Source organism: Mesoplodon bidens (assembly GCF_964165515.1).
Source record: "Mesoplodon bidens genome assembly, chromosome: 8".
Classification (NCBI taxonomy): Eukaryota; Metazoa; Chordata; class Mammalia; order Artiodactyla; family Ziphiidae; genus Mesoplodon; species Mesoplodon bidens.
In genome coordinates this window covers 16,909,176-17,053,354 of record NC_138165.1, presented here as the reverse complement: position 1 = coordinate 17,053,354, position 144,179 = coordinate 16,909,176, and the positions used below count along the sequence as shown (strand labels likewise).

Here is a 144,179-nt window from a genome sequence, read left to right as displayed (position 1 = left end):
CTTCTCTTGTGTTTCTTGCCTAGAGAAGTTCCTTTAGCATTTGTTGTAAAGCTGGTTTGGTGGTGCTGAACTCTCAGCTTTTGCTTGTCTGTAAAGGTTTTAATTTCTCCATCAAATCTGAATGAGATCCTTGCTGGGTAGAGTAATCTTGGTTGCAGGTTTCTCTCCTTCATCACTTTAATTATGTCCTGCCACTCCCTTCTGGCTTGTAGAGTTTCTGCTGAGAGATCAGCTGTTAACCTGATGGGGATTCCCTTGTGTGTTATTTGTTGTTTTTCCCTTGCTGCTTTTAATATGATTTCTTTGTGTTTAATTTTTGACAGTTTGATTAATACGTATCTTGGTGTATTTCTCCTTGGATTTATTCTGTATGGGACTCTCTGTGCCTCCTGGACTTGATTAACTATTTCCTTTCTCATATTAGGGAAGTTTTCAACTATAATCTCTTCAAATATTTTCTCAGTCCCTTTCTTTTTCTCTTCTTCTTCTGGAACCCCTATAATTCGAATGTTGGTGCATTTAATGTTGTCCCAGAGGTCTCTGAGACTGTCCTCTGTTCTTTTCATTCTTTTTTCTTTATTTTGCTCTGCATCAGTTATTTCCACTATTTTATCTTCCACCTCACTTATCCGTTCTTCTGCCTCAGTTATTCTGCTATTGATCCCATCTAGAGTATTTTTCATTTCATTTATTGTGTTTTTAATCGATGCTTGATTCATCTTTAGTTCTTCTAGGTCCTTGTTAACTGTTTCTTGCATTTTGTCTATTCTATTTCCAAGATTACGGATCTTGGAAATAGAATCTTGGATCAACTTTACTATCATTATTCTGAATTCTTTTTCAGGTAGACTGCCTATTACCTCTTCATTTGTTAGGTCTGGTAGGTTTTTATCTTGTTCCTTCACCTGCTGTGTGTTTTTTTGTCTTCTCATTTTGCTTATGTTACTGTGTTTGGGGTCTCCTTTTTGTAGGCTGCAGATTCGTAGTTCCCGTTGTTTTTGGTGTCTGTCCCCAGTGGCTAAGGTTGTTTCAGTAGGTTGTGTAGCCTTCCTGGTGGGGGGGACTAATGCCTGTGTTCTGGTGGTTGAGGCTCGATCTTGTCTTTCTGGTGGACAGGTCCACGTCTGGTGGTGTGTTTTGGGGTGCCTGTGGCCTTATTATGTTTTTAGGTAGCCTCTCTGCTAATGGGTGGGGTTGTGTTCCTGCCTTGCTAGTTGCTTGGCATAGGGTGACCAGCACTGTAGCTTGCTGGTCGTTGACTGAAGCTGGGTGCTGGTGTTGAGGTGGAGATCTCTGGGAGATTTTCGCTGCTTGATATTATATGGAGCTGGGAGGTCTCTTGTGGACCCGTGTCCTGAAGTTGGCTCTCCCACTTCAGAGGCACAGCACTGACTCCAGGCTGCAGCACCAAGAGCCTTTCATCCACCCGGCTCAGAATAACAGGGAGAAAAAGTAGAAAGAAAGAATTAGTAGAAGAAAGAAAGAGAGAGGGAAAGAAAGGAAGAAGGGAAGAAAGGAAGGAAGGAAGGAAGAAAGAAAGAAAGGAGGGAGGGAGGGAGGAAGGATGGAAAGAAAGGAAAGAAAGGAGGGAGGGAGGGAGGAATGAAAGCAAAAGGAAGAGTGAATGGAAGAAGGGAGGGAGGGAGGAAGGAAAGAAAGAAAGAAAGACAGGAGGGAGGGAGGGAGGAAGGAAAGAAAAAGAAAGTGGAAAGAAGAAGGGTGGGAGGGAGGGAGGGAGGAAAGAAAAAGAAAGAAGGAAAGGAGGAGCGGAGGGAGGGAGGGAGGAAGGGAAGGTAGGAAAAAAAGAAAGAGCAGGTAAAGTAAAATAGAATAAAGTGTGAAATATAGTAGCGTTATTCAAATTAAAAAGTAATTATTGGGCTTCCCTGGTGGCGCAGTGGTTGAGAGTCCGCCTGCCGATGCAGGGGACACGGGTTCGTGCCCCTATCCCGGAAGATCCCACATGCCGCGCAGCGGCTGGGCCCGCGAGCCATGGCCGCGGAGCCTGTGTGTCCGGAGCCTGTGCTCCGCAACGGGAGAGGCCACAGCAGTGAGAGGCCCGCGTACAGCAAAAAAAAAAAAAAAAAAGTAATTATTGAAAAAAAAACGGACCGATAGAACCCTGGGACATATGGTGGAAGCAAAGCTATACAGAGAGAATCTTACACAGAAGATTACACATACACATTCACAAAAAGAGAGCAGGGGGAAAAATCAAAAATCTTGCTCTCCAAGTCCACCTCCTCAATTTGGGATAATTCGTTGTAAAAAGAGGAAAAGGGGGGAAAGTCTTAAATCTTGTCCTCAAAGTCCACTTCCTCAATTTGGGATGATTCGCTGTGCATTCATGCACTCCACAGACACAGGGCACATCAAATGGACCGTGGAGCTTTAATCCGCTGCCTCCGAGGCTGCACAGAGAGATTTCCCTGTCTCTGCTCTCACAGCTCCCGGGTCTCAGCCTTGGACCTGGCCCCGCCTCTGCGCGTAGGTCGCCGGAGGGCGTCCGTTCTTCGCTCAGACAGGACGGGTTTAAAGGAGCCGCTGATTCGGGGGCTCTGGCTCACTCAGGCAGAGGGGAGGGAGGGGCGCGCAGTGTGGGGCGGGCCTGCGGGGGCAGAGGCCGGCGTGACGTTGCAGCAGCCCGTGGCGCTCCGTGCGCTTTCCCGGGAAAGCCGTCCCCGGGTCCCGGGACCCCGGCAATGGCGGGGTGCACAGGCCCCCCGGAAGGCGGGGCGGACAGTGACCCGCGCTCGCACACAGGCCCCGCGGCGGCGGCAGCAGCAGCCCCAGCGTCCCACGCCCGTCTCCGAGGTCCGCGCCTTACCCGCGGCTCGCGCCTGTCTCCGGCGCTTCCCCAAGCAGCCCTCTTAATGCCCTCTCCTCGCGCACCAGGAAACAAAAGGGAAAAAAGTCTCTTGCCTCTTAGGCAGCTCCAGACCCTTTCTCTGGACTCCCTCCGGGCTAGCCGTGGTGCACTAACCCCTTCAGGCTCTCTTCCTGCCGCCAGCCCCAGTCCTCTCCCTGCGCTCCGACTGAAAGCCTATACCCGAGCCTCAGCTCCCAGCCCCGCCCGCCCCGGCGGCCGAGCAGGCAAGCCTCTCGGGCTGGTGTGTGCCTGAGGGCACCGGTCCTCTGTGCCAGAATCTCTCCGCTTTGCCCTCCGCACCTCTGTTGCTGTGCTCTCCTCCGCTACTCCGAAGCTTTCCCCCTCCGCCACCTGCAGTCTCCGCCCGCGAAGGGGCTTGTAGTGTGTAGAAACCTTCCCTCCTTCACGGCTCCCTCCCACTGGTGCAGGTCCCGTCCCTATCCTATTGTCTCTGTTTATTCTTTTTTTCTTTTGCCCTACCCAGGTATGTGGGGAGTTTCTTGCCTTTTGGGGGGTCTGAGGTCTTCTGTCAGCGTTCAGTAGGTGTTCTGTAGGATTTGTTCCACGTGTAGATGAATTTCTGATGTATCTGTGGGGAGGAAGGTGATCTCCGCGTCTTACTCTTCCGCCATCTTCCTCCGGGCCCCAATACTATTTCTTGTAGATCATTGTTATAAAGTCATGATTTAAGTTTAAATCATAGAACTCAACAATATTTATGTATAGTTTCTTAAATACTTCTAAATGTAGTTTTAAAGTGTTTCTCATTACAAAATCTTGTCTTAGAGCTTAGGCATTGACTTTTCGCTCTCATTTTTTTCTGTCTTGAGCTTAGTTAGGCTGATTGCTATAGCTGTTCCAAGATTTGTAGATGGATTCATCATTTGAGAAATGTCAAAAGTCCAAACTCTCCCAAATCTCAATCCTCCTGGTCTACTAAGATGCCTGAAATTCCCACCATTAGAGTCAGTCCTATCCCTTAAGATATTATGTCCCCAGGAAGCCTCTATTAAAATAAGAATGTGCTGGGGGGAAATGAGGCTCATGAAGGCAGTAGTGCTCATTGGCACGATGAAAAAAACATGGGCCTTGGGGTCTAGGTTTGAATTTTGGCTCAGCCACTTGCCACTTAGCTATGTGACCTCAGAATGTTGCTTAACATATCTGAACCTCAGGTTTCTTACCTATTACAGAGAAGCAGTTCTCCATTGGTCTATGTTGACCAGAAGGCAAGACATTACACTGCCAAGTGGACAGGAAACTGCCTTTTGTCCTCTGGGGCCTGCTTGCTCTCTTACACAGTGAGCACCTGTGTTTGTAATCTTTATGTGCGAAGCAGACCAAGAGGGCCTGCTTTCCCAACTCCAACTTTTCACCTGTAAGCAGATAGATAACAGACAGATGGATTCCAAAATCTAGGCTTGGAAGGAATTAGGAGGCATTTCACATCCTTCAATCCAACTTTACCAGTAATATGTCTGAAATCTTGAGCCCAGTTTGAATTAGGTCTCTGATGCTATATTCTATTGACCAGAACCCTGGAGGGGAAAAGAGGTGAGTGGTATAATTGAGAAAACAACCCCTACTGTGTAACTTAAACAATAATAAATGTAAAATAACAATCACTGTGCCTGGAGCCAAGCAGGCACTCACCAAATGCTAGCTCCCCTCTCCCTTCTTGAGGAATTTACCAAGTTGAAAATATGCTCAATTTTCTATTAAACTCCTTTCGTGCATCAGAAGAGCAGCAAAGACAGTCAGCATTTTCCTCTGGTAGCAGTGCTGCTAAATGGTTGTTATCAGTGACAGAATGCAACTTCCATATACAGGTCTCATACACCTTGTTGCTATTCCTAATAGCTCCTCAGGACAACTTTCAGGTGCCATATTTTAGAAAGCTGATTAGGTTTTTATTAGGAAAAAATGGTTTCTTGCCTCCTATCCTAATGTCTTGTGGGAATATACATTAGACCTTAAATATACCTTTGAATCCTAAAGTTCAACTCTTGAGATTCTAAAGGTAAGAAATCTAAAACAGCAAAGGTTTTATGCAGAATGATACTTACATCAGCATTGTTTATATTAGCAAAAGGAAATCTAGAAACAACTTTAAAAACTGGAAATAAATGCAGGGTGACTGTTCAAATAAATTATGCTAAATCCATTCGGTGAAATATTATACACTACACTATCATTAAACATGTTTATAAAGATTATGTTGTAACACTGAAAATGTTTATGTTAGGAATTTAACTAGAAAGAACAGAATAAATATTTTTATAGATCTGTACAAACAGAATGAGACACAGAAAAGTGCTAATAGTAATTATATTAGGGTGGTGGAGGATGAGCATCATCTTTTTCTACTCCTTTTTGTGCCTATCCTTATTATGAAAAATATATATTTCTTTTTAAAGCCCAGAGACATTTGCATATAGGGAGCACATCACATACCACATCACCAAGGCAGAGGGATAAAACTGCCTGGCTATGACTTCATTTCCCCTTTAAGGTTGTTCTTAATATTCATTTCAAGCTGATTTCATCTCTAAATATATTCATGTGGGAGAACATGTGAACACAGTGGCCCTGAGACCTCTAGTTTCCAAGAAATGTTTACAGACACTTGGCAGCACTTGTCAACTAACAGGAAGATCAGGCAATAATGTATTTCAGTTATTCTTGAGTATTAAAGACTGTCCCTGACATAGCCCTTATCAGTAATAATATTGATGTTTTGATTCCTGTTTGACTGAAATCTCCATGATTATTCTCTTTTAATCATAACTCAAGGAGAAGGGATAAGTGGTAATACTAAGGCCTCAGGCCTTACCCTGAATCTTCACAAAGGAAACCAGGCTAGAATTTATACTCATAAAGATAACTCATGCTTCTAGACAAAGCTCTGTATGAAATAGCTGACTATCCACTCTCAGGAGGTAATTTTTTTTCCCAGTAAAGAAATGGGTATGACCTGCTGATTGTTTCAGGTTCACAGGTGTTGCATTTTGGTTAATATACCAAATTTTAGGACCAAATTTTTCTTACTTTTTAGTTTCTAAAAACTGATTTTATCACTTCCCTAAGGAGATAATGAAGCACTATGATTTTGATACACTAATATATTTTATTAGAAACATTTAAAGTCAAGAATGCAGATGTATGATTTTACACTGTAAGACAATTGTTATCTCACTTGAGTTAATGCCTCTTCAAAAAAATAATAGAATATAGAAGGTTACTTAGAGTATGTAGAATTTTAGATGACAGTTATAGGTGCTTAAGAAATATTTCCACTAAGCTTAAACAGCATGATGAAATACCTTTCTCTGCTGTAAGAATATTTCTGTAGAAAGAAAAAGGTTGTTTGCTTTTTCCTTTTATGTTACCATTTGTGAATGCTTATCATATACCAGGCTTTTTAAAGACATGCTCTTTTATAATTCTCAAAACAATTTTGTGAGATAATCATTATGACTATTTTACAGATAAGGATAAAAGAGGTTAACTGATTTGTCCAGGGCTAAAATGGCATAGCCGGGGGTTCAAACCCAGGTCTTTCTCATCATCCTGTGATCTCTGCTCTTGATCATGGTACTGAGGCTGCTGCCAGCACTGCTGGTTATTAAGCTCTGTTTCTTTCCTGAAGAAAATGGACAAGACCTTATTTTCCAGATAAATGTACACATAGGTTGTACGAGATGCACATCATAAAATATGTGCAATGAATTATCAGATGGGGTCAGAGAAAATGGAGACTCGTCTTATTTTTTATAATTATAAAAGTTATAGAAAAGACATTCCTGATTAAGGATATGTATTTCATTAATATTAAATGAGAACAATACTTTTAAAAACTATTTCTTAATTATTTAGGTTACTTTTAATGTATCATAGGCTATATTCATAATTTTTGCTTTCACTAAATCTAAATTTTTTAGCAAAGTGACGGGTGTTGCTCCTTCACCACACCACTGATGTGACTAGTATAAATTCATGTCTTTTCCTATTAGAAATAAAATTAGTAAATAGGTGGCAGTCAAAATATATCAGTTTGGATTTTTGTGGATTATTTATTCTCTTCCTTGTGATCTTTCAGATAGGTAAATCACACAAAGTACTTTCTAAAAAGATAACCATTACTTTTTAAGATTTCAAGTTATAATAAGTAGAGATGAAAGTTAATGATATGAAACTGTTCATGTATTTTAAGTTGATTGTTAAAGTAGAACAGAACCAACCAATTTGTTCTAGATAGACTAATAAAAGCAGAATAGAATTTCTTTTCAGGAGGGGGTGTGGGGAAGTATTTCAAGATATATATTTCATGTTATGTAAAATATCCTTCTTGGAATTTGATCTTATTTCTAATAACTCTTCAGTCCCCAGCGGCAATTTATTTTTAATTTTCTCTTAGACTAATTCTAATTTACATTCTGGAAGAAACTGACCTATCTTCCATTCATTAATTTTGACAGCCCTTGAAAGGTCAGTGACTCCCCATGCTAAAGGATCTCTGATTAAAATGCTTTTATGAGCAGAGGGAACAGTTGGAAATTCTGATTCTGATCAGGGGGCTGGAATGATCTGAGAGAAAATAGAAATAATTTTAACACAGCTAAGCAGGACTCGCCTCTTTAGTTGGGTCTAATTTATGTCCCCATTCTACAGAAATTATTTACTAAATATCTATTATGGTGCAGACTTTCCCCAATGTGAAACCTAAAGAAGAAGAAACAACACACCTCTTGCTCACATGGCCTGGGGGCTAATCAGACCAAGCTGGGAATTCCAACTCTGCCAAGTAGCTGTGTTGCCTTGAATAAATCATTTCACTTCTCCAAACTAGGTTTCCTCATCCATGAAATGAGTCAAATATGCATACCTCCCAAGAAACTGAGGACTAAAAATAATAAAAGACAAAAAGCAGCTAATAGAAGAATGTCTGACATACTACAAACCATCTATAAATGATAAGTCTCTAGCTCTAGTCCGGTCTCATTGCCTTGGTTACATGAATGTAGGGGTTATAGGAGAAATATTACCAGTTATAAAACTTTAGTTCTTTGAAGCTCACCATTCCTACTCTTATTTCTTCATATCTCTCCAATCAATTCTGCTTTTCAATCAAGTTGCTGCAAGCGTTCAGAACTCTGTAAAATTTAAGATCCAAGGTAATTGATCTGACAGTGAATCTAGAACTGGAGGGGGAGGTGAGGTAACACAGGATACATAAACTAAAAACAGAGTTGAAGTCATTGAAATGAGTAAGGATATTAGATAAATATTCAGGTACACAGTTCTCAGGATAGAATGGGAAAAGTAGCAAGTCTTCTTGGCACTTGGATTGATCAGTGATTCACAAACTCTTGCCTCAGAGTCCTTTTACACTCTTAAAAACTAGTAACTTCAAAGAGCCTTTGTTTATATCTGTTGTGTCTATTGATATTTACCATATTAGAAATAAACTGAGAAATTTAAAATATTTTATTAATTTTCATTTTAAAAATAAATCATTACATACTAAAATAAATGTTTATGAAAAATTTCTCCCCCAAATTAATGAAGATGACAGTATTTTACAATTCTATAAATCTCTCTAATGTCTGGCTTTATAAAAGACAGCTAGATTTTCATATCTGTTTCTACAGTCAGTGTACTGTGATATGACACATCATGTAGCCTCTAGAAAATTTCACTGTATATTTGTTATGAAAGTTGAGAATGAAAGAATGAAAGTTAACAAAACACAATTAACATCTCATTATTATTATGAAAATGGTTTTGACCTCATGGATACCTGGAAAGATACCGGGATCCCCAAGAGTCCCTAGATCATACTTCATGTCCTAATGACTGAAGTATTTAAAGATTATTTTTTCCTCAGTTATGTCCTGGAGAATGTGGCAAACTGCAGCCTATGGTTTTCTTGTTTTTGCAACTGACAAATTGATCAAGTAGAAACAAAATCAAATAAAACTTTTAGTGTTTACCTTTAAGAGTAGAGAAAACCTCCAAGTATCCTGAAGGACCAAAGATCGTGTACAATAATTTTTCAAACAAAAATTCTATATGAAGTGAAGGCTTGCTCAATGGAAAGACACTTTGCTTTCCCAGCATACTCTGGCAAGTCATCTTACCTAATTAATAGTGGGTGACACTCTTTGCTGGCTCAGTGGCATTTTTATTAATTGAACGAAAACAATAATAATACAGATAGGAGGAGACAGACATAGTGACAGTATATTTGCTACCATCAACTTGGTGGCAATCTACCCCTTAGCTTTGTAAATTAAAAAGTTATTCAACTAATTAACATTGCTAATTAATAAAGGAACAGGCATTGAAGAGAAAAATTTTTACAAGAAGTAGATTAGGTCTTTGAGATATAAATTGATCTTCATAAGGACTAACTCTTCAAATGCAAAATTTATGACCACAGAATTAAACAATTATATTTAACTGCAGAATATTGCTGATATCATTATGATGCTATAAAACTTTCTTATAGGGCTTCCCTGGTGGCACAGTGGTTGAGAGTCTGCCTGCCGACGCAGGGGACATGGGTTCGTGCCCCAGTCCGGGAAGATCCCACATGCCACGGGGCGGCAGGGCCCGTGAGCCATGACCGCTGAGCCTGTGCGTCCGGAGCCTGTGCTCCGCAACCGGAGAGGCCACAACAGTGAGAGGCCCGCGTACCGCAAAAAAAAAAAAAAAAAACCACTTTCTTATAAGTGTAATAACTGCATTAAAGTATCCACTGCTATAAAGAGGGAATATATCTGATTTTTGTAGTCAGTTATGCCAAAAGAATCGTTCAATATAATACTAAGCTTTTGTTGAAAAGTCTGACTATTGTAGAAATTAAAACCTTTCAGGGGCCTCCCTGGTGGCGCAGTGGTTGAGAGTCCGCCTGCCGATGCAGGGGATACGGGTTCGTGCCCCGGTCTGGGAGGATCCCATATGCCGCGGAGCGGCTGGGCCCGTGGGCCATGGCCGCTGGGCCTGCGCATCCGGAGCCTGTGCTCCGCAACGGGAGAGGCCACAACAGTGAGAGGCCCGCATACCGCAAAAAGAAAAAAAAAAAAAAAAAAAAAAAAAAAAAAAAAAAAAACCTTTCAGTGGAGAACAGGATAGAAGCCTATATCAATATGTGAGAGGCTGTTGTTAGGTATGACAAGTCCCAAAGTTACCATCACCAGGTCAGGCACTTGCATCTAGACGGATAGGAACAGTGGTTCAGTGTTTAAAAATCTCAGAGAGCCTTTCATTGTCTTTCATAATCTACTCCCTTCCCTGAAACCCTATTCCCTCATTTAGAGATAGAGAATGCTTGTCCTTTTTCTTTAGCATCTCCATTCAACATTGAGGAACGTTCTCTGCATATTAGCATGCAACTGAAATTTTAATACTTTTATTTAATCTTGGTTTTGAGTATATTAATTTGGGCAAAAGGCACATTTGGTTCTGTTTGATGTTTTAAAATGTTGGGAGGGAAAAATGAATAACCCTAGAAACAGCATTTAGTAAAGCAATTCTTAGGTATAAAATAAGTTCACCAAGAAACAAGGAGTCATATAACTTGAAACTGGTTACAATGAGTAATATATTCCAAGATGGCCAAAGTAAACTTTTCTGATTGAAAAAGACAATCAAAGAAGTAACAAGATTCTTTTTTTAAACATCACACCCATATTCTTTTTTTTTTACATCTTTATTGGAGTATAATTGCTTTACAATGGTGTGTTAGTTTCTGCTTTATAACAAACTGAATCAGTTATACATATACATATGTTCCCATATCTCTTCCCTCTTGCATCTCCCTCCCTCCCACCCTCCCTATCCCACCCCTCTAGGTGGTCACAAACCACCTAGCTGATCTCCCTGTGTTATGCGGCTACTTCCCACTAGCTGTCTATTTTACGTTCGGTAGTGTATACATGTCCATGCCACTCTCTCGCTTTGTCACACCTTACCCTTCCCCCTCCCCATATCCTCAAGTCCATTCTCTTGTAGGTCTGTGTCTTTATTCTTTTGTTTGTTTTCTTGTCCCCACCACAGAATTTTAAAGGACACGTGGCTGCTAAAGCAAGCAGAAGTTGCACAAAACAAATAATGGTTCTCTCTTATCCACAGAAAAGTCTGGTTAATTAGAGACTAATTATATGTTAGCCATATAAGGAAGACTGGGCCCTCAAAGCATTCTGATTTTATACTGGAAGTAGCAAAGGAGTATGAAACGGTAAGCAGTGGTTTAAATGAGCCCCAGGGTTTACAGTACCAGAGGTAAGAGAAAATTCAGGTTTCTCCTTAAAACAGAATGAGGAGACTCAAACATAAATTTGGCAGTGAAAATGATAGCTTATGCACAGCAATCATTATGTGCGGGGAACTGTTTCTAAGTGCATCACTTCTACGCTTGTTCACTTACTTCTTCACAACAATTATTCGAGGTAAGCACTAGTTTATGCCCCTTGTTACATCCAAATAACCCATGGGCCAAAGAAGAATTATAAGGGAAACAAAATATTTTTAACTGAATAAGAATGAAAACACAAGTGAGATATCACTAAAATGATAGCGGAAGAGGGACCAAGATGTGGACATAGGAGTCTCCTGAACTTCCCTCCTTCCACTAATGCACCAAGTGTACAGCTACACATAGAGCAATTCCCTCTGAAAGAAATCCAGGAACTAGCTGAGTGACTCTGGCACATTAGTCAAATGAGAATGCACTCACAGTGAGATGGGTGAGAAAAGCTGAGACACATTCTTGCCACGAAACCCCTCAGCATAGCACCCCACAGTTAGGAGGGAACCCCCAGCTTCCAGCTTCTCCCTGAGAAGTGAGAGGCTTGGACCACACATCTAGCACCCCAACTTTTAAGATTCCCACCCAAGGGATGGGCCCCCAAGACACCTGGCTCTTGAGGGCCTAAGGGGCCTGCATCCATGAGATTCTTGGAACTGAGGCAAACAAAGAAACAGTTCTTAAAGGGTGCATGAATGTTTGACACAGCTATCCCCCTGGGGCTGAGTGCAAAGGGAGTGGGCAGGGATGCCCACCTCTCCTGACTAACTCCAACAATAAAACCAGGTCACCAGAATCTCTCTGGAAAAAGCTTCTGGAGCTTCACCTTTTCCACCTGCTGCCTGAGAGATGGGGCCCTGAATTGCCTGGCTCTGACAGCCAACATGATTTGTAATCACAAGTCCTACAGGATTATAAGCAAAGAAACAATTTTTAACAGGTGTGGGCATGAGCACTGACCAGAGCTATCCCTCTCGGGCTCAATACAGAGGGAGCAGGTAAAAATTCCCATTTCCCATTCTCTCCCTGAAAGGGGTCTTGACTGCATACTTCACAAGCTGCTGCCTGAACGTCCAGCTTCCAATTTAACATGTGTCTAGGGTCTGGCTATGCTCTTCCACAGAGACTGGAGAGCTGGTGGGCATACCTTTCACCTTCTCACAGAGCTTGCATGCATGGGTCCCACAGGACAATAACAAAAAATGAAGCAGTTTTTAAATTTATTTATTTATTTTATTTTTGGCTGTGTTGGGTCTTCGTTGGTGCATGCGGGCTTCTCATTACAGTGGCTTCTCTGTTGCTGAGCATGGGCTCTTGGCACACTAGCTGTAGAGCGCAGGCTCGGTAGTTGTGGCCCACGGGCTTAGCTGCTCCGCAGCATGTGGGATCCTCCCGGACCAGGGCTCAAACCTGTGTCCCCCGCATTGGCAGGCAGATTCCCAACCACTGCACCACCAGGGAAGCCCAAAAGAAGCAGTTTTTAAATGATACAGAAGCAAACCCACAGCCATACACCTGGGACCTGACAGACATAGATAGAAAATTTCAGCCAACAGGAGCAGAGAGCACATTCTCCTTATACACAGATCATGCTCCAGGATAGATCATATGTTCGTCCAAAAAAAAGTCTTAATAAATTTAAGAAGATTGAAGTCATATCAAGCATCTTTTCCAACCACAGTGGTATAAAACCAGAAAACACTTACAAGAATAAAACTGGAAAATTCACAAATATATGGAGATTAAACAACACACTCCTAAACAGCCAATGGGTCAAAAAAGAATTCAAAAGAGAAATCAAGAAAGACCTTGAGACAAATGAAAATGGTAATACAACATACCAAAACTTATGGGATGCCACAAAAGCAGTTCTAAGAGGGAAGTTTATACTAATAAATGCTTACTGTATGAGAAAAGAAAGATTTCAACTAAATAACCTAACTTGACACCTCAAAGAACTAGAAAAAGAAGAACAAACTAAGCCCAAAGTTCATAGAAGGAAAGAAATAACAAATATCAGAGTGGAAATAAATGAAACGGAACCTGAAAAGAACAATAAAACTGAGATCTGGTTTTTCAAAAAGATAAACAAAATACCCAAGCCTTCGGCTAGACTTGCCAAGAAAAAAAGAAATAGGATTCAAATAAAATTATAAATGAAAGAGATGTTACAACTGATAACACAGAAATACAAAGAATTCTAAGAGCCTACTGTGAATAATCATGTGCCAAAAAATTAGATAACCTAGAAGAAATAAATTCCTAGAAACATACAACCTACCAAGACAAATCATGAAGAAATAGAAAATCTGAACAAACCCATTACTAGTAAGGAGGTTGAATCAGTAATCAAAACCCTCCCAAAGGAGAAAAGCCCAGGACCAGATAGCTTCACAGGTGAATTCTACCAAGTGTTCTAAGAAGAATTAACACCAATCCTTCTCAGATTCTTCCAAAAAGTTAAAGAGAAAGGAACATTTCCAAAATCATTTTACAAGACATTTTAACCTCATACAAAGCCAGATATGGACACTACCAGAAAAGAAAATTACAGGCCAATATCAATATCACTGATGAATATAGATGCAAGGATTTCAGCAAAATATTACCGCATCAAATTCAGCAATACATTAAAAGGATCATACAGCATGATTAAGTGAGATTTTTTTCCCTTGGGTGCATGGATGGTTCAACATATGAAAATCAATAAATTTGATATACCACATTAACAAAATACAAGATAAAAATCATATCATCACCCCAATAGATTTGACAAAATTCCACATTCTATCTTGATAAAAACTCACAACAAATTAGATGTAGAAGGAACATACCTCAAAATAATAAAGGTTGTATTTGACAGGCACACAGCTAATATTATACTCAGTGGTGAAAAGCTAAAAGCTTTTTCTCTCAAATCAGGAAGAAGACACTCTCACCACTTTTATTCAACACACTAGAAATCCTAGTCAGAGCAAATAGGCAAGAAAAAGAAATAAAAGCATCCAAATTCAAAAAGAACAAGTAAAATTGTCTCTATTTGCAGATGACATGATAGCTTCTATAGAGAATCCTAAAGACTCTGCCCAAAAGCTATTAGAACTAATAAATTCAGTAAGTTTGCAGAATACAAAATCAAGCATCAAAAATCACTTGTTTTATACTCTAACAACATATAACAACGTGTATCAGAAAGAAAAATTAAGAAAACAATCTCATTTACAAATGCATTAATAGGAATAAAATACCTAGGAATAAATTTAACCAATGAGGTGAAAGATCTGTACCCTGTACCTTTCACCATACACAAAAATCAACTCAAAATGGATTAAAAGTTGAACATGAGACCTGAAGCCATAAGACTCCTAGAAGAAAACATAGGCAGTAAGCTCCCTGACATAGGTCTTGGTGATAATTTTTTAGATTTGACACCAGAAACAAAGACAACAAATGCAAGAACAAACAAGTGAGACTATATCAAATTAAAAAGTTCTGCACAGCAAAGGAAACCATCAACAAAATGAAAAGGCAGCCTACTGAATGTGAGAAAATATTTGCAAACCACAGCTCTGATAAAGAGTTAATATCTAAAATATACAAAGAACTCATACAGTTCATTATCGAAATCAATAATAATAACACAATTATAAAATGGGCAAAGACCTAAATAGACATTTTTCCAAAGAAGACATACAGATGGCCAACAGGTACATGAAAAGGTGCTCAACATCACTAATGATCAGGGAAATGCAAATCAAAACCAATGAGGTACCATCTCATTTTTGTTAGTATGTCTATTATCAAAAAAATGAGAAATAAATTTTGGCAAGGATATGGAAAAAAGGGAATCATTGTATACTGCTGGTGAGAATGTAAATTGATACAACCACTATGGAAAACAGTACAGAGGTTACTCAAAAAGTCAAAAATAGAATTACCATATGATCCAGCAATCCCACTTCTGAATATATGTCCAAAGGAAATGAAATCATTACTCAAAAAGATATTTGTACTCTTGTGCTGCACCCCGCAGTCCTACAAGTCCTGTGTTTGCACAGCTTCAAGACTGAAGAAAGAGCCCAGAGTCAGCAACAGAGACATCAACAGTTCAATGGATGGAGTAGCTTACACGTCTGAAGCAAGGTCCTGGAGCGACACCCCACTGTGCGTGGCAGGACATGGTGGTAGTCTTCGCTCCTGGGGGGAAGAGGAGATTACCAGTATAGAGGAATTGGCATTAGGTGCGCTCATTAGTTAGCAAGGAAACCAGCAGAGGGGCACACCCCTTATCCCCCCTTTAATAAGAACAATCACTAGCTGGGGCCTGGGGCAAGTACTAGGAAGGTCAGTCTGTGGGCAAGATGTAGGTAAAGCAGGCACTCATCAGGCAGGGGAATGTACAAAGAGCAAGAGAACAGCCATCTTGAGTGGCCTGACCATCCAACTCTCCTGTTCATTTCATTATTTTTCTGGAAACAACCTAAGTGTCAACAGATGAATGGATAACGAAAACATGATAGAAGATAGGTAGATGATAGCTAGCTAGCTAGCTAGCTAAATAGATAGATAATAGATAGATGTATACACACACACACACACACACACACACACTATAGAATATTATTCAGCTTTATAAAAGAAGAAAATCCTGCCATTTGAAGCAACATGGATAAATCTGGAGAGCACTAAGCTAGGTGAAATAAGCCAGACATAAAAAGACAAATACTGTATTGTATCACTTCTATGTAGAATCTAAAAAAAAAAAAAAGTCAGACTCATAGAAACAGAGAGTAGAATGGTGGTTGCCAGGGCTGGGGGGTCGGGAGACTAGAGAGAGACTGGTAAAAGGGTACAAAATTTAGTGATAATTCTGTATTGTGTCACTGAAATTTGCTAAGAACATAAAATTTACATGTTCTCAACAACAATAAAAAAGGTTACTAGGTAACAGATGTGTTAATTCAATGATGGGAATCATTTCACCATATATACCTATACCAATAAACAGCTTACAATTTTGTCAATTATACTTCAATAAGGCTGAAAAAAGGACATTTATAACTTTAAATATTTATTCTAGAAAAAGAAGAAATGTCTCAAATCAATAACCTAAACTTCCATCTCAAGAAGTAAAAATTTTAAAGATCAGTTAAACCCAACATAAGCAAAAAAAAGACAATAAAGATAAGAGAAAAATCAATAAACCATAAAACAGAAAAATGAAAATTAATTAAACCAAAACCTGATTCTTCAAAAAGATCCAAAAAATTCATCAGTCAGCAGTTTGATTAAGAAAAATGACAAAAGAAGATACAAGTAACCAATGTCAGGGATGAAACATGAATATCACTACATATTATCCAGACACGTAGGAATAAGGGAATAGTATGAATAATTTTATACCAATAAATTTTACAACTTAGATAAAATGGACAAATTACTTGACAGACAAAAATTACCAACATTGACTCAAGAAGAAATAGAAAATCTGAATATCCTAGTAAAGAAATACATACAAGTTTAAAATTATATAAAAACTTTCTCACAAAGAAAACTCCAGGTCCAGGCAAATGCACTGACTGCTATCAAATATTTAAGGAGAAAATAAAAATCAATCTCTCTCTAAAAACAGAGGAAAAGAATATACTTCCCAACTCATTTTGTGAGGCCAGCATTACGCCCATCTCAAAAATGCAGTCTCTAGAACCAGGCTGCCCAGATTCAGATTCCAGTTCTGACTTCACTACCTGTACAACCTTTGTCAAGGTATTGAATTCTTTGTGCCTCACTTCCCACCTCTGTAAAATTGGCACAATCATATCTACCTCAGAGGATTCTGTAAGAATTAAATGAAATATTATGTGAAAAATACTTAGAACAGTGCCCAGCTTATAGCTCATACCTCATACATGTTAGCTATTTCGTGGTTTTCGATTTCTTTCTTTCTTTCTTTCTTTATCCTTAATAAGTTTATTCTTTTCACTTTTCTTTTGAAGTGGACCCTCAGATGTGGCTGTAGAGGATAACAGGACAGGAGAATTTTCTCAGAAAGTAGAAAGAGAAACCATGGAGAAAAAGGAAAAAAGGACATCACCTCAGAGAACTGTCATATTGGTTAACCGTAGAACTTATTTTTCCTGCTTTGCGTTTCCCATCCAGCAAGCTATGATATGTGCTCAGGATTTTGATATATGTGTTTGTGCTTACGTGTTTCCCTTCATACATTTTTTTTTTTTTTGCGGTACGCGGGCCTCTCACTGTTGCGGCCTCTCCCGTTGCGGAGCACAGGCTCCGGACGCGCAGGCTCAGCGGCCATGGCTCACGGGCCCAGCTGCTCCGCGACATGTGGGATCTTCCCGGACCGGGGCACGAACCCACGTCCCCTACATAGGCAGGCGGACTCTCAACCACTGCGCCACCAGGGAAGCCCCATGCATTTTTTAAATATGAATTTTTATTGGAGCTATCGTGTTCTTTCTCCAACTTGGTATACTGGATGTTTTGGGTTCCTAATAATGATGTTCCTGGGACTCACCCCTACCACTTCTTATTCATTCTAAGCCCATAACAAAAGTTGGATCCCAGCATAGTCCAGATGGAGCAGAAGACCTGCTGCAGCAAGTAATAGCACACACACACAAAGAGTTAAAAGAACTGCCGATTATTAGTGAAAAAACTGGTGAAATCCAAAGGAAGTAGTAGAGCTAATGGTATTGTACAAATGTTGAAACCTCAGTTTCACAAATGTCCCATGACTGTAAGATGTTAACACCTGGGAAAGCTAGGTGAAGGAACTCTCTACTACCTTTGTACCTTTTCCATAAATCTAAGATCAATCCATTTTTTTTAATTTCAAGAAAAAATTTAAAAATAGAAAAACTTCCAAAAAAAAAAAAAAGGAACTTCCAATTTATACTGACAGGAGCCTGGGGAGCAAGTGGAAAATGAATTCTAAGGATGTTTAAACCAAGAAGTCCAGAATATATGACTCAGTAGGGCCAAATTCATTAACATAAGTGCACTCACTTAGAATTTCACATTTAGTATTTTGCCTTTAACACCTGAACTTGTCTTAGTAATCTGTTAGGTGAATGAAATAAAGCCTAGATTAAATGATGGCTTCCAGTTGATGAGGTCAAAATGTCAGGACTTTCTTGGCATACTGCAGAGGAAGAAGTCTAAAGGCTCAGGAAAAAGGGTAAGTTGGAATGGATCTATTATTCTCTGCCACTCCCAAACCATCCCTTCAGGAGGACCAAAAGAACATTACCTTCACCAAAGTATTAATAAATGCACTGGGAAGAGGCAGCAGCATCCTCAAAGAGCTCTGTGGTGGCTACATTCTATAGGTCAGAAATGGTTGTGGGGAATGTTGCAGTAGAAATGGGTTGCTTGATCTCATTGAGAATAAGATCCCAGAATTGTAGAAGCCAGGTGGTACGGTTCAACTGGCGGCAATCGAAGGGTGCAATTATTAAAGAGATGGAATGAAAATCAAAGTATTTTGACCGCATTGATCTGTAGCAATGGCTAACTGACTATAGGGTCCCAATTAATAAAAAAGATAGGCACCTACTAAGGTGCTGTTTGCCATTTATAGAAGGAAGACTTCTGGGTCTACAGGGCAGAAAAGCAACTCAAGTCACCATAGCTGGAATTCACAGACTGTTACCTGGATCCCAGACCTAACCAGTTCCCAAATGTAGAGTCCCTGAATTGAGAGAGATGCCGGGCAACATGACAACAGGAACATACTGTGATTTTTCCCCTTGGGCCTTCCCCAGGGGAGCCAGTGCCCTTTTGCTAGACTGACACTGGCCTTGCAAAAGGGAAATAGCCAGATCTTCTGGGAATTTTTCAGATACTAGTTCTGAGTTTTTGCTGATCCCTGGAAACTCAACATGTCACCATGATCCACTAAGCAAGGTAGGACTCAATGCAGTTTTGGCCTGAGTCTAATAGTAGGCCCAAGAGGATGCGAACCCATCCTGTGGTTATTTCCCCAGTCCTAGATTGTATAGTATAAATAGATATGCTTAGTAACTGGCAGAATCCCAAGAATTGGGTCCTTGAGGGGAGGTAGGGCTTTTATGGTAGAAAGGGCCAAATGGAAGCATCTGAAACTGTTGCACACAGACACAAAGAAAGCAAGCCAAAAGCAAGATCACATCTCTGGGTGAATTTCAAACATTAATACAACCGTTAAAGGCCTGAGATATGCAGGGTTAGTGATTCCTAATATATCCTCATTTAACTTGCCTTTTTGGCTGGGTCAAAAGTCACTCTTGGAGAATAAAATGGTGATGCCAAAGGCAGTTACATTTTCAGCTAAGTTTTCTTAGCTGAAAAAATCTAGCAAAGTTTGGCACATGGTGTGCAGCTGTTAACCTGTTAAATGTTATTTTTTTTCAGTTGGATAAGAGAAAAGAGAAGCAATTTGCATGTACCTGACACCAACAACAATATATTTTTATTACCTTATTCCAAGACTATGTCAAACCTCTTATTGTCATAATATGCTTTAGAGGGTCCTTGATCATCCTGATATCCTAAAGACTATCATACTGATCCACTATATTAATGTGGAACAGATAAGTTGGATGTACCAAGCCTTACTAAGGCATACATATGCCAGAGAATAGGAGATAAATTTCAGGATCTGCCACTCTGGTAAAATTACTAGTGGCCCAGTGGTCTAGGACAGGTTGAAATATTTCTTTTAAAGTACTATAATAGTATGAGTTAATATAGGTTATAATGGTATAAGTGGTATAAATAGTAAAATTATATGAGTTGCTGCACCTATCATGAAGGAAGAAGTTAAACATTTCGTGGCTCCTTGAATTTTGGAGGAAATATTTATAATATTTGGGTGTGTTACTCCAACTCATTTACCAATTAATTCATGAAACTGGGCATTTTTAGATGGACCTGACTTAAGAAAGGGTCTGAAATAAGTAGATCTACACTGTGATGCAAATGGTCCTGTTACTTGGAACTTATGACTAGCAGACCCAATGATATTGAAAGTGCCTTTGGCAGACAGAGATACTATAAGGTGCTTCTGATATGCCCCAATAGAAGATGCACAGCCTAGGCTCTTAGAGTTTTGTTATATGGCAATGATGTCCTCTTGTAACAAATATTATCAACGTGAAATTAGTTCTCAGTTTTCTCCTAGACCCTGGTAAATACTGAATGCCTGACCCTGGGCTACCAAGTAAACTGAATCACAAACTGAGTGTTATCTGATCCACCAAACATAAATTTCTCTGGGATGTAGGACTTCCCCTGTTGCCACCACAATCTCCCACCTTTTATAGAGCTAAGAATGAATGCATGTGTAATAAGAATGATAAGTGTAGTGTCCACACAACAGAGTGTTTGTGTCCAGAAGTGCAATATTACAAGGGACAAGGTAGAGGATGGGCATGACCCTGGTTGTGTGGCCACAACAGTGGATCAGGATATAGCAGTGCCTCCAGGTTGGTGTCCATCCACCCACTGGCACAGGATGCAATCTAGGCTTCCTAACTGATTGATCAAGTCAGGATAGAAGCAAAAGGAGTGATTGTGGGAAGTCATATCTAGGCTTGGGTCTTGCACTGTATTTGCTCCACTCCAGATGATTCCATGCCCCCTTCTGGATTGCTAGAAGATAGCTAAGAACAGATAGACCCCTGAGGAGATGTACCTAAAACAGATATAGCATTAGGCATGTGGCCCAGTCTACCAATGGGATGATGAACAGCAGACTGATGAAATTTGTCCTTTTCAGAGACCTATCCCAGCATTTTACTGCCACACACTCTGCAGGTGATATGTGAATGGAGTAGCCTATGCTAAGGGGCCCAGCTTAATATTTTCTGGGCCATGAAGTATAATCCAGTGTCTGATTGGAGGGTCTCTGGACAGCCCAAGAGTCAACAGCATCATACCTCCAATGTTGCAACCATGTGTATGAGCATCTGCAACTGGACAGCCAATGCCTCTGCTTTAATATATGAATCATCAGATGACTCTGGGGTCATGATGGGCTGGGACTGGTTAGCAACTACCTAGAGGACACATACCTTACCAGACAAACCATTTTATTATTTAAATGTCATAGGAGGGGATATAATTTTTGGTTCCTCCTTGTTCTCATCTTCCAGATGGTCTGGACCCTCCCCTAATATTCCCTTTATCTCACACACTAAGCACTCAGTCTGGTTTTTACAGGAAGGGCCCCCTACACCCTAATTATTTTCATAGAACATAGTTGGGGACACCTTCAAAGTTATTCTGTTTGGCCCCTTTATTTAGATGCCATAACTTCATAGTCTTCCAAGAGGCAGCCTTGTGGTGGAGGTCCACCCAGCAGTTCTGTCAGTTCACTTGGTCTGATTTAAGATTATCACTGTCATGGGATCGGGGTGGAGGTGTGTGTGTGGATGATCATAAGGGTCACATACTTTATACTTCCCCCACTTTTCTTGCTCTACATAGTGCCCTAACAACATTCTGTTTCATACTACCTAATCTTGACAGAACACGTGACACCTAATCTTGACATGGTTACATGACAACCTACATTGCTCTGATTATAGGAAGTGGATTAGGGAAATGGTTCATTTATTAGGTCTTACTTTATCTAAAATTCTTTGCCCATTCCACACATCAGAATATTCAACTAGTAGTTTCACCTTCAGTTCCAGTTCACACTTCCTCTTCTGCTTCACCTCCGTGTAACTCCCTCTCAGGCCTTAATAACAACTATGGAATATTGACAATCTGTGTCTCACCAGGGCTTAACATTCTTAGCAAATTTATTGCTTAAGAAACATGGGACTTCAAAGGACTAGCTCCTGCAACCAGTTGGTAATTATCCATCCCAGTCCTTGAAGCTAGTCATGATGCCCTGTTTGAGCTTTTCCTACTTCCACAGTAGGTCTTTGATCTGTGATGCCTTGGTACACTGGGACAGATGCCCTACTTCTGGGGCCAATTGTTAAGCAAACAACATCAAACACTCCAGGCCTGTATACAATTCCTAAGAAAGAAGTAGTAGGTGTACAGGTCCTCCATTGCCTATCACAACCTGGCTAGGACCCCCAGGCATCTGGAAGGCCAGACATTAGACTCAGAAGGAGCATCCGGGCCCTAGTGCTGTGGGGATTTTGACTAGGAAAACACTAGCCCCTCTCTGTCATGATCAGCATTCTGGACCTAAACCTTGTGGTTGCTATTGTTGGATCAGTGGCTTGTTCTATCACCTGAGAATTCTACCAGCATTGAGGTCCTTAAACACTCAGCTATGACTTATTTCCATGGGAAATCATGGAAAAGCGAAAGGTCAAATCCCCTTCTGAGAAGAGAGCCTGCAAGGAATAAGTCTCAGACAAGTTTATTCTAAACTTTCACTCTGCTTTATTCCTTTGTGTATTTTCAACATACACATTTAAAGTCCTTTTTGTATGTATGACTGATTCACTTTGTTATAAAGCAGAAACTAATAAAAATAAAATAAAAATAAAATAAAATAAAATAAAATAAAGTCCTTTTTGTAATGCTTAGACTTCCCATTTCCTCTAGTGTAAAATCTTCCCCTTTTTTTGATCTAATTGGCTCTTTCATAGGAAAAAAAAGTTTCTGACTGCAGCAAATTGTATAAGGTTATCTCTCTTACAACAGAATAGATATATTATATCATGATGTAGAATACTGTTGTTTCCTTTCATTTACTCCTTCTCCACCTCTTATTTTAAATTAGGTTTTTTAGAAGAAGAAATAAACCCATTTCTCATATATGTCTTATAGCTGATGTCTTAACTATACAAGCACCAGACTTAAAATTCTTGATGAGAGCTCATCTTTCTTGGACGTTTTCTTTCACTTTTGCCCCTTCCTCTAGTACTATTTTGTATTTGTATGTGCTCCAGAACCTGCTCTATATTGGTAAGTTAGCACCTCCCAGGGCTCCTGTCCTATATGGATGGTACAATCCTGAGCCCTACTCCAGAAATGTGGCATATTCCCCTTCTCAATCCTATGCAGTTAGCTCTGCTGACATTGCCATCAGAAATTAGGAAGTTCATTTATCACAGTAAATCCCAGGAAGGAATGCAAATCCATTTGTTCCTGAGCAGGCAATGCAGTCCCATCTTTTTGTTTTGTAATGAGAGAAGTTTTACCAACAGAAACCCTCAGTAATTGCTAGTAGAAATGCATAATGGTACAGACACTTTGAAAAACTGTTTGCCAGTTTCTTTAAAAAATAAGTATCAATATATACTTACCACACAACCCAGCAATCACACTTCTGGGAATTTATTCCAGAGAAATTAAAATTTACGTTTACACACACAAAAAAAAACTACACACAAATATTCATGGCACCTCATTTGCAAAGGTCCAAAACTGGAAACAACCAAAACGTTCTACAATAGATGAATGGTTAAATGTACCATGGAATACTGTTCAGAAATAAAACCAATAGAACAAACTATTAACACCTGCAACAACTTGAATGAATCTCAAGTGATTTAGGCTGAGTGAAAGTCAAATCTCAAAATAGCAAAATTATAAAGATGGAAATATGGTTGTCAGGGGTTAGAGGTGATAGGACGTTGTGGGGGGGGGTAATCTCGTGACTAAATGGGTAGCATAAAGGAGACCTCTGTGTGGTGATGGAATAGTTCTATATCTTGAGTGACACCAGTGGCACCAAACTATGCAAACATTGTATCAATGTCAATTTACTTGTCTTGATATTGTACTATAATTACATAAAATATAACCATTGGGGAAAATTGAATGAAGGCTTCACAGGGCATCTAAGTATTTTCTTTTTTAACTTCCTCTGAATGTACCACGATTTTAAAATAAAATCTAAACAAAAATAAATAAATAAACTTAATAGCTCTGTATCTTTTTTTAAATTGAATTCAAAGCTAAAAACCGTCCCGCAAATAAAATCCTAGACTCAGATAGCTTCTTTGGTGAATTGTACCAAATACTCAAGGAAGAAGTAATACCAATTCTACACAGACTCTTCCAGAAAATTGAAAAAGAGTGAATACATCCCAGCTCATTCTATGAGCCCAACATTACACTGATGCCAAAACCAAGCTAAGACATTATAAGAACAGAAAACTGCAAACCAATATCCCTCATGGACAGAGAAGCGAAAATCCTAAACAAATTTCAGAAAATCAAATCCAACAATATATTAAGAGGAACTGTATTATGACCAAGTGAATTTATCCAAGGAATGCAAGGACAGTTTAGCATTCAAAAATCAATCAACTTAATTCACTATATTAACAAACTGGGGAGAAGAAACCCCAAATGTGATCATCTCAATAAATATAAACAATTCGCTTGAGAAAATTCAACATCCATTCCTATTAAAGCCTCTCAGCAAGCTAAGAAGAGAACAGAATTTTCTTAACTTGGTAAAAGTCGTCTACCAAAAAAACTATAGCTAACATCTTACCTAATGGTGAAACACTGAATGCTTTTCCCCTAAGATTAAAAACAATCTGTTCAACACTTCTACTCAGCATTGTACTGAGGTTCTAGTCACTACAATAAAGCAAGAAAAAGGCATAAAAAGCATTGGTTGGAAAGAAGAAATAAAATTGTCTTAATTCATAGACAACATATTTTGCAAAGAAAATCCAGTGTAACCTACAAAAAAACCTACCATAGTTAGTCAATTAAATGATGTTGCAGGATATAAGTAAAAATAATTGTGCTACTGTATACTCACAATGAAGAAAAATACTGAAAAATATAAATTATAAAATTTATAATAGCATCATAAATTAAAGTTCAGAATAATTTCTCTCAGGACTTTGAGGAAAAATGCCTTCTTGTATTTAGTTTGCCTTTAATCTGAATATCATATATGCTTTTTTTCTTTGGAAGCATTTATCATTTTGTTCCTTCCTTTGAGGTTCTGGTTTTATCACAAAATATGTTTTTCATTCATCCTGTTCAGCACAGTGTGTCCTATTAATCTGAAAAGTTGAGTCTCCCACTGTAGGAAATATGTCTGAAATTTCTTACATTGCATTTGCTCTCTCAACTCTTCTTGGAATCTCTATTAGAGTTCCCAACTTCTCAAATCAATGGATCCATCTTTGTGTCCTACATTCCTAGAGAATTCCTCATTTGATCTTCTAGCTTGCTGGCTTTCTGTGAACATCCCTCTACTCGGTCCGTCTTTGAGATTTTTATTTTAATGATTATACTTTTCATTTTCATTTGCATTGAATTTGCTTCTTTGTTATAACAACCTGTCCTGGTCTCCAATTTTTTTTTTTTTTGAGGGGCACAGGGCAGACAAGAGGATGAGGGTTGTACTTTTATCTGTATATTTCTTTATAAATTCTATAACATTGCTGTTCTTTTTTTTTAAATTTATTTATGGCTGCGTTGGGTCTTTGTTGCTGTGCGCGGGCTTTCTCCAGTTGCGGCGAGTGGGGGTTACTCTTGGTTGTGGTGCGTGGGCTTCTCACTGTGGTGGCTTCTCTTGTTGTGGACCATGGGCCCTAGGTGCAAGGTCTTCAGTAGTTGTGGCACGCGGGCTCAGTTGTTGTGGCTTGCAGGCTCTAGAGCTCAGGCTCAGTAGTTGTAGTGCACGGGCTTAGTTGCTCCGCAGCATGTGGGATATTCCTGGACCAGGGCTTGAACCTGTGTTCCCTGCATTGGCAGGTGGATTCTTAACCATTGTGCCACCAGGGAAGTCCCCCCTCTTTTCTTAGTTGTATTTTTATTTGTTTTGGGTTTTTTTCTTAGTTTTGTGCCTTCTTTGTTGAGTTGATCTTGAAATTTTGGTGATTCTTAGTTATGCTATCTTTGTTTTTACAACTCTTCTTGATAGCCTATATGTATGCTATTCCCATGTATGATAGGATCTCCTTTGTGTTCATGAAGGAAGGGAAAATGTGCTGCTGAGAGGAATGTGACGTTCATTACTTTTCTGAGTATGTCTTCTTCTCCTCGCTCCTAGCAAACCAGGACCTTTCCTTGACACCTTGAAAAATCTCATGCCTTCACTGTACCTGTCTGGCAGCAGATGCCTCCACAGTGTACTGCTTGATTGATTGGAAGAGAGTGATTAGAGGAGGCTGTGCAAAAAAGAGTTAACATAGCAAACCTGAGACTGCTCTCCTTGGAAAGTCTTGCTGAGAAGCTGGTCTTTGTCTGGGGTCTGGGAACTTGGCTGGTAAACAGTTTCCTGGTACAAAGCTTTCCTTAAATGATAAAAATGACTCACTGTACCTAAACTCTAAAACAATGTGGTTTGTGCTGAACATTTACTTTCCTTCTGATGGTCGGTCTACAATTTTGGTGCCTACTGAGCAGAGGATGCCTACCTGCCCAGTTGCCAATGAAAACCTTAGCCACTTAGTCTCTAATGAGCTTCCCTTGTACACAACCCTTTGCATGTGTTGTCACAACTTGTTGCTGGAGGTGTGCATCCTGTGAACCCTACTGGGAGAGGACTCTTGGAAGTTATCTGGTTTCCTCCAGACTCTGCTCATGCATTTTTCCCCTTTACTGTTTCTGCATTGTATTCTTTCCCTATAGTAAATCTTAGCCATGAGTGCAATTACATTCTTAGTCAGATGGGTCATTCTAGTGAATCATAAAACTTGGGGATGGCCTTGAGTATGCCCAATACAGGAGCTCACCTGCATAGCTACCCTAAATTCAGTGCTTCCACGAACCAACATCTCCATGTTCTTTCATTCCCATGTCATTCTCTTCTTAATAACATCCAGAGCCATTCTCACATTTTGCAGCATTCTTCTCCTTTGGGCTTTGCTCGGTGATTTCTTCTGTTAACTCAACACCTCCTGTCTTCCACATTTCAGGGATCCCTCAAAATTTCTGGTCCATCGAGGGCACTTGTTGTTCTGCAACAATGATTTGGATGTTTTTTAAATAAACATCTCTATCATCTCTAAAGATTTGGGATGTGGTAGACTGTCAAGCACATTTTATCAGTTTATATTCCAATCTCCTGGTCCCCCCTTTTCTTTCCTTTTTTTTTTTTTTTTTTTTTTGGCCATGCCACATGGCTTGCAGGATCTTAGTTCCTTGACCAAGGATTGAAAACCCCAGCCACTCCAGTGAAAGTGCTGAGTCCTAACCACTGGACTGCCAGGGAATTCTACACCCATTTTTTAATCGAGTAAAATAGAAAAAACATTTCATTAGGACTGTCAACCTATATTTGCTTTTTGTTTGTTTTCAATTCAACTTAGCAATTATTTATTTAGGAATTAGTGCCAAGAAAAGCCAATGTATGCAAAATATATATATAGATATGTGTATATATACATATGTATATTTATATGTGTTATACATTTTATGTATGCTTTATTGTGACTTTTTGTTTAAGTATTTAATTACTACATAACTTTTTTAACACTAAAAACTGTAGTGTCAAAAATTGGGATATAGGGAAATAAGCATAAAATAAAATAAGCATAAAAGAAAGGTCAGTTGTAGGTAAAAGGGGACCTGTTTATTGGAGATTAAAATGTGAAATTATAATTATCATAGTAATATAAGCAACTGAAAATTCAACTGAATTTAACACACATAATGAATGTCAATTCTATCAGCAGGTGCTGTAGGTGATTTTAAGACATCAACCAATTTGTCTTTATAAATAAGGCCTGATCTAATAGAGTATTACAATTTACCCCCAAAGTCAAGCACTTGTGATAGGTTATTATGAAAAAAAAACTATGAAAATAACACCTTATTAAATAAAAGCTATCAAAAATACTTCAGTTAATTTACTGATTATGGACTCCAGATCAAGACTGCCCAGGTTGGAATCCAGCTTCTACCACTTACCAACTGTGCAACAGTGGGCAAGTAGCTTAACCTCTCTTAGCCTCAGTTTCCTCATCTGTAAAACTGACATAATGATTGCACTTACCTCATAGAGTTGTTATGACAATTGAATGTGTTAATATAAGTAAAGTGCTTGATATAGTGCCTGGGACATATAATGTATATTAAGTTTCAGTTATTATGATTATCATTTCATACTGGCTAAGAAATCAAAAAACACAGGTAGTAGTCCCATTTCATTCATTTACATTTGAGTAATGAGTATTTTGACTCATCTGAGTCTTTTAGGCAAGTCACTCATCAACATTCCTGGGCCTCTATTTCCTCCCCTATGAATTTAAGAAGTAAACTTTACAACCTCAAAGATTCTACCTGGTTCTAAAATTCCAAATTTATTAAAGAATTTTTTAAAATTTAGGAACAGCTATATTGTCCTCTCATTCTACTCTGTACGCTTGAGCCTAAAACTGAGTCCCTCTGGAATACATTGTTTAGATCACTCATTCAACATTTGCTATTTTTCTACATGTGAATGTGTGTTCTTCATGCCTCTCCTGCCAGGACAGACATTAATGACTTTAGAGACAAAGGACTATTCTTTCCTCTTTGCACATAATAAATATTGATTCTTCATTCCATTGTAATGCATGTATTGAATAAGTGCCAAGAACTGTTCTAGCTAGGCAGTGAGAAAAAAAGTAAATAATATCTGATTCCTGATCTCAAAGAATTCATTAGACCAACTAATGAAATGTAATTACAATATGGTGTGATAAATGGAATAATAAAGGGTGGAGTGATTAAACATGCTTGAATGGCTCACAGAAAAATAATTTTTAGAAGAAACGTGAACTGGATCTTAAAAGATAAATAGCAATTCCCTAGATGGAACTAAAAATGAAACAAAACAGTCCCCTCGTTATAACATATCTCATGCATATATGATGGAGCTATTTTATCAAGTTTTGATTTATTGTACTGAAGCTGGCAAGGCTTCGGTTTCTCTGAAGCAAGTGGACATTAATTATCTGAAGTAGAGATCTGTCTTCAGATATCTTTCTCTTCCCCACCATGACCAATTCATCACCAAATCCTATGTATATTACCTCCCACTTTTTTCTTGGATCTGTTCATTTTTCTACATCTGAACTAACTCCACCCTAGTTCAAGACATTATCCCCTAACACCTAGGCCATTGCAATAGTCTCCTAGCCAGTTTTCCTATATTTACTATTGCCCTCTTACTATAAATTCTTCAAACTATAGCTAAAATGATTATTAAAAAATAATCCTGGCCCTTCCCCATCCTGAATAATTCAGACCAAAAGCCATTAGGTGGGTTTGGCACGAGTTAGAGCCCAACCAAGGTGAGGAGAGTGTCCATACTGGGTGAAGGAAAAGAGATGAGGGAGCAAGTGAGTGCATATTGGAACCATGTCTGGGTGTCCCTGTGGGAGTGCAGCCTGGCATAGGTTGGAACCTGCATGAAGTGAGTGGAGCATCTGCTCAGGAGAGTGACCCAGTATAAAATGTGAGAAACCAAGTGGGATGAAGAGGGCAACTGCACAGGAGAGGGGCTAGCATCAGCAATGGGAGATTGGTTACATAGGGGGAGTTGAACATTAAGTACATATGTATCAAGGATAATGGGAATCAGGTTTCTCATTTTCAGGGAAAGGAGGAAAATAGAATGAACGAAATGAAATGGCATCATATTGGAATTGGAGGTACTGGTGGGACCTCATAGTTTTATATATATGTAAATGTGAACATGTGTATGTGTGTAAGTGTGTGTGTGTGTGTGTGTGTGTGTATCTATATATATATGTATTCTCAACCTCTGTCCACTGGTAAGAACAGCATCCCAAAAGCATGAAGCATGGTTAGCACCAAGATCTTGCTATCTAAATACCATTCTTTGAAAGAATCAGGACTTCTTATAGAAATGGCTGGTATCAGGGCTGAGGCAGGAAAAGTGCTGGATGAGTGTAGAATGTCTTACTGGGCTCTAAAAGAAACATATTCAAAAAATGATGGGGATTGTCAAAGAAACATGAAAGTCAGCTTGAAAGAATTCCAAATAGTCAAATCTAGAACAACTTGGGCATCTAAATAAATGATAATAATGGATTTTAACCCTTTAAACAAAATAGGAATCCATGAATCCATAATAACATAAATTAATGAATAAATTAAAAGTTTGAGGAGCAACAGGATATTCATAGGGTTTTGAAGTATCTCCCCACAAAGCATTTCTTAATTACAAAGAGAAAAAATGTAACTTTACAGTGGAAAGGCCTCACAGACACCTCTTTAATCAAAAGATCCAATTTAACACTACCAATAATGGGACAAATCAAGATTTGGGACCACATCATAACATGCAATGAAAACAACATAATGTCACTTCTATTAGATTCCCGACAAAGATGCATAACCTAAATCTGATCATGAGGAAACATCAGACAAACCAAAAAAGGGAGACATCTATAAAATAACTAGCCTGTACTCTTTACAAGTATCAGGATATTGAAAGTCAACGAAAAACTGAAGAACTGTTTCTAAGTGAAGGAGCTAAGGAGTTATGACAACTAAATGAAACACGTCGTTCTGCACTGGATCCTACAAGGACATATTTGGGACAAATTGCAAAGCCTACAAGGGATATGAGGATTAGATAGTAGATTAGATGGTAATAATGTATCAGTGTTAATTCTCTGATGATTGTGTTGTGGGTATATAGGAGAATGTCTTTGTTTGTAAAAAATACACACCACAGTTTTGGGAAATAATGGGAAAACATGTCAGCAACTTACTCAAATGGTTGAGGAAAACAAAGAAACTTTGAAATTTTTTGTAACATTGAGATTGTTCCCAAATTTTTAAAAGTAACATCATAACAATAACAATGATGATGATGATGATATTCCACTGTCTAAAACTGGCTGTGACTTTTTATTGCTCTTAGGAAAAAAGACAAGGATCCCTAAAATGAACTATAAGACTTTGCATGATCTTGTCCCTGTGTACTTTACCAGGGTCATCCTGCTGACTTTCTCCTTTAGGCTCACTGCATTCTGTTCTTTTTGATCCTCAATCAACCCATGGACTTTTGCAGTACAAAGACCATGCACTTGTTCTTCCCTCTGCCTAAAACATTCTCTAATTCCTTGCCCATATACATTAAATTTCTTTTTTATTTCATTTAGTTTGGTAATACCTTTTCAAACACTTTGCTCCCCAAAGGTGAGTTCTCCGTTATTTACTCTCACAGCACTATATATTTTCCCTTCATAATTATAGATTTGCTTGAATAAAAGATTAATGTGTCCTCCATTATCCTACTTCTTTGGGGCAGAGTTATAACTTTGCTCACCACTTTACCCCAAGGACCTAGCCCAGAGGACAATAAACAATGTTAATGAATAAGGGAACTGTTTATGATCAATCCATTCACTTGGGCCCTTGACTCTCTCCTATATCTGCAGCCTCCCTCTCTTTTTTTGGCTCCTAACCAGCTTTTAAACTTGTTCAAGGCTTTTCAAGCCTAAAGCATTTCCTCTCTTGAATCCACATCCTCCTTGAATTGCAATAAGTTTACCTGCCTCTCTCTTCGTCCAAACTTTCAGTAGATTCCTGTTGCCTTACAATTTCCATTTCCTCAGCTCCCATCCAATCTCCAGTCCACTGCAATCTGGCTTCCACCCTTACCACCCACTAAAATTGTGCTTTCTGTGATGGTTATAACCTAACTGCCAGACCCAATTAACAAGTTTTAGTCAGTATCTTACCTGAATCATTCTCATTAACTTCCTTCGTGTTCAGTTGTTTTTGAATATATCTAATCATCTCATTTTTGACTCCTTGATGAGCTCTTCTTTTTCAGATCACTTCTCAAATTAATTTGTTTTATTCAAAAAAAATGTATTTAGTACCTACCATATGCCAGGAAGAACTGGCATAACTGACAGTAACTAAAACAAACAAAAATTCCTGTCTTCGTGAAGCTTACATTCTTTTTTTTTAAAATTAAGGTAGAATTCACTGGCAGCATTATATTAGTTTCATGTGTACAACATAATGATTTGATATTTCTATATATTGTGAAATGATTGCCACAATAAGAATTTTACAGAATTTTATTCTTGTGATAAGAACTTTTAAGATCTACTCTTCTAGCAATCAAATACCCAATACAGTATTATTCACTATAGTCACCCTGCTGTACATTACATCTTCAGGACTTATTTATTTTATAACTGGAGGTTTGCACCTTTTGACTCCTTCCTGCATTTCACCAACCCTCCTACCCCCAGCCTCAGGCAACCACCAATCTGTTCTCTGTATCTATGCAGAGCTTGGTTTTTTGTTTTGAGGGTTTTTTTTAGAATGCACATATAAGTGAGATCATACAGTATTTGTCTTTCTCTGCCAACTTATTACTCTTAGCATAATGCCCTCAAAGACCATTCATGTCATCTCAAATGGCAGTATTTCATTCTTTTTTATGGCTGAATAATATTCCACTATATATACATATTTTTCTTATCTATTCATCCTTCAATGGACATTTAGGCTCTTTCCATATCTTAGCTATTGTAAATAATGTTGCAGTGAACATATTGATGCATATGTCATTTCTAATTAGTGTTTTCATCTTCTTCTGATAAATACCCAGAAGCAGAATTGCTGGATCGCATGGTAATTCTATTTTTAGCTTTTTGAGGAACCTTCGTGCTGGTTTCCATAGTGGCTATACCAATCTAGATTCCCACGAACAGTGCACAAGGGTTCCTTTTTCTCCATGTCCACTCCAGCATTTGTTATCTCTTATCTTTATAACAAGTCATTCTAACAGGTGTGAGGTGTTATCTCATTGTGGTTTTGATTTGCATTTCCCTGATGGTTATGTAATAGGGAAGAACCGCTGTATTCTATTACAAGTTAATCACTAAAGGGATGTTGCCTATAAGCTTAAATTACACATAATGCCCATCTCTGGGAACCCTGCCTCCCAGGTAACCAGCATTAAGGTAAAATACCTTTGTAGAGCTCACAGGAAACATCCTGACCAGGCCCACCTGTGAATGACTGCAAGGAAGAAATTAACACATCCCCTCTGGAGGCTGACCAGAATCAGGAAATGTTTGACTTTACTCCCTCCCCTTTTAGTATAAAAGAAGGCTGAATTCTAACTCAGGCAAGATGGTTTTTTGGGACACAAGTCTGCCATGTTCTTGGTCTGCTGGCTTTCTGAATAAAGTTGCTCTTCCTTGCCCACAAAACTGGTCTCTTGATTTATTGGCCTGTCATGCAGCGAGCAGTATGACCCTGCTGTGTATCTTTTATTTGGACATAATCTAGGGAACTTGAAATAGATATATCCAAATCAGAATCCTTTATCTTCTCCCTACACAGATCTTCATTCCGTGAGTGGTACTCAGCCACCTAAACCAGAAGTTAATCCTAGGTCCTTTCTCTCTTTTATCTCGTACAACCAACTAATCACCATTTCTTGCCAAATTTACTCTTTCTGTAACATTCTCCTAACTGCTCTCCCTTTCTCCAGTCATGGTCCCTTTGTATTCACTCTCCAATAGCTACCAGAATGATCTAAAATACAATCTCAGTCCCTTACTTAAAAGCTTTAAGTAGCTTCCTGATTACCTAAAAAGTAGTCTATGTCTTCATCATGGCATAAAACCCACTGTAATCTTGGCCCCTGCTTGATTCTCCAGTTTTCTTTTTTGCTCTTCAATTTACTCTAAAGATTTTCGTGGTTCACAGGGTGACATAATGATTAACATTACAGTCTCTGGAGCCAGGCTGCTCAGGTGTGAATCTCAGCTATATCATATATTTACCTTGGTTTCCTCAACTGTGAAATGGATATATTAATAGTCCCTGTCATATAAGATTACTTGGAGGACTGAATTACATGTGTGCTTAGACCAGTTCCTGGCACTTATTAGCTACTATTACATTAGGCTGCTTCTAATATTTCTGCCTTTGCTCTGACTACTTTCTCTTCTTTCGGGCAATATATTAGTTTAGCTATGGATCCTACATGGTCATCATTTTTTAACAAGCTGACATTTGATTTACTACACATGAATTTGTTACCAATTACAACTTATATTAGGGTTGATGTCATAAGCCGGCATCCTCTTCATCAGGATGTTTTCTCTTTTGATGGTTGCAAATGCAGCTACTTCCATTGTTCTAGTTACATTTCTGCAGATCAAAAATGCAGTTTCTATACCACATCATTTAGATGTAAATGTGGGAGAGAGGAGTATGGATAACTCCCCAGTTTCCAGCTTGGATGACTAGGAAGTCAGGCAATACTGTAGAATGCTCAAAGGTTTGTCACCCACACACTCATAAATATTTTTATTTCTTCCAAATTTCCTACTGCCTCTTCAGCCTCTAGACCGACACTGCTACCAATGTCACTTAAGTTCCCCTTTCTGCCCCACCAACCCAACGACCAGAAAAATCCTCTATAGCTGTGCCTTTCCCTTTAAGAAGAACAGGGTCACAGGGAAATTGCAAGCCTAAACCCGCCCCCCGGGGGAGGGGGGGGGGAATTGGTCCCGTCACCACAGCAACGGAAGCAGAAAGGGGCGGACTTTGTCGTCCAGCTTCCGGCCCGCGGCGTGCGCCATCCGCGATGGTGCGGCGGCGCGGGCTTTGTGGGAACTGCGTGTTCTTCAGCTCCGGGTTGGAGCCGGAGCCGGAGCCGGAGCCGGAGCCGGATTCCGCGCAAACGGCCACGTCAACCTAAACCTACACCGCCCTCCCCACCCCGCTGCGCCCACAGATCCTGAGGCGAGTCCTCCCAAGCAGCGTCCTCCACGCCTTTCCCACGATGCCCCGCGCCAGGCCCCGCCCCGCCTCGCTTAGGAGACCGCCGCGCGAGGAGCCAAGCCGAGCCGGCCGCGCTCGTCGCTGCCGGTGCGGCTGGCTGCTCCTACTACATCTCGGGCGCTGCGGGCCAGCGGTCAGAGAGTGCGTGCTTCCCTACCGCACGCACAGCTTGTGTTTGGCCGAGTGGGGTCCGCCGCCGGGGATTGAGGATGGGGAAGTAGCTGCAGGAGACGACCTCGCAGCACCGAGGTGGGCATGGGCGGGGGAACGGGGCTCTGCTGGAGCTGGCGGCGGCCTGGGCCCTCCGGGAAGGGAGGGGCTAAATGCCTGTGCACCGGAATCTCCCCTCCTCTTCGCTCTTGAGCCTGGTTTATTGTGTTCTCGCTTCCAGCCGTCTTCCTCCCTTCCACCTACACCGCCATTCCTCCGCCCAGCAATTCCCCGCTTTTTGCTCCAATTTCTCACTTTACCCTCAGTTATCCAGGTTCCTTTCTCCCTAATCCGACCTGAGATTTCGCACACCAGCAACACTTGACAGTCTCTTTCACCCAGTGTCTCCATCTTTCCCCTCTCCCCGCAACCCATCCTGGAGTGGTGACAGCGAGGAATTAGTGTTCCATTTACCTGCAGCTTCCACCTGTCCCCGCAGCTCGGCACACAGCCTCAGGCACGCCCACGCTGTCTGAGAACCACCGCTAGGCAGGGAACAAACATCGCTTGTCTAAAAGTGGTGTTTGAGAATATATTCTCTACTTTATTCTAAACGTTGTTTTTTAGTCTGGATATTTATTAATCTCCATTACTCTGTTTTACAAAGGGTTTTCTGGTGGCGTGAAAAGGATTAGAAATGAACCAAAACCATTCACAGGTAAGGAAAAAATTTTTTAAATAGGCATTTAGGGTTAAATGAAGAAAGGAGGAACTGAGGATGCTAGGAAGTTTAGATTTTTCGAAGCATTATGACATGTTTGGAACTATTGATGAAGTATACAAGTTTACATGTGATCTGATTTTATTTTTACCCTACACAGGTGAGCATGTCTAAATAACTGATTCCTTTTCTCCTTTTGTTTCTTTTTCTATTTTTATTAATGCCAGATGTAAACTTTGCAATAAAATTACTGTTAACTTGCAGTTATTAGTCTTCTAGTTTATAAAATAGTAACTACTTAGGTATAACGTAAGCACCTTCTGAGAAAATTCAGGGGAAAAAACGTCCGACTATGTAAGTTGTTACAGCGATATAAATTCACTGCTATTCTTGGACGGTTTATATGAAAAATACAGACCCTTTGGAAGGATCTGTTGCTTCTTTCTAGTACCCCCAAAGGATATTTCCTACAACTGAGATTTGATTGAAATGAAAATAGCCTTAAAGGGGTGAAGAAATAACCAAAAAGGAAGCAGATCAAAAGAGGCAAGCTTAAGCTGGGTAGAAGATGGAAGGAAATAGCTCTCCCCCCACTCTCCCCCCTTGTGTTCTGGTGCTGATAGAGCAAGTTGCTGCACTTGTTTGTTTGTAAAGAGTTCTAGGAAGCTGCAACCTCACTAGCTACCTTTTACCCTTATCTGCTACCTTGAGTGATCTCACGAATCTGGCTACCTAGATAACAGAAGCAGTGAAGGGGGCCCCCAAAGAACAGAGCCTGAGGCGCTCACCATGATTTGTCATTTACTGGAGATTGTACTGCTGGCCAGTTATTTACTAAATAGCGTTATTGATGTGTTTGGTTTTTTATTAATGTATTTCAACTACCTGATTTTCTCTCTTTAGATTAACATTTTGGGAAAAAATTCATGATACCTGTTTCACCTTTGGAGTAATGTGGACAGAAGTTCTCAGATTTGCATATTACATCAACCGGAACCAGTGGCATTATCTTAATGTTCACTTGAGTCAGAACTTGTACAAGAAAAACAATGGGAGTCTGGTTAAATAAAGATGACTATCTCAGAGACTTGAAAAGGGTCATGCTCTGTTTTCTAATAGTGTATATGGCCATTTTAGTGGGTACAGATCAGGATTTTTACAGTTTACTTGGTGTATCCAAAACTGCAAGCAGTAGAGAAATAAGACAGGCTTTCAAGAAATTGGCATTGAAGCTACATCCTGATAAAAACCCGGTAGGTAAAAATTTCTTTTTAAACATATCTAATTAATGTGTTTTAGTAAGTTTGGGTATGTATTTAAATTATTTTAAAAATTATTTTAAATAAGTGCTCAAAATGCTTAAGAACAATCACATGTCAAAAATCATAATTCAACTTCTTTACTAAAAACAGAAGAAGCAAAATGTTCTAAGTTTAGAATAGTGTAAAGGAATGTCAGTACCAAAAATACAGTTCTCTCTTAATTTGAAAACTAATTTCCAACAGTTATATTACAGATGTTAATCACAAAGCAGTAGATTTCCTAGTAAAGTAGTTTAAAATCAAGTATTTTAGAACAGTAACAGAAAAATTATTTCCTTAGAACTTAGAGGGTATGTCTTGCTAAAAATGACAGTAATAGCTAATAATAGTATGCTTCAACTTTAACTGTTTTCTCCCATGTGCGAGTCTAAGAACAGAGTCAGAAAGTATTATAAATTAAAACTTGGGAGCAGCCAAATCCAGTTAATTCCAATCATAAATATTTGATTATGTATCCTATGATGTAATCCTTCAAAACTATTAGTTTTAATTCTTAAGGTATTTTTATAATTTATCTCATTCATTTTTTTCTTAGTGAGATTTGATACTCATCAAGGAGAAAGATTTAATTATATCTAGATAGAATTTTTTTTTACTGTTAATTTCAGTAACTGCAGGTGGGGTTTTTTGTGTGTTTTTTTTACTATTTTTATTTATTTTTTGTTTTTTATGTTTTATTTTTGACCTCACCACAGATTCAATCCCTGACCAGGGATTGAACCCTGGCCACTGCAGTGAAAGCCTAGAAGCCTAACCATTAGGCCACCAGGGAAGTCCCTAGATAGAATTTTAAATAGGATTATTTTATTTTGATTACATAAAGCTGAGCAATAGAATCAGTATTTCTCTAAAACTCTTGTTAATTGGTAATCTTTTCTTGAGATCCACATTGTATTGTGTTTAGGGTTTTCATTTTTTCAGATTTTTCTTTAAAATTTCAGAATGTTATTTCTTTTAAGTTTCTACATGAAAGATGGTAGACCACTTACAACGAAGTATTATTTAGATGAAAACATTCTTCAAAAAACAATTCTATGAAACAGTAACAAATGAAACGTATTAATCCAGTTTTGAGTTGTTACTCTGATATTAGTCCTTATGTCATTATCTGATAGATTGGAGTACATAACTTTTTTTTACTTAAAGTACTGGGTTTTGCCTCAAATAGAAAAATAACCTACAAATTTCTTTGTGGTTGTTTTGAGGGTAACACATAATATTTACAATATCAAGTGTTTCCAAGGGTTCATTAGTCAGTTTTTTCTGTTGCATCTCTTAGAAGTAGTGACTTATATTTGATGACCACCTCTATCAACCTTTTGAAGCGTCAATTCTCATTTCTATTACTTTCGTATTTTTTAAGATTGTAGTTCTTTAGAAATACTTTTTGACTTTTTTATTTCAATGCATGAGCACCCATTTCATATTGTACTACTCCTCCTTATCTTGGTATCTGTTCACACAGAAATCTCAGGATTAAGTTAAATCAATTGATTGTGTATCTGAAACAAATATTATATCTAATATATTTTAATAGAATAACCCAGATGCACATAGTGATTTTTTGAAAATAAACAGAGCATATGAAGTACTCAAAGATGAAGATCTGCGGAAAAAGTATGACAAATATGGAGAAAAGGGACTTGCAGATAATCAAGGAGGCCAGTATGAAAGCTGGAATTATTATCGTTATGATTTTGGTAAGATGATATGATATTCCTTATGAAATTATTGTTTATTCGAGTAAATTTAGAAAATTTTGTTTCACCACTTAGCTAATGTATAAACTATTACATAGTTAACATGTGTCCCCTTGACCTTTTTTTTTTAATTTAATTTAATTTTATTTATTTTATTTTTGGCTGCATTGGGTCTTTGTTGCTGCACGCGGGCTTTTCTCTGGTTGCAGTGAGCGGGGGCTACTCTTCATTGTGGTGTGCAGGCTTCTCATTGTGGTGGCTTTTCTTGTTGGGAGCACGGGCTCTAGGCGTGCGGGCTTCAGTAGTTGTGGCACATGGGCTCAGTAGTTGTGGCTCGCGGGCTCTAGAGCGCAGGCTCAGTAGTTGTGGCGCACGGGCTTAGTAGTTCCGTGGCATGTAGGATCTTCCCGGACCAGGGCTCAAACCCGTGTCTCCTGCATGGGCAGGCAGATTTTTAACCACTGAGGCACCAGGGAAGCCCCCCATTGACCTTCTTTTTAATATAACAGAGTGGAATTCAAAAGGAAAGTCAAGTAGTACGTAGATATCTGTAAATATGAAGGTGTTTTAGTCATAATCTTGTTAAATACTTTTAAAATAAGGATTGCTATTTAATTTTTTAAAATATTTGTATTAGAAGTTAAATATTGAAGCCTTTCAGTATTTTTAGAGCATCATATTTTCCAAGGAAGACTAAAGTTTCCTTTAATAGTGGTCACTTCAGTAGAAATGCCATTCTTCTTAATTAGTAATGATTAATAATGGTTGAAGGTATTGACAGGAATGAGAAATGAGACAAGAGCAAAGAGAGTAAATAAGTTAAAGAAATTGAGGGAGGGGGAAAGTAAATACAGGTGTCAAGTAAAGAGGGAGCATTCCAGATACCCAGTAGTTCTCTTGTGATTGTTTTAAGGGTAACACATAATATTTACAATCTCTCTTAATTAGCCTCAAATGCAGGCAGAGAACTGAAATATGCTTTTATCTTAGACTAAATAAAATATTTTCAGTTTGTATCTGGAGTATTTGTTTCTCAAGACTGACTTTTCAAAATAGTATTTTCAGGTATAATCACTATAGCTTAATAGTCTATAACAGGTGTCAGCAATCTATATTTCACAGACTAAGTCCAGCCTGCCACCTGCTTTTGTAAATAAAGTTTTATTTATACAGTTTTGTTCATTTATCTACATATTATTTTTCACACTTCAGGGGCAGAGTTGAATAGCTGTGACAGAAACCATATGTCCCACAAAATCTAAAATATTTACTAACCTCTGGTATATATCCATCACTAATATTTAGATAATTTATGTAGTAATGAGAAACTTTCTCACATTGGTGTTAATTATTATTATAAATAAAATTTATATTAAGTTTGCTTCTACCTCTGCAAGTATTCTAATTATATGAGACTTTTAGCAATACAAAATATTTTTAAACGATAACACATTTAAAAAAAAACATGCAGTCTGAAAGTGAATGAGGCCTGTAATCTAGTTAACAGTAATGTACTAGTGCCAATTTCCTGGTTTGGATATTGTACTAAAATTACATAGTATGTCACCATTAGGGGAAGCTGGATGAAAGATAAGTAGGACTCTGAACTGTTTTTACAATTTCCTTCAAGTCTATAATTATTTCAAAATAAAAACTTCTTTTAAAAAACGTATAACAGAAATTTTCTGTGGAGATGACATTGTGTGGATATTGGGAATCCCTGCCCCCTGCCACACACAGACACACACCCCCCATGACAGTCCATATCAGGAAACTGAATGTCTTTTGATACTCTTTAAATGTATCACCAATGGTATTATTACTCTTTGCTTTTCTCTTAGTGTGTTGCATATTCTTCCACTTGGAGATTTAGTATAGCAATCTGATTTTTGATGATTGAAACAAAAATAAGTAACATCCTTTATGTGGTGATTTATTTTTATGATGAAGTTTTAACTATAATTTTATGTACTTTTCAAAATAGGTATTTATGACGATGATCCTGAAATCATAACATTGGATAGAAGAGAATTCGGTAAGTTTGTGGGTATATGATTTTCTAAAGCTAGTTCAATACCAATCTCCTAACTAAAACGCTCAAGGACAAATGTATTTAGAATTTAGAAATTTTAAAAATTTTAGCAAGGTAATATGGTATATACTGTATTTTAAATAATGTTCTATAACCATAGTTGAGGTTTTCACATAGTTTCTTTTATTGTCATCATCAACTTTTCTTTCCATTATGTCAATGAACTTTTATGACATTCTGTGTATTAGCAACAATAATTATTCCTCTCGTTTGGCAGTTGAGGAAATGAAACCTTAGAAGTGCTAGCAACATCCTCAACATTCTGTACATGTGTGTTTGTGTATAATTGACACATTTGAAATAATGAACCATTATTCTTTTTTCTATATTTTTTCACATTATTAAAAAGTGTTTATATTTAAGAGTAGTTATGTAAAAAAAAAGCCTAATACAAAATTGTATATGCAGTATAATACAAATCATATAGAAGGTATGCACATATATGCATAGAGGATGAAAGCTGGATGAGAACAAAATAAAAATATTAGCACTGATAAAAAAGTTCTTAGCAGAATGTGGGGCAGTATACTATTTTTTAAAAAATAATATTTATGCAGTGAAATGCATGTGTGTACTAAATAAAAGAAGTAAAAATAACACATAGCCCCCATATCAGTTCAGGATAGGTTTGTATGCCAGGTGAGCTTCCTGCAAACTTGCAGAAATACTTCTGGTTTTAGAACTTTTATATTTTAGGGTTTTGAATAAGTATGTGGTTATTTTTGGAAGCAGATTTAATTTGATCTGTGATTTGTGTGAAAATGGATATAAAAATATACTTCTGCATTTTGCATTGCATTGTAGAAAACCTTAAAGATTCTTACATTTTCAAATTTGTACACTTGTAATAAAATATTCTTTTCTACTTCAAACCAATATATTTTACCTCAAATCACATTTCAGTTTTATTTTGCTGTGTTACAGTCTCATTTAATTTAGAAAACTAAAATGGCATACTAGCTGCAAAATAAATTTATATAATTTCTCATGTTATCATCATAAACAATGTGTTACAGTCACTTGTTTCTGTACAGTTACTTCTAAGCAAGAATTGCATCGGATTCTTACTTTGTATATCATGTTGGCGAGTTCAGGCCTACAAGGTAGCTGTTCAGTACATTATTTTGTTAAAAGTCTTGTAGTGAACACTTGAACAAGCTCTAAGGAAAATGAGTGTCTTCTCTACAGAGGAAATGGAGGATCATTTGATTCATTTGTATTGTTGGTAGACAGAACTGACACCCATGTCACAAGCTTGCAGAATCATAACTTTTTGGACTGTAGTTATATGAACCTATTGATTTTTCTGTGGTTATTGTCTCTCATCTGCTAGGCAATCAATAAGTATTTTGTAGTCCTGTGGGGCAGAAAACTTTGGAATTAGAGATACAATTAGAGGAACTGAACAAAACCTGCAAGCTGACTAATCCATGAATCCACCCAGAATGAAAGACTTTCCTGATGGTTGTATTGCACATGGGTTCAAACTTTAATTAACAGTCACAAAATTAATTAACAGTCACAAAACCTTAGAGACAGTTTTTCAGAAATAATTAACTGACATTGATAGGTTGGGTGCAAAGTTGCCACTATTCAGTCTGAACTCTAATACTACCCTGTGTATAACTAGGCTAAGACAAGCTGATCCCTAAGTTTTAGCTGAAGAAGCCGAGGGAGGACGATAAATAAGGGTGGATAGTTGTATCAACTTGTGCCTATGTAAATATCACATTAGCATACTTGGTTGTGGGTCTCTTCCCATTACCAGTAGTTTCTATTGGTTTGGGTCACTTAATCTGGTCTTTTGTGCAACTAATTATATAAACAATTATGGAGTTATTTTTAAGTTATGTATGTTCTCTTGCTCCAGAGAGAAGTTATATTTTCTTCTGACTAGAGTCACTAACAATCTCAGATCAGCTTTATCCAAAGAGAGACTGAAATGATTCAAAAGCTGAGCTTTGTACTTGTACAGGACTGGTCTCCTTCCAGTTCATCTTTACTTACATGACCCTTCTCTACCCTGAGTGTGCCCTGAACTCCATCTTTGTCCCTCTAGTCTCATGAATCTATTGAAAGCTCTGCTCAGTTTCTTGCCTATCAACTACCTCCTGGCAAACATTGCCCCCCTGATTTCTACCTCCTCCCATTCCTGGGCCCTGTAATTCTTATCTGCATTGATAACTCTCTGATGCTTTCAACAGAAGTCTTTTGTATTTGTCCAGTTCTGAAGTTGTAGTGTAAGAGTTAATCCAAATTACATAGTACACTTTTATCAGGAGTGGAACTCTGAAGTGTTCAACTATAGTACAGAAGCAAAAATGTGACTAATAAACTTCACTTTGAAGTTCTTATCCTTCCCATTAAACATGATGCATATTATCTTTTTATATGTCACAGAAAGGTATTACACAGTTATTAAAACAAGTTCTGGATAGTATCTGCAAAAGCAAAGAACATCTTGCACTTAACAATACTCATTTTGAGTAGTACCCACACAATAGATTCATCCTTTTGAAGTCAAGCTCAAGAAATTAAAGAGGAACTCAAAGCACTTCTGCCTTTTTTTACATTTTTCTAGGCTAACAGAAGCTATTAGCTATAATCACATAAATATTAACAGACATTAGCTATAGTTGTATAGTTTAGAAGCTGAAAATCACATTTTGAAATATACTTGTTCTATTCTGAGTCACTGGGTTATGCAAAAACATCCCATTGAGCTTTGATAATACAGTATTAAAAATATTTTTAATAATAGTGGGAACTGGGCAAATAAGTTAGAAGTAGTCTATGAAAACAAAGTACCAAGATGGGAGACATTTTTTTTTCCCACTTCAAATAAGGTTTTGTGTCAAATTAAATGCCATTATTTTTTTCCCTTCCAGTTTTATTGAGATATAACTGACATATGACACTGTATAAGTTTAAGGTATACAGCATGATTTGACTTACATCCATCGTGAAATGGTGATCAAAATAAGTTTAGTAAATATTCATTATCTTATACAGATACAAAATTAAAGAAATAGGAAAAAATGTTTTCTTGTAATGGAACTCTCAGGATTTGCCCTTAACAACTTTTATATATGATATACAGCATTGTTGATTATATTTATGATGTTGTACATTCCATCCCTAGTACTTATTTGTCTCGTAACTAGAAGTTTGTACCTTTTGACCACCTTCATCCAACTCTCCTTCCCCCCGACCCCTGCCTCAGGTAACCACAAACCTGATCTCTTTTTCTGTGAGTTTGTTTCTGAAGTGTAATGACGTACAACACTGTGTTAGTTCCTGTTACACAACATAGTGACTTGGTGTTTCTGTACATTTCAAAGTGATCACTACAGTAAGTCTGATTATGATATGTCACCATACAAAGATATTACATAGTCATTGACTACTCCACACACTGTATGTAGCAGTCTCTGTGTGTGTGCTTATTAACTAATTTTAACAACCCTGCATTTTTACTCCCTCCACCACCACATTTACTGACTTTGACATCATATTTTATATCTTTTTGTTTTATATATTCCTTAGTTATTTATTGAGTATATATTTTACTACTTTTGTCTTTTAACCTTTTTACTAGCTTTATACATGGCTGATTTACTACCCTTATTGTATATTTGACTTTAACAATGATATGTTTTTCCTTCCATAATTTTCATTTTTCAAGTTGTGGCCTTTTCTTTTTCACTTAGGTAAGTCCCTGTAACATTTCTTGTGAAGCTGGTTTCATGGTGATGACCTTTTAACTTTTGCTTCTCTGTAAAACTTTTGATCTATCCTTCAAATCTTTTTTTTTTTTTTTTTTTTTTTTTTTGTGGTACGTGGGCCTGTCACTGTTGTGGCCTCTCCCATTGCGGAGCACAGGCTCCGGACGTGCAGGCTCAGCGGCCATGGCTCACGGGCCTAGCTGCTCTGCAGCATGTGGGATCTTCCCGGACCGGGGCACGAACCCGTGTCCCCTGCATCGACAGGTGGACTCTCAACCACTGCGCCACCAGGAAAGCCCTGTCCTTCAAATCTTAATGAAAGCCTTGCTGGGTAGAGTCTTCTTGGTTATAGGTTTTTCCCTTTCATCACTTTAAATATATTGTTAAGATGTTCAAAGAATTTGGGAGAAGATTGAATGAACAGAGTGAGAAGTTAGAAGTTTTTGAATAAAGAGTTAGAAAATATAAGGAACAACCAAACAGATGAAGAATACAATAACTGAAATGAAAAAATACACTAGAAGGAATCAACAGTAGATTAGATGATGCAGAGGAATGGATCAGCAAGCTGGAAGACAGTAGTGGAAATCACTGAAGCTGAACAGGAAAATAAAAAAAGAATAGAAAGAAATGAGGACAGTTTAAGAGACCTCTGGGACAATGTCATATGTACTAACATTTGCATCATAGAGGTCCCAGAGGAAAGGGGCAGAGAACGTATAAGATTTTACCTAAATTCATACCAGTTGATCTAAGTCAGCATGGCAGTTATTTTGACAACCTAGATAGAGTGGTCTCTTTGTCAGACTTTCTAACCTTTGCCAAAGAACAGCTGATAAAATCCTAATGTATACACTTTGCTTGTAATGTATGGTTTAACTGTTTTTCACATAGATCTGTGTGTCTTGTAACTGAAATGTAGGTGAACATTATTGTGCATGTTACTAATTAATCTGAATCAGTTACACATATTTAGAATAGTGTACATGTTTTGATGTCTTGGTATAATTTATTATAACTTATGAAAATATTTTCTTTAAAAATTACTGATAACTGATTTTCGTATGGAATTACATGAGACTCTATAAGCAAATTTTCTTAACTTTTTTATCTTGACTGTTAGAGCACATCCTTATAATGATAAAATTTTTAAATGAATAAATTTTGTTTATATCAGGTCCTTTTATAGATTAGATTATAACGTATAATGTATTGTTGGGTAGATATTATGTAGTGTTCAGATCTATTAGCAAATATGTATTCATGTTTTGAATTGTTAAAAACTTTGATCTAATATTTCAAATAACACAATTTTCCAAGGAAAATGTCTTATTAAGAGCAAAGATTAGATTTAATCCCCACAGTCCTCACTGTGTAGGTCTCTTCATTCTTTCAGAATCTGGATTAGCTGTCAGAATTGATTGACTGTGTGCTTAACCAGTGCTGCAGATAGAAGAGCTTAAATCTCAGTCTCTTCTCACTGTTTCTCTTCATTTCTCTCAACCACACAGACTGTCATGAGGTTTGGCTCTTGCTTCCTTTTGTTGCTTCCTTTCTTTTTACAGCTTCTTGGTGACATTGATCATGCAGTTCAAGGTTGCTTCTTATTCAGGTAGGGCTTGGAAGAGTCAAAAAAAAAAAAAAGGTATTGTTAGTTTGACAGTTGAAATAGTACGTTTTCTTCTTATAGAAAAAATTATACAGAAAATGATAAAGGCAGTGTGAGAAATATATGACTTTTTTTCATTCTGATCTCAAGGAAAATTTTTAACTAAAATAGGTACAAACCTTTGGTAAATTGGTTGTTTTGGTTGTTCTAAGTTGTTTTGGTTTTATGTACTTTCAGATGCTGCTGTTAATTCTGGAGAACTGTGGTTTGTGAACTTTTACTCCCCAGGGTGTTCACACTGCCATGATTTAGCTCCCACAGTACGTATTTCTTACATCCTGATTTAAAGTTTTACTATTCACAACTGATCTGTTACTTGAGTGTGTTTTTTTAATTTGAGTGTTATTTGAGTGTTTTTTCTATTAGTAGTAACTATAACAGAAATGACTATAATATTTTTTCACGTGTATATGGTTTTATTTCCTGAGCATAATCTCCTTTAAGAAAGTACAGCTTGGGGACTTCCCTGGTGGTGCGGTGGTTAAGAATCCGCCTGCCAATGCAGGGGACACAGGTTCAAGCCCTGGCCACGGAACAACTAAACCCACGGAACAACTAAACCAGTACGCCACAACTACTGAGCCTGTGCTCTAGAGCACGTGAGCCACAACTGCTGAAGCCCGCACGCCTAGAGCCTGTGCTCCGCAACAAGAGAAGCCACTGCGATGGGAAGCCTGCGCACCACAACAAAGCGTAGCCCCCTCTCTCCGCAGCTAGAGAAAGCCCGCACGCAGCAACAAAGACCCAGTGCAGCCAAAAAGAAATAATTAATTAATTTTTTTTTAAAAAAAGGAAAGTACAGCTTGAAGAATGTTCAGGTAAAGATAAATGATCTTATCAGAATAAACTTTTTTTTTCCTCATAGTGGAGAGACTTTGCTAAAGAAGTAGATGGATTGCTTCGAATTGGAGCTGTTAACTGTGGCGATGATAGAATGCTTTGCCGAATGAAAGGAGTGAACAGTTATCCCAGTCTCTTCATTTTTAGGTCTGGAATGGTAAGAGATAAAATTGGTATTTTTTTTTTAATTGGTAGAACATTATAACAAGGGGAATACTAGAGAAAACACTGTGAATTTGTAGTATCTTTTGATTTTTAAGTCTTATTTTAGATGCCATCTAACTATAGTCATAATAAACATTTTTTATTATACTGTGAATACTTTTAGGTGCCATTATTTTGTCTTTGTTCTATTTCAAGATTAAATGTTTACCAATTTCAGTTTCCATCTTAAAGAACATAATGTTAACCAATATGCATGTTGTACTTCATAATTTACAAAGTATTTTACAGGTGTTTTCTCTCATTGAATGTAAAGTTCTGACTTCCCTTCCTCTCCCCAGTGTTAAGTGATAAAAGTGAAACTAAAAACATTATAAATAGTATTATTCAAATGTCTGACATGCAATGTGTGCAATCAAGATTCTTAGCATGTCAGTTAGAAATACACTGTACTATTGAGAGACAGAGCTTACTTATTCAGAATAATGGAGAATCAAGGTATTTGGTATGAGTTTTAAAAAGAAAAAGTAAAAGACATTTCTCTTTTTATAAACAAAAAAAATAGGCTGCAGTGAAATACCATGGTGACAGATCAAAGGAAAGTTTAGTGAATTTCGCCATGCAGCATGTTAGAAGCACAGCGACAGAATTATGGACAGGTAATTTTTTCATAATTTGCTTGATTTTCAAGGATACTTTGAATTGGTATTTTAAGTTTTTCAGTGGCAATGTTCTGGTCATGATACTGAAATTTTTAAATATCTTTTCCATGCTTCTTAGAAGGGAATTGTATCATTTGTTCTGAGCCCTACTAAATAGTAGGCATTTAATAAATTAACTATATTTATACATAAACTAAAACAATTTTGATGTAGGACATGGGTATGAAGTGGGGCTAGGTGAAAAGGCAACTTTGAAAGTGCAACTAAATATTTAGTAAACCAAGTGTTTTATTGCTTTCATAAGTATACTACATCAGGCAGTAAATTCATGCCTGTATTCAGTTTAATTTTGAAGTTTAAAAACTCTTCTAATCTTAGGTTTTGAATTCATCAAGTGACTTTAGGTGGGTTATTAAATTATCTGTACTACCCATGAAATGATAGTATTTACTTCTAAAGGGATGCTCATATCATTCATTGAATACAGTTATGTCTCCAAAACTATGTTAAATACTGGGGCTGTAGTAATAAACTCTATAATCCCTGCCTTCCAGGACCCCATTAGTAAACCATTAAAATGCAGTGTAGTAACCATTATGATAGAGGTAAGCTTAGGGAAGCATGAAGGATATGAAAGAACTCAGGTGGGGAAAGGAGGAAGGGTTAGGAAATTCTTCTTGAATGAGGTCAGATATAACCTGTCTTAAAAGTGAAGAGGAAGCCTTAAAAGGTCACTGTATTTGGGAAACTGGCGGTATTTCATGAATCTAACAAAAAGATGGGTAATGGGTAGAGTGGCTTGGGGAAAAATATGGCTGGCTGAATGGGTAGACAAAGCTCAGATCACAAGGGGCCTTACTTGCCAATTTGTTTCTTAATAAAATAATGAATTTAGATTTTATGTGATTAAAAAAATAAATAGTTGAAGGAATTTGATATGCTCAAGAGGATTTTTAGGAATCCTGAAAACTACTCAGAGTGGATTGGAAATGGGTGACATTAGAAGGGAAAACCCATTTAGAAAACGGTTTCCATTATGGAGTAGTAAATGCTCAGAAATGTTCTTTATTTTCTCTTAAGGAAATTTTGTTAACTCCATACAAACTGCGTTTGCTGCTGGTATTGGCTGGCTGATCACTTTTTGTTCCAAAGGAAGAGGTAATATTTGTTATTTTGTTATGATGAAGAGACCATGACATTTGATTTTTAGGTGACAATCTTTTTTTTCCCCTGGGTTTATTGAGATATAATTGACATAGAACATTCTGTAACTTTAAGACGTATAACTTGTTGATTTGAAACACATGTTGCAAAATGATGACCACCACCATAACATTAGCTAACACCTCCATCCTGTCACCTATTTACCATTTCTTTCTTGGGGCGAGAACATTTAAGATCTACTCTTTCAGCAGCTTTCAAGTATTTTATACAGTATTGTTACCTATAATCACTATATGCTGGACAGTAGATCCCCAGAAGTTATTAATCTTGTAACTGGAATTATGTACCCTTAGATTAAGTGAAAGTCTTAAGTATGCTTCTATAATTGATTATTTTCAAAATACAGTTTGTACCCAGTTATAATTTTTTTATTTAATGAATATTTCTTTTTGATTATTTTACACATAGGTTATAAAATTATTCCCTTTTTTTGAAGTTGAAGTATATATTTACAATATTGTGTTAGTTTCAGGTGTACAGCATAGTGATTCAGTTTGGTTTTTTTGTGGAATATATTCCAATAATGGAATATATTTCATTATAGGTTATTACAAGATATTGGGTATAATTCCTTGTACTATACAGTAAATCCTTGTTGCTTATCTATTTCATGTAAAGTTTGTTGCTTATCTACTTCATGTAAAGTAGCTTGTTTCTGTTAATCCCACACTGTTAATTTGTCCTTTCCTCCCTCTCTCTCCCCTTTGGTAACCATAAATTTGTTTCCTGTGTCAGTAAGTGTGTTTCTGTTTTGTATTAAATAGATTGAGTTGTATTATTTTTTAGATTCCACATATAAATAATATCATATATTTGTCTTTCTCTGTCTGACTTACTTCACAAAGTGTAATATTCTCTGGGTCCATTCATGTTGCTGCAAATGGCAATATTTCATTCTTTTTATGGCTGAGTAATATTCCATTGTATCCATACCACATCTTAAGCCAGTTGTCTGTTGATGGGTACTTGGGTTGTTTCCATGTCTTGGCTATTGTAAATAGTGCTGCTATGAACAATGGGGTGCCATGTATCTTTTCAAATTACAGTTTTTGTCTTTTCCAGATATATACACAGGAGTGGAATTTCTGGATCATATGATAGCTCTATTTTTAGTTTTTTTTTGAGGAACCACCATACTGTTTTCCATAGTGACTGTACCAGTTTACATTCCCACCAACAGTGTAGCAGGGTTCCCTTTTCTCCACACCCTTTCCAGCATTTATTTGTAACTAAAGCATTTTTTGATGATAGCCATACTTACTGGTGTGAGATGATACCTCATCATGGTTTTGATTTGCATTTCTTTAATAATTAGCCATGTTGAGCATCTTTCATATGCCTGTTGGCCATCTGTATGTCTTCTTTGGAGAAATCTCTATTTAGGTCTTTTGCCCTTTTTTTTTAATTCCTTTTTGGCCACGCAACATGGTATGTGGTATCTTACTTCCCCAACTCATAGAATGAGTTTGGGAGTATTCCTACCTCTGTAATTTTTTGGAAGTGTTTGAGAATGATGGGTGTTAGCTCTTCCCTATATGTTTGATAGAGTTCACCTGTAAAGCCATCTATCTGGTCCTGAACTTTTGTTTCTTGGAAGATTTTTAGTCACAGTTACTTGTGTAACTTTCATTACTTGTGATTGGTCTGTCCATATTTTCTGTTTCCTCCTGGTTCAGTCTTAGAAGGTTATACCTTTCTAAGAATTTGTCCATTTCTTCCAGGTTGTCCATTTTATTGGCATAGAGTTGCTTGTAGTAGTCTCTTACGATGCTTTGTATTTCTGCGATGTCCGTTGTAACTTCTCCTTTTTCATTTCTAATTTTATTGATTTGAGTCCTCTCCCTCTTTTTCTTGATGAGTCTGGCTAAAGGTTTATGAACTTTGTCTATCTTCTCAAAGAACCAAATTTTAGTTTTATTGATCTTTGCTATTTTCTTTGTTTCTCTTTCATTTATTTGTGCTCTGATCTTTATGAGTTCTTTCCTTCTACTATGGGTTTTGTTTGTGCTGCTTTAGTTCCTTTAGGTTGTAAGGTTAGATTGTTAATTTGAGATTTTTCTTGTTTCTTGAGGTGGGATTGTATTGCTATAAACTTCTCTCTTAGTACTGCTTTTGCTGCATCCCATAGGTTTTGGATCATCGTGTTTTTGTTGTCATTTGTCTTTAGGTATTTTTTGATTTCCTCTTTGATTTCTTCTGTGATCTCTTGGTTATTTAGTATCGTATTATTTAGCCTCCATGTGTTTGTGGTTTTTACTTTTTTTCCCTGTAATTGATTTCTAATCTCATAGCATTTTCAGAAAAGATGCTTGATATGATATCAGTTTTCTTAAATTTACCAAGGGTTGATTTGTGACCCAAGATGTGATCTATCCTGGAGAATGTTCCATGTGCACTTGAGAAGAAAGTGTAATCTGCTGTTTTTGGATAGAATGTCCTGTAAATATCAGTTAAATCTATCTGGTCTGTTGTGTCATTTAAAGATTGTGTTTCTTTATTTTCTGTCTGGATGATCTGTCCATTGGTGTAAGTGAGGTGTGAAAGTCCCCCACTATTATTGTGTTACTGTCGATTTCACCTTTTATAGCTGTTAATATTTGCCTTATGTATTGAAGTGTTCCTATGTTAGGTACATTTATAGTTATAGTTGTTATATCTTCTTGGATTGATCCATTCATCATTATGTAGTGTCCTTCCTTGTCTCTTGTAACTTTTTTTATTTTTAAAGTCTTATTTTATCTGATATGAGTACTGCTACACCAGCTTTCTTTCGATTTCCATTTGCATGGATTATCTTTTTCCATCCCCTCACTTTCAGTCGGTATGTGTCCCTAGGGAAGTGGGTCTCTTGTAGACAGCATATATATGGGTCTTCTTTTTGTATCCGTTCAACGAGCCTGTGTCTTTTGGTTGGAACATTTAATCTATTCACCTTTAAGGTAATTATTGATATGTATGTTCCTATTACCATTTTCTTTTTTTTTTTTTTTTTTTTTTCTTTTTGCGGTATGCGGGCCTCTCACTGTTGTGGCCTCTCCCGTTGCGGAGCACAGGCTCCGGACGCGCAGGCCCAGAGGCCATGGCTCACGGGCCCAGCCGCTCCGCGGCATATGGGATCCTCCCAGACCGGGGCACGAACCCGTATCCCCTGCATCGGCAGGCGGACTCTCAACCACTGCGCCACCAGGGAGGCCCTACCATTTTCTTAATTGTGGGTTTGTTTTTGTAGGCCCTTTTCTTCTCTTGTGTTTCCTACTTAAAGAAGTTCCTTTAGCATTTGTTGTAGAGCTGGTTTGGTGGTGCTGAATTCTCTTAGCTTTTGCTTCTCTGTAAAGCCCTTGGATTCTCTGTCGAATCTCAGTGAGATCCTTGCCGGGTGGAGTAACCTTGGTTGTAGGTTCTTCCCTTTCATCACTTTAAATATATCTTGGCACTCCCTTCTGGCTTGTAGAGTTTCTGCTGAGAAATCAGCTGTTAACCTTATGGGAGTTCCCTTGTATGTTATTTGTCGTATTTCTCTTGTTGCTTTTAATCATTTTTCTTTGTCTTTAATTTTTGTCAGTTTCAGTATGTGTCTCAGCGTGTTTCTCCTTGCGTTTCTCCTGCCTGGGACTCTCTGTGCTTCCTGGACTTGGGTGGCTATTTCCTTTCCCATGTTAGGGAAGTTTTCAACTATAATCTCTTCAGATATTTTCTCGGGTCCTTTCTCTCTCTCCTCCTTCTGGGACCCCTATAATGCGAATGTTGGTGCATTTAATGTTGTCCCAGAGGTCTCTTAGGCTATCTTCATTTCTTTTCATTCTTTTTTCTTCTGTTCCATGGCAGTGATTTCCACCATTCTGTCTTTCAGGTCACTTATCCATTCTTCTGCCTCAGTTATTCTCCTATTGATTCCTTCTAGTGTATTATTCATTTCAGATATTGTATTGTTTGTCTCTGTTTGTTTGTTTAATTCTTCTAGGTCTTTGTTAAACATTTCTTGCATCTTCTTGATCTTTGCCTCCATTCTTTTTCCGAGGTCCTGAATCATCTTCACTGTCATTATTCTGAATTCTTTTTCTGGGAGGTTGCCTGTCTCCACTTCATGTAGTTGTTTTTCTAGCGTTTTACTTTGTCCTTTCATCTGGTACATAGTCCACTGCTTTTTCATTTTGTCTTTCTTTCTATGAATGTGGTTTTTGTTCCACATGCTGCTGGACTGTAGTTCTTCTTGATTCTCTGTATGTTACCCTTGTATCCTGCTACCTTGCTGAATTTATCAGTTCTAGTAGTTTTTGTGTGGTGTCTTTAGGGTTATTTATACATAGTATCATATCATCTGCATATGATGACAATTTTACCTCTTCCAATTTGGATATGTTTTCTTTCTTTCTCTTGTCTGATTGCTATGGCTAGGACTTCCAAAACTATGTTGAATAGAATAGGTGAGAGTGGGCATCCTTGTCTTGTTCCAGATTTTAGGAAGGCTTTCATCTTTTCACTGTTGAGTATTGTATTGGCTGTAGGTGTGTCATAAATAACTTTTACTATTGTGAGATATGTTCCCTCTGTACCTACTTTGGTAAGAGTTTTTATCATGAATGGATGCTGAATTTTGTCAACTGCTGTTTCTGCATCTGTTTAGATGATCATGTGGTTTTTGCCTTTTCTTTTGTTTATGTGGTGTATCATATTAATTGAGTTGTGTATGTTGAACCATCCTTGTGAATTTAGGTTGGATCCCACTTGGTCGTGGTGTATGATCTTTTTTATGTGTTGTAGGATTCGGTTTGCTAATGTTTTGTTGAGGTTTTTTGCATCTATATTTATCAAAGATATTGGCCTGTAATTTTCTTTTTTGGTTGTATCTTTGGTTTGGGTAACAGGGTAATGGTGGCTTCATAGAATGTTCTTGGGAGTGTTCCCTCCTCTTCAGTTTTTTGGAACAGTTTGAGAAGGGTTGGTATAAATTCTTCTTTGTATGTTTGGTAGAATTCACCTGTGACGCTCTGTGGTCCTGGACTTTTGTTTGTATGGAGTTTTTTAATTACAGATTATCTTCACTTTTAATGATTGGTCTTTTCAAATTATCTATTTCTTCTTGATTCAGTTTTGGTGGTCTGTATGTTTCTAGAAACCTGTCCATTTCTTCTAGGTTGTCCAATTTGTTGGTATATAATTGTTCATAGTATTTTGTATTTCTGTGGTATCAGTTGAGATTTCTCCTTTTTCATTTCTTATTTTGTTTATTTGCATTCTCTTTCTTTTCTTCTTGGTGTGCCTGGCCACGGGTTTGTCTATTTTCTTTACCCTTTCAAAGAACCAGCTCTTTGTTTTATTGATTTTTAAAATTTTTTAAATCTCTATTTTATTTATTTCCTCTCAGATCTTTATTATTTCCTTCCTTCTGCTGACTTTAGGTTTTTGTTGTTCTTTTTCTAATTCTTTTTAGTGGTAGGTTAGTTTGTTTATTTGAGATTTTTCTTGTTTTTTGAGGAAGGCCTGTATCACTATGAACTTCACTCTAAGAACTGCTTTTACTGCATCCCAGACATTTTGTATCATTGTGTTTGCATTGTCATTTGTCCCAAGGTATTTTTTAATTTCCTCTTTGATTTCATCATTGACCCATTGGTTTTTTAATAGCATGTTGTTCAGTCTCCATGTAATCGTTTGTTCCTCATTTCTTTTTTTGTGGTTAATTTCTACTTTCATGCCATTGTGGTCAGAAAAGATGCTTGAGATCATTTCTATGCTCTTAAATTTGTTGAGGCTTGTTTTGTGCCCTAGTGTGTCGTCAGTCCTAGAGAATGCTCCATGTGCACTTGGAAAGAATGTGTATTCTGATTTTTTTTGGATGTAATGTCCTGAAAATATCAATTAAGTCTAGCTGTTCTGTTACATTATGTAGGGTCTCTGTTGCCTTATTGATTGTCTGGAATATCTGTGCATTGATGTGACTGTGGTGTTAAAGTCTCCTACTACTGTTTTATTCCTATCAGTTTCTACCTTTATCTCTGTTAATATTTGTTTTATGTATTTGGGTGCTACTGTATTAGGTGTACGTATGTTGATGAGTGTGAGGTCCTCTTGTATTGATCCTTTTATCATTATATAGTGTCCTTCTTATCCTTCTTTATGATCTTTGTTTTAAAATCTATCTTGTTTGATATGAGCATTGCAACTCTTACTTTCTTATCATTTCCTTTTGTATGAAATATCTTTTTCTGTCCCCTCACTTTCAATCTATGTTTGTCCTTTGCCCTAAAGTATGTGTCTAGTAGGCAGCGTATTTTAGGTTCTTGCTTTTTTAGCCAATCTTCCACTCTGTGTCTTTTGATTGGAGCATTTCGTCCATTAACATTTAAGTTAATTATAGATCGGTATGTATTTATTGCCATTTTTTTTAAAGAAGATGTTGGGGGTAGGAGTTTATTAATTAATTAATTTATTTTTGCTGTGTTGGGTCTTCGTTTCTGTGCGAGGGCTTCCCCTAGTTGTGGCAAGCGGGGACCACTCTTCATCACGGTGCGCGGGCCTCTCACTATCGCGGCCTCTCTTGTTGCGGAGCACAAGCTCCAGACGCGCAGGCTCAGTAGTTGTGGCTCACGGGCCCAGCTGCTCCGCGGCATGTGGGATCCTCCCAGACCAGGGCTCGAACCCGTGTCCCCTGCATTGGCAGGCAGACTCCCAACCACTGCGCCACCAGGGAAGCCCTTTATTGCCATTTTAAACCTTGTTTTCCCATTGATTTTATATTTCTTCTCTGTCTCTTTGCTTTCCCTTTTGTGGTTTTTTTTTCACACACGCACACTGTATTTTATTTTTACAAGAGATAAATAAACTGACACCAAGCATTGTAAATGGTTGACCCTTTTGTGGTTTTATGATTTTCTTTTGTATTATACTTGAGTTCTCTTTTTGGTTTTTGTGAATCTATTGTATGTTTTTGATTTGTGGTTACCCTGCTTTTCTAGCATGTTAACCCTTCCTATTTCTGCTTGCCTTAGACTGGTAGTCTGATAGGCTCAAATATATTCTAGGAAAGAAATATATACACATTTTCTTACTCCCCACATCTTATGATTTTTGATGTCCCCTTTTATGTCTTCATGTTCATCCTTTTGCTGTTCATTTTGGTTATCTTCACGTTCACAGAAGTTTTTGATTTTTTTTTTAAATTTGTGTACTGGCTTATTTAAATGACTTACTTTGAGGTTGTGATTTTCTCTTTCCTGTAGAGTCTTACTTCTTTTCTCTCTGATGATTTTTTTTTTTTTTTTGGCCACGTCACGTGGCATGCAGGATCTTAGTTCTTGGACCAGGAATCAAACCCATGCCCCTGCTGTGGAAGTGCAGAGTCTTAATCTCTGGACCGCCAGGGAAGTCCCCTGAGAAATTCTTTATCTCTCCTTCTATTCTAATGATAATCTTACAGGGTAGATTATCCTGGGTTGTAGATTTTTCCCTTTCAGGAGTTTGAATATATCTTGCCAGTCCCTTCTGGCCTGCAGTGTTTCTGTAGACAAATCAACTGATAGTCTTATGGCGGTTTCCTTGTAATTAACTCTTTTGTTTTTCTATTGCTGCCTTTAGAACCCTCTCTTTAACTTTTGCCATTTTTATTATCATATGTCTTGGTGTAGGTCTGTTTGGGACCCTCTGTGCTTCCTGTACCTGGATATCTGTTTACTTCTTTAGGTTTGGGAAGTTTTCAGTCATAATTTCTTCAAATACACTTTCCATCCCTTCTTCTCTTTATTCCACTTCTGGAATCCCTATTATGCATAGGTTGGCATGCTTTATATCAGAGGTCCCCAACCACCGTGGCCTGTTAGGAACCGGGCCGCACAGCAGGAAGTGAGCGGTGGACAAGTGAGCGAAGCTTCATCTGCCACTCCCCATCGTTCCCCCTCACTCACATTACCATCTGAACCATCACTCGCATTACCACCTGAACCATCCCCCACCCCCACCACACCCCCCACCCTCACCCCCGTTGGTGGAAAATTTGTCTTCCACACCAGTCCCTGGTGCCAAAAACGTTGGGGACCACTGCTTTATACTATCCTGTAGGTCTCTTATATTGCTTTCATTTTTTTTTCATTTGGTTTTCTGTCTGCTGTCCTGATTGGGTGATTTCCATTATTCTGTTTTCCACATCACTTATCTGTTTTTCTGCACTATTCATTCTGTTTTTCATTGCTTTAGCTCAGCTTTCATGTTGGCAAATGAGTTTTCTAATTTTTCTTGGTTCCTCTTTATAGTTTCTAGTTCCTTTTTACACTTTTCTGCATTTCTGTTGATAGCCTTTCTTAATTTCTTCAGTATTTTCATTATCTCCTTTTTGAACTCGGTGTCTATTAGACTGAATAGGTTTATTTCATAATTTGTTCTTTCAGGGGAATGCTCTTGGTCTTTTAACTGAAAGTGGTTCCACTGCTTTTTCATTTTAGTTATATTTCTCTTACTCCCTGAGTTTAGGAGAAACAATTATCTTGTGGTCTTGAATGGCTGTTTACACGTGGGGGCGTCCCTGTGTAGCTTGTGTGGGTTTAATTTGTTGTAGGGGCTGTTTTTAGTATGGATGCCTGTCACCTCTTTCCTCAGCATGTGCTTGTTGTTATCCTTGATAGGGGGTGTGCAGATGCAGTGGCTGGTGCCCAGTCCTGGGGTTCTTGACAGCAGTGGCAGCTCAGGCGACACCCTGGAGCATGCGATGGGAGCAGAGGTGGCCTGCAACCACTCCTGAGGTCCAGGAGGGAGGCGGCGGCAGCCTGCAACCGCTCCTGGCATCTGGGCAGGCAGTGGTGGCAGCTTGTGACGTCCCCTGGATCCCTTGCAGGCACTGCCCTACCCTCTGCTAGTGTGTGCACAGGGAAAAAGGCTACAACCCTCATCCCGCCCCTCCCCTCACGCACCCCCCAAATAATGGCAGCTGGCCTCTAAGGCGGCCCAGGCTTCCTCTGTGCACACCACCAGCCATGGTCGCACTGGATTCCAGCACCCCCCAGGGCTGTCTTCACACAGTCAACCCCAGTCCTCTCCCCAGTTCTGATTTCTGAAGCCTGAGTTCCAGTACCCAGCCCCTGCCTGCACTGACAGACACGTGCCTCTGGCTGGGGACTGCAGGGTGGTGGCACTGACCTTCTGTGCAGTTCTTCCTTCACTCTGGCTGCCGCAAACTAGCTGCTGCACTCTCCTCCGAGTCTCTGAAGCTCCCCTTCTGTCCTGGCCAATCTCCCCGCCAGGGGGGCTGGCACCTTTCCTCTTTCACAGCTCCTTCCCAGGGGCACAGGTCCTGTCTCGATTCCTTTCTTGCTTTCTTTTTTTTCTTTTTTCCTACCTGGTTAGGTGGAGATTTTCTTGCCCTTTCAGCAGTTTGAGGTGTTCTGCCAGTGTTCAGTAGATATTCTGTGAGAATTGTTCCACATGTTGATGTATTTTTGATGTATTTGTGGGAGAAGGTAAGCATCACATTCTACTATTCTGCCATCTTGATTACTCTCTCCTTTAAATCATTTTGAATTTATTTTTGTAAATGGTGGGAGGGAGTATTCTGAATTCATTGATTTACATGTAGCTGTCCAGCTTTCTCAACACCATTTGTTGAAGACACTGTCTTTTCTCTATATTGTTGTTTGCTTTGTCATAGATTAATTTTTTTTTTTTTTTTTTTTTTTTTTGCGGTACGCGGGCCTCTCACTGTTGTGGCCTCTCCCGTTGCGGAGCACAGGCTCTGGACGTGCAGGCTCAGCGGCCATGGCTCATGGGCCCAGCCGCTCCGCGGCATGTGGGATCTTCCCGGACCGGGGCACGAACCTGTGTCCCCTGCATCAGCAGGCGGACTCTCAACCATTGCGCCACCAAGGAAGCCCCTGTCATAGATTAATTGATTGTAGGTGTGTGGGTTTATTTCTGGGCTCTCTGTTCTGTTCATCTATATGTCTTTGTACTAATACCATGCTTTTTGATTACTATAGCTTTGTAGTGTATTCTGAACTTGAGAAGGATTATGCCTCCATCTTTGTTCTTTTTCCTCAGAATTGTTTTGGCAATTCTGGGCCTTTTGTGTTTTCATATAAATTTTAGGATTATTTGTTTTAATTCTGTGAAAAATGTCATGGTATTTTGATAGGGATTGCATTAAATCTGTAGATTGCTTTGGGTAGTATATGCATTTTAACAACATTAATTCTTCCCATCTAAGAGTATAGGATATCTTTCCATTTTTTGAATCATCTTCATTTCCTTTACCAGTGATTTATAGTTTTCAGCGTGTAGGTATTTCACCTCCTTGGTTACGTTTATTCCTAGGTATTTAATTTTTTTGATGAGGTTTTAAATGGGATTTTTTTTTTTTACTTTCTCTTATATTTCATTTCTAGTATATAGAAACATGACAGATTTCTGTGTATTAATCTTGTATGCTGCTATCTTGCCAAATTCCTTGATTAGTTCTTAAACTTTTTTGGGTGAAGACTAGGGTTTTGTATATAGAGTATTGTATGTCATCTGCAAAGGGTGGCAGTTTTACCTTTTCCCTTCCAATTTGGATACCTTTTATTTCTTTTCCTTATCTGATTCCTGTGGCTAGGACATATAATACTCTGTTGAATAGAAGCTCTGGGAGTGGGTATCCTCATCTTATTCCTGAATTTAGAGGGAAGGCTTTTACTTTTCACCACTGAGTATTATGTTGGCTGTGGCTTTGTTGTAAATGGCCTTTATTATGTCATAATATGTTCCCTCTACACCCACTTTGGTGAGAGTTTTTATCATGAACGGATGATAAATTTTGTGAAATGCTTTTTCTGCATCTGTTGAGATGATCATGTGGTTTTTGTCTTTCCTTTTGTTAATGTGCTGTATCACACTGATTGATTTACATATGTGGAACCATTCTTGTGATCCTGGAATGAATCCAGCTTGATCATGGTGTATGATCCTTTTCAGGTATTGTTGGATTCAGCTTGCTAATATTCTGTTGAGGATTTTTGCACCTATATTCATCATAGATACTGGCCTGTAACTTTTTTTTTGGTAGTGTCTTTGTCTAGTTTTGTGATTAGGGTAATAGTGGCCTCATAGAATGAATTTGGAAGTGTTCCCTCTTCTTCAGTTTTTTGGAATAGTTGGAGAAGGATTAATTTAAGTTCTTTATGTTTGGTAGAATTCTTCAGTGAAGCCGTCTGGTCTTGGACTTTTGTTTGCAGAAAGTTTTTCTTTTAATTATTATTACAGATTCTGTTTCACTTCTAGTGATTAGCCTGTTCAAACTGTGTTTCTTCTTGATTTAGTCTTGCTGGGCTGTATGTTTCTAAAAATTTGCCCATTTCTTCTAGGTTGTCCAGTTTGTTGGCATGTAACTGTTCATTGTGTTTCTCTTCTGATTTTTTGTATTTCTGTGATATCAGTTATTTCTCCTCTTTCATTAATTTCTTTATTGGGGTCCTCTCTTTTCTTCTTGATGAGCCTGGCTTGTCAATTTTATTTATCTTTTCAAAAAATCAACTGTTGGTTTTATTGATCTTTTCTTTGTTGCTTTTTTTCCCGATCTATTTTATTTCTCTCTGATCTTTATTATTTCCTTCCTTCTGCTGACTTTGCACTTTGTTTTTCTTTTACTAATCCTTTTAGGTGGTTGGTGAGATTGTTCATTTGAAATTTTTCTTGTTTCTTGAGTTAGGCCTGTATCGCTGTGGATTTCCCCCTAAGAATTGCTTTTGCTGCATGCCAGAGATTTTGTAATGTGTTCTCATTTTCCTTAATCTCAAGGTATTTTATAATTTCTTCTTTGATTCCATCTTTGACCCATTTGTTTCTTAGTAGCATGTTGCTCAGCCTCCACATGTTTGTTCTTTCTGTTTTTCTTTCCATAGTTAATCTCTGATTTCATATCATTGTGGTCAGAAAAGATGCTTGAAATAACTTCTATCCTCTTAAATTTGTTGAGGCTTGTTTTATGACCTAGCATGTGGTCTGTCCTATAGAACGTTCCATGTGCACTTGAAAAGAATGTGTATTCTGGGGTTTTCAGGGGATGTAGTATTCTGTAGAAATCTATTAAGTCCAACTGGTCTGTTGTATCATTTAAAACCACTGTTTCCTTCTTGATTTTCTGTCTGGATGATCTGTCCATTGATGTCAGTGGAGTGTTAAATCTACTATTACTGTATTTTTGTCAGTTTTTCCCTTTATGTCTTTTAGTATTTGCTTTATATATTTATGTGCTCCTATATTAGGTGCATATGTATTAATGAGTATAATATCCTCTTCTTCTGTTGATTCCTTTATCATTATATAATGCCCTTCTTTGTCTTTTTTTATGGCCTTTGCCTTAAAGTCTACTTTGTTTGATATGAATATTGCTACCCCCACTTTCTTGTCATTCCCATTTGCCTGAAATATCATTTTCCTTCTCACTTTCAGTCTGTGTGTGCCTTTTATCCTGAAGTAAGTGTAGACAGCATATTTCAGGTTCTTGTTTTTTTATCCAATGAGCCACTCTTTTGATCAAAGCATTTAGTCTGTTGACATTTTAAGTAGTTGATAGGTTTGTACTTATTACCATTTTAATCCTTGTTTTCCAGTTGTTTTTGTAGTTCTTTATTTTTTTTGTTTTTTCTTTTGGTCTGATGATTTTCTTTTGTTGTATGCGTGACTTCCTTTCTTTTTGGTCTTTATGAACCTATTTTATGTTTTTGATTTGCGGTTACCATGGAATTCAGGTATGTTGACCCATAACTATCTACTTGATGTAAACTGATAGTCATTCAATTCAAACACATTCTAAAAGATGTACATTTTTTATTCCCCTCCCTGGTATTTTGCAGTTTTGATATCTTATCTTACATGTTTATACTTGTCCTTTTATTATAGAGTCACTTTTACAATTTTTTGACTGTTTAGTCTACATACTAGCTTATTTAAGTGATCTTAAATTCTTACTGTATATTTGCCTTAACTATTTTGATTTTCTCTTTCCTATAGTTTCTTGCTCCTTTTCCATTTAGAGAAGACCCTTCAATATTTCTTTTAGAGTAGGTTTAGTATTACTGAATCTTTTTAGTTTTTGCTTGTCTGAGAAATTCTTTCTCTCTCCTTCTATTCTAAATGATAATCTTGCTGTATAGAGTATCCTAGGTTGCAGGTTTTTTCCTTTCAGAACTTTTAGTATGTTATGCCACTCCCTTCTGGCCTGCAAATCAGCTGATAGCCTTATGGGGGTTCCCTTGTAATTAACTCTGTTTTTCTCTCGCTGCCTTTAGAATGCTCTTTTTGTCTTTAAGTTTTGCCATCTTAATTATGATATATCTTGTGGGTCTGTTCGGGTTCATCTTGTTTAGGACCCTTTGTGCTTCTTGTACCTGGATATCTGTTTCCTTCTTCAGGTTTGGCAAATTTTCAGCCATAGTTTCTTCAAATAAGTTTTTGATCCCCTTCTCTCTCTCTCCTCCTTCTCAAACCCCTATTATGCATAGGTTGGCACATTTTATATTATTTTATAGATCTTGTAAGTTCATTTTTTTTTCACTTGTCTTTGTCTGCTCTTCTGATTGGGTGATTTCTATTATTCTGTCTTCCAGCTTACTTATTCATTCTTCTTTGTCATTTAGTTAGCTGTACATTTCTTCTAGATCTCTTTTTATCTTAGAAATTGAATTATCTGTTTTTGATTTGTTCATCTTTGTAGTTTCTAGTTCCTTGTTACAGTGATCTGCATTTATATTGATCTTTCTTAATTCATTTAGCGTTTTTATTACCACCTTTTTGAACTTGGGGTCTGGTAGACTGGTGAGCTCTGTTTCATTATTTGTTTCAGGGGATTTTTCTTGCTCTTTTAATTGGGAGTATTTCCTCTGCCTTTTCATTTTACTTAACTGTCTCTGTCTCTGGATTTAGGAGAAACGATTATCTATTATGGTCTTAAAGGGGTGTTTTTATGTGGTAGCATCCCTGTGTAGACTCTGTGTGTACGATGGACACCAGCCATGTCTTTGGGGTATGCTGGTCGTTATCACCTAGATAGGGGGTTTGGTTGGTTTTGGGGGATCTAAAGACTGTTCAGGGTGTGAGGCGGGACTTCCTCTTTGCTGCATAGCTGTTGCCGCCCTGTCAGGGACAGGGCCTGCTCCCCCAGCTGTTGGAGTAAATGCCCTGAGGGTTGGGCTCAATCAAGCTCCATTCCCCTTGAGTGGTGCCCTGCCCCCAAAGTAGGTGATTGCTGAAGCAAGTGAGGCCTATGTGCTCAAAAAGCACCAGTACACTACCTCTGTAGGCGTCCGAGGCTCCAGTCAGAACCATCCCAAGGTCTCATCCCTCCTTCTGTTTATCCCAGATCTAGTGCAAGGCTGTGGTGTGGAGTGCATGGGGCTGGGACATTCACTAGGCTGGGGCTGGGGATTGGGGTGTAGTGGCTGCAGGAATTGAGGTGGCTGTGCTACCACCAGAGCACTGGGCTGACCCCCTGGCAGTCTTCTCCCAGACCTATCTGCCCCAGCTCCAAGGCTAAGCTGCTGTGTTGAGTGGGTGGAGCCAGAGCATCAGCTCCACTGGGAGGCAAACTGCGGGGTGCTCCTGCAGCACTACCTGAGCAAGTGCTGACAGTGGCCACTTCTACTCCACCCAGATCACATCCCAGGACCCCAGTCTGTCTCTGCATAGCTAGACCAAGTCTTCTCCCAGGGCTTAGTTAGCCCAAATCTAGCACCAGGCTGTGGTATGGAGTGAGCGGGGCCGGGATGTTCAACCAGCTCGGATTGGGGAGTGTGGTGAAGTGGCAGCTGCCAGTGCAAAGCTCTCTCCACCCTGATTTTTGGTAAACCAGCACATGGCGTACTCCTCATGAGTAGAGTCTAGGCTCCTCTAGCCCTTTGTCTGTCCCAGCAGTTCTCCCGGCAGCCAAGGGTGCTTGTCTCCTCCTTGCAGGACCCCAGGACTGGAATGTCCAGTCTGTGGCTCAACCCACTTGCTCCCCACATTGAGGGTCTGCCCATGGGGACCTTCTCTTCCTTTCAGATCCCGCTCAGCTGGGGGTCCCAGCCCTATGCCTTTTCCATCCTACCTGGTTATATGGAAATCTTTCTTGCAGCCTTGGTTGTGTAGGAGTTCTTCTGCCATTTTCCAGTTAGTTTTCCATGAGAACTTTCCACATGTAGTTGTATTTTTGTTATGTTGTCAGGGGAGGTGAGCTCTATGTCTTCCTACTCCACCATCTTGATCTCTCCTCTACAGTTATTAATTTCTTAAGGTATCATGTGGTTTATGTTCAATGGGCAAATTTTGCAGCTTAATTATACTTATGGTAAATTATACCATCAGATAGCTACAAATGTTTTTGACGCTTTGAAAAAATAATTAGTTGTTGACAGATACAACCCTCACAAAATAATTTTTTGCAGTTACTGACTTTTCCTCTTATGTATTCATTTCAAAAATGTACGTTTGCCTCATAAAAGTATATATTTGGGGGACTTCCCTGGTGGTCCAGTGGTTAAGACTCTGCACTCCCAACGCAGGGGACACAGGTTCAATCCCTGGTTGGGGAACTAAGATCTCACATGTCATGTGCTGCAACCTTAAAAAAAAAAAAAAAAAAGTATATATTTGAAGATGAAGATGATAACTTTCCGTTTCTAGGACCCTTTCCCCTAGTAAATTAAGTTGGAAGTTCAGTACCCTACACAAACATAAACTGTATTCAAGCAATAAGATTGGTTAAAAATTGGTCCTAGTGTTAGAAAATATCCTAATTAATGAATGCATTTTCATATGTTTAATCCCAACATGGACATTTTCCCCATACTTCACCTCTCAGCCTTTATGCTGCTGTGTTGGAAAGGTATTGCCTTGCAGATAAAATCAGCCACTCACCTCATGGGGTAAGGCCCATCTTAGGCATGTATTGCCTTGCAGCAAAAATCACCCTTAAACTTAGTCTGTCACTGAGGGGTTTTCTCTCATTTTGGCCAAATGCACGTTTCTCTCCATTCCACACATAAGGAAAACTTTTAAAGCTTTCTGACATTGTTTTACTTTTACCGTAGGTAGATTGATTTTACCTATCCCCGTGAGCTCTGTGATGCTGCATCTCCCTTTCTTCTAAATCTATCTCATTGTATCGTAGCATTCATATTTATAGGACTTACATAAAAATAGTGAAGAAGCTATTCTAAGATTGTATTGTATTTTAAGGATTCTGCACATATTATTTATCAAATAGGCATTACATTTTATTACTCCAAATCATGAGATCTCTTGGATAAAGGGGACTCTTGATAGGAGGAGACATTTGATAATAAGATCCTAAAGAGGTACTTGAGAGGGAATTCCTTCTTTTTTCTTTAGCTGGAACTCCTGAGAAACTAAGGGGAGAGAATAAGACTAAGGAGAGGGAAGGGAGGGGTAGGGAGAGAAAAGGGGACGAGGGGAGGGAGAAGAATGAGACATTGACCTCTATGTCTACCTAGTAAATAAAAGTCTCAGTATTTACCAGCACAGCCCAATTAATTGCCTAAGAATCAACATGATGGTTTGGAGGAACAGCAAATGAAAGTACAGACTTAAGCTGAAATTGCCTTATAAGTTTTTTTTTCCCCCACCAGATTGTTTGACTTCACAGACACGTCTCAGGTTAAGTGGGATGTTGGTAAGCATCAATTACTTTGTAAAATTGTATCACCATATTAAGAAACACATTTAAAAACTGATTCCATATATTTTCTTTGGTGATTTCTTAAACATTTATCTCACTTATTTGTAATCTTTCTTGTTTTCTGATAAATGTATTCATAGCTGTTTCTAATTAATTAGCTGTGTTCAATACATTTTAACATGTGGTGCTTTCATTATCATTCACTTCTAACTATTCCATTAGAGTTCCTCTTTAACCAGAAAGTTATATATTAGTGTTTTTGTCATTTCTAAACTTTATTTTTTGTCATTTTGTTATTTTACTTATTTAGCTCTCATCATATTATGGTCAGGGAGTGCAGTCTGTGTGTTGTTGATACTTTAACACTATTGAAGCTGCCTTATGGGTTGGGAGTTTGCCACTTACAAAGATTGTTAAATGTTCTGTGTATGCTTGAAAATGTTTCCTATGTAAGGTGTAATCTTTTTTAAATTAGTTTCTGCTTTATAACAAAGTGAATACATACATCTGTTCCCGTATCCCTTCCCTCTTGCGTCTCCCTCCCTCCCACCCTCCCTATCCCACCCCTCCAGTCGGTCACAAAGCACTGAGCTGATCTCCCTGTGCTATGCGGCTTCTTCCCACTACCTATCTACCTTACGTTTGGTAGTGTATATATGTCCATGCCTCTCGCTTTGTCACAGCTTCCCCTTCCCCTTCCCCATATCCTCAAGTCCATTCTCAAGTAGGTCTGTGTCTTTATTCCTGTTTTACCCCTAGGTTCTTCATGACATTTTTTTTCTTAAATTCCATATATATGTGTTAGCATACGGTATTTGTCTTTCTCTTTCTGACTTACTTCACTCTGTATGACAGACTCTAGGTCTATCCACCTCATTACAAATAGCTCAATTTCGTTTCTTTTTATGGCTGAGTAATATTCCATTGTATATATGTGCCACATCTTCTTTATCCATTCATCGGATGTTAGATTAAATTTATTACTCATGTTATTCCAATCTGCATCATTTTTTGAGTGTTCTTTTTAAAAGTGTAATAGTAGAAAAGTTGTTTTTGCTAAATATAAATCCTTTTAACTTTTTCTTCCACTTACAACACGATTTTTTGTTTCTTTCCATTTTAGGATGGTCTTGTTAATGTAGGATGGATGGACTGTGCCACCCAGGACAACCTTTGTAAAAGTTTGGACATTACAACAAGTACTACTGCATATTTTCCTCCTGGAGCCACTTTAAATAACAAAGAGAAAAGTGGTATTTTGGTATGAATCACTTTAATTTCTTTACACACACACATATTCAAATACATCATTTTGTAAACAATGAGCAGAACAGTGAACCAGTTTATATCATCTGATTATAGGACACTTAATTATTTGGAATATTTAATTTCTGGGATTCTGTTTAATACTTCAGTTTATAAAGTTAAGCTATAAGGATTATTTTTAAACTGGCATAAACCATTACAGTTTTAAAAACCCAAAGGTATGGAGTACATTCTTAGGTTAAATGGATATTTATTGGTTTCCATTTATTTGTATATTTTCTAATGTTAAAATATAGATCATTGGTAGGTTTAGATGGAATCTGGTATCTGTTTTTTTGAAGCACCCTGTTTGATTCTGGTGTAAACTCAGTTTGGCAATCTCCTGGTGTGGTTCACATTCCTAAATTTATAAATGAGGAAACTGAGGTTCAAGATAGTTGTCAAGGAGCTGAGACAAATACTGGGATATCGGATAGGTCCCTAGAGAACCCACAAAGAAAAACAGACTGATATAAGACAGACTACCTTTAGTTTTCTTTTCTGTATTTTAATTTTTCCTTTTTTGGTACTGACAGGATTATACATATTCATTACAGAAATTTATATTTGGTATATAAATGTATAAAGAAAGATGCAAAGTTCATTAAAATTAAATCACCCATAGGCAAGCACCATCAAATCTTGGTACATACCCTTCCAGGTCTCTACCTATATGTACATACAATTATGACTTCATGCAGACAACTCACCAGTTTTGTCTCTGGCCCAGACGTGGATATTCTCCAGCCCATGCAGTATTTCCCCTGGGATATTAATTGATGTCTTGAACTTAGATCTGTAACTATACTCCTGATATTTCCCCATACATCTGCTGTACCCAGTTTTTCCCCATCTCAGTTGATGAAAACTTCATCTTTTATCATTAAGGCCAAAGACCTTGGGAGTCATTCCTGACCCCTCTTTTTCTCATACCATGTAACCTATACCGTATTCATCAGGGAAATCTGTGGCTCTGTCTTTAAAATCTTTCCATAATCCACCTCCATTGCACTTACCTCCTTATAACATACACTGTAATTTACTTATTTACTCTTTCATTATTTTTCTTCTGCAGTAAATTTTAAGTTTGGATTTTCCATAGATATATCCCAAATGCCTAGAAGAATATCTGGCACATAAGTACTATATATAGTGCCTACTTATGTGCCTTATATTGTGTGTGTGTGTCCCTGAATAGTAGTATATACAATAATTCCTATAAATATATACACCAATCAAAAATACATCAACAATTCCTGAATAGTAATCCATTGACTAAATGTAACATACTGAGTTTAATCAGTCCTCTCTTGATATTTGTTTGTACTTTTTCATGATTGTAAGCAGTGTTGTAATGAACTATCTTGTTCACCTTTGTGCGCTTCTTCTGTTACCTGTTCAGAATGAGATGGCTGCAGCAATTTTAAATTCAGTTCATATTGCCAGAATGCCCAGAAAAATTGGGTTTATTTACACTGTGCCATTAGCTCGTGAGGATTGCCTGTACCCTGGCCAACACTTAATATAGGCTTTTGCCTTCAGTACTACAGTCTCATATTTCAGTGAGGTCTTTGGGCTTTTTGATATAAAACAGCAAGCTCAGATATGATCTTAGGAAACATAAATGAGTGATATTAGGAATGTGACAACACAGAGTGATGAATTAGAAGTCCCTGTCCCTCCTAAAAGCATTCAAGTTTTAAAAAATGTAAAACACTATGCCAGCTAAATATGTCTGGCAGGTGAAATTCAGAGGCTGCACAGTACCCTTCTAGATGTAACTGCCAAATTTTACTCTAAAACAAACAGGTTTATAAGGAGGTTCTATTGGATTTGTAACTTACATATTTATATAAGCTGCTATGGGAGTATTTTTAGTAAAATCTTCATGAATGTGACTAAAGTGAATGAGCTTATAGTACTGAGACATGAAAGTCTTCTGTTTTGGCCTTTTAAGCCCTTTGGTAATAAGTTATTTCATAGATTTTTGAGAATATGCTATAGATTTTTTTTAAGCTGAAAATCTGAGTTTTCTGTACTTATGTTATAGACATTGTTTCTATTGATTATTCTCATGTCGAACACAATTAAACTGTGAATACAGTGGTAGTTCCTACAAGTTTTTAATGGAGTTTTAGATCTTTCAAGTAATATATGAATTTCAAACAAATAGTTTATTATAATTAAAGATATACAGTAAACTGTTTCATCAACCCCTGTATACATTTTCTTGATGTAACTATTGCTGCACTGTTTGTAATAGCAGCTGCTTCCATGAGAATTAGAAGAGCAAAGAGAGTTCTATGAGAAAAATATGCTGAGGATAAAATATGGACAGAAATAAAGAAGGTTTGTTAGAATCGAGATGTGTCTGTTTCAGTTGTTTTGTTTTAAATAAGAGACCTAGATCTAAAATATAGTTAATTTAAAATATATATTTTATATATATACATTTTACTCTGTAAAACTCCTAAGTGGTTTGGTTTTGGTACATTATTTCTAAAAATCTCTATAATAAACAAAGTCCATTCCAGTTTTCCAATAATAAGTTTTTCTCATCTTAATTCCTATTAATTATTGATTGGGGTATGAAGCATCTTCGATCACCAAATATTCTTGTGTTTTAACAGTTTTTAAAGAATTCATAAAGCATTGGCATTCTGTAAAACATGTTAGCATTAAAATTACACTGAACATACCATAGCTTTTTCCCAGTGAGCCAGAGGTCACTCCAGGTTATTTTGAGGATTATCATAGAATATGCAGAACAGTTCATAAAAAATTCCAGGTAATGAAACACCTAATAATGAAATTTATTTTACATCACTATTTTTTAAAGAAACAACCCAGTTTAATAATTGCCACAATATGATATACTGTCCTTTTTTTTTTTTGGAAAAAGACAACATTTAGGATAATTAGCTTAAAAACTGTGTAACTTCTATGATTTTTTTCCTTAAAAGTTCTTTCTCTGAAAACTGAAAAACTAAGACACTAAAATAAGTGAATGTTGATTAAAAAGATTACAATATGATTCTCTTAATTCTAGTTTCTTAATTCATTGGATGCTAAAGAAATATATTTGGAAATAATGCATAACCTTCCAGATTTTGAACTACTTTCGGCAAACACACTAGAGGTAATATTTTTTTTAATAATAAATAGTATTAAATGTTGGTAGCATTTCAGAACTTAACATTTTAAAATCAGCATTTGTTTTACTCATTTTGGAGAAGAAGTAGCAGTTTCAAAGGATTTATATATATATATCAGTTGGTTCTAGGTTGAACTCTAATGCCAGGGTTGCTGGCGTTGCAGCTTCAGTGTGGATCTGTAGTTTTGGAAACGTAACTAGTCCTGAAGGTAGGCTGCAGGAGGTGCACCAGAAAAGGCAAGATTTTGATCACAAAGCAACTTTGGATCTGATCTGGAGCTCTTTGTTCTCACTTACAGAACTATCTGTATTGTTCACTGAGAATTAAGAAACAACTTTAGAAATATTCAGTTTGTAGTAGAATCAGTTATTTTCTCTACTTTTTGATCCCAGAGTGTTCTAAGTCTATATCCCTACCAAACTTTTTGTTAAAACGTGAAGAAATCTGACTTCCCCACCTTCCAGCCTTTTGGCTCTGTGTTGTTGAAATCATACTTTTTCCTGGCACAGTCATTGTCTTTAAGATTTTATGATTTAGTGACTCTTTTCTTTGTGTAATATTATATAATTGATTTATATAGCATTATTCCAAATAAACTACAAAATAAGAATATGACTGGGTCTGAATTTTAGACAATATTTTGAAGTAATGGGTAGGATAGTTAAAATTAAGTCGAAGAAATAGAAATTATTGATAGAATTCGTAGGATTTCCCATCTCTGATGTTTCTTTTCCTTTATCACTTTCTTCTTTAATCACTTTTAAGGATCGTTTGGCTCATCATCGGTGGCTCTTATTTTTTCATTTTGGAAAAAATGAAAATTCAAATGATCCTGAGTTGAAGAAACTAAAAACTCTACTTAAAAATGAACATATTCAAGTAAGAAAAGTGTATTATGCCTAGCCTTCTGCTTATGTGCTCTCTTCTTAATTTAGTACATAAAGTTATGTTTTAAATAACATACAAATGTTTATTTGAAATTCTAGGTTAAGAAACCCCTAAATGCCTTTGCGTTTTCTTTTTTCTATTAAAAGTTAAAATGATACCCGACAAAGGTTAACCTTCATTTCTCTTGGGTAGTTGGTATGTGATAAATCTGTATGATAGTTTTTCTGGAATGCATACTATAGAATAGGGTATCCTTCCCTTTTTTAAATTCTTATTTCTTTATGTAAGTAATTTCATATTCATTATTTTAAATTAGCATATATAAATAAGCACAAAAATGAATTAAAGTAGATGCCTAAAAATTATCCACATTTTCTCCACTGTTAATAAACCTACTAAGAATTTACTGTTATAACTTTCCAAGCTTTTTAAGTGTGGGCATATGTATGTGTGTGCACATATATGCATATTGTAATGGCCATTGTAATAGACATACATGTAAATTTATATGTATGCTTTTTAATCAAATTAGATTCACTAAATTCTCTTTCATGAAATTTTCCATTTAGTGATATAAATTTTTCCACATACCAGTGTAATTTATATGTGTGTATGTACATGTAAATGTATCAGTCATCATCCTAAAGATCAAGCAGTATTTCACTGTATGGTTACACCATGATTGTTTGACAAATCCTCTTTTACTGGTGACTTTGTTTCCATTTTTATATCAAAAAGATATACTGCAAAAATGCAGTATGAGGAATTTTTTGAACCAAGGTTATATATTTTCTTCAAAGTTTTTTATCCTCATTACCAGAGTCTTCCAGGAAGTTTGTATCAGTTTATATTCTTACTGACAGCATGTAAGTGACCATTTCTCTATACCAGTGCCAGCCCTGGTATTATCATTCTTTATAATTAGCACTGTTCTGATAGGCCAAAAGTGATTTGTTAATAATACTCATTTTCATTTATTTGCTTTCTACTTTATTTTCCATGTATGTCTCTGGCCCATTTTCTTTCTCCTGGTAGGATGTTCATCTTTTTTTTTCTTAATAGATCCTTTGTCTTAAATGCTACAAATATTTTTTTTGCTTTATCATTTGCCCACTGGATTTTTTTTTCCATACTGTATGAAAATGTGAACCTTTTTCTTTATTATTTCTGCTTGTAGGGTCTCTCTTAAGACATTCTCTCTTTCCCCCACCCCAAGATTATATAAATATTCTCTACATTTTTAGAAGGGTGGTTTCTTAAACAACTTAATATTTTCTTGGAAATTTCCTCTCAGGTTTTTGAAATCTCTAGGAGGCATGTTTTTTTTTTTATATAACTAAATTTAGTTTCAGTGTTAAATGTAAATTAATTATTTCTGTCTCTTACTTTCATGGTCCATTAACTTCTATTTAGAAACTTTGTTGTTATAGCAATGTCATTTTTGGATTATCCTTATGAATATTTAACTGAATGGGTAAGATTTTATTTTCAATGGATTAAACCTTCTCTTTATACTTCAGGTTGGCAAGTTTGACTGTTCGTCTGCACCAGACATCTGTAGTAATCTATATGTTTTTCAGCCATGTCTAGCAGTATTTAAAGGACAAGGAACTAAGGAATTTGAAATTCATCATGGTAAGAAGGGAAAAAGTGATAAAAATTTCTCGATTTTCAAATAGTAATTCTTTTTTTTTTTTTTTTTTTTAATTATTTATTTATTTATTTATTTATTCATTTATTTATGGCTGTGTTGGGTCTTCGTTTCTGTGTGAGGGCTTTCTCTAGTTGCGGCAAGTGGGGGCCACTCCTCATCGCGGTGCGCGGGCCTCTCACTATCGCGGCCTCTCATTGCGGAGCACAGGCTCCAGGCGCGCAGGCTCAGTATTTGTGGCTCACGAGGCTAGTTGCTCCACGGCATGTGGGATCTTCCCAGACCAGGGCTCGAACCCGTGTCCCCTGCATTGGCAGGCAGATTCTCAACCACTGCGCCACCAGGGAAGCCCAAAATAGTAATTCTTAATTCTACTTTTTAACCTTGTTTTATATGGACATGATTATGAAAAATAACTTTGCTCTCACTTATTAGTAAATTTGTTTCTTGTGGGGAAAGATATTTTGAATTAAATATAGTTGTTTTATCTTCTTTACTGTTTAAAATAAATCCCTTTTTTCTCCCCAATATTTTGATCACTGTTTCAGCAAGAGCTCTGATGACTTGTCAGGCTAGTAAGGAATTTCAGGGTTTGTCTTGTTGACAAAAATAAGAAACACCTAGTTTCCATTTCAGTGTGCCAAATGTAGCATCTCAATCATTAGGGGCAATTTCTAGACATTGTTTTGGATTTTTCAAACACTAGATGACCAGACATCTCCATTAACTGCTGTGTTATCTCTCTTGAATTTATATTTCTGCATTTCACCTTGTTTGGGACTTTAGCCCTGCATCATGAAAGTACAGTTCCAATTCCTAGGGTTTGGAATACAACATCGTCCCTGTCCTAAAAAAGGTCAAATGTAGCAAAAGAGAGACATAAACTCCTGACTATAACACAGTAAATAACAGATATTGATAACTATGCCTGTTACATGACAAGCACTCTTTTAGGTGTTAGGAATGCAAAATTATAAGACATGGACTCTGCTCTCAAGAAGCTTAAAATATCATCTAGTGGTAGGTGAGAGGAGGGAGATTTATAAGAAAATATGAAAAACATTGTAATAGTCATGTATAAATTATCAAGTAAAGAGACTTTTGCATAGTATGGGTCAGGAGGTGATCTTTGAATTAAAATGACATTTGAATACTCAATTTCCCAAAGCAAATAAGAGAAAAACAAGTGAGGCCCTGTAGACTGAAGGAATCTTGTGAGCAAAGACTTGACAAGATAAACTTAACAGTAACTACTGTTTATTCAGTATTTTTTTATAAATGAGATGTTTTTCTAAAAGAATTTTCATATTGTGCATATCCATTTTTATCTTCACAACAGCCCAGCAAGGGAGAAAACTGAGGCTCAGAAAGAGAAAGTAACTTGCCCATGACAACTAGTAATTGGTCAAGGTAGATTTTGTATCCAAATGTGTCTGACTCCAAAGCCTAGGCTTATAGCCACGCTAAACTATGCCACCTCCTGAAAATGCTGGAAATGACCCAAGTTTTAATAATGGAGTTCTTTTTCACCTATGAAATATTTCTCAGATTCCCCCTCGCTGCCTTATTTCAGGTCCATCATCTCCTTCATCTTCTTTAATATTCTCCTATTAATTGCCTCATAGCATTTTCTCTTTACAATTAATTACTTGTTTTATTTGCAGATTTATTACCCTAGAATACCTAGAACATTCACATGTCACTTTTTTTTGGCCTTGAATCTCCTGATCTCTTTTAGAATAAACTTCAGATTCCTTAGCATAGGAGCAATGACTTGTCTTGCTCACCACTGTATTTCCAGCACCTAGGATGCTGGTGCATAGTAGCTCAGTAAATAGTTGTTAAATTAATAGGGTACATTCACTCTCTGCCTCTGCCTGTTTTTCCAGCCTCATCTCCCACCTCTGCCCCTCCAAATAATCTTAGCTCTGCTACTTGTAGATCACTGAAAATATGTTCTTTCACTCATATGCGTTTACACAAGATTTTTTTCTTGCTCCTGCATTGTAATCATTTCTCCCTGCCCCTCAAAATATTTAGCAAACTCCAAGTCACCCTTCAAAACTTTGCATAAAGCATTTTCTCCCTGTAATATACCATGAATACCCAAGTACTTCCTTTTGTATGTTGTCACTAACTTTATAGCATAACTTGTATTATTTCTTTGGATTTAAATAGGTATCGAGTATTGGATTTAAATAGGTGTTTATTATGAACATTATGAACTAGTAGAGAAAACAGACAAGTAGATGGGCAACTTTTTAAATGTCTGAAGTGAGGAGTATTATCTATTTCTGAGTAATACATTACCCCAAAACTTAGCAGCTTAAAACAACAAACATTTATTAACTAACACAGTTTCTGATGTTCAGGAATCTGAGAACAGCTTAGCTGAGTGGTTCTGGCTCAGGTTTTCTCATGAGGTTGCAGTCAGGGTGGGTAAGGACTACAGCCATCTGAAGGTTAGACTGAGGCTGGCAGATTTGGTTCCAAGCTGGCTCATGGCATAGTCAGGAGGCCTCAGTTCCTTACCAGGTGGTCCTCTCTGTATGGCTACTCACTTCTCTCAGAATGAATTATCAGACACACACACACACACACACACACACAAGCAATGATAATCTGATCTCATATAATATAAACCGTCACATCCACCATATCTTATTGGTCACATACACCAACCCTGGTACAGCAATGGTATGAGTACCTGAGGTAGGGATCATTGGGGGCTATCTTGGAGACTGACTACCATAAGAGATAAGTATGGGTTGCACTTAGGCAGAACATATTGATGGAATAATTTTCTGAGGTTAGAGAAAGCAAGCTCTTCGTTGAGATCTAAAGCAGAAGTAATGGTTATACAAATAAAGAGGTGTTAAACACATTCCAAGCCCAGGAACCAGCAAATGTATTCATGGACTCTGAAATAAAAGGGTACCTCATTCATTCTTAGAAAGCAAGGATTTCAGGATAACTGGAATGTTGAGTGTGGAAAGGAATGAGACTTGAGGCTTGAGAGGGCACCAGGGGTCCAAATTATGTGTTTCCTCTGTCAGGTAAAGTAATTTGGACTCTATCCTGGAGGCAAAGCAGAGGGATTCATGGATTTAAGCAGAGATATGATTTAACTAGTTCTACATTTTAGAAAGGCGACTGGCTGCCTAGAATGGATAGAAACAAAAATTGGACAACGGGAGAGCAGGTAGAAGTCTGATGTAGTCATTTATGTAAGAGGAGATGGCTACCTTATCTAAATAGTGGTAATGTGGATGAAAAGAAGTGGACAGAGTTTTTAAATACCAAGAATACAAAATCAGTATAAATTGATGATTGTGGGGGGGGTTTTGGGGGGGTTTTGGTTTTGTGTGTGTGTGGTTTTTTTTTTGGCTGCATTGGGTCTTTGTTGCTGTGTGCAGGCTTTCTCTAGTTGCGGTGAGCGGGGACTACTCTTCATTGCAGTGCGTGGGCTTCTCATTACAGTGGCTTCTCTTGTTGTGGACCACCAGCTCTAGGGCATGCAGGCTTCAGTAGTTGTGGCTTGCAGGCTCTAGAGCACAGGCTCAGTAGTTGTGGTGTGCAGGCTTAGTTGCTCCGCAGCATGTGGGATCTTCCTGGACCAGGGATCGAACCTGTGTCCCCTGCATTGGGAGGCGGATTCTCAACCACTGCGCCACCAGGGAAGCCCCAGTGATTGTGTTTAGATGTAGGGGAATAAGAAAAGGAAACCCAAGCTTCTGACTTGGTGAATTGGCAACTGAGTGACTGATTGCACCATTCCGTGAGGAAGAGAACACTAGGGGAGGAGGTGCCATGGAGTACACACCCCCAGTTCACAGTTGAATATAGGCCTGGTCCTTAGGAGAAGAGTTTGGGCTAAAACTGTAGATACAAATGATCATCATATCAATGGTAATTGAAGCCTTGGGTGAGTATGAGCGTGTCAAAAGTACATAGAGAGACAAAATCAGGGCCCTATGGGTCACTTTTAAGGGACTGTCAAAGATAGAATTCATGAAGCAATTCAAGCAGCAGCAGCTAAAGAGTGAGAAAAAAGCAGGATAATGTGGTGTCATTTTTCACTCTATTTAAATATTTATGAAAATCTCTCTTCTGCTGGCCTGTGAACACCTTAAGGAGAAGGTCTGTATCTTTTTTAATTTTGCATGCACTATGGCATTTAAAACAGGACCTGACACATAATAGGTGCTTGACTTAATATTGACTATCGAGTGAATAAATCAGAGGGCACATGGGAAAATGGACTATGTGCTGGTCCTAAGAAAGCTATTATTTGCCAAGCCAAGGAGTATATTCTTTAGGCAGTGGTCTTTAAGCAAGGGGACAACATGATCAGATGAATGATTTTGTAACTTGCCTGTGGTAGCAATGTAGAAAACGAATTAGTTAAGGAAGGCAGAACAGAAAGACCAGCTTGGTTATTTCAGTAGGTGAGACTAAATTTAGGCGGTAGCCTAAATTGGGGTTGGAGATGGTAAGAGATGGAGCTATGATACAAGGGCAAAGAAAGAAGGCAAGAATAACTCTGGGAAATCTTATTTAGGCACCTAGTGGATGATTATGCCATTGCCAAGGTAGGGAAGGTGAGAAAAGGAGCAAGTTTAGGGGAAAATAGCTCAACTTCAATTTGGGTATACTTTGTTTAAAATGTTTATATGACATCCAAGTAAATATTTCCACTGGGCAGTTGGTAATACAGGTTTTGAATTCATAAGAGAAGTCTAGGTTGAAGAAACAGATTTAAGAGGCTATAACAGTAGTTCATGTAAGCAAAAAGAACTCAACACTGCAAGGAAATTATTCTGCCTCTGAGGATAAAGGAACTTTTCAAAGAGATCTTGACATTTTATCTGATCCTCTAAGAAACAGAGTAAAGGAAAGGTTTCTCCTGGCAGAGCAAACCTATGTGTGTATAGCATACAGAACACTAAAACCTCAACAAAATCAATTTGTTAATAAGTTTATCTTCTCTTTAATATTTCAAGTACAAAAGCTTTGAAATGTTTCTGTGGATAAAAAGACAGAATGTAGATTTTAATTTTTCTCTTTCTCTGTTTCAAAGGAAAGAAGATTCTTTATGATATACTTGCCTTTGCCAAAGAAAGTGTTAATTCTCATGTTACCACACTGGGACCTCAAAATTTTCCTGCCAATGACAAAGAACCATGGCTAGTTGATTTTTTTGCCCCTGTAAGTTATGTTTATCTGTCAAATTTCAATCTTGTCATTTTCTCTTGTCGCAGCAAAAAATTTTCTGGGTAACCTTGAACCATGAATATTAGAATAATGTTACTCAGTTTGGCCACTGTCACATATTACTTCTAAGAAAGGCTGATATACTTGCCCCTCCCCTCCGAGGACTGAGAATATAAATGCGTAAGATTTGTAACTAAGTATGGTTTGTCTTACTTAGCATTTGCTTGTTGTAAAAATGGTGTGTGTTTTTTTGTTTCATTTGGCTCAGTGCTTATGAATATTTTTTCTTTCATAGTGGTGTCCACCATGTCGAGCTTTATTGCCAGAGTTAAGAAAAGCATCAAAGCATCTTTACGGTCAGCTTAAGTTTGGTACATTAGATTGTACAGTTCATGAGGGACTCTGTAACATGGTAAGGCAAAGTACAAAAAATTTATTCTAATTAATGTTTTTGTAAAATGTTTTGGCAGCCTAATGTTAAAGCAATAAAATAACTTTCAAATGTACATCTAACATTTAGAGTAGTAACAAATTATTTAAAGAAATAACTTCAACAAAATGATGTAAAATTATGACTAGACTAAATGTAAATAGATAATATGTGGTTCAATGTAGACAGGGTCTTATTTATGAAACTCAGAAAAATATTTAGTTGACTTGATAAAATACATGATTATTTGATTTCTCAATTATCTAAGTTTTTTTTAGCTTAATATTACCTTTTGGTGGTCTATAGTTTTTATTCTTTTTCTTTTAAGTGTAGTTAATAGAAATTAAACAAGCTTCTTAACTTTTGTTTACATACAAAATATTTTCTTAGGTTAATAAATATCCTTCAGTTTAGGAAGAACTAGAAATTATAAAATATCCTTGGGGGAAAAAAAACCTAAGTCAAATCAAGCCTCCAGATATCAGTGTATAGGAAATCCAGTGACAGAGGAACATGTCAAGTGACACCAGGTACATACAATCTTCAAGTCCCAGCAGGCAGAGAACTTTACAGTACAAACACCAGTTTGTTGGATATATACATTGAAAGAAGGAAAAAAGAGATGAAAAAGACTTACAAGACATATCATTCAAATGCAGTGTCTAGGCCTTGTTTGGATGCAGTTCAAACAAACTAACTCCAGAAAAAAAAAAATAGAGATAATTGGGGAAACTTGAACACTGGATATCTGATGATTTTCAGTAATTATTATGATGAAGATATACAGATGGCCAACAGGCATATGAAAAGATGCTCAACTCACTAATTATTAGAGAAATGCAAATTAAAACCGTAATGAGGTATCACCTCATACCAGTCAAAATGGCTGTCATCAAAAAGTCTACAAACAATAATAAATGCTGGAGAGGGTGTGGAGAAAAGGAAACCCCCGTACACTGTTGGTGAGAATATAATTTGGTGCAGCCACTATGGAAAACAGTATGAAGTTTCCTTAAAAAACTAAAAATAGAGCTGCCATATGATCCAGCAATCCCACTCCTGGATATATATCCGGAAAAAGCAAAAACTAATTTGAGGAGATGTGTGCACCCTGGTGTTCACAGCAGCACTATTTACAATAGCCAAGACATGGAAACAACCCCAGTTCCCATCAACAGACAGTTGGCTTAAGAAGATATGTGTGTGTGTGTGTGTATAATAATGAAATATTACTCAGCCATTAAAAAGAATGAAATATTGCCATTTTCAGCAACATGGATGGACCTAAAGATTATTATGCTTAGTGAAGTCAGTCAGACAGAGAAAGCCAAATATTATGTGAAATCACCTACATGTGGAATCTAAAAAAATACGAATGTATATACCCAAAACAGAAATAGGCTCACAGAAACTTACCATTACCAGAGCTTGCAAGAGGGACAGATAGGGGTATAGGATTAACAGATACGCACTACTATACATAAAACAGATAAGCAACAAAGACTTACTGTATAGCACAGGGAATTATATTCAATATCTTTTAATAAGCTCTAGTGGAAAATAATCTGAAATATATATATATAAAACAATCATTTTGCTGTACAACTGAAACTAAAACAATATTGTAAATCAACTATACCTCAATTTTTTTAAAAAAATGTGTTTCAAAAACATAATAGAAGTAAATGTAGGGTGAAATCTTTATGCGTCTGTGTGAGGAATAATTTCATTCCACACAGACATGCATGCCTGTGTAGGCACACATTCACTAAGGATAAAAATTATGAATGGGAATGAATTTGGCTACATTAAATGTTAAAACTATTGCCAAAGAAAGAGACATTATAAAGTCAAAGCAAACAACAGACAGGAAATATTTGCAGCACATACAACTGACAAAACCTTACTGTCCAGAATATTTAAAGACTACAAATCAATTTTTTTAATAGAATAAAAATGAGAAAGTGTACAGACATTTTGTAAAGGAGGAAATTCAATAAATATGGAAAATGTTCGACTTCACTAGTCATCAAGAAAGCACAAATTATAGCAATAGTCATATACCTTCCCCAGCCATCAAATTTTTTTTTAATTTAGCTGACAATAGCAAGTACATGAATAAATTATCCAGTCACAGGTGGAATAACCATAGAGGACTTAAAACTAGATCTGTCTTTACCAGCATGGGTGAATCTCAAGAATATAATGAAAAAAGCAGGTTGCAGAATAGTATAGAGTATGATGAAATTATAGAAAGTTTATTTATAAGAAATTATAGAATGTTTATTTCTAAGAAACATTACAATATACTGCTTAGGGATACATATGCATGTAGCCAAAGGGTAAAACATCAATGAATTGGATACATGCTCTTTCTTGGTGTCAGGGAGGAAAGGAAATGGGATCAAGAAAGAACTTTCAGCAGTCTGCCAGAATGGCAGAAAAGTTAATCATCCTTAAATGTAGCAGAGGTATACGTGAGTGTTTGTTAGATTATTCTCTCTTTTCATTATGTTTGAAATTTCATTAAAATAAGTTTAAAAAATGAAATAAATAAGGCCTTTCTTTGGTTTTGAATGCCTTGTATGCGACTTTAAAAAGGTGCTAAGCAAAGATAAAAAATTGTGATAAATAATTAATTTGAATTCCTATAGTTTTTCTACTTTTAATCTCAACTTTTAAATATCCTATAGATAATTAAGCAAAGTTTAAAGATTTAAAACTATTGCATCAAATTCACTTGGAATAGAGGTCAGGATTCACTACTCACTAATTGGTTAACTTGACCAAGTCACTTAGCCTCTCAGTGCCTCAGTTTCCTCATCTATAAAGTTGACCTAGTAATTTTAGCTTCTGAATAGAATTGTTGTGAGGAACAGATGAGAAACTCCACGTATCAGTGCTAAAAAGGTGCTCAGCACATAATAAGGACTTGTCAAATGTTAGATAAAATTATTGTTTTGTTCATCTAATGGGTTATTTGTGCTCATTTACAAAAGTTTGATAAATGTTTCCATTGTTATTTTCTAAAATTATTTTTGAATCCTAGTCAGAGATTCCAATTTGCTAATGAGTGCTTTTCAACTTTGAGGATGCAAAGTTCAGCCACAGCAAATCCACAGATAGGGATCTCTTTATATTTTTAAAAAAAATAAATAAGAAAAACTTTAGAGAAGTGCTTTCTGGATTAGTGTTCATACTAATTCTGAGGAGGAAATTATAATATTTTTTACCATAAAAGCTGAATTGAGCAAAGAATAAAAAGTGACCTCATTTTTAGCACATGATTCATAATTCTTTAACCTAAAATATGGTTCTGTACACATGAATTATTTATTTCTTTGTTCTTGCTATTTTTATTTCCTTGATTTTTCTTCTACTTCTAAACAAATTGGAGTTTTTATTATGGTATTAAAAAAAAAACACTCAAGCTAGAGATTAGTCTGCTCTTTACATCCTCATCCACCTTGGTTCAGGAGAGCAGAAGAGGACCAAGCTAATAATTACCCATACTCCCTTCTCCCTCTGTTTCAGTGCCTGTGGATTTTATGGCTAATGGAGTAACTATAAATAAGGATCAGATACTCAGGAGTACAATAATAAATCTATTTCCTTTGCTAAATCTGGCCAGGCTAAAATTTTTCAGTCACCAGCAGTTTAGCAATGAGTTTTTAAAGTCTTGTTGTTGTTACTTAAATAAAGGCAAGCTGGTTATGAATTTGAAATAATTGGGTAAAGTGTATAAAATCTTTGTTTAATTTGTATTCTCATTCCTAACAGTATAACATTCAGGCTTATCCAACAACAGTGGTATTCAACCAGTCCAACATTCATGAATATGAAGGACATCACTCTGCTGAACAGATCTTGGAGTTTGTAGAGGTATTTTAAGTTATAGCCTGTGGCTATAAATCCTTCCATGTATGTTTACACTTTGTATGAATATTTGATAATGTTTCATAATAGGATTTGTTCTTTTTATGCCAAAACATTTTCTGACATTAATTTGTTAAATTGTCTACTCTTTTAAATATTATAGACTTATTCTCAGAGTTTATAGCAAGTATATGTTTTGTTTGTTACCTAGTATAGTGCTTTGTACTTATGGACACATTTATTAACACATGAAATTGTAACTTTTACATAAAGCCTTGTCACCCCCTTTCCCTGTTTTCTCAGGTAGAATTACCACAGATTATTTCTTTTCGGTCCCATATAGATGAGATAGCAGTGAGCTATTTCTTGGAATTGTATAATTCCAAGAAATATGTGGCTAAGTACAGTCTTACCCCAACCGCCAATGGAGGGCTTCTTCAAGCCCAGGCAGTTTATTCCGAGCCTGCTGTGTTATTAGCCCAGAAGTGCTCTACGTCTACAGCATCTCCTTTTTTCTCACTAATAGTCTTAATTGACTAAAATAGTTACAGGGGAACTCTTAAGAAAGAAATGAACAATTCTAGCTTATTATCCGTGCAGTGACCATTCTACTTTCTGTCCTGCTCATCTCTCCCTCCTCCTCCAAAGTAATAGTTTTTTGTTTTGTGTTGTTTTTGATTGTTTCCCCAGGGAAGCGAACATCTTCATTAGTATTACCCAATCATGATAGACTGAAGCTCTGTTAAAACAGCATTTGGAGCAACTGATCTGAGGTTGTGCAGTATCTCAAGTCGGAATGTCAGAAAAATAGAACAGCAGGCTTTCCATAAATAATTAAATGGTCATTTCCAAACCAATTATTGGTTCCAAAAAGAACTATATGGCCTGTGTAGACATCTGGGCAGCTCTTGGAACTCTTGCCTCATCTACCTCTAACCTTAATTAAAGTTGCCTCTTTTCTCTACCTAAGATGATTTTAGTGATGTATAGAAATAAGAAAATATACCTTGATTTAATAAGGCTGATGGGCAAAATCCAAACTTAAAAGATAAATTAAGGGTCATTTCTTACTTTTTAAATTAATTCACTATAGATTCTCTTTATATATCCTAATGTATCTTTTGATTATTCAGAAACAGGAACCTTTCTAAATGACATATACCAACAATTTGCCAAGAATATATGAACTACTCCTTTTTATATCTGTTACAATGAACGCTGTATTCTCTTTAGGATCTTATGAATCCTTCAGTGATCTCCTTGACACCCACCACTTTCAACGAACTAGTTAAACAAAGAAAACATGACGAAGTCTGGATGGTTGATTTCTATTCTCCATGGTGTCATCCGTGTCAAGTCTTAATGCCAGAGTGGAAAAGAATGGCCCGGGTGTAGTAAAATAGTTTATTGTAAATCTTAACATTTACTAAGAATGTTTATTTAACAATTATTTTGAAACTGAGATGAGTGAACCCACCTCTAGATAATATCACTTAATAAAAGTTCTGATCACTTTTTATATACCAATTAGATTTCAACTCTGCTTCTGTCTGGTATGTGAATAGTATAGAATAATTACCCTTTTTTCTATGTCACTTGGTGTATATTTGACCAAATTTCTGCCAGCATCAACACAAAGATCTCCTTTATTTCCTATTAACATTTTTTCTACTTCTTCATTTTTAGAGCTTAAATGTACAGTTTCTTCACAATATTGTGAGACTTTAAAAATCTGTTTCATTGATCAAGGCCTTTTTTTTCTTAAATTTCCTACAGAGCGGTATAAATCATGAAAGATCAGGAACAAACTATTTAAATACCAGAATGGAAAATGAAATTACTATTTTGTATTTATTTCTAAGATAAATAATAAACCTAAGAGTTAAAATTATTTAGTATCTTAAATTCATAATAATATAATTTTCTGCTCTTTTCAATAAAATTTTTAAATTTGGGCGTGACTCAGTATGTTGTGACCCATGGCTGCATTTGAAAAAGTAACTCTTTGAAATACCATTGCAAAGAACTTCATTAGTTTTTGGTTTCTAACACTTTGAATTTTATAACCACATAATTTTCCCCATGTCATAGATGAACAAAATCAATTATTTAATCTGCAATAATTGTAATAAGTTCTTGACTACAAAATTAGATTTACAGTGCATTACTATAAATGTTCTATTATGTTTTAAGCCCTTACCCATTTCTATTTGGTGAAAAATCACTGATAAATAATATAATAATCATCTCACAGTGACTATTTCTCTATTGTAAACATATATAAAATAGTTATGGTAATTTTATTCTAATTATTCTGATCTCTTTTTTTTTCTTTTATAGACATTAACTGGACTGATCAATGTGGGCAGTATAGACTGCCAACAATATCATTCTTTTTGTTCCCAAGAAAATGTTCGGAGATACCCTGAGATAAGATTTTTTCCCCCAAAATCAAACAAAGCTTATCAATATCAGTAAGTGTTCTCTAAAATTTGAAGATGTTTATAGAATCATTTATTTTATACAGTTAAAATTTAAAAGTCATCCTAACTAAATAAAAGTTAAACCGCCAGTATTTTTGGGAGCCCACCATGTTTAAGATAGTGTGCTAATGAGAAATTTACAAGATGAAAAGTGAATTGAATAGTCCCACTGATCATGAAGCTGACAATCTTGCAAAGAAAATGAGAGGAAGAACATTTATTAAGCCCCTGTTTGGTTTCAGGTATTCTACCAGAGGGTTTTTGCTCACATTATTTCCACTAGTCCTCATGGGTCTTAAAAAGTGGGTAGGAATTTGATAGACAGTAATAACTGGAATAAAGGTTCAGAAAGTAAAGCCTTGGAGATTTTGAGTTTTGCCATTACCACAGATCTATAGGGGATGTCCAGCAGCCAGCTAAACATTGAGGTCTGTCCAGAGTACAAAAAGACATCGAGACTAGAGAAAAATATATTTGGAAAGCCATGTAAGCAGTATTTGCAGCTAGGTATATCTGAGAAAAGAGATGCTAGATGAAGTCAGTCAACTAAACTTATCTTTTAAATTGCTACAAAGAGACTTTTCTGAATATGTCCAATAATAGAAAATAACTGTCTACAACTTAGGTATTTTTTCTTCTTTCAGTAGTTACAATGGTTGGAATAGGGATGCTTATTCCCTAAGAATCTGGGGTCTAGGGTGAGTAATTAAAATATGTATCATTGTATAAATTATATTCAGTGCTATTTACCTTCCTCTCATGTCTGTAGCTAAATTTACTGAGTTGTTTAAGGTTCTAGCATTTTAAAGTACTTAGTAAAGAATTATAATTTACCAAGATAAGGTTGTGCTTTATTACATTATTACATTGTCATTCTTTGAAGTCATTTAACTTAGAAAGATTTGCAATATTCTATTTTAGATGTTTGCTTTGGTTTTGTATAATGAAAAATAGTTTTCATCCCTTGTCACAGATTTTTACCTCAAGCATCTATAGATCTAACACCTCAGACTTTCAATGAAAAAGTTTTACAAGGGAAAAACCATTGGGTGGTTGATTTCTATGCTCCTTGGTGTGGACCTTGCCAAAACTTTGCTCCAGAGTTTGAGCTCTTGGCTAGGGTAAGTCATGTCTATCTACTTAAATAAGTTGTGGTCACTGGCATGTTTTAATAATTAGATAAGACATAGTAAATATAATTTTATTTCTTAAAAGTTTCCTTGAATTTAAAAAACTCTGTTCCATTTCTGTGATTATAATCTTTGCAGTAGATTTCTTCCTTCTTTATTAAAGCTTTTAGCTAACATCCTTATCTTGGTTGACATTGTCTTCTTAACCAAAATAGCCAGAAACCTCACTTCTTCTGCTTGTTCCTTATTTTCTTCCCATCACCATTACTCTGCTGCCATCCAGGCAGTCACTAGATCCTATCAGTTCTATCTCCTAAATGCCTTTCAGATCTGTCATCTCCTATCATCTCCTCTGCTAGCCTTTTGTTCAAGCCTTCATCATCTCTCATCTAGACTCAATCATATGTGCCTCTTAACAAGTCTCATATTGCCAGTCTACCTTCTTCAGTTCCACCCTGATGATCTTTCTGAAATATCACCTTCTCTGGCTTCCTGTTAACCACATTACTTGACCTGCATCCTTGACTACAAATCTCTGATGTGACCTCTTCAGCTTTATCTCTCTCCCTGACCTCACACCTTACACTCCAGGCACAACAAAGTACTCCAGGTTCTCTGAACAAGTACCCTTATGTACATGCTGTTTCCTCTCTAAAATGCCTTTTCCTTACCTTGGTCATCTGGATTTTTTTTCTCCCTGTCGTACAAAACCCAGCTCCAATGGCATTATGTATTCTCTAACCTTCCCAGTTAAGCAGTGTCACCTGGATATCAGGTACTCCATCAGTGTGCTTATTACAATGCATGTTAACTATATATTAAGATATCTTTCTCCTCTATAAAACTATGAGCTTTGTGAGGGCAAGATACATGTCTTATCTATCTGTATATCCCCTGTGTCTTAACTCAGTAAACGCTTATAAAATTAAACTAAATGCAGTCTGTTTTGGTGTTTCTGTCATAACAGTCCTGTCAGTGGCCTCATCCAGACTGATAGCTTCCACACCTCTATACTCAAGGAACTTTGCCTTTGGCTATGAAATATTCATTAGAATGAGAAAGTCAGTACCAGTTCCACCAGTCTAAAACAAAAGCTGAACATCCCAAGCTGGGGGAATTTTTTAGCAAAAGGATTTCAGAAGCCCTATGGAGCTGTAAAACATTGTTTTAGTTATTGACTGGTCTTTGAAATAAGAGGTTATTCTTTTTTTTCTACTTATATCTTCTTTTCCTCTTATGCTTCCTTTTTCTCCAATAAGTCTAACAAAAATGTTTTATTCCCTTATCCCTTAAAAACTTAGTTATATATTTTGTAATGCATCAATATCTTGCATATAGCAGAAAATTATTAAAAAGGTCATTCAGCAAATCCTAAGCACCAAGTAGCATTATGCCAAATATTAGGGCTAAAAAAATGGAAAGACAAAAATTCCATGTCTTCAACAAGATTTTAATCTAGTGGGAAGATAAAATGCAAATTCATATATATAAACCAATAGGATCATTAGTATAGTGAAATTAGAGTGAAACAAGTATGGAAAGAAGAAGGTCAGAGTCATGCCAGGAGGAGACAGAAGGCTCCACAGAAAAGCTAGTATTTGAGATGAGAATTACAACATGACTAGGAGCGTGGCACTTTCAAAGGGTTGGATAGAGAGTACTCTAAACAGAGAAGACAGAATTTGCAAAGATACAGGGACACAAGACAGTGGAGCATGTTAAGGCTTCTCCACTGTTGGTCCAGGATTACCAGAAGATAAACACAGAAGGGGAGTGGCAAAAACGGAGGCTCTTAAATAGGCAAGAAGGAGATGGTTTGGTCTGCTTGCCTACACTATTCACATTGTACACTCTTCCTCACTGTTTTCATACTGTTCAGAATGTATTCTGTATAAGCATTGGAAGAGAACTGTCGGATAGGTCAGGATCCATTTTATATTTTAGAAGGATCACATTGAATGGACTGAACATGGGCCATCAAGATCAGAGAAAGATCAGAGCACCAAAAACAATATGGTGTCCTTCTGTAACCTAAAGTACAAGTCAACTAGATTTTTCTGACCTTCACTACGAGAGAGAGAGAGAGAGAGAGAGAGAGAGAGAGAGAGAGAGAGAGAGAGAGAGAGAGTGTGTGTGTGTGTGTGTGTGCGTGCTTGCATGCATACATGCTTGTGCATGCATTTTTGCTGGTGCCCTAGCACAAGTTAGTCCACCTGTTGAGTACCCCAGCCTTGGGGACAAAATGAGAGGTAGCAAAGATATTTTAATTGTCCTGAAGTGAGAGGTGATAACCTGAACCAGGATTATGGCTGTGGTGATAGAAAGAATGGAACAAGTGTAAGAGAGATATAAGAATGACTAGGATTTAGTATTTGTGATAAGTATAGTAGAAAAAGGAGTCTAGGATGGCCCTAGTTTCTGGCCTGAACTGAGTGAATAGTTGGACAGAAGGAGTAGTGGGTTAAGGCGAAAGGATTCATTTTAGAAATGTTATGTTTAAGGTGCTTATTTAAGTGAAACAGGCCAGTACATAGTTGACTGAAATCAAGGGGAATAATAGGGTTCAGCAGCATATAGGTATATAAAATCTCCCTGGGAGATTTTTCACAGTGAAAAAATATTGTTGATGAGAGATGGATCTGTGATTGGACATTTGAATTTGAGGGGTGGGTGTAGGAGGAGGTCCCCATGCTAGAAACGAGGAAGAATAGCCGGAGGAGTAGAGTAGCCAAGAGAATCGTGATAAGCCAAGAAAGAGAAGAGGAAGAAAAGGTCAGTAGTGACAGATACCCATTACGAAGACTGAAAACTGTCCATTCGGTTTGGCCAAATAGAAGTCATTGGTGAACTTCTCGTGGTTTCAGTGGAGGGAGCAGTAAGAACAGAAGCTAGCTAAAATGTGTTGACAATAAGTAGATGATGAGGAAGTGGTCAAAGAATAAACTGCTCAAAAAGAGAAAGAAAGAAGCAGGGTGGTAGCTAGAGGAACCAGTGCAATGAAGGAAGGAATTCTTTTTTGGTCATATGTGTGTACACTGAAGAGTGAGAAAGAGCTCTGAGAGAGAGGGACCAGAGAATGTAGACATAGTCAGCCTTCCACAAGAGGAAGAGTGCTGCCTCAGCAGATGAGACCAGAGATCTGAGGGAGGTGGAGGACAGAATCTGAGATGTTTGTGGTGTGACAGACACATTGTGGGTAACAGGAGGAAGGCGAAGAAGTAGTTCAGGATAAAGCTTCTCAATTTTCTTGATAAGGCAAAGGAGAGTTTATTTGCTATTGGCGAGGCTGTGCTAGGTAAATAAGAGTTCAGAGCTAGTAAGAATTTGGAAGCAATCTTGTTTGAATGGAAATGATCAAAACTACTTTTTTTTTAAGTAACAAATCCTTAGATTTATATATATTAAAAATTTTTAGTATCATATTGCTTTGTGGTTGCCAGAATAGTATATGCTAAAGAGAATAGCAAAGCATATTTTTCTGTTTTCAGATGATTAAAGGAAAAGTGAAAGCTGGAAAACTAGACTGTCAAGCTTATGCTCAAACCTGCCAGAAAGCTGGTATCAGAGCCTATCCAACTGTTAAATTTTATCCTTATGAAAGGGCAAAGGTATGTACATGCCTTCTTCTGTGTGCCTTTCCTTTAGCAGGTAACGCTTTTTCTAATTTCTTTCCCTTTGTCATTTTTAATTTCACTGCATGTCACTGAAACAAGCTTCTTTTCACATACACACCAAGTGATTTTAAAAGATTTTTCTGCCTCACAGTTGATATGATCTCCATTGCCTTAAAATTTTTATACTCCTGAATAGGGAACTACTAAGTAGACACACCAAAATATCAATAGTAGTTTTCTATGGGTGGTAGAATTCAAGGTAATTATTTTCTGTGAAGTTTTGTATTTTCTACTTTTTTTTTTTTTTTTTTTTTTTTTTTTCTTTTTTTTTTGCGGTATGCGGGCCTCTCACTCTTGTGGCCTCTCCCGTTGCGGAGCACAGGCTCCGGATGCGCAGGCTCCGGATGCGCAGGCCCAGCGGCCATGGCTCACGGGCCCAGCCGCTCCGCGGCATATGGGATCCTCCCAGACCGGGGCACGAACCCGTATCCCCTGCATCGTCGGCAGGCGGACTCTCAACCACTGCGCCACCAGGGAGGCCCTGTATTTTCTACTTTTATAGAATTAACATATATTATCTTTATAATTAGTTTTTCTAGGAAAGAAAGAGAAAATTAAGAGAATACTGTCATAATACTTCTGAAATAGCCTTAGTACCTGAGCATTTATCTTGAAGAATACTTATTAATGGTTTAGACTATAAAATAAAAGGGTTCCATGGTTCATTCATAATTTCTTTTTTGGGCCACTGACAATGTGCTTTTTTTTTTTTTTTTAAACAAGAAAACTTGGGATTTACCAGTGGGTCTCTATGGTCATTGATACAAAAGTGTATATCTTTCAGCCAGTATAATTGCTAACTGAAAGGACTCATGACCTTTGCTGTCTTCCCAAGTAAAAGAATAAGACATTTTTGACAATAGAACTGTGATAAAAATAAATATCTGCCATGCATTCATGTTTTCTCGTAAAACATTGAAATGAATAATTTCAAATGTTTTAATACTTTTTAAGAATATCAGATTAAGATCTTGTGTTATTTACTTGTGATTATAATACATTTTGAAATAGAGCTAAAGAAATTAGATGATGAATTTCAGAAATGTAGATTTGTCAGATGTCTAGATTTTTCAGTGAAGGATTTTGGTTTATGAGGAAGCTATCTCTGTCTTAAGAACAGTCTGGGGTAAGCAGAACTCAGTGATAGCAAAGGAGCTTTATACCAGAGCCTGAATATTAATTCCTTTGGAATCACTAGCTTCCCGATTCTCAGAACACCTGAGAATTAGGTGACATAAATAGGCATCTTATTCAGGTAGAATGATGTTAGGGAAGTATCAGTATAATGAGTAGTCACAGAATTAACCAGGCCATACACGGAGCTATTTGAAAACATGATGTTCCCATGTGTCCAGAGGATAAGATTACGACCCCGAATATCCCTGTCCAAATGGAAAGGCAGGGGTAGAATCCAGAAGTCCAGCAGACAAGGCCAAAGCAGAATGGTGATTGAAGTGAGAAATTCAAACCAGGTGAGCAGCTGTACCCAGAAACAAAATCCTAGCATACACTTTGGAGTTCCCACCAGGAAGAAGGAAACAGGTGGCTCCAGATCCAAAATAAGTGGGCCTGGATGTACTGACCTGTCTTCTCCCCTGCTTTTTAGCCACCTTCCTGCTGTGGGCAGATGAGAACCAGGAAATATACATTGCTTTGCACTGTTGTAGGTGGTCAAGGTTTTGTCTATGCCGATGACTTTAGATTAGAATGTTTTGAGTCCTCTGGGGACCTCTTAAACAATTTAGATGTTTTGAGGCATTTGGAGTTAGCAGTGCATTTTAATCAAGGTATTAATTTACATGTTTCCATAAGAGTATTGTTAGTATTTATTTCAGGTAAATTATTGGTTAACTGCTTTTGCAGCAGCATTTCCTTGAAGAAATTGAAGTTTTAAACACTTGGAACTTTAAGGAACATTTAATCAAGTTTCTTAGATGGAAATGTCATGTTTTGATTAGATACTTAAAAGGTTATAAGAAGAATGTTTTCAATTTTAGAGAAATACCTGGGGAGAGGAAATAGATTCCAGAGATGCAAAAGAGATTACTACCTTAATATATGAAAAATTGCAAAACCTCCAAAATCATGGAAAGAGAAATAAGGTAAGGACTAAATCTAGAGCTGACTTTGGCAAACAGTATTTAAATTTATTCTTACTATATAGTATATGTATCAATAAACAGTAAAATGAAGCTTCAAAAATTAGTAAGGTAGTTAGAAATTTCTTCTTTGGAAAATATAACAAATTTAGCCTCTGGACACTTAAATGCTTACAAATTGGGACAAGTAAAACCATTTAACAGAAAAATAGTGACTATGGTCATAAGTTATTAAAATTTGTTCAAATGTAAAAGCATTGATTTGAGCCTCATAACACTTTGGAGAGCAAGTTTTGTTTCGTTCTTGGTATAGTCAGGATGTATTAAAACCTGTATTCATTTTGCCCCCCACCCTTGAATTATTAATCTATCAAGAAGCATTGCAGCCTCTTTCCTGCTATTCTTCAGAGGGCTATTCATGTTTTCCTTTTTTAAATCAGTATCATTCTAGGACATATTTAGAAGCAGACCAAAGAGTTTACGAATGCTAGAGTGCTTTCTGAATGGAATTTAATACAGTCACACATGAGGTTTCTTGGATTCTTTCCCTATAAGGTGAAAAGACGAAAGAACAGCACAGCCTCTGAAGAGGGCTAGAGATGTCTAGCTTTATAGATCCATATTAGAACTACAGACCCTGGTATAGGAAGCTTTACAACCTACCTCAAGAATTATGTTTTATCCAAATCTAAAAGATAGAAAAGAGATAGTTATGAAACTTCATTTTTTTTTGTTTCAGTGAACAAAAATGTTTTTCTGATATTTTGGCTATGTTCATTTTCTCAAGATGTTTCATTTCTAAAATTGTGACTTATCTCAAGTGAAACATTTGAAATCGAAAACATTAGTCATAAAGTAGAATATGCTAACTGAAATTAAGTTATAGAGCACATCAAAGTATGACTTTGAAAGTGTGGTAAGTTATAATTGGTATTATCTGCCATGGGCAGGTGAGAATTGTGAGATACCCTTTTTCCATTGTTATAACAGGCGAGGTATACTTCATCTGATCTATCAAATAAGAATATTGAGTAATTATTTTTGAAAAGGTAAAACTTAGGTCAGTTTATTATTTTTAACTTCTTTTTAACATTAGATGTTGAAAGAGAAAGGAATTCAATCACTTTTACATTATTATTGTAGGATGAACTTTAATGATGTTGAAAATGAAGAAAAAATTGAAAAGAAATTGACAGATGATGTCAGAAGCCACCTTTTCAGAATGTTACTATGTTCTGGATGGGAGTAAATGAACATTATCTTGGACTTGTAATTGCACTGCTTGAATTCTGTACAACATTAATATAAATGAAGGGTCTGGAGACTTTTTTTCTGTAAAGGGCCAGATCGTAAATACTTTAGGCTTTGTAGACCATAGATGGGTCTTTGTCACATGTTCTCTGTTTTTATTTTGTTTACAACCCTTTAAAAAATGTAAAAACCATTCTTAGCCTCAAGGCTGTACACAAACAGGCCACAAGCCACATTCAGCCCATGGGCCACAGATTGCTGACCCACAGAAAGATGTTTAGGCTGGCTGGCTCAAACATGAGCCTGCTCTGTGATCTACGTACATGCTAAGTTATACAAAGTGTACTTTATCAATTCAAGTTTTGTGGCTGGCCTGAAAAGAGAATTTGGTTTTCAGTCACCTGTTCTCCTAAAAAAAAAATCTCTGAAATTGATTATCTGACCATGTATTTCATTTAAAAAACATACTCAAAATGTGGGAAAATAAACAGATACCCTATTTTCATGCTGTATTATAGTGAAGAGATTCATTTTCTAAAGGTTGAAGAATTGGTTTTAATTTTTCACATATGAGAAAAAATTTTTATAACAGAAAGTAAACAAATCCTATTGATTTCTATAGTATCCACATATACCTGAGGGGAAAAAATATTTATAGCAATTAACTGGGCATTGTAGAGTATCCCAAATATTCCTATATTTTAAAGATATGTGTTCATTTATTTTCTGAATTGCTTTCATAATGTTTTCCCTGTGATGGTTATTGATTTTTGAAGCATCTTTCTAATATCTGTTTTTGACTTCTGGACTTTGTTTTGATGCATATCTTTTATTTACACGTGCCTTTTTTCCTTCATGGTTTTGGTTTTTCACTCTTGTCCAATCTTTATTATTCAAGAAGGAAAAATTAACTTCGTAGATTTGTTTCCCTAAAGCTCATAATGATGCTGTGTTTATTCCACTTATTTAGTGTTGGAGGCTGCCATTTTCAGATAAATATTGGCCTAACAACTGAAGTTAATTTTGTAAGAATATAAAGTATAAAAAGTTAGGATGGCATCTTTTTGTTTCTTAATTGTTCAGGCTCAAAGAATCCAAGTTTTTTTTTCCTTGCACATTAACAAAACATTGTAACATGTAGTTATTTAGTTATAATTCAGAGTGTATGGAATGGTAAAAATCCCAATTGATCAAAAGAGGTCAACAGATTTTTTTCAAAACTTAAGTTTTCCCAAAAACGTATCTGAATCACGCTTCATTATGTTGGGAGAATTTTGTTTTTTTTGTTTGTTTTGTTTTGTTTTTACCCCATTCCCCAAAATTTCTTCATAAAGGTTAATTTATAACTGCAATTTATCCAAAAAGTAATCGATGTTTTTTCCATTTTCAAGTCTAACCCTATTCTTCATATTCTCTCCCATATTGTTTCTTGTGTATCTTTTAACTTCTTATATTGAATTCCATTTTACACATGTGGTCACATACAGAAGAGTCACCACTTCTATCCTTAATTTTATACCACCTTTTTTACTCATGATCAGTAATGGCAAGTGCCTTTCATTTATTAAATTTTCAAAGCCTAGAACATTTTCAAAATTGGCTTGTTTCTACAAGAATTCCAAAATGGAATGCCTAAAGAAGTTTTGGTAAATATTTACTGAACTTGTACCAATTATCAGAGTACCGCCATGCTGGACACAGAGAAGTGTGCAAAAGTAAACTAAACCCAAGGCTTCGTCCCTGTCTCCCTAGTGTCTGTAAATTCACAGTTCTGACATGGGACCCATAAACAAGCTTATAGATACCTGTACTATTACCTATAAATAGAACGCCAAACTTGCTGGTTGAGAAATATCTTAGGCAGTAAATGAAATAGTAAATATTATGTATCCTGTAACTGGGCCTAGGCTATGTGCCTGTAGAATCAGCTCAAAAGCCAGGACTACCTGGGAGACATGTTAAGTAACATGTAGCATAAAAGTAACATGCATCAGAATTTTCTGCAATCACGTCAGTATCATTGGGTATTTAAAAACTGACAGGATTAAAGGTTCTAACGGCCACATTAGTGCAGTAGAGCACCTCTAGAGTGCCAAGTAAAACATGGCATTTTTCTCAGCAACACCATTTTTGTGTGCAGCTAGCCTTGGGTAACACAGCACCATTTCTCACAGACCAGAGTGCATTCTCTCAGGCAGCTAGACTTGAAAATTAGATGTTTAATGTGGTAATGTGAAACTGTTGGGAATGTGCGTTTGGGGCATTAATGATGCTTGCCTGTTCTAGTTTCCCAAATTTTATTTAATGTCTTTCATATCTTTCATTTTAAGGATATGATTAAGGTTTTAAAATAAAATAACTATTTCAAAATAACTATTTTAATATTTTAAAGGTTTTCTTTAAATTTGTCATTTTCTAACAGTATTCAAAGCAGGAATTTTCTTTGAAGTGTACAGTTATTAGAAAAGCATTACTATGTTGTTTCCTATGGGACACATTTTACAAAGATACTTATATAAGAAAGTTTTTAATGAAGAGGTAGTGTTTTTAAGCCATTTAAACAATTTTTGTGTAATAGTCTAATTTCTTTGGTCTACCAACAAACTCAAATGTCTCATATTCAGTCCATCATGACTGTTTAAGAAATAGTACAAAGTTTAAATTAACAAAATGCATTTAAAATTTTCTGTAATGATACTTGCAGGATAAAATTGATTCTGAAGATGAGAAGAAAATAACCTTTCTGGTAGAATACCACTTTATATAAACCAAAACTTTAAATGTACCCAACGGGAATTCCCTGGTGGTCCTGTGGTTAGGACTAGGTGCTTTCACTCCCGTGGCCCAGGGTCAATCCCTGGTCGGGGAACTAAGACCCCACAAGCCATGCTGCACAGCCAAAAATAAACGTACCCAAATTCTTCTGGTGAATAATCTTGTTTTTAGTAAGAGTAATAAGAAAATATAGGTCAACCACCAAGCTAAGTATAAATGTATTACTGATCATATATAAAGATGTTAGTGATTTACTGGCTTGAGTCTTTTTTTATATATATTTAACACTAGATTTGCATTTAGGTTCTTGTACAAATGACCCACAGGTTTGAACTGTGCAGTTCCACTTACATGAAGATATTTTTTCAATGAATAGGTTCTACAGTACTACTTGATCCATGATTGGTTGAACCCATGGATGCAGAATTTCAGATACATAGGGCCAACTCTAAAGTTACACATGAGTTTTCGACTGTGCTGGGGGTTGGCAACCCTAACCCACACACTGTTCAAGGGTCAACTGTACTGTCACCCAATCCCCTTGTTAACAGCTGGATATATTTTGTGAGCGGAAACTAACCAGAATAACAGATAGTGGCTGATGCCAAACTGTCCCATATCAATATTAAATCCAGGAATGTGGTATCTTGACCACTTGATTTCATTATCTTGTCACTTGAGTGAATTATTTAGTAGCCTGATATCCTGAAAATTAGTAATCATGCGAAAAGGTCTGTGCTGCTCTAAATTAGGGTTTGCTTAAGATTCAAAAGTGGGTAAGTAAAATAGATCAGTAGAAAAGATAAGTCCAATAGAAGGGTCCCAGCATGTGGAGAAACTTGGTCCATCAAGGGCTCCTGAGACAAACCATACACTTAACAGTACCTGAGATTGGTCCTCATGACCAGACACAGTAAGAAAGAGGAAAACCCAGAAATGCGTTCTTCATCAGTCTGCCCTCAGTCTGCCCTCTGGTCTAACAAGTGATAGACAATTCTTCATTAAACTACTGCTATTCCAAACATCTTGAGGAGGTAAAATATTTTTTAAAAAATAATCAATAGGTTCCAGTACAAGATGACTCCCAAACTCACCTCCTCCCATGGACAAATTGAATATACAGCTGTATACAGAACAATTCCCTCTGAAAGAAATCTAGAATCTAGCTGAGAAACTCTTAAACATCAGGTGAATGAGAAAAAACCCACACTGGAATGGGTAGGAGAGGCTGAGACACTATCTCACCATAAACCCCACCTGGCACAATGACATGACCAAGAGGGAACTCAGGACTACCAGTTTTTCCCTGAGGATCAAAAGGTTCAGACCCCACAGCTGGTGCATCAACTTTTAAGATTTGGACCCAAGAGATGGGCCCCCAAAGCATGTAGCTTTGAAAGCCAGCAGGGCTTGCCTCCCTGAGACCCACAAGGCTAGTGCAATCTGAGAAGCAGTTCCTTACAGGATTGTATGGACTCACCATGGCTAATCCCCCAAGGCCTAACACAGAGGGAACATACTGAAACCACCCAATCTTTACATGGAACAGGCCTATTTGCTTATCTTAAACGCTTTAGCCTGAATGGCAGTCTTCAACTTTAACACACTCCTAGGGACTCACTACATTACTACTCTACAGAGACCATGGAGGCTGGCAGGCACCATCTTTGTGTGCTCCCTCTGCCTCACACCAGATCACCAGCACCTCCAGAGAAGGAGTTTGTGCAAACATCTGGCACCCCAGCTATTATGGCTGCCACCCAGGGGACATCCCTTGAACACCTGGTTCTGGTGGCTAGCAGTGCTTGTGGATCCCATAGGACTGTAGCAAACAAGCAGTTCCCCACAAGCCTCAGTGCAAAGAGAGCAGACAGAAATGCCATCTCCCAGTCTTCCTCAAGAGGTGTATTTGCATACTTTAAAAGCTGCTGCCTGAGAATAGTTTCCAATCAGCCTGCATCTAAGTGCGGGACTGAGATCCATCCCCTTTGGGACACTGACAGGTCTTGGTACACTCTCCACTACTGAGAGCCACTAAGAACAAAGAAGTCTGCTTGGAAGATGACAAAGATGTGAGAGCCAAGAGCTAGGGCATGGTTAAATGATAAGGTTCATCTACACAAGACCAGTCCTTCAAAACTGGGAGAGCTGGTTTTACCTAATGCATAGAAACCAACACAGAGTCAAGGAAAATGAAGAAACAGAGGACTATGTTCCAAACAAAGAACTAGATAAAGCCTCAGAAAAAGACCTTAATGAAGTGGAGGTAGTGATTTATCTAATAAAGTTTCATAAATAAGCTCACTGAGGTCAGGAGAATGATGCATGAACAAAGTGAGAATTTCAATGCAGAAAATACAAGAAAGAATGTAGCAAGTAAAAATTACAGAGCTGAAGAATACAATAACTGAACTGAAAAATTCAGTAGAGGGGCCAACAGTACACTAAATGAAGTAGAAAAAGGATCAGTGAAGTCAAAGACAAAACAGTGGAATTCATCCAATCAGAGCAGTGAAAAGTGAAAGAATGAAAAAGTAAAGATAGCTTATAGGACACCATCAAGCAACCCAGTATTTGCATTACAGGGGTCCCAGAAAGGGCAGAAAAATTTGAAGAAATAATGGCTATAAGCTTCCCAAACCTGGGAAAAGACACAGACACCCAGATCCAGGAAGCTCAGAGTTCTAAATATGATGATCTAAAGAGACCCACACTAAGACAAGTTATAACTAAATTGCAGAAGACAGAATCTTTAAAGCAGCAAGAAAAAAAAATGTTTCATACAAGGGAACCCCCATAAGACTATATAAGCAGATTTTTTTAGCAGAAACTTTGCAGGCCAGGAAGGAGTAACATGGTGTATTCAACATGCTGAAAGAAACAAAAAACTGCCAACTAGGAATAGTCTACCTGGCAAAGTTGTCCTTCAGAATTGAAGAAGAGTTTTCCAGAAAAGCAAAAGCTGAAAGACTTCATCACCACTAGACATGGCTTACAACAAATGTTAAAGGGGATTCTTTAAGCTGAATTGAAATGACACTAGTTAGTAACAGGAAAACATACGAAAACATAAATCTCACTGGTAGAGGTAAATATATAATTAGATTCAGAATACTCTAATGCTGGTGAGTTAATCACCTACAAATCTAGTTACAAAGGTTAAAAGACAAGTAACAAAAATAATGAATTACAATAATTTCTTAATGGATACACAAGAAAAAAAGATGTAAATTGTAACATCAAATACATGAGGGGGGGAAGTAAAAGGGTAGAGTTTTTGTAGTTTCTGAAGTTAAATTATTATGGCATAAAACAGACTGTTATATATAAAAGATTATCTGTGTAAGTCTCACAGTAACCACAAAGCAAAAACCTACAGTAGAGTCACAAGAGATAAAGAGAAGAGAATCCAAGCATATCATTACAGATCATCATCAATTCACAGATGAAGGCAACAGAGAAGAGGAACAAAGGAACTACAAAATAGGCAGAAAACAATTAAGAGATGGTATTAGTAAGGCCTTACCAACCTATAATTAATCTAAATGTAAATGAATTTAATCTCCAATCAAAACACAGAATGGCTGGATGGATTAAAAAAAAACAAAACCCAACTATATGCTACTGACAAGAGACTCACTTCAGCTTTAAGGACACAGATAGTCTCAAAGTGAAGGGATAGGAAAAGATTTCATGCAGATGGAAACCGAAAGAAAGCTGGGATAGCCATACCCATACCAGAGAAAATAGACTTTAGCACAAAGCAAGTAATAGTGACAGAGAAGGTCATTATATAATAATGGTGTCAGTCCAAAAAAAAATGTAACATTTGTAAATATTTATGCACCCAACATAGGAGTATGTAAATATATAGAGTAATTATTAACAGATTTAAAGGGAAAAATTGACAGCAATACAATAATAGTAAAGGACTTCAATATCCCACTTTTATCAATGGATAGGTCTTCCAGACAGAAGATCAATAAGGAATCATTGGACTTTTAAACAACACGTTTGGCAAGATGCACTTAACAGACATTTACAGAACATTTCATCCAAAAGCAGAAAAATACACATTCTTTTCAAATATACATGGAACATTATTCAGGATAGATCATATGTTAGGCCACAAAACAAGTCTTAATTTAAGAAGTTTGAAATCATATCAAGCATATCCTCTGACCACAATGGTGTGAAACTAGAACACAATTATATAAGGAAGACTGGAAAATTTTCAGATATGCAGAGATTAAACAATATGCTCCTGAACAGCAAATGGGTCAAAGAAGAAATCAAAAGGGAAATCAAAAAATAACTTGAGACAAATGAAAATGGAAATACAAAATACCAAAAGATATGGGATGCTGCATTTCTAAGAAGCAAACAGCAATAATAAGCCTACCTCAAGAAACAAGAAAAGTGTCAAATAAACAGCCTAACTTTACTCCTAGAGGAACTAGAAAAACAAGAACAAACAAAGCCCAACGGTAGTAGAAGGAAGGAAATAAATATCAGAGCAGAAATAAATGAAACAGAGACTAAAAAGTAAACAGAAAAGATCAATGAAACTAAGAGATGGTTTCTTGGAAAGATAAAATTGACAAAACTTTAAGTTGGATAAATGGGAAGAAATGGATAATTCCTAGAACATACAACCTACCGAGACTGAATTATAAAGAAATAGAAAATCTGAACAGACCCATTACTAGTAAGGAGGTTGAATTAGTAATCAGAAACCTTCCAACAAAAGTCTAAGACCAGATGGCAACCTTTCTCAAACTCTTCCAAAAAATTGAAGAGGGAAATTTCCAAACTCATTTTAGGAGTCAAGCATTACCCCAATACCAAGACCAGTCAAGGAGACTATAAGAAAGGAAAATTACAGGCCAATATCCCTAATGAACAATGATGCAAAAATCCTCAACAAATTATCATCAAACCTAATTCAAAAATACAGTAAAAGGGGCTTCCCTGGTGGCTCAGTGGTTGAGAGTCCGCCTGCCAATGCAGGGGACACAGGTTCATGCCCCAGTCCAGGAGGATCCCACATGCCGTGGAGTGGCTGGGCCTGTGAGCCATGGCCGCTGGGCCTGCACATCCGGAGCCTGTGCTCCGCAACAGGAGAGGCCACAACAGTGAGAGGCCTGCATACCGCAAAAAAAAAAAAAAAAAAAAAAATACAGTAAAAGGATGAAACCCCATGATCAAGTGAGATTTATTCCAGAGGTGCAAGATGGTTCAACATCTGCAAATCATCTACTAATCACATTTTAAAAATGAAAGATAAAAATCATATGATCATCTCAATATATGCTGGAAAGTCATTTGACAAAATTCAGCATCTATTCATAACAAAAACTCTCAAGAAAGTAGGTATCAAAGGAATGGTACCTCAACATAATAAAGGCTGTGTGTGACAAGCTGGCAGCATACTCCATGGTGAAAAGTTGAAAGCTTTTTCTCTAAGATCAAGAACATGATAAGGATGTCCACCCTTGCCACTTTTATTTAGCATAGTACTGGAAGCCCTAGCCAGAGCAATTAGGCAAGAAAAAGAAATAAATGGCGTCCAAATCTGAAGGGAAGAAGTAAAACAGTTTCTACTTGCAGATGACATGATATTATATATAGAAAACCCTGAAGACTCTACCAAAAAACTGTTAGAACTAATAAATTAGTAAAGTTGCAGGATACAAAATGAATACACAAAAATCAGTTGCATTTCTATAAACTAATAAACTGTAAGAGAAGAAAACAATTCCATTTACAATTGCATCAAAAAGGATATCTAGGAATAAATTTAACCAAGGAGGTCAAAGACATGTACACTAAAAACTATAAGACATTGATGAAAGAAATTGAAAAGACTCACATAAATGGAAAGACATTCCATACTCATGGATTGGAAGAATATTGTTAAGATGTCCATACTACACAAAGCAATCTGTAGGTTCAATGCAACATCTATCAAAATTCCAATGGGGGACTTCCCTGGTGGCACAGTGGTTAAGAACCAACCTGCCAGGGCTTCCCTGGTGGCGCAGTGGTTGAGAGTCTGCCTGCCGATGCAGGGGACATGGGTTCTTGCCCCGGTCTGGGAAGATCCCACATGCCGCGGAGAGGCTGGGCCCGTGAGCATGGCCGCTGAGCCTGCGTGTCTGGAGCCTGTGCTCCGCAACAGGAGAGGCCACAACAGTGAGAGGCCCGCATACCGCAAAAGAATCCACCTGCCAATGCAGGGGACACAGGTTCGATCCCTGGTCTGGGAAGATCCCACATGCCGTGGAGCAACTAAGCCCATGTGCCACTACTACTGAGCCTGCACTCTAGAGCCCACGTGCCACAACTACTGAAGCCCACACGCCTAGAGCCTGTGCTCTGCAACAAGAGAAGCCACCACAATGAGAAGCCCGCACACTGCAACAAAGAGTAGCTCCCGCTTGCTACAACTAGAGAAAGCCCGTGCACAGCAACAAAGGCCCAACACAGCCAAAAATTAATCAATTAAAAAAAAACTCCAATGGCATTTTTCACAAAACTACAACAAACGACCTTAAAATTTGTACAGAACCACAAAAGACCCCCAAATAGCCAAAGCAATCTTAAGATATTTCAGAGTTACAGTAATCAAAATAATATTACTCTATTTTTGAGTAAATTTAAATTTAGACTTACCCTAACTAGTCACTAATCTTTCTTTTCTTAGTTCTGCGTTTTGTTTCTTTTACTATGTTGCTAAACAAGTGAAAAAAAATGTTTAATGATTTATAAAAGTGATATGTGTATTTATATAATAAAATTTTCAGGCTTGGAATAGCAATGTTTCATATGGTTTACTATAAAAACAGGTTATTGTTAGATCAACTGCACTGTGATTTTTAAAACTACCTCAGCAATTCATTCTCTCCCAAAAACAAGTCACCAAAGAACACAAGACTCAATAATATAACATATCAAAAGGCCTTAATCTAAATCACTATATAAGGGGTTAGGAAAGCTAATTTAATCTGTATTAACTATAATGATAAATTCAAAATGCAAAAAACATACCTATTTTACTACAGAGATTAAGTTACTTTTAGAATTCATTTTGTTGATGTGTTTTGCATAAACTTAGAAAAAGCCTAAATGAGAAATTTTTCTACTTCCTCCCTCCAATATTTACAATTATCTTCTCTTAGGATCAAAGCCCTGGCTTTCTTACGTTCTGCTCTGTTTTCAGAACCTAGCACATGTATGTATAATATATACTCTAATTAACAACCAGCAGTATCGTTCTATATTGTTAAATTTGTTAAAATTAATTTGCCAGTAATTCAACTGTGATAAGAATTGTTGGCTAGAAGTTATACTCATATTTTTTTTTCTTTTTTATATTCTTTTATTGTTATTATTTTGAGGTGTACAACGTAATGATTTGACATTTGTATACATCGTGAAGTGATCACGGTAAATTTAGTTACCGTTGAACACATGATTAATTGACAGTGCAACCAAGCGCATTGAATCAACAAATATCAAACTTAGCATGTCCAAAACTAAACTTATATTTCTCTTTCAAATGTGTTCTTCCTTAGAATTTACACTTTGTTAAGGCAGTTATTCTAAGGGTCCAACTAAAACTTTGGAGTCATAATTCCCTCTTCATTGTCCCTAAGCAATCAATCAGTCATTTCATGTACATATTCTACCTCATCTTTATATCTAGATTCTGTGCTCTTCACAGATCTCTACTATATTATTTCAGCCCTTTATCATTTCTGACCTGCTATTTTACAGCAATCCTTCAGTCTTTTTGCTTACATTTAAATATAATTTTAATTTTACTCTATAGAAGTTATACTCATTTTATGCCCCCAAATTTGTAGCAGATGATCTATAAGTTTAATTAGCAGATTTTATAATGCTTAGAGGGTATTACAATAGGTATGGAAATTTTTAGAAGTTAGTAATTTTTATTGTACACTTAAGGTAGCTTTACTTACCAAGAAAGCACGTATTCCTTTGAAAGGAACTTTCTCAAAGAATTTTTATGACTTCATAATTTTTTTTCTCCATTCAGTCCCTATGACAGACTTCCCCCGAAAGATCTTAATCAGAAATAACACCAGGCACCAGTAGGTGGCAGTGAAAAATAAGCAGAGACGTAGAAGGTATTTCATTACTCAGAAAATGCTGTTTCTACTTCAGTACTGAATGAGAATTCACACAGCCCAGTTTGCCTTTGTTTTTCACCAAAAATCCTGAATATCAGTCACATACATTTGACTATGAGAAACTGCAGAGAAACTAACACTGTACTTTGCATCCAAAAGTTTATAATCTAGTATAGCAACTAAGACAAAGAAATACTCAAGCATGTGAATGATACAAAAGAATAAATTTAAGACAGTCATATAGGCATATATATACTACTGTAGACAAGTAAACATATATACATATATTGAGGCTCAGTGATTCCCATTCATGACAAATGCTGCCTAGATAACAGTGTACATGGATTACTTTTAAGAAATTATAAAACATTAAACTGTACTAATAATATTTTAATTTTTTTATTCAAGGGCTCCTCAGGATATTTGGTGTTTTAATACTGCTTTTATTCATGAAATAAGAGGTTCAGTGTTTGGGTAAAAAGAGCTGAGCCCTGGTTTAAGAAATGTGTTTCCTGGATTCTAGTTTTGGTTCAACTACTTATTAACTCCAAGTTTGGACAAACCACTTTATCTCTCTGTACCCTGATCAACTCCTTTGCTCAGTGGTAAAACTATCTCTTCTTTCTAATTCATCAGGTAGTTATGTAGACAAAATGAGATAACGTGTTTAAAAAAAGAAAAAATATATATATGCAGGCAACAGAAATCAAGAAAGTGAGAAATTTTGTAGGACAGATGACATAGTTTCTTTAAAAAAATATAGCAAGAAAAAAATACAGATGGAAGGGTAGATTAAAAGAGAGATCAGAGAGAGGGGCTTTTGAGTTATATTAGCTAAAGGCAACGTATGGACTTCATTTAGATTTTGATTTGAACAAACAGACTGCAAAAAATTTTATGAAACAGTTGGGGATATTTAGAACACTGAGTGTATATTTGATATTAAACAAGTATTCAATGAAGGGGAATTGTTTTCAGGTATGTTAATGTTATCTACAAAATGAAATATCTGGGATTTGCTTGAAAGTAATTCAGTGACTAGGATGTAGGGGAAAACGAAATAAAACATAACCAAAACAAGGGAAAATATAATAATCTAGGGGCTGGAAGTTGTTGTTAATGAAATAAGACTGTGATATCTTATTAACTATTGGAGCTGAATAAAATGGACAAATTAGGGTTTGGTATAGTATTCAACTTTTTCTTTTCTATTTGAAAATTTCCATAATAAAGTTTTTAAATAACTAAGTTTAATTTTTAAAAAGCAACATATTGACTTTATAATGAAGATATTACCGAACTTTTATGCAGAACACCAAATGACAAATTTATAATCATCTCTCTGCCAGATATAAATCCGTTTGCTGAATTAGGAAAGGTAGGAAAATTACTACAGGATAAAGATGGAATTGGTTGGCACTAAGTAGGACTATTTTGGAAGGGAATATGTGCAATTCATTTTCCTATCATTCCTCCCTCCCAGCTTGGAACCTGAGAGCCATTTCACTGTTTAGAGCCTGTGTAATTGGCCCAAGCTGTCAGAATGCTTGAAAATTATGATGCTGTTTCCTCACTCAGGTCATAAGACTGAATTCTCAGACAGAAAGAATTGACTAGAGATTGTCTAGTCAAACCAGACTAATAAAACTAAAGACTGATGATACACAGAATCTCACCACCTTCTGTAAGGGTGACCTGAGGGGCAGGGTACATCATCTCCCTAAAGTGACCTTCTCTGCTGTTCCTAAGGGCCATCTCCTTGCCTGGCAGCGCCTAGCCCATGCCCTTGATGGATACCACAGCTTTGAATTGCCAGCCATCAGTGCCTGCTCCTCTCAGGGATGCTCTTTCCTGAACTGAATCTCTCTTTCCGGCCCTGGATCAATTGGTCTCTTTCTCTCTCTGCAGCCCAACAGTTCGCTGTTATTCTCTCAGTACTGCTTCTATACAAAAACTTGTGTTTATGAGAAACTAGACTTTTTCCCTATAAACAGCACTTTAAGAGAGTTTTGTGCGTTGTGCAGCATCTATTCAAATAAGACGATTCTGAACACCTTTGAGTAATATTATTCATTTAAGAAACATGGTATACAGTAAATTGTTGTATAATTAATGTATGAAATGGACTCACATGGATTCTAGTCTGGGATATATTCAATACAACCCCCGTCCCCTCAACTCCTTCCTTCTGTGTTCTAAGGCAGAGCACAGGCTTCCCCTTGGCTTCGGATGTGCTTCCATAGTCCTCGGAGCCACAGTTCTTCTTACCCTTGCCCTGTCTTCTTGAGGAGCGCCCATCATTCCTTCCAATGTTACATGAATTTAGTTCTTGAGGGAACCTAGGAGCAACTCTCAAGATTCTTTGCATATCCCAGCCATGAGGTACACATGCACACATACAAATTGGGCCCAGAAACATTCTTAGGTAAGCCATCATGCCCCAAGTTGGAGGCACAAATTCAGTCCTACTGAGTCTAGTAGCTTTTAAAAAGGAGATTCCCTTGGTTTGAGAGGAGAAAATTGGGAAGGATTCAAGCACCTACATTTTTGCTGTAATGTTATTTTCAGATTTCACAACAGTCTATGAATAATTATTTTTAAAGACTATGAAGAGAAAGTTCTGCTCACATCAGGAGGTGAAAACTCCAATGGAAATAGTGGGGATAAAGGGGTCAGAATGAGTAGGATCTCTGCAACAGAGACCAGTGGTTTGGAAGTCTGTTTGAAGGAATTAGTGATAATTTGATAATGATCACCTGTTTCCTCTTGAAATACAAAAGGTTAAACTGGGGTGGTACTTAATAGGTAATACTAACATGGTAAAGTTCAATTTGAAACAAAATTATCTACAAAACTCTCTTATGCATTGAAAAAAATATTGGCTGGGATCAGCTAAGGAGCAGATTCACCTAAGCAGAGTCTTAGTGTTTCCTACAACTGCAGTCCTATATACAAATCAGTTGCAGCCCCACTGGTCACATGAACACCAGAAGGGATGATCCATAGTCATGGTGTTACCACTTTCCATATTCAGTCCAGCTCCAGCAAGGGACAAATCACCCACTAGTTTGGGGGCTTCTGCTTCTTAAGGCTCTAGAAATTGGGGAAGGAAATATCTGCTTTATCTACTGTTGACCTGTTGTTTTGATTTCCGAATAGTTTACAAGTTCTGCTGTTCAAGAAGTTCAGGCAAACCTATGAACTACTACCAAACAATCCGTGAGTTAGAACAAAAATGTGCTTGTCAAAGCAACAGACTCTAGATTTATGTCTTTCTATGCAAGACCACTACTGAAGGCCTACATGCTTGGTCTTGCCAATTGAAAAGTCAAAGAAATCTAATTTAGTCTAAATGGGTATAGGAATGAAGGTAGTCATTTGAGATGTAATAGGCAAAGATTATCTTAGGAGTTAGATGCCTCTTAGTTGAACTAATGATTAGTAGAAAACTAAGACATACTCTTTCACTTTAATCTCAGGTGTAAGTGTAACAGATATTTTAAAGGGCCACTATTTAGTGAACATGAGAGAAAACTAGAGTAAAAATAAGAAAGGATAAATAAGAAGTATTAAAAGTTGAAAATTACCTAGAAAGTAAGGATGGAGTGTTGAAATATTATCTCAAAAGGAAAAATGTTAGCAATGGGTAGTAGTTCTAAGTTCTCCACCTTTTAGAGACTGTTTAATGCTGCTATGAATATCTCTGACACTCTGCTTTCAGTTCTTTTGGATATTTACCTAGAAGTGGAATTTCTGGATAATATGGTAATTCTATTTTTAATTTTTTGAGGAATCCCATAATGTTTTCCATAGTAGCTGCACCATTTTACATTCCCATCAACAGATCACAAGGGTTTGAATTTCTCTAACTCCTCACCAACCCTTGCTATTTCCTCTTTGGTAACAGCCATCCTAATGAATGTGAGGTGATACCTTTTGGTTTTGATTTGTGCTTTGAGTTTTTTAATTATTACATTTTCCATACAAAAATATTTTGTGGAAGTTGACTAATTTATATTTTCATACTTCATTTCATAGTATTTTCCCACCTGGATTCATCCTTCAAACTCAAACTCTGTCTTCCTCTATGAAGCTTTTGCTGACTTCTTTACTCCACATTGATTTCTAAATTTCTAAAAATATTTCACTCTCTACCACATAATTTAGCATTTGTTTATAAGAAAGCATAAGCTTTTATTCAGCACTTTACTATTCTCCAATTATTCTGTATGTTATCTTCCAAAGTAAATTGTTAGATCTTCAGGAGCAAAAGAAATTTGTTTTTTACTTATGACCCTCAAGAGCCACTAACGTATTTTAGGGGGCTAAATGCTTGGTATTCATTTAGTTTGCATGAGTTTCTACATGTGAAATTTGAGAAGTTTGTAAAGTAAGTATTTTGGCCTTATAGAACTGAATAATACTTAGATGTGTTTAAATCTGCTATATAAAATGTCAAATGTATAAACAACAAGGTCCTATTGTATAGCACAGGGAACTATATTCAATATCCTGTAATAAACCATAATGGAAAAGTATATGAAAAAGAATACACACACAAACACAAATATATATCTGAACCACTTTGCTCTACACCAGAAATTAACACAACATGTAAATCAACTATACTTCAGTAAAAAATAAAATAAAATGTCAAATGTAAAAGCCATTATCTAATGAAGCATGTTTCCCCTTTTTAAAAAATAAATTACAACAGTATAATCATGCCTTCTAGCACCAAGAATCAAATAATTTTAGTTGCTCAATATATCAATTACATAATAACCTTAGCTGCTTAATATATCAGTTATATTGCCTGCTATGCTGAGTTGTTTTTTTACATTGCCTTTGCTTTATTCTCTATCTTACTTCTTCCAAGTAACTATATCCCTTCTCCCCTTCTGTCCAACTATCCTTAGTCTTTCTCTCTTGTTCACTATTTAAATTTTATGACTTATTTTCAAGTAAATATTTTTTAATATTCTTCATTTGGGATAAAATATACACTATATAAATTCAGTGGATAAATACCCACACACAGATCTACCTTACATGAAATGTGTTCCCTCAGAAGTGGGCTAATTCATCCGTTATGGGATCAAGCCATAAAAATTGAATCCAAGCAGTAATTCTCAATTTAAAAAAAGAAAGTCTAGAGCCTCATTTTCAGTCCTCCTTAATCATAACTAGTTGGCAACAAACGCTGGCATTTCTTGGTGTGAATAAGCCTTAACATAAAAACTTCTCACAGTCTCAAGAGTTAGAATTTAAGGGAGAAATGTATTCAGGTGGCCATTTATACACAGTATTTTTAAATACCATTTTGGCCAAATGAATATCAAGTGAGTTGCTGTCAAGTGAAATTTTAAAAGCACATAAACATCTTGAACTTTAAAAGTTCAGCCCGGGGACTTCCCTGGTGGTCCAGTGGTAAAGAATCTGCCTTACAATGCAGGGGACGTGGGTTCCATCCCTGATCGGAAAGCTAGGATCCCACATACCGCGGGGCAGCTAAGCCCGCACACCACAACTACTGAGCTCACATACTTCAACTAGAGAGCCCACGTGCCGCAAACTACAGAGCCCACATGCCCTGGAGCTTGCATGCCACAACTAGAGAAGAGAAAACCTGCACGACACAGCTAGAGAGAAGCCCACGCTCCAGAACAAAAGATCCTGCATGCCTCAACGAAGATCCCACATGCCACAACTAAGACCAGACACAGCCAAAAATAAATAAAATAAAAAATGGTGTGATGAATTTGGAGATTGGGATTAACATGTATACACTGATGTGTATAAAATGGGTGACTAATAATAACCTGCTGTATAAAATAATAAATAAAATAAAATTCAAAAATTCAAAAAAAAAATTCAGCCCAGCTAGAGGTCATTGTGTCCTGACACTATGCAGAGGAAAATAGATTTGTCCATGATGATTATATAGCTATTAACAGAATATTGGCCCAAACTGCTCCAATTCCATGTCTCATCTTGAAGATACTCTTCAAACTGGCCTCTTCGGTGAAATTTTCCTTGACATGTGAAACCTGGCTCCATTAATGACTACTATATTCTGCCTCTCACTCCTCTTCTGCTTAATAAATCCAGCATCCAGGTATACGTATTATACACAGTGTTTTGAGACACTCAAATATAATGTGGATAAGACACTTCAAAAACAGGAATATAGTCATTATAAGATGCAATAAGACTTCTAGTCAGAATTTATAGAATGTTTTAATTAATTGCAACATGGGTATAAAATAGATGTTTAAAAGTCAAAAGTGCATCTCACATTTCAACAATGGATGTTTAAAGTGTTTATAAATTATATTTTGCATTTGACTACTGAAAATGTGAATTTTAAATTAAATTCTAAACAGTATTCTAGAGAATCAGAAAATTGGATTCTAACACTCACTGTAAGTTTAGGCCTGTCCACTTGTCTGTTTTCTTGATCTAGACTGCATGAACCTTGAAGGCTAGGACTGTATCAGCATTCAACACATTTTTGGAGAATAAATGAATGAAAGGAAAAATAGGTATGCAAGTCCACTTATAAGCAATTCTCACAAATGTATATAAACCATCAATGAACAATTGTTCTTTAAACTCTATGCTGTGATCTTTCAGTTTTCATTAGAATTAACTGCATCAGCTGAAGTACGTGTTTTATTGAATTAACTAAGTTTACACTACTGTAGTTGGTTATCTTCGTGAGAGGGGTTTGAGGGTGTGGAACAGGATATTTTGAAGTCCAAAAATAATGTAAAAGACATATTCTCTTTTTTCCCCAAAGTTTTTCATTAAAGCTGTTACCAACCCTGGTAGAATTGCTTGGTTTCTTTTACAGCTTCATGTTTGGTCCCTCAGATTAATGTCCAAAAAAAGTTCCATCCATGGATTTGGTATTTAACATATCCCATTTTTTGAAAGAACAACTCTTTGCACCCCACAAACTACAGAGCTATTGACTTATACCAGTCCATCTGAAATGCAAGCCAGTTTCTTTCTTGATAAATTACAAGACTGTAATCTCAAAGTGAATACATCTTAGGTTCAACTCTTCCACTAATGGAACACTGTGATCCTCTTTGTCATCCTTCCTTTGGCCTGCCTGAATAGGAATCATTTATGAGCTAGCTGTATGAGTTCAACATAACCAATATCATTCAACAAAAATTTATTGAGCACTTATAAGGTACAAGGCTTTGTTCTAGGCATTTAAGATAACAAAGTAAATTTCTTCATCTCATGAAGATTTGATTCTCTCAGTGAGAGACAGACAATAAACTCTTAGCATAAGTAAATGTTATAGTATGTTACAAGTATGTTATAGAATAGAGAAAAAGGTAGAACAAGGTAAGAAGGATTGAGAGTACAGGGGCAGCAGCAGGAGGGTTACAGTATTAAATAAGGTAGGCAGGGAGGGTCTGCCTTTGAAGGTGACTATCTGTGGGTGGAGCATATCAGTAGTGAGAATAGCTAAAGAGCAGGCTCCAACACATGCTAGGCAAGTTCAAGGAATGGTAGGGAGGCTACTGTGGCTGGAGAGGAGTAAGGTTTGAGGAGAAACTGAGAATTGGGAGCCAGACCATGGAGGGCCTTGCAGGTCATTATAAGCACTTTTTTTACTCAGCATGAAACTGTTAAATTCCAGAACCAAACAGAAGGCCCTAAAAACTTCCAGACAAGAAACACACATACACATACACAAAAACACACACACTAAGTTACCTACAGAAGAACAAGAATTAGACTGTAATTGGAACTCTGGATATGTTGGAAAACTGTGAAGGAAAGACTTTCAAGTTCTGAGAGGAAAATATTTTTAACCTAGACTTCTATACACACCTACCCAGACACAAATAGCAGGCAGGTAATAAAGATATTTTCTCAGGAATTCCTTGGTTAGGACTCCATGCTTCAGGGAGTTCGATCCCTGGTCAGGGAACAAACATCCCGTGAGTCATGTGGCATGGCCAAAAAGAAAAAAAAGTTTCCTTAAAAAATAAAAAAGGGCTTCCCTGGTGGCGCAGTGGTTGAGAGTCCGCCTGCCGATGCAGGGGACACGGGTTCGTGCCCCGGTCTGGGAAGATCCCACATGCCGCAGAGCGGCTAGGCCCGTGAGCCATGGCTGCTGAGCCTGCGCATCCGGAGCCTGTGCTCTGCAAGGGGAGAGGCCACAACAGTGAGAGGCCCGCCTACCGCAAAAAATAAATAAATAAATAAATAAATAAATAAATAAATAAATAAATAAATAAATAAAAAATATTTTTTTCTCTTAGGCAGTTAGCTGATGGTATGCCTCCACTAAATGAAGGCATTTAAAAAAATGCGTGAGATCCAAGAAACGATGGATCTGACCCAAGAGAGCAGTGAAGCAAAGTCACAAGACAACAACTGAACAAGAAGATTAAAGATGACCAGGTCAGATCGGAGCCAGAAAGTGAGGCCCTGGGAAAGAAATCTCTGAGGAGGGAGGGGGAAGTATAAGGGCACATTCATGTCTGGGAAAAACTAGAATACATAGGAAGAAATTGGTGGGGTGTAGAAATGAAGAATGCACTCAGACTCTCTCCTTTGAGTAATCGTAGCATTAAAACTAGAGTAAGGGGACTTTCCTGGTGGCGCAGTGGTTAAGAATCCGTCCACCAGTGCAGCGGACTCCGGTTCAATCCCTGGTCCGGGAAGATCCCACATGCCGCAGAGCACCTAAGCCCGTGCACCACTACTACTGAGCCTGTGCTCTAGAGACTGTGAGCCATGACTACTGAGCCCACGTGCCACAACTACTGAAGCCTGGGTGCCTGGAGCCTGTGCTCCACAACAAGAAAAGCCACTGCAATGAGAAGTCCACGCACTGCAATGAAAAGTCCACGCACTGCAATGAAGAGTAGATGCTGCTCGCTGCAACTAGAGAAAGCCTGCACACAGCGACAAAGACCCAACGCAGCCAAAAATAAATAAATAAATAAATTTCTTTAAAAGAAAAAAAACTAGAGTAAGAAATATAAGTCTAAGGGCTTCCCTGGTGGCGCAGTGGTTGAGAGTCCACCTGCCGATGCAGGGGACATGGGTTCGTGCCCCAGTCCGGGAAGATCCCACATGCCACGGAGCGGCTGGGTCCGTGAGCCATGGCCGCTGAGCCTGTGCATCCGGAGCCTGTGCTCCACAACGGGAGAGGCCACAACAGTGAGAGGCCCGCGTACTGCAAAAAAAAAAAAAAAAAAAAAAAAAAGGAAATATAAGTCTAGCCCACCACTTGGCTTTTCAGTGAACTATTTTTTTACTTTTTATTTTTATAAATTTATTTACTTATTTTTGGCTGTGTTGGGTCTTTATTGCTGCATGCAAGCTTCCTCTAGTTGCGGCAAGCAGGGGCTACTCTTTGTTGCAGTGTGTGGGCTTCTCATTGCGGTGGCTTCTCTTGTTGCGGAGCATGGGCTCTAGGCACATGGGCTTCAGTAGTTGAGGCATGCAGGCTCAGTAATTGTGGCTTGCAGCTCTGGAGTGCAGGCTTAGTAGTCGTGGTGCACAGGCTTAGTTACTCCAAGGCATATGGGATCATCCTGGACCAGGGCTTGAACCCATGTCCCCTGCATTGGCTGGTGGATTCTTAACCACTGCACCACTGGGGAAGTCCAGTGAGCTATTTTTTAAAATAAAACATAGAAATAAAATTAATTAGTCATGAAAATGCTAATAGTGTCATTGATTTTCAGACTAACAACACAAAAATAAATATACACTGATCCAAATAAAGGGAAGGGTATGAGCACTAATGGCCTTATCTCACAGAGAGAAGACAGACTCTGTAGTTCAGGGGTTGCAAACTCACATAGCCCAGTAGGCAAAGTAAATGAGGGCAGTTAGAACATGCCCTATCTAAATGGGGCAGCAGCAGCTCCTTAGGTCCAAAGGATTGTTGACATGAAGAAACAGAGACCCAGGGATTCCAATGTACCAAGAAAAGCCTGGATTTTTATGAAAAATCTTTTAATGTTGACAACTATTTTTAAATATTAATAGGGCCAAACAATGCCAGATCCAGCCCAGGGTTTTCAGCTTATGACATTGCTATAGCAAATGGACAAGAAAATGAAGGAAGGTGTTTGAAGGTACAGAGTTAACCAATGGAGAAGCTGAGCTGGCAGCAGCAGCTTTAAAACATGGGAGGTCACTCTTGCCATTTCTATTTAACACAGTATTGGAAGTCCTAGCCATAGTAATCAGACAAAAAGAAATGAAAAGCCTCCAGATTGGAAGGGAAGAAGTAAAACTGCCACTATTTGCAGATGCCATGATACTACATATAGAAAATTCTAAAATCTCCACCAAAAAACTATTAGACTTAATAAATGAATTTAGTAAAGTTGCAGGATACAAGATTAATATACAGAAATCTGTTGTGTCTCTCTACACTAAAAATTAACTATCAGAGAATTCAAGAAAAAAATCACATTTACAATTATATCAAAAAGAATAAAATACCTAGGAATAAACTTAACCAAGGAGGTAAAATACATATATGCTGAAAACTGTATAACATTGATAAAGGAAATCAAAGAGGACTCAAAGAAATGGAAAGATATTCTGTGCTCTTGGATTGGAAGAATTAATACTATTAAAATGGTATACTACTCAAAACAATTTGCAGACAATGCAATCTCTATCAAAATACGCAGGACATCTTTCACAGAAATAGAACAAATAATCCTAAACTTTATATGGAACTGCAAAAGACTCTGAATAGCCAAAGCAATCTTGAGAAAAAAGAACAAAGAGGTATCATCCCCCAAGACTTCAGACTATGCTACAAACTTACAATCATCAAAACAGTATAGTACTGGCACAAAAACAGACACATAGGTCAATGCAAGAAAACAGTGAGCCCAGAAATAAACACATGTACTTATGGTCAATCGATGACAACAGAAGCAAGAAGATACAATGGAGAATGGACAGTCATTTCAATAAGTGGTACTGGGAAAAACTGACAGCTACATGTAAAAGTATAAAATAAGAACATTTTCTCCATAATATACAAAAGTAAACTCAAAATAAATTAAAGACCTAAATGTAAGACTGGAAACCATAAAACTCATAGAAGGAGACATAGGCAGAACACTCTTTGACATAAACTGTAGCAATATTTTTTGGATGTATTTTTAGGCAAAGAAAACAAAAGAAAAATAAACAAATGGGACCTAATCAAACTTAAAAGCTTTTGCACAGCAAAGGAAACCATTGACCAAACAAAAAGACAGCCTACTGATGGGAGAAAATAATTTGCAAATGATATTACTGATAAGGAGTTAATATCAAAAAATTCATAAACAGGAGCCAGGAACCAAGGTGGCGGAGTAGAAGGACATGCTCTCAACCCCTCTTGCAAGAACACCAGAATCACAACTAGCTGCTGGACAATCATCGACAGGAAGACACTGGAACACACCAAAAAAGATACCCCACACCCAAAGACAAAGGAGAAGCCACAATGAGATGGTAGGAGGAGCTCAATCACAGTAAAATCAAATCCCATAACTGCTGGGTGGGTGACTCACACTGGAGAACACGTATACCACAGAAGTGCACCCACTAGAGTGAAGGTTCTGAGCCCCACGTCAAGCTTCCGAACCTGGGGGTCCGGCAACGGGAGGAGGAATTCCTAGAGAATCAGACTTTGAAGGTACAAGGATTTGATTGCAGGCCTTCGACAGAACTGAGGGAAACAGAGACTCCACTCTTGGAGGGCACACACAAAGTAGTGTGTGCACTGGGACCCAGGGGAAGGATCAGTGACTTCAGGGGAGACTGAACCAGACCTACCTGCTAGTGTTGGAGGGTCTCGTGCAGAGGCAGGTGGTGGCTATGGCTCACTGTGGGGACAAGGACACTGGCAGCAGAAGTTCTGGGAAGTACTCCTTGGCGTGAGCTCTCCCAGAGTCCACCATTAGCCCCACCAAAGAGCTCAGGTAGGCTCCAGTGTTGGGTTGCCCCAGGCCAAACAACCAACAGGGAGGGAACCCAGCCCTACCCATCAACAGGCAAGCAGACTAAAGTTTTACTGAGCTCTGCCCACCAGAGCAGCAGTCATCTCTACCCACCACAAGTCCCTCCCATCAAGAAACTTGCATAACCCTCTTAGATAGCCTCATCCACCAGAGGGCAGACAGCAGAAACAAGAAGAACTACAGTCCTGCAGCCTGTGGAACAAAAACCACATTCACAGAAAGATAGACAAACTGAAAAGGCAGAGGGCTATGTACCACATGAAGGAACAAGATAAAACCCCAGAAAAACAACTAAATGAAGTGGAGATAGGCAAACTTCCAGAAAAAGAATTCAGCATAACGACAGTGAAGATGATCCAGGACCTCGGAAAAAGAATGGAGGCAAAGATGGAGAAGATGCAAGAAATGTTTAACAAAGACCTAGAAGAATTAAAGAACAAACAGAGATGAACAATACAGCTACTGAAATGAAAACTACATTAGAAGGAATCAATAGCAGAATAACTGAGGCAGAATAATGGATAAGTGACCTGGAAGACAGAATGGTGGAATTCACTGCTGCAGAACAGAATAAAGAAAAATAGAATGAAAAGAAGACAGACAAAGAGACCTCTGGGACAACATTAAACGCAACAACATTTACATTATAGGGGTCCCAGAAGGAGAAGATCGACAGAAAGGACAAGAGAAAATATTTGAGGAGATTATAGTTGAAAACTTCCCTAACATGGGAAAGGAAAGAGCCACCCAACTCCAGGGAGCACAGAGAGTCCCATTCAGGACAAACCCAAGGAAAAACACACTGAGACACACAGTAATCAAATTGGCAAAAGTTAAAGACAAAGAAAATTATTGAAAGCAGCAAGGGAAAAATGACAAATAACATACAAGGGAACTCCCATAAGGTTAACAGCTGATTTCTCAGCAGAAACTCTACAAGCCAGACGGGAGTGGCATGATATACTTAAAGTGATCAAAGGGAAGAACCTACAACCAAGATTACTCTACCTGGCAAGGATCTCATTCAGATTCGATGGAGAAATCAAAAGCTTTACAGACAAGCAAAAGCTAAGAGAATTCAGCACCACCAAACCAACTCTACAACAAATGCTAAAGGAACTTCTCTAAGTGGGAAACACAAGAGAAGAAAAGGAACTACAAAAACAAACCCCAAAAAATTAAGAAAATGGCCATAGGAACATACATATCGATAATTACCTTAAATGTGAATGGATTAAATGCTCCAACCAAAAGACACAGGCTTGCTGAATGGATACAAACACAAGACCCATATATATGCTGTCTACAAGAGACCCACTTCAGACCTAGGGACACATACAGACTGAAAGTGAGGGGATGGAAAAAGGTATTCCATGCAAATGGAAATCAAAAGAAAGCTGGAGTAGCTATACTCATATCAGAGAAAATAGACTTTAAAATAAAGAATGTTATAAGAGACAAGGAAGGACACTACATAATGATGAAGGGATCAATCCAAGAAGAAGATATAAAAATTATAAATATATATGCACCCAACATAGGAGCACCTCAATACATAAGGCAACTGCTAACAGCTCTAAAAGAGGAAATCGACAGTAACACAATAATAGTGGGAGAATTTAACACCTCACTTACACCAATGGACAGATCATGCAAAATGAAAATAAATAAGGAAACAGAAGCTTTAAATGACACAACAGACCAGATAGTTTTAATTGATATTTATAGGACATTCCATCCAAAAACAGCAGATTATACTTTCTTCTCAAGTGCGCATGGAACATTCTCCAGGATGGATCACATCTTGGGTCACAAATCAAGCCTCAGTATACTTAAGAAAATTGAAATCATATCAAGGATCTTTTCTGACCACAACGCTATGAGATTAGAAATGAATTACAGGGAAAAAAACGTAAAAAACACAAACACATGGAGGCTAAACAATACGTTTCTAAATAACCAAGAGATCGCTGAAGAAATCAAAGAGGAAATCAAAAAATACCTAGAGACAAATGACAATGAAAACATGATGATCCAAAACCTATAGTATGCAGCAAAAACAGTTCTAAGAGGGAAGTTTATAGCTATAAAAGGCTACCTCAAGAAAGAAGAAAAATCTCAAATAAACAATCTAAACTTACACCTAAAGGAACTAGAGAAAGAAGAACAAACAAAACCCAAAGTTAGCAGAAGGAAAGAAATCATAAAGATCAGAGCAGAAATAAATGAAATAAACAAACAAACAAAAAACAATAGCAAAGATCAATAAAACTAAAAGCTTGTTCTTTGAGAAGATAAACGAAATTGATAAACCATTAGCCAGACTCATCAAGAAAAAGAGGGAGAGGACTCAAATCAATAAAATTAGAAATGAAAAAGGAGAAGTTACAACAGATACTGCAGAAATAAAGAGCACCCTAGGAGACTACTACAAGCAACGCTATGCCAATAAAATGGACAACCTGGAAGAAATGGACAAATTCTTAGAGAGGTATAACCTTCCAAGACTGAACCAGGAAGAAATAGAAAATATGAACAGACCAATCACAAGTAATGAAACTGATTAAAAATCTTCCAACAGGGCTTCCCTAGTGGCGCAGTGGTTAACAATCCACCTGTCAATACAGGGGACACGGGTTCAAGCCCTGGTCCAGGAAGATCCCACATGCCGTGGAGCAACTAAGCCTGTGTGCCACAACTACTGAGCCTGCACTCTAGAGCCCGTGAGGCACAGCTACTGAGACTGCGCTCTAGAGCCCGTGAGACACAGCTACTCAATCTGTGCTCTAAAGCCCACAAGTGACAACTACTGAGCCTGCATGCCACAGCTACTGAGCCTGAATGCCACAACTACTAAGCCTGTGTGTCTAGAGCGCGTGCTCTGCAACAAGGGAAGCCACTGCAATGAGAAGCCCATGCACTGCAATGAAGAGCAGCCCCTGCTCACCTCAACTAGAGTAAGCCTGCGTGCAGCAACAAAGACCCAACGCAGCCAAAAATAAACAAATAAATTAAAACAGAAAAAATCTTCCAACAAACAAAAGTCCAAGACCAGACGGCTTCACAGGTGAATTCTATCAAACATTTAGGGAAGAGATAACACCCATCCTTCTCAAACTCTTCCAAAAAATTGCAGAGGAAGGAACACTCCCAAACTCATTCTATGAGGCCGCCATCACCCTGATACCAAAACCAGACAAAGATACTATAAAAAAAGAAAATTACAGACCAATATCACTGATGAATATAGATGTAAATATCCACAACAAAATACTAGTAAACAGAATCCAACAACACATTAAAAGGATCATACACCATGATCAAGTGGGATTTATCCCAGGGATGCAAGATTCTTCAATATATGCAAATCAATCAATGTGATATACCATATAAAAAATTGAAGAATAAAAACCATATGATCATCTCAATAGATGCAGAAAAAGCTGCTGACAAAATTGAGCACCCATTTATGACAAAAACTCTCCAGAAAGTGGGCATAGAGGGAACCTACCTCAACATAATAAAGGCCATATATGACAAACCCACAGTAAACATCATTCTGAATGGTGAAAAACTGAAAGCATTTCCTCTAAGATCAGGAAGGAGACAAGGATGTCCACTCTCACCACTATTATTCAACATAGCTTTGGAACTCCTAGCCATGGCAATCAGAGAAGAAAAAGAAATAAAAGGAATACAAATTGGAAAAGAAGAAGTAAAACTCACTGTTTGCAGATGACATAGAGAATCCTAAAGATGCTACCAGAAAACTACGAGAGCTAATCAATGAATTTGGTAAAGTTGCAGGATACAAAATTAATGCACAGAAATCTCTTCCATTCCTATACACTAATGATGAAAAATCTGAAAGAGAAATTAAGGAAACACTCCCATTTACCATCGCAACAAAAAGAATAAAATATCTAGGAATAAACCTATCTAGGGAGACAAAAGACCTGTATGCAGAAAACTATAAGACACTGATGAAAGAAATTAAAGATGATACAAAGAGATGGAGAGATATACCATGCTCTTGGATTGGAAGAATAAAGATTATGAAAATGACTATACTACCCAAAGCAATCTACAGATTCAATGCAATCCCTATCAAATTACCAATGGCATTTTTACAGAACTAGAACAAAAAATCTTAAAATTTGTATGGAAACACAAAAGACCCCGAATAGCCAAAGCAGTCTTGAGGGAAAAAAAAGGAGCTGGAGGAATCAGACTCCTTGACTTCAGACTATACTATAAAGCTACAGTAATCAAGACAATACGGTACTGGCACAAAAACAGAAACATAGATCAATGGAAAAAGATAGAAAGCCCAGAGATAAACCCATGCACCTACAGTGAACTAATCTATGACAAAGGAGGCGAGGATATACAGTGGAGAAGACAGTCTCTTCAATAAGTGGTGCTGGGAAACCTGGACAACTATATGTAAAAGAATGAAATTAGAACACTCCCTAACACCACACACAAAAATAAACTCAAAATGGATTCGCGACCTAAATGCAAGACTGGCCACTATAAAACTCTTAGAGGAAAACATGGGAAGAATACTCTTTGACATAAATCACAGCAAGATCTTTTTTGATCCACCTCCTAGAGTAATGGAAATAAAAACAAAAATAAACAAATGGGACCTAATGAAACTTCAAAGCTTTTGCACAGCAAAGGAAACCAAAAACAAGAAGAAAAGACAACCCTCAGAATGGCAGAAAATATTTGCAAATGAATCAATGGACAAAGGATTAATCTCCAAAATATATAAACAGCTCATGCAGCTCAATATTAAAGAAACAAACAACTCAATCCAAAAATGAACAGAAGACCTAAATAGACATTTCTGCAAAGCAGACATACAAATGACCAAGAAGCACATGAAAAGCTGCTCAACATCACTAATTATTAGAGAAATGAAAATCAAAACTACAATGAGGTATCACCTCACACCAGTCAGAACGGGCATCATCAGAAAATCTAGAAACAACATATGCTGGAGAGGGTGTGGGGAAAAGGGAACCCTCTTGCACTGTTGGTAGGAATGTAAATTGATACAGCCACTGTGGAGAACAGTATGGAGGACCCTTAAAAATCTAAAAATAGAATTACCATATGATCCAGCAATCCCACTGCTGGGCATATACCCAGAGAAAACCATAATTCAAAAGGACACGTGTACCCCAATGTTCACTGCAGCACTATTTACAATAGCCAGGTCATGGAAGCAACCTAAATGCCCATCAACAGACGAATGGATAAAGAAAATGTGGTACATATATACAATGGAATATGACTCAGCCATAAAAAGGAAGGAAATTGGGTCATTTGTTGAGACGTGAATGGATCTAGAGAATGTCATATAGAGTGAAGTAAGTCAGAAAGAGAAAAACAAATATTGTATATTAACGCATATATGTGGAACCTAGAAAAATGGTACAGATGAACCAGATTGCAGGGCAGAAATTGAGACACAGATGTAGAGAACAAACATATGGACACCAAGGAGGGAAAGCAGTGGGCGTGGGGGTGGGTGGTGTGATGAATTGGGCAATTGGGGTTGACATGTATACCCTGATGGGGATAAAAATTATGACTAATAAGAACCTGCTGTATAAAATAAATAAAATAAAATTCAATAATTCAAAACAAAAACAAAACAAAAAGAGTCATGTACCACAATGTTCATTGTAGCACTATTTACAATAGCCAGGACATGGAAGCAACCTAAGTGTCCATCAACAGCTGAATGGATAAAGAAGATGTGGTACATATATACAATGGAATATTACTCAGCCATAAAAAGAAACGAAATTGATTTATTTGTACTGAGGTGGATGGACCTAAACTCTGTCATACAGAGTGAAGGAAGTCAGAAAGAGAAAAACAAATACTGTATGCTAACACATATATATGGAATCTAAAAAAAAAAAAAGGTTCTGAAGAACCTAGGGGCAGGACAGGAATAAAGACGCAGACATGGAGAGTGGACTTAAGGACACAGGGAGGGGAAGTGTAAGCTGGGGCAAAGTGAGAGAGTAGCATGGACATATATACACTACCAAATGTAAAACTGATAGCTAGTGGGAAGCAGCCGCATAGCACAGGGAGATCAGCTCGGGGCTTTGTGACCACCTAGAGGCATGTGATAGGGAGGGTGGGAGGGAGATGCAAGAGGGAAGGGATATGGGGATAAAGTATGGGTATAGCTGATTCAGTTTTTATACAGCAGAAACTAACACAACACTGTAAAACAATTATACTCCAATAAAGATGTTTGAGCAGAAGGCCCGAACATACATTTTCTAAAGAAGACATACAAATGGCCAACAAGTACATGAAAAGGTGCTCTGCATCGCTAATCATCAGAGAAATGCAAGTCAAAACCACAATGAGATATCACCTCACACCTGTCAGAATGGCCATGATAAAAAGACCACAAATAACAAATGTTGGCAAGAATATGGACCAAAGGAAACCTAGTAAACTGTTGGTGGAAATGTAAATTGGTGCAGAAGTATGGAAGCTTCTGAAAAAACTAAAACTAGAACTACTATATCATCCAGCAATTCTGCTCCTGGGTGTATATCCGAAGAAAACAAAAACACTAATCCAAAAAGATATATGTTCCCTTATGTTCTTGGCAGCGTTATTTACAATAGCCAAGATATAGTAACAACCTAAGTGTCCACCAACAGATGAATGGATAAAAAAGATGTTATATATATATATATATATATATATATATATATATATATGCACACAATGGAATATTTCTCGGCCATAAAAAAAAACAATAAAATTCTGCCACTTGCAGCAACATGGATGGAACTAGAGGGTATTATGCTTAGTGAAATAATTCAGACAGAAAAAGACAAAGACTGTATGTTATTACTTATATGCAGAATCTAAAAAACAAAATGAAAGAATATAACAGAATACAAACAGACTCACAGATATAGAGAAAAAACTAGTGGTTACCAGCAGGGAAGGGGGAAAATGAGGGACAAGATAGGGGTAGGGAATTAAGAGGTACAAACTACTATGGCTAAATTAAATGAGCTACAAGGATTTATTGTACAATACAGGGAAATATAGCCATTATTTTATAATACCTTTAAATGAATTATAATCTATAAAAATACTGAATTACTGTGTTGTACACCTGAAACTAAATAAAACACTGTAAATCAACTATGCTTCAATTAAAAAGAAAAAATTAAAAAACAGGAGGTCCTTCTATTAAAGTCAAGCTAGGGGATTTAAAGCTACTTTAGCATTGCAAGCACACTGCTTGTGTTTATTTCAGAAAAGAGGTAGCAGAAATTATGGGAGCTAGCGTTCCTAAGTGTCAACGTGGAGAACAGTGATAAAACCATTGGGAAGAAGGAGTTAGAGATAAGGTATAAGTGTGCAAGTCCCCAGCAATGAAGACCCAATGCAGCCATAAATAAATAAATACATACATACATACATACATACATACATACATACATACCTTTTGGAAGCTCAGGTTGAAGAGGAAGTTGTTGACAGCCAGCAGGAGTAAAGGCAATACTAGATTGATGGATTCACAGTAACCCTTCTGACCACAGCACCCCTTAGATTTTCTCTAAGAAATCTCCAAAGGAGACCCATGAAAGAAAGATAACCTTCTCTGAACTCAATGTGGAGTTGCCCCAAAATGTCTGCTGAGAATAATTGGATTAAGAAAAGAAATATAATGAACCAGACACTCCTCCTCCACTGCACACATCTAACAGATCTGAGCTGAATGAGGGGAGAAGCATTAATGGGATGAGAGCAAGGGTTTTGATACTGTATGGGAATGGGGACATGTGATGAATAGTCTGGAATAGACTAAAGTCTCTTGTAACCTAACAGTTAACTGAAAAGCTATGGAAATTTTCTAATGTTTTCATTTAATAACTAGGAGGAAAATTGAATGTACAAATCAAATCTGAAATTACAAAAGGAGAAAGAACAAAATAAATAAATAAGTGTGCAAGTCCTCACCTATCATAATAGGAAATCAAATGGCAATGTCTAAATTAATATATTTTTAAAGGCACTATAAGCATGTTACTTAAATACTCGAGGAAGAATTCAAAAAGAGAAGTAAATTTTAAAAATGGTCGTTGCAACGTATAACAGAACTACTGCTGCATTTATCTTTTGTCCAGCAACCCTACTTCTAGGAAGTTTACACTGAAGATATACCTCAACAGTATGAAAATACATGGGCACAAAATTTGTCACTGTAGCATTATTTGTAATTGCAAAATACTATAAACAACCTAAATGCTCATATGTAGGGGACTGGTTTTATAAACTATAGAATGCAATCTCAATAGAGTAATAGGTAGCTGTGAAAAATTTTTTTAAGTTTTTTTCTTGAGAGGAAGCTTGTATAAACAGATATGGACTGAGTTCTAGATATACTGTTAAGTGAACAATGCAAAGTTCAAAAGAATATCTGTAGTATGGTATCTTTGTATCTCCAAGAAAGAAGGGGAAATATGAAATATATGTGCTTGCTTATTTTTGCAAAAAGAAACAAAGAAAGGATAAATAAGAGATTAATGCAATCAAGACAGTATGGTACTGGAACAAAAACAGAAATATAGATCAATGGAACAGGATAGAAAGCCCAGAGATAAACCCATGCACATATGGTCACCTTATTTTTGATAAATGAGGTAAGAATATACAACGGAGAAAAGACAGCCTCTTCAATAAGTGGTGCTGGGAAAACTGGACAGCTACATGTAAAAGAATGAAATTAGAACACGCCCTAACCCCATACACAAAAATAAACTCAAAATGGATTAAAGACCTAAATGTAAGGCCAGACAGTATAAAACTCTTAGAGGAAAACATAGAACACTCTATGACATAAATCACAGCAAGATCCTTTTTGACCCAACTCCTAGAGAAATGGAAATAAAAACAAAAATAAACAAATGGGACCTAATGAAACTTCAAAGCTTTTGCACAGCAAAGGAAACCATAAACAAGACCAAAAGACAACCCTCAGGATAGGAGAAAATATTTGCAAACAAAGCAACTGACAAAGGATTAATCTCCAAAATTTACAAGCAGTTCATGCAGTTCAATATCAAAAAAAACAAAAAACCCAGTCCAAAAATGGGCAGAAGACCTAAATAGACATTTCTCCAAAAAAGATATACAGATTGCCAACAAACATATGAAAGGATGCTCAACATCACTAATCATTAGAGAAATGCAAATCAAAACTACAATGAGGTGTCACCTCACACCAGTCAGAATGGCCATCATCAAAAAATCTACAAACAATAAATGCTGGAGAGGGTGTGGATAAAAGGGAGCCCTCTTGCACTTTTGGTGGGAATGTAAATTGATACAGCCACTATGGAGAACAGTATGGAGGTTCCTTTAAAAACTAAAAATAGAACTACCATATGACCCAGCAATTCCACTACTGGGCATATACCCAGAGAAAACCATAATTCAAAAAGAGTCATGTACCACAATGTTCATTGCAGCTCTATTTACAATAGCCAGGACATGGAAGCAACCTAAGTGTCCATTGACAGATGAATGGATAAAGAAGATGCGGCACATATATACAATGGAATATTACTCAGCCATAAAAAGAAACGAAATTGAGTTATTTGTCATGAGGTGGATGGACCTAGAGTCTGTCATACAGAGTGAAGTAAGTCAGAAAGAGAAAAACAAATACCCATATGCTTACACATATATATGGAATCTAAAAAAAAAAAAAAGGTTCTGAAGAACCTAGGGGCAGGACAGGAATAAAGATGCAGACATAGAGAATGGATCTGAGGACACAGGGAGGGGGAAGGGTAAGTTGGGACGAAGTGAGAGAGTGGCATTGACATATGTACACTACCAAATGTAAAATAGATAGCTAGTGGGAAGCAGTTGCATAGCACAGGGAGATCAGCTCAGTGCTTTGTGACCGCTTAGAGGGGTGGGATGGGGGGGTGGGAGGGAGATGCAAGAGGAAGGGGATGTGGGGATATATGTATACATATAGCTGATTCACTCTGTTATAAAGCAGAAACTAACACATCATTGTAAAGCAATTATACTCCAATAAAGATGTTAAAAAAGATTGAATTTACATGCAGCCACTTCCCCCGCCCCAAAAAAAGAAATTAATGCAATTGGAGACCTACAAGAGGTGTGGCAAATGGGGTAGAAGGGATAGAAGAGAGAGCAACCCTTCTTTAAATAAACCTTTTTGTACTTTTGGAACCATGTGATGTTCTACATATTCAAAAACTAAAATTAAGCCAACAAAGATGAGAGTAAAAACCCAAAATTGAAGGCAAACAAATATAAATGAACCCAACTATACTTCAAATGAACAACATAACCAGACTGAAAGGGAATGGGGGTGACTAACCCAAGGGATTTTTAAACCTGATTTGACCATATGCCTGCAGTCTAGGGGAAATGCAAATAAATCTTGAACTCTTTTGAACTGTTTTGTTTTCAGTAGTGATATGGGTGTAGTAATTCTTAAACAATTATTTGTATATTATAGGAATGCACAAATGAGTTAACATGTTAGTGTTGTTGAGAGCTGGGATTGTCACTATAGAAGGGAGGATAAAATATGAAATAAGTGACGTCAAGGAAGAAGCCTGAGGGGTTGCATTGAATTAGAGGAATAGGTAAGTAGGTAGGTGGAGAGATGGACAGATAGATAGATGAGCTAGCCGGATTAGCTAGGGTAGATGAGCTAGATTAGTTAGATTAGCTAGCTAATCTTATTGGCTCATGCGAGCTAATTGTGCATTTCTTTCCAGAGATGCACTTAGTGACTTCATAATGGTAGGTTGAAACCATCTATAGTGGGGGTACTTACACCATGGAAATTGGCAAATGCTAAAAATCAGGGTTTCCCACCCCTCCCAGCCTTGCCCATACTGTTAAATTTTTACAGTTCCTAGATAGCCAGCTAGCTAGCTAGCTAGCTAGGTAGATTTCCCTGGTCAGGGAACTAAGATCTCACAAGCCAAGCAGCACGGCCAAAAAAAGGTGGGGGAGGGAGGGAGAGAGAGGTCAAGTGGGCTCTCTCTTACAGTAGCATGTGAACTGATAAATATAGGAGTGCTTAAATTATAAAATCAATACGTTGCAACAATACTAGTAAAGATTGGTTCAGGACGTCATCATTAAGTGATACTAAATCCAGGAAGAAATTTGATGAGGAGCAGGAACATTTCCATGGTCTCAAAATCTCTCTCCACAAATTGCTTATTAGTTGAAAGAGGGGGAAAAGTAACTATGGGGAAGGAAGGCTGGGCCACACATTGACCAGGGGATTATATTACCAACATGGAGCAGAGAGATAAAGTGTGTCTCCAGATAAGGTGCTCTGAGAAGGAAATATTATGTTTATGTTATTCCAGTTGGGTATGCACAGCCTAAATCTAGTAACAGGGAAACATCAGGCAAACCCAAATTGAGAAACATCCAAAAGTCTCAGTATCAAGGAAAAATTTTGAAAAGACACTTCACCAAAGAAGATATACATATGACAAACACACCAAACATGCTCAACATCATTAGTCATTAGGGAAATGCTTAAAACCACAATGAGACACTTCTACACATTTAGTAGAATCACTAAAATTAAAAAGGCTGACATTCGAAGTGTTCGCTAGAAATTGGAGGATCTGAAACTCTCCTACGCTGCTATAGGAATATAAAATAGTACAATCACTCGAAAAGTTTGGCAGTTTCTTAAGAAATCCAACATGGGTCTACCATATAATCCACATATTTCCTTATAGGCCTATCTAGAAGGTAAATATGTGCATACAAGATTTGTACATGAATGTTCATAGCTTCATACATAATTGCCAAAAACTGTAAATGACCCAAATGTCCATCAACAGGTGAATGAGTAAACAATCCATAGTGTATCCATAAAAGGAATACTTCAACAATAAAAAAGAATGGAATATTGATGGATGCATCAACATGGATGAATCTCAAAATAATTATGCTGAAAAAATTGTACACACTTTATCATTCCACTTACATGACTCTAAAAATAACTCATCTAGTAATAGAAAGCAAATCAGTGGTTGTATAGGGAATGGGGGGAGATGGGGTGGCTGGAGAGAGAAATTACAAAGGGACATGTGGAAACTTGTATACATCAAAACCTATCAAATTGCACAATTTATATACAGTTTACTGTGTGGCAATTTTATCTCAAAGTTTTTAAAACTTAAAAATGTAAAAATAAGGGGGCTTCCCTGGTGGCGCAGTGGTTGAAAATCTGCCTGCTAATGCAGGGGACACGGGTTCGAGCCCTGGTCTGGGAGGATCCCACATGCCGTGGAGCGGCTAGGCCCGTGAGCCACAGCTACTGAGCCTGCGCGTCTGGACCCTGTGCTCCACAACGGGAGAGGTCGCGATAGTGAGAGGCCCGCGCACCGCGATGAAGAGTGGCCCCCACTTGCCACAACTGGAGAAAGCCCTCGCACAGAAACGAAGAGCCAACGCAGCAAAAATAAATAAATTAATTTTAAAAAAAATGTAAAAATAAGTGTTAATGTTGTAAAAGACAGAGAAAGGCCAAGGAATCATTTCAGAATAAAGGACATTAAGAGGAGTGACAAATCAATACTTGATCCTGAACCAAATCTTGCACTTACAGAGAACAAATGCTCTAAAGGACATTATTGAGACAATTGAAGAAGCTGCTATGAACTATAGATAAGACAAAATATTGAGCCAATGTTAAGCTTCCTGAATTTGAGAATTGTACTGTGGTTTTTTTAAAGAATATACAGTTTGTACTTAGGAAATACATACTGAAGTTTCTAAGGGTAAAGGGCCATGATGTATTCAAACCACTCTCAAATGGTCAAAAAAATTAATCATATGTCTATCTATCTATCTCTATATATGTATATAGAGTGAGAGGATGATAAAGTAAATGTGGCAGAATATTTTTAAAAATTATAAATCTGGGTTAAATGTAAAAACAACAACAGAAAATTTAAGTGGTAGCCTTTGGTGAGTGAAACAGGAAAGGAGAGGGCTGCTGTAAAGGATGATTGCTTTTTTGGTTAAGATTCTTTATACTATTTTATTTTTTAAATTATGTTTATATTTTTATTACTTTGGTTTTATTTTTAAGTTTAAAAATTTTAGGAGTCCATTACTGAGATTTTTTTTAAATCACAGGTATGTATTTGGTTATACCTGCTTTAAGAAGTCCATACTGAAATTGTCTGTGGGGAACTTTTTGATCTCCACAGAGTCATTTTGGCTCCATATATTTGTGGGGTGGTCAAGGCCCCAGACTCTATCCCATTGAATGTGGTCCTATATAGACTGGGTGGCCCTCTATTCAAAGAGTCTCCTTGCATTTCCTCAGCTTTTACAAGAAAATCTGTCTTTCACCCAACTCAGTCAGCTGCTAAAGCTAAAGCTCTGTACTTAACCAATAGCACAGAAAAGCTGCACTGCAGGTACTGGTCAGGAAATAACCTCAAACTCGCTACCACTCAAAGTTTTACAAAAGCTCAATTGAGAGGAATAATAATTATGGACAGCAGCCTGTGGAATCTACAGTCCATTCTTCCCTCTAAATAGCTTAAAATGTTTTCCTAAATTAAGCCAGACCAGCAGAGATCCACAAACCTGACCACATCTTCAGAAATCACCACCCTTGCAGAACTGCCTTTTACTGAACTTGGCTTTGGTGTTGGTTATACATTATGACACAGTGAAGAATGTAAAAAAACAGACCTATGAAAACCTGACAGCCTAACTGGAGAATAGTGTCCACTTCATCACATAGTGACTTCTTTGTGAGAATTTACAAGAGAATTTTCTTCCTGGTCTCCCAACTAGAAATAATTATGCTACTCTTGAGCAACTAGCTTGTTTTTTATCTCCTAAACACTGTGAATCCTGTAACTGATCGTTTTTCCTGCTTGATTTTGTCTGCCAAAAATCTTAGAGGTAAACTTGTGGTCTGCCTCTAGCAGGATGGCGGGACCTTACAATTTCTACTTTGTGCATTAATCTTATTTCCATCTTCATTGTTGAATCAGTAAAGCATGATGGAGCCAGAGTGCTGAGCTTTGAGCCCCAGAGCTCTACCACTTACTGTTTGTATGGTCTCAATCACTTCTCCATGCCTCAGTTACCTTATCTGTAAAATGATGAGAATAACAGCACTAATCTTGTAGTGATATTGTCAAGATAAAATGAGTTCCTATATGCAAAGTGCTTAGAACAGTGCCTACCTCTCCTCAGCAAATGGTATATGTTTAGGCATTATTATTTTTATCTCACCTTGCCTATTCTCACTTTTCCATTATATTGATTTCCTATTCACCAATTTTTAATGTAATCTTTTTTTTATTGTGTATGTGCATGTGTATATGTGTATGTGTGTGTGTGTGTGTGTGTGTATTTGTAAGCCACTTTAAATGGTTCCTGGACCAAGACTGGGTGTAAAAAAAAAAAAAAAAAAAAGCAAATGAGCACAAAAATATCAAAATGTATAAAGCAGTTGAGAATAAATTAGAAATAACCAATGTGAAAATTTGATTAAGTTTTACAAACATAAACTTACAAGATAACCACAACATGGATTATCATCTAGATAGACTTTAATCTGGCACTTGCACCTTTCAGAAGCCACCAGAAGTCTGATCATGGTCTGATGTGCTCCTAATTACAATTTGTCATGATAGTGGGTTTCCGTGAGACAAGGCTCACCCTTTATACCACATAACTGTTCAAAGTTTGCCATTAGGAAGCTACAAGAAGCTCTTAATCAATAGACAAGCCTGCAGGAGGATTTCTCTGCCTTATCCTTGATTCAGTGAGGGTCTGGGTCTCTAAAGAGGCATCTCTCTGATTGCTCCCCTAACAAGTCAAGGCCTCCTTTCCGTGTGTGTGTGTGTGTGTGTGTGTGTGTGTGTGTGTGTGAGAAAAGCATTTTTTTTAGATAAAATGAAAGTCAGATACCTGACATAAAGAAAGATGTGGGACAGAAAAAGATGTTGTTTAAAAGCACTGAAAGGTTTTACTTCTGATATTTAATATATTTCAGTTAAAATAAAATCCTGTTTTATTTCTTCACAATTTAAACCTACTACTGATGCACAGAATACAAAGTCTGTTTCTCATCCACTTTTCTTTTCTCACTCTCTGTCTCTGATGACCGCTGTTGGGAGGGCTGGCCTTGGACATAGGGTCAGAGATCATCAAAAAGGACCCCTTGCTGGGCAGAAATACTTTCTTCAAACTATTAGCTGCAATGAATTAGAGCTTTGTTCCTTTGGCTAATTCACAGTAAGGTTTCTCCTATTATAATGAAAGTAATCCCTAGGAGATACGTTAAGCCTTCTCAACCACCTTGAGATAACACTATTGAATTTTAACTAAAAGCAAGTTTTAATAAAAGAAGGGAGTTAGTCAACCATTATTTACTCAGTACCCACTTTGGGCTCAACAGGCATTGGAGGCACACTAATACAGTATTCCCTCATGGAGCATCTTAATAAAGGGAGACCAGGAATAAACAATGTGTCAGGTAATAAGGTCAAAAAGATATCAAAGCTGGAGAAAGGCATTATATGATGGGGGTTGGGGTGGGGGCAGATGGAGGGATACTATTTAGTGGTCCAGGTGGTCCAGGAAGGCCTCACAGATGAGAGAAGAGATATCACAAAAGGCTTATGGTGAGGGGATGGATTATGACTAAGATGAGAAAGGAAAACCACCCAGAGAAGGCAGAGAAGGGTGCTGGAGTTATTTTGCTGGTTGCTGAACAGCAGTCAAGTTCTGAGTCCTAATCTTGGCTCCATCGACTCCCTGCCCTGCCTCACCTCATCTTTCAGATGAGGGTAATAATGTTTGCCCTGTCTGTACCTTGGAGCTACTGATGTTTGAGTTAATGTTTAGAGAATATTTTGAGCCACACAGGCAAGAAACATTAGGAAAGTACAAGGTACAATTATGTTGTTTTCCCGGTATTTTTCTCCTATTTCTTTCAACTCTGACTGGATTTTTTTTTTAAATTAAGACAAACAAACAAATAAACAGAGCTGGTGGTCTATTCCTCCCTCTCTGTGAGCCAACGTCATAGGTCAGTTTATAAATTCTTCATCTATCAAGGGCAGTCCTGAAATCATCCTGAACACTCTAGGGTCAAAGTCAACAAGAAACTGAAAAAGAAAGTGTTCTTCCCTTTAAGGTAAACAAACTCTCTCAGCCAATCACTGCTAGACACAGTGTATAGGGGTTAACCCTTACTAGGAAGGCTTCCTTCTGAGAATTTATTCTCAGAAAAGCAAAAGAGCAAAGGATGTCACGGAGTCCTTGAGGTAAGAAGGAGAGCTGTGTAAATAAAATCCCTGGCAGCAGCTTGTTCATTTAATGTGTTGATTGCTCTAGAGAGGTGGACAGAACCCTGCAAGACATAATTTACTTTTTTGGGGTCTGTAAAATTCAATTAAACTCTTTTCAAAGCCCTCAGATTGTATTCTAAGTTCCTTCCATTTTCTTTTACAGTAGAATGGGGTAAACCTGGAGGAAACAGGATGATAGAGGGAGGAAAAAAATTAGGAAAATTTTGAGTCAAGTACTAAAATTGGGAGCAGCAAACATTCATGAAAATATTTGGGATTAAAGTCTTTAAATACTTAGAATGGGATTTTGAAAACAACTTTTTATTATGGAAACGCCAAACATTTACAAAAATAGAGAAAATAGTTTAATGAGCAGCTAATTGCAGCTTCACCAATTTTCAACTCATCAATGTGTTTCATCTATGTCCCAACCCAATTCCCTGTGCCTCCGTGAATTATTTTTAAGCAAACCCCAGATCGCTCCATCACTTCATCGGTAAATACAGTCAATTCTCATTTTTCTGGGTATCTGTGTTCTATAAATTTATCACAAACACTGAATTAGCAAATACTGAACCACTGCTCATATGAGAAAAACAGGGTTAGGTTCCTGCAAGCCTCTGGTCACCTTGTGGACAACTGGTCAATACATAGCCTTGTCTTTATGTGTGTCTGTTTAAAGACGCATGGTAAAATATATAATGTTGATTTATTAACATTGAACTCATGGTCAGGAACACCATAACTCATAACGGAAAGAGGTTTACCTAATGCATGGTTTTTCTCTGTAATGTACATCATAGCCTTCTTATAGTTAGGAACACTACACAGCACTTCAGCACGATGCTTGGAGGCCATTTTAAACAGCAAAATAACCCAGAACAAGCACAAAAATGTGATCACTAAGTAGATCATGAAATCACTTGTTTACAGTACAAGGACTGAAACAAGAAGGCTGAGAGCCACCTTGTTCAACCTCAGCTGGGAACGTGTGCATTGGGGCCACTCCAATTTTTTTGCTGCTCTGCACATGTCTGCAAATGACCATGAAAACATCACAAGTGTTGATTTAGGGGTTACAGATACATTTCAGTGAGTAGGTAAGTTCACAAATCCACAAATAATGAGGATCAATTATATTTTGACATGTATCTCATATAAAGATTTCTTTTTATTAACATAACCACAATACCATTTTTAACTTCATATTAGCAATAAAAATGGGTATTTTAAAATATTTGTCATTCATTAGTGACATTCAATGATGCCACTCATTCAATCGTGACAATTAAATAATATCACTCATTAATTCAAACATTTATTAAGTGCCTATGGCATGCTTTAATATTGGATGAGACAAAGATAGAACAATAATTACCTAGCGTCCCATCTCAAATATTATAGTAATTTCAAATACATCACATCAAGGTTTTTTTTTTAATTTTCTAATGTAGTTTTTAGGGCAAGATTCCCTGCCATCATGAGGCTCCAACCACTATAGTAATATAACATTATTAGGAAAGCATACTTAAATTTTTCACATCCTTAGCAAACGAGCCACCATACTGTTTACTTTTATACTTCTGCCTTTTGTATTGCTATATAAAAACCACATTAATGAAACTTTTTAGTTGTTTAATGTCTGCTTAGTAAATGTCCATTTGTAATGTGACTGAGATCCTGACTTATAATGGCAATTATAGTTTTCAAAGGCAGCAAAATACAAGAGTTCCAGCAACATGATTTATCCAGGATAATTACCTAAGATATGGCAGTAAAGTACTTTAAAATGTGAGGAAGTGGGGGCGATGAACTGGGAGTTTGGGGTTAGCAGATGCAAACTATTACATATAGACTGGATAAACAACAAGGTCCTACTGTATAGCACAGGGAATTACATTCAATATCCTGAGATAAACCATAATGGAAAAGAATACTAATAGAATGTATGTATGTGTATAACTGAGTCACTTTGCTGTACAGTGGAAATTAACACGTAACTCAACTATACTTCAATTAAAAATAAATTTAAAAAAGAAAAAAGAAAATATGAGGAAAGAAAGTTTTCTACTGACAATCTTGATGGCAATCCTCTTGAAGCATCCTGGATCCAATTTTTAGGTTATCAGTATATGAATGGCTAGATCTACAGACAATGGGAAACATGTTAACTGGTACACACACCAAGACTGTTTCATTTTTTTTTCTATTTTCAAATAAATTTCCTTTAAGCCTATTATTGCCAGAAACACTTTAACAGTATCATGGAACAATCATCCTTTTCTGATGCTTCAAGTATTGGAAACCAAAAACATTCTTTCTAAACAGTGAAAATTAAAGTCCTCAATCTAAACTCTCAATTGTAAATAACAATGACTATTGTAATGAAAAATGCATAATTTCAAGTAATTGCATTTGGCCTGTTATTCCTATTTCATCATAGGAAAACTGCGCTGTGGGACTGCCATATTTGAGCATGTTAGTGTTTTTGTGTTCTAGACTCAAAAGTACTAGAGATTTGAAAATTGAGCAAGCCAGGAAATTCATGTTCAGATGTGAATAATTCAAAAATAAAACAATAGTTATGAGATTGCCAATAAAAGTTTAAGGGCTTCCCTGGTGGCACAGTGGTTGAGAGTCCGCCTGCCGATACAGGGGACACAGGTTCGTGCCCCAGCCCGGGAAGATCCCACATGCCGCGGAGCGGCTGGGCCAGTGAGCCATGGCCGCTGAGCCTGCACCTCCGGAGACTGTGCTCCGTAACGGGAGAGGCCACAACAGTGAGAGGCCCACGTAGCGCAAAAAAAAAGTTTAATAATATTTCCCCAGTATGAACAGTGGATTTTTCCTTGTATTCTTAGCTGCAATACGTATTTCAGAAGAACCATTTCAATTGGCTTAAGATACAATAAAATCTTAAGCCCCAGACTCACTCAAAGCTCTTAGTTAAATAGAAAGTTCTTGCTTTTAACCTTTATTCTAAAAAATTAAATGAGGTTAAGTCATTTCCAGTCTGGCATGTAAGAAGCTTAGAAGTCACTGCTTTATCCTAACAATAAAGAAAAAGCTGAACAAACTGAAAAATAAAAAATTCAGGGTCAGAAGTTGGGAATGAATGGGTGGAGCACAGAAGATTTTTATGCAGTGAAAATACTCTGTATGATATTGTAATGATGGGATGGATACATGTCATTATACATTTGTCCAAATCCATAAATGTACAACACCAAGAGTGAACCCTAATGTAAACTATGGTCTTTGGAGAGTTATGATTTGTCAATGCAGGTCACCATTTTTAACAAATATATCACTTTGGTGGGGAATGTTGACAATGGGGGGAGTCTATATATGTGTAGGGGCAGGGAGTATATGGGAAATCTCTATCCTCCTCTCAATTTTGCTATGAACCTAAAACTTCTCTTTAAAAATTATCTTTAAAAAAATCAACAACTCAGGGAATTCCCTCGCAGTCCAGTGGTTAGGACTCTGTGCTTTCACTGCCAAGAGTGTGGGTTCAATCCCTGGTTGGGGAACTAAGATCCTGCAAGCCATGTGGTGTGGCCAAAAAAAAAATCAACTCTTCTTGGATCCATAACGGAAGTGAATTCACAGGGTCAACCACTGTTTCCCCACCTCCAAATTGGAGAGACCAACAGGTGAATGAAGAGAATCAACAACTTAACAGAGCATAAACCTATAAACAAAACCATCATGGGAACCCATGCAGGAGTAGCTGAATCTGAACTATAATCGATGAATTGCTAGAGGCTAACTGTGGACAAGTCAGAGAGAAAAACTCCTAGGGAATTCAGTCATTAAAACTCCTGTGTTTTACCTGCTGAAACTCTACCAAATTCTCACAGTGACTATCAGAGAAAAATCTCCTCATGCTTCCAGCAGGGGGAGGAAAAAAGAACCATTTTGAAATATAGTAGAGCATCCTGTTCTTAACAAGACCAGCCCTCAGGAGAAACAGTATAACCAGAGCCTAACCTGCTGAAGTTTTGTCAGAACCTAACTGACTTGGGGGAAGGGAAATAGCCAACTCCAACCACAAAAGGCAGAAAAAGAGCAGGAGACAAAAATAAGAACAAAGAACAAGAGCAACAGATAGAAAACAGTAACATAGTAGATATCAACCAACTATAACAATAAAACTTTTTGCCTTTTTTCTGTTTTTTTTTCCAATTTTAGTAAGAAATAATTGACATATCACTGTATAAGTTTAAGGCATGCAGCATGATGATTTGATATACATATACTGTGAAATGATTACAACAATAGTTTCAGTTAACATTGATCTTCTCATATATATATACAAGGGAAAAAAAGAAAAAATCAAAAAAAATTCTCTCCTTGCGATGAGAACTCTTAGGATTTACTCTCTTAACTTTTCTGTATAACATACAGCAGTGTTAGCTGTAGTCACTTTAGATGTCAATGGTCTAAATTCACCAATTAAAAGATACAGATTGTCAGAGTGGATCAAAAATCAAGACCCAACCATATACTGTCTACAAGAAATCAAGGGTTTTTTTTTTTCTTTTTGAGATAGTGATTTTATTTCCTTTGGATATATACCCAGAAGTGGGATTTCTGGGTCATATGGTAGTTCTATTTTTAATTTTTGGAGGAACCTCCATACTGTTTTTCCATAGTGGCTGCACCAATTTACATTCCCACCAACAGAGTACAGGGCTCCCTTTTTCTCCACATCCCCAACAACATCTGTTATGTTTTGACTTTTTTTCTTTCAGTTTTATTGAGATATAGTTGACATACCACACTGCATAATCTTAAGGTGTACAGCACAATGACTTATAAGAAACCCACTTTAAATATAAAATCTACATAGATCGAAAGTAAAGGGATGAAGAAAAATATATCATTCTAATACCAATCAAAATAAATCAGGAGTAGCTATATTAATTTTGGACAAAGCAGACTTCAGAGTAAGTAAAGTTATCAGGGATAAAGAAAGGCATTGCATAATGTTAAAGGGGTCAATTCTCCAATAAAATATGACAATCTTTCACATATATACACCTAACAATGGAGCATCAAAATACATATGGCAAAAAAATGGTAAAACTGGAAAGGGAAATAAACAAATGAGCTATTGTAGTTGGAGACTTCAACACTCCCCTTATCAGAAATGGACAGATCCAGCAGGCAGAACATCAGTAAGAACATAGTTGGACTTAATACCACACATCAGTCAACTAGATATAATGAATGTCTATAGACTATTTCATCCAATAACAGCAGAATACACATTCTTCTCAAGCTCACATGGAACATTCATCAAGATAGAACACATTCTGGGCCATAACACACACCGTAACAAATTTAAAACAATAGAAATCACACAGTGTATGCTCTCAGACCACCATAGAATTATATTAGAAATCAGTAACAGAAAGATAACTGGAAGATCCTTAAATATGTGGAGCTTAAAAACACACTTCTAAATAACACATGGGTCAAAAAAGAAATCAAGAAAAAAGTTTTAATATTTTGAACTAAATGAAAACGCAAACACAAATCATAAAAATTTGTGGGATACCATGAAAGCAGCACTTTGAAGGAAGTTTATAGCATTGAATATATACAGAGTTGGCCCTTGAACAACACTGGTCTGAACTGCACTTATATGCAGATTTTTAAATTAATTTTTATTGGAATATAGTTGCTTTGCAATGTTGTGTTAGCCTCCACTGCACAACAAAATGAATCAGCCATACACATACAGCTATCCCCTCCCTTTTGGACTTCCCTCCCATTTAGGTTACCCCAGTGCATTAGGTAGAGTTCCCTCTAATATACAGTATGTTCCCATCTGTTGTCTATTTTATACATAATATTAATATATGCAGATTTTTAAATACATACTATGGTACTAAATGATCCACAGTTGGTTGAATCCATAGATGCAGAACTGCATGTAAGGAAAAGAAGGCCAACTATAAAATTATACCAGATTTTCAACTGCTTGGAGGGTTGGCGCCTCTAATCCCCACATTGTTCAAGGGTCAACTGTGTTAGAAAAGATTATCTAAAATCAATCACCTAAGATTCTGCCTTAGAAAACTAGAAAAAGAAGAGCAAATTAAATCCAAAGTAAGCAGAAGAAAATAATAAAAATTAGAGCAGAAATCACTGAAAAAAGGAAATAGAGGGGGGAAAAGAAGCTGGTTCTTTAAAACAATCAGTAAAATCTGCAAGCATCTAGCAAGGCTAACTAAGAAAAAAAGAGAAGACACAAATTAATAATATCAGAAATAAAAGAGGGGACATCACTACAGATCCTGCAGACATAGAAAAGTTAATAAAAGAATACTGTGTACAACTCTATGCCCACAAATTTGATAACCTATATGAAGTGAACCATTCCTTGAAAGACACAATTTGACAAAACTTACAAAGGGAAAATAGACAACCTGAATAAGCCTATACCTATTAAAGAAATTAATTCAATAATTAATAACCTTATAAAACAGAAAGCACCAGGCCCAGAGAGGTTCACTGGCGAATTCTATCAAACATTTAAGGAAGAAATTATACCAATTCTCTACAATCTCTCTCAGAAAATAGAAGAGAAAATTAACTAACTCATTCTATGAAGCCAGCGTTAGCATAATACAAAAACCAGACAAAGACATTATAAGAAAAATACAGACCAACATTTCTCATGAACATAAATATAAAAGTCCTCAATAAAATATTAGAATATCAAATTCAACAATGTATAAGAAGAATTATATATTATAACCAAGTGTGATTTATTCCAGGTAGGTTGGTTCAACATTTAAAATCAAATAAGTAAAGGTAAAAAGTATAAGTAAGAGTGAAGAGTACAAAGTACAAAGTAGAAGTAAGAAGTAAAAGGTGAAAGTAAAAGTGTAAAATAAGGTGAAAATTAAAAGGTAAAAGTAAAAGTAAAAGTGGAAAGAGTAAAAATAAAAAGAGTGAAAGGTTAGAAGTAAAAGTAAAAATAAAAAGTAAAAGGTGATAGTAAAAAGCGAAAGTAGAAGCAAGGTGAAAAGAAAGAGTGAAACGTTAAAAATAAAAGTGAAAAGTAGGAGTAAAAGTAAAATGTGAAAGTGGACGTTTAAAATGAAAAGTGAAAGTAAAAAGGAAAAGGAGAAAATACAAGTGAAAAGTGAAAAATAAAAGTTGAAAGCAAATGTTAAAAGTAAATGCGGGGGGCTTCCCTGGTGGCGCAGTGGTCGAGAGTCCACCTGCTAATGCAGGGGACACGGGTTCGAGCCCTGGTCTGGGAGGATCCCACATGCCACGGAGCAACTGGGCCCGTGAGCCACGACTACTGAGCCTGCGCGTCTGGAGCCTGTGCTCCGCAACGAGAGAGGCCGCGATAGTGAGAGGCCCGCGCGCCGCGATGAAGAGTGGCCCCCGCTCACCACAACTGGAGAAAGCCCTCGCACGGAGACGAAGACCCAACACAGCAAAAATTAATTAATTAATTAATAAACTCCTACCCCCAACATTAAAAAAAAAAAAAAAAAAGTAAATGCGGACTCCCCTGGTGGTCTGGTGGTTAAGACTCCACCCTTCCACTGCAGTGGGTGCGGTTTCCATCCCTGGTCAGGGAAGTTCTGCATGCCGGGAGGTGCAACCAAAAAAAAAAAAAAAGTGAAAGCAAAAAGTAAGAGCTCTTGGGCTTCCCTGGTGGCGCAGTGGTTGAGAGTCCGCCTGCCGATGCAGGGGACACAGGTTCGTGCCCCAGTCCGGGAAGATCCCACATGCTGCGGAGTGGCTGGGCCCGTGAGCCATGGCCGCTGAGCCTGTGCGTCCGGAGCCTGTGCTCTGCAATGGGAGAGGCCACAACAGTGAGAGGCCCATGTACTGCAAAAAAAAAAAAAAAAAAAAAAAAAAAGTAAGAGCTCCTTAGAAGTAAAAAGCTACTTAGAAGTAAAAAGTTATAAGTAAAAACGGTGATCCATCACCTCAGTAGGCTAAAGAAAAATCACATGATCAGGTCAATAGATGCTGAAAAATATTTTTTTTATATCCACATCCATAATGATAAAAATTCTCAGTAAGCTAAGAATAGAGGTGAACTTCCTCAATTTGACATAGACATATACACAAAAAACCCTATGGCTAACATTACATTTAATGATGAGAAACTTGAAGCTTTCCTACTAAGATCAGGAGCAAGGCAAGGATGTTCCCTCTCACCACTGCTTTTCAACACTGTAGTGGAAGTCCTAGCTAATGCAGTAAGAAAAGGATATAGAAGGCATACAGACTGGGAAGGGAGAAATAAAACTGTTTTTGTTCATAGGTGACATGATCATCTGTGTGGAAAATTCTAAGGAATCAACAATAACAAAAAATCCTTATAAGAAAATGCCTATAAACAATTATCATAAGGTTGCAGGATACAAAGTTAATATACAAAAGTCAACCACTTTCCTACACAGGTACATCTCGTTTCATTGCACTTTGCAGATGTCATATTTTTAAATTGAAAGTTTGTGGTATTAAAAATACTTTAGGGCCTCCCTGGTGGCGCAGTGGTTGAGAGTCCGCCTGCCGATGCAGGGGATACGGGTTCGTGCCCCGGTCTGGGAGGATCCCATATGCCGCGGAGCGGCTGGGCCCGTGAGCCATGGCTGCTGGGCCTGCGCATCCGGAGCCTGTGCTCCGCAACGGGAGAGGCCACAACAGTGAGAGGCCCGCATACCGCAAAAAGAAAAAAAAAAAAAAAAAAAAAAAATACTTTATTGCTAAAGAAATGGCAATTTCTTTAGAATATTGCATAAACTTAGTTGATAAAGCAGCAACAGGGTTTGAGAGGATTGACTCCAATTTTGAAAGCTCTACTGTGTGTAAAAAGCTAACAAACAGCTCTGCATGCTACAGAGAAACCATTTGTGAAAAAGGAAGAGTCAATCGATGCAGCAAACTTTACTCTTGTTTTCTTTTAAGAAATTTTCACAGCCACCCCAATCTTCAGCAACCACCACTCTAGTCAATCAGCAGCCATCAACAGTGAGGCAAGACCCCCCACCAGCAAAAGGCTTACAACTCACTGAAGAGCTCAGCTGATGGTTAGACTTTTTTTAGCAATGAAATATTTTTAGCTAAGGTATATGTACATTTTTAAAGATATAATGCTATTACACACTTAATAGAGTATAAGTATACAGTATACTACAGTACAGTATAAACATAACCTTTATATGCACTTGGAAACCAAACAACTCATGTGACTCACTTTATTGCATATTTACTTTATTGCAGTGGTCTGCAATTGAACCTGTAATATCTCTGAGGTATGCCTGTGTACCAGTAATGAACAAGTGGAATTTGAAATAAAAAAACACACCACTTACATTAGCAGCCTTCCAAATGAAATACTTATGTAGAAATCTAACAAAATATGTATAAGACCTATAAGAAGAAAATGACAAAACTCTGAAAACTACAAAACTGTAAAACTCTACTCTTTTCTATCTGTCCTGTCTACCTGTCCACCTTTACCTTCACTCGTTTTGATCCTTTCCACCTTCATTCTCACCCACACACTATACACTCTGACCATATGCAACTAATGCAACTGAAAGGTCATACCATTTTTTATGTCTCTATGCCTTTTCACACACTATTCTAATAAGCTCTCACCAATAGTGACTGTTATTACCTATTATAAAGGACTATAGAAATATTAATATGCCCACTTAATGAAGAATAAAAATACAGAAGCTTAATTAAGATAATACAAGAAGTAAAGTATGTCAGGGTGATCTGAAGCACTCACAAAGGCAGGACCCTCTTCATCCTGAAACTGCTCTTGTCCGGGTCATCGACAGACTCTATCCTAAGGTCCCTTTTCTGCCCTCCATTTGCTTGACCTCTCAGTAGCACTGATCACTGTCCAGCTTCAATGACACTACATTCTCCTGGTCTTCCCCTTCCTCACTAGTCTGCCTAACTAATCTGCTTGCTTCTCTCCTACTTGACCTCTAAACAATAATGTAACACAGGACTCCATTCTCAGCCCTCCTGTCCTCTGCTTTTCTCCACCTATGTTCACTTGTTGGACAATCTTATGTGTTCCCATGGTTTCAGATACCATCTGTCAATGACTCCCACATTTGGGTCACCAGCTCTTTCTCTTCTAGGCTCCAGATTCATTTATCCAACTGTCTATTTGACATTTTGTTTTGGAGATATTAAAGGCATTTCAAACTTTACATAATCAGAACAAAGCTTTCTGTCTACCCACCCCCCTGCAAAACATTTCTGTTCCTTCCATATCTTTTCATCTCAGTAAAATAGCCCCACAGTTGCTTATACCAAAAACCTAGGAATAGTCTTTAATGCCTTTGTTTGCCTCCCCTTCTATATCCAATTCATCAGGAAGTCTTATTGATACTACTTCCAAAATATATCCTGACTTCTCCTCCTTCAGCTCCCCTGGTACTACCCTGTTTCCAACTTTTAGCACCTCCTGCCTAGATAGCCAAACAGCCTCCTAGCTGGACGCCATGTCTATACTCTTGCTCTTCCACCATTTGTTATTCATAGAGAAGTAGAAGTGATCTTTACAAAGTGTAAATTAAATGTCACTCTCTGGCTGAAGAATCCCTCAATCGCACCCCATTTCACTTAGAATAAAATGAAACCCTTCCCATGATCTATAACAATCTTGGTGATGTAACCCCTGCCAATTTCTCAAGCTCTGGGGAGGGCACTGCCCTCCCTCTTGCCCCCTACCCTCCAGCCACACTGGTCTTCTTTCTGTTCTATGAACTCCTCAAAATCATTCTCCACCTTTAGGCCTTTGCACTTTCTGTTCCCTCTACCTAGAATATTGTCCCCCAGATATCTGTGTGACTGGCTCCCTCTTGTCATTTAAATCTCAATTTGAATATCACCTATAAAAGCCAGTTCTCGAAAATCTTGCTGCTCTTATTTACAACAAAAAGTCTTGTTTAAGTGATTGTGTGTATGGTGATTCTATAAAATAAAACAGGGGACACCTGAGGAGGACAGTTTTGGAGAAAATGAGTTCAATTCAGAACTTGTTGAGTTTGAGATAGAATGCCACCAGGCATTTGAATGGATGGGAAAGAGATATGATTGAACATGTAGTTACCAGTGCAGAGGGGGCAGCAGAAGGCATGAGAATAGGCAGGTTTGCCTCAGGAAATTAGAAAAGTTATAAAAGGACTGGTGGTAGAACACTATGAAATGATACCCATTCACTGATGAATACAGGAAATTGTTCCAAAAGGGCCTAGGGGATAAGAAGGAATAAGAAAAACAGTGAAGAATCCGTACACAAGGCAAAGGAGAAAGAGGTTTCCAGAAGAATGAACTGATAAACTCCTATAAGAAATTGAAAGTGTAAATAAAACAAAAAGCGTTCAATGTTTTTGGAAATGATTGATCATTGATGGCCTGGGCTAGAACTTCAAGCTGAATTGCAATAGGTTAGAGAGAAAGAGTGTAGGTGATGATACTAGCCTGCTTCTTTTATCAAATGTCTCCTTCACCAGACTTTAAGCCCCATGAGGGTAGAGCCCAATCTTTCCAGTATAGTCATGTTTTCCAGAACTCACTACAGTGTGAGGCACCATAGGATACACCGCTACCCTCAGAAGCACTTACTCAGTGAATGAATGAAAGGGAGCAGCTGGTGGAGGAGCAGGGATAAGTAGAAGAAAGGAGAGAGAAATGGAGAAAGGAAGGGAAAAGAGAGAAAGAGAAAGCCAAACAAGGAAAGATGCAGCAGTAGGGAGATGGAATCTAATTGTTTTCAAGATTAGAACATATTGAGCATATTTACATGTGGAGGCAAAAATAACCCAA

The 144,179-nt window shown here is 37.3% G+C and overlaps 1 protein-coding gene across 1 annotated transcript; it reads left to right on the top strand.

The window, feature by feature from the left end:
• Positions 1-34,778: 34,778 nt before the first annotated feature.
• Positions 34,779-93,700, top strand: DNAJC10 (DnaJ heat shock protein family (Hsp40) member C10). Its single transcript, XM_081242034.1, has 24 exons — positions 34,779-35,159; positions 35,728-35,778; positions 36,685-37,034; positions 38,641-38,803; positions 40,788-40,838; positions 46,467-46,549; positions 47,155-47,286; positions 47,857-47,950; positions 49,034-49,111; positions 65,764-65,807; positions 66,937-67,074; positions 70,168-70,257; positions 71,039-71,152; positions 72,682-72,796; positions 77,893-78,020; positions 78,322-78,438; positions 82,237-82,338; positions 83,566-83,721; positions 84,673-84,806; positions 85,460-85,513; positions 85,789-85,936; positions 89,434-89,553; positions 91,617-91,721; positions 92,862-93,700. The coding sequence occupies exons 3-24, from the start codon at positions 36,831-36,833 to the stop codon at positions 92,871-92,873; spliced, it is 2,382 nt and encodes a 793-aa protein (XP_081098160.1). The 5' UTR covers positions 34,779-35,159; positions 35,728-35,778; positions 36,685-36,830; the 3' UTR covers positions 92,874-93,700.
• Positions 93,701-144,179: the final 50,479 nt, after the last annotated feature.

What these genes read in the sequence shown, in the direction of transcription:
- DNAJC10 (XM_081242034.1), top strand. Translation starts at nt 36,831, where the DNA reads ATGGGAGTCTGGTTAAATAAAGATGACTATCTCAGAGACTTGAAAAGG. An exon ending in TCATTTTTAGGTCTGGAATG is followed by an intron (nt 47,287 to 47,856) that starts GTAAGAGATAAA and finishes CAAAAAAAATAG; the next exon opens with GCTGCAGTGAAATACCATGG. An exon ending in AAGAGAAAAGTGGTATTTTG is followed by an intron (nt 67,075 to 70,167) that starts GTATGAATCACT and finishes TCTTAATTCTAG; the next exon opens with TTTCTTAATTCATTGGATGC.